General features: G+C 53.1%; 1 protein-coding gene across 2 annotated transcripts; it reads left to right on the top strand.

The window, feature by feature from the left end:
- The first annotated feature begins 54,902 nt into the window (after positions 1–54,902).
- Positions 54,903–119,347, top strand: RUNX3 (RUNX family transcription factor 3). 2 transcript variants are annotated; one of them, NM_001369867.1, is made up of 7 exons: positions 54,903–55,159; positions 55,423–55,488; positions 88,280–88,557; positions 90,498–90,654; positions 99,997–100,101; positions 111,390–111,548; positions 116,585–119,347. In NM_001369867.1, exons 2-7 carry the CDS (start codon positions 55,431–55,433, stop codon positions 117,130–117,132), a joined length of 1,305 nt encoding a protein of 434 aa, NP_001356796.1. In that variant the 5' UTR covers positions 54,903–55,159; positions 55,423–55,430; the 3' UTR covers positions 117,133–119,347. The 2 variants fall into 2 exon arrangements, with proteins under 2 accessions (NP_001356796.1, NP_001180087.2); NM_001193158.2 differs by lacking the exons at positions 54,903–55,159; positions 55,423–55,488 and having other exon boundaries at positions 88,084–88,557.
- The last annotated feature ends 22,404 nt before the right edge of the window (positions 119,348–141,751 follow it).

Below are 141,751 nucleotides of genomic sequence, written 5' to 3' on the forward strand. Positions count from 1 at the left end.
CCCCTGCACCCCCGTGCAGCCTCCCGGCCCCCAGTCAAGCTTCCTTGCAGGTCACCTGACTCCCCTCCTTGCGCTCCAGCTGCCCCCCCGCCGCCCGCCCGGTTCGTGACTGAGCCCCGGGCGGCGTTTCCGGAGGCAGGCCAGGAGCCCAGGCTGCTGACGCACTTGCCGCCCCCCCGGGCCGGGCCGGGTGAGAAGAGCGAGCCCCCCATCCCCCTTTCCCGTAAGTGAGCTCACCCCCCAGGCCTCGCAGGAATTCTAAGAAGTGGAAACCTCTGCACCTGCTCCTCGCCCACCATCTCGGCCTCCCCACGTTGCGGGGAGGAGGGGCGGGGGTCCTTCCTCCTCTCCGGCTCAATGCTCAGGCCCAGGCTGGGGGCTCAGGGGCTGACAAAGGTTTCTCTCCCACTTGGGTTAGGAAGGACCCAGAGATCAGGTTAGCTCAGGGCGCCCCCTTGGCTTGGGCTTGTTTTTCAGAAGATAAAGGGGGGAAAATCCAGAGAGGCCTGGGCAGTCCATCTGAGTCCCTCCCAGGCTGGGAGGAACATCTCCTCCTGGTGTTCAGACGGCCCTTGTGGGCCAGCAGTGGCTCAGGAAGAGTCAGCCCTTAGGGACTAGCAGAACCAAGGCCCAGAGAGGGCAGTGACTCAGCCATGGTCACCAATGGAGCCCTCAGCTACACCCCTCCAGGGGCCCACAGCCCTGGGCAGCCCACTGATAGCACCATCACACATATATTGAGCATCCTTTGGAGGGACCCAGGGTGAAATAAGACGACATCCAGCTAGAATCACAAACATAGCAACTAGCAGTCAGCGGGGGCCCAGGCCAGGGGTTCTCAGTGCTGGCTTCTCAGCCAGAGCGCTAGGCTTTGCAAAAACACCGATTCTAGGCCTCTAGCCCTGAGACTACGATTCGGTGGATTGGGAATGCACCCAGGAATCTGCATTTTATAAGATTCCTCTAATTGATCGGATGGCGGAGAGGCTCTGGGACAGACTGCGAGTGGCTCCAGGGCAGGTGTGCCCTGAAGGGTGCTTTGCAAGGGCTTCTAATGGGAGGCTCTGGTGAGGCTACAGCCTTCCCCTCCTGCACCAACCTCAGCCTGCACACGGGGTCCAGCCCCAAGGGATCTCAGAAATGATACATCACTGAGTCAGGAGCTGAATGAAAGGATGTCCCCCACACCTTCCTCTTGCCGGGGAAAGTGGGGGCCAGTATCTGAGCCCCAAATGTCTGCTCATTCTTGTCCTAATACTCAGGAAGCTTGGTTTTCTCTGGCCTGGTGGCACCTCTCTAGGGAATTTGGAAAGCAGCCAGAAGCTCACAGGCTGGGCTGCCTGGTGGTTAGGTGCTGGCCTGCCAACCCATCCCACCCCTGTGCCTGCGCTATGTCCAGCCAGGGTCAGGGAGGAGCCCTTGGCCAACCAGGGGGTCTGAGGCAGCTGGAGCCCTCAGGTGAGCAGGAATTGTTTTGGTCCGGGACACGGGGCCCACCTTCTAAGGCCACGGGTCCTCTCAGGGACTCTGTGTCCTCTTCTGTACAATGGGCGAAATCAGGAGCAGAGTGGGGAGAGAGTGGCTGGTTGAAAGCCCACAGTTTGGCTAATAGCAGTGGCTGGTGGGGGGGCCCCCCTGCAGGCCCAGATGCCCCCCCTGGTGGGGCGTGTCCCGAGCGCCTCTCTGGTCTGTATGGAGGTCACGGTGAGGAAGCAGAGGGCCTCTTCAACCTCCCCAAGGCCTTCCTCGGGCAGGCCACACCCCCTCCAGACCTCCGTTTCCTTCGGGCAGATACCCCAACTCCAGAAGGTCATTGTAAGGATTAAACGAACACAATCACCTGACCGTGTGAAGAGCGATCCTTACTTCAACTGATTTGTTTCTCACTAGCCTGTGAGTTCCAGGAGTGGGGGCTGGTCTCTGCGTCCAGGGCCTGTCACAGTGCCTGCTGCGTGGTGGGTGACCCGCTCGTGTTGGCGGAGGGAATAACGGGTTAGAGAGAGAGCTGCCTTCTCTCAGCACGCATATGTGTGCACATGCGTGTGTCCGTGTGTGGGGGCCTGCATGCTCACTCCCGTGTGTGGGTTTGAACCATTGTGGAAATGTGGGTCTGTGCATGGGCCTGTCTGGGTCTAGGCTTTGCATAGGGTCTAGCATGTGTATATTTGCATGTATGTCTTAGTCTGTGTGCCTGGATGCATGGGCCCATGTGCACGAGTGTGCTCAGCCCACAGGTGTCCAGGCCTTATGTGGTTAGTTCTTTGTGTGGGGGGTGGGGTGGGTGGGTGCCCCTTACTCTCCTGACCTCGCCCTTCCCCTGAGACTCCAAGTAATGGGCCCACCTGGGAGAGCCAGACTATGCAAAACTGAGGCCAGGCCTGGGGAAGCCCCTGGAGAGCGGCCCCTGGGGACTGGCTAGGCCTCCGCCTCCCCCCAGCCCCCCTCACAGCCCCCCTCCCACGCTCCCCACCCTCACCACCCGCATAGAACAAACAGCCTGCCCCCTCCAGAGTCCTGTGAGCCTCCCCTCCCGGGCCTTCACACTGTCAGGAGCCAGGTCCCTAGATTCCCCTGCCTCCCCAGCCCCACCCTGCCTGCTGTCTGCACCCCCCGCCCTCCCTTGATACCATGCCTGGAGTCTCTCCCTGTCCTCTGTGAGACTCCCTTTCACTTCTGCACCTCCCTGAGCTGCTGTTGCAAGCTGTACCATGCAGCAGGTACTTGGCACTTCACCAACAGAAAGGTCTGGCAAGCGCCCCATCTTACTGATGAGGAAACGGAAGCTCAGAGAAGTTAAGGAACTTGTCCAGGGTCACACAGCAAGCAACTGAGCGTCAGACATGAACCAGACTCCATATCCAGATGTCTTACCCACTAGGCCACACTGCTGTCACGCTTCAAGTCACCTATAAATGGCCAAGCCTTGAGGGGCTGACCTTGTGAACCTCCCCTCTCCAAAAGGGGCCTCAGGGGCTGGGCTCCATCTCATACACTCACAGCTAAAGAGGTGGAGGCCTCGGGCTCAGGAAAGGGCTCATCTTCTTAATGGCAGAACTGTGGTCCGTCCGTGCTTCTGGGTCAGAGCCACACTGGGCCTAGAAACTTCTGCGCTCACCCCAGTCAGGCCAACTCGAAGCCCCCCAAGTCTTCCCATTGCTTGGTGGTCCCCACAGAGAGATCAGAATCCCCTTCAGCAGGGTGATTCTTGTTCCTCCAGGTCACGCTTCCATTTGGCAAGGGGGTGTGCTTTGGGGGAGCCACGTGGCTTTGATTTAAATCTCACCCTGGAAAAACAATGGTTTGGATTAAGGGAAGAAACAGTTGGTGAAAAGTCATGAAAAGAAAGGAGGGCAGAAGCGGGACCTTGTAGCAAAAATGATCCCCAAACTTTTAAACCCTCATTCCAGAGGTTTCTCAAAGCCTGCCATCCAGCCATGACCTCCCACGCCAGCACACTCCTGCCCCTTCAGTAGCTGGGCGGGTGACGCTGTGTGTGGGGTGTCCCCCAGGCCTCTGTCTCTCCTCTTACAGAGGAGTAAACTGAGGCTCGGAGAGGGTGACTATGGATTCTGGTGGCTTCCATGCAGTGAAGAATAAAGGTGGGGGGAACTGGGGGCTCTGGTGCTCCCATTTTGTTGGCAGGGAGCTTGCCCTCTTTAGGCCTTCTTCCCCCCTGAGAAAGGGAAGAAAAGGGGATTACCGTAACTTATCACCACTGGAGCTGAGTAAAGCCCAGGAAGCCCACACAAAGGCAGCCTGTTCAGCTCTGACCTGCTGACCTTTCCACTTGCCAGACTCTGCACCAAAAGCTTCTCATACATCTCCTGCACGAGTCTTCCCAGGACCTCAAAGTCCCCATTTCACAGATGAGCAGACTGAGGCTCTGATAGGCTAGGAAATTGGCTGAGGTTCCCCCCCGCCCCGCCCCCCAGCTAGGATGTGGTGATTGTGTCTTGAGGCCAGGTCTTTGCGGCCCTGAGGGCTGTTTCTAGCCACTGGGCTGTGAGACTGAGGCCAGGAAGTTAAGAGTGGAGGGGAGTCAGACTAGGGAAGTGAGAGCTGGGAAAAGTCTGGAAGCAGGCCCACAAGAGCATTTTGTGTCTCCTGAATCACCAACCTTTAGAGCTGAGAAGGCCTCAAAGATTATCTATGCCTCCCTGGGGAATAGTAGGGCAGAGCAGAAATTGAGGCCAAGGAAGGTGGGACACGTCCAGGGTCACACAGGGGTTGGTGCAGGGCCCAGTTACAACCACGTCTCCCGAGGGTCAGCAGTGGCTTTGTGGCATGTATCCAAGCTGTCCTGGAGACGTGTGGATGGCCTTCACTTTTGGGGATGACATCTCTGGCCCAGCAGGCCAGTTTCAGGGATGCAATGGCCTGTGCTCTTCCAGAACTCACATCTATGTCTCTGACATGGCTGCTTGGGGTCAGGATGCTGTGGCTGTGGTTATGGGTCCATCTGAGACCAGAGTCAGAGCATGGTGTGTGGCCGGCCCTGGTGTGTCAGTAATCCGGGCTTGGTCTGTGGCTGGGGTCAAGGCTGAGGAGTCTTAGGCAATGAATACTGGAGTGGGTAGCCGTTCCCTTCTCCAGGGGATCTTTCCAACCCAGGGGTGGAACCCAGGTCTCCCACATTGCAGGTGGATTCTTTACCAGCTAAGCCACCAAGGAAGCCCATGAACTGACTACGGAAGACCAAATGGACTTCAAGCCCTAAAAAACAGGGTTACTAATGGTTCGGTTGCAGGACCTGTGGCGTGCTGAGATAGAGGTAGGAAGCTGGCCTCTGGAGTCTCTGGGGGCAGAGATGGGGGCTCTCCATCCCATGCAGCTCCCCTTCACACCCACTGCTGCCTGGCTCCAGGTGTGTGAAGATGGTGGGAGCACCTGGCAATCCCCCTCCACCCTTTTCCTCTGAGAAGATGCAGCAGTCAATCAGGCCATTCCCTCTCCTGACTTGCCTCCTCTCGGACCAGAAGAACCACTGCCCCTCAGTTCTGGGGTTCCCTGGGCTCAGAGCCCAATCTTGGCCCCCATGATGGGGACAAGATCCATCTGGGAGAAGGGCGGTTCTGCTGGACTAGGTGTGGGGATGCTGAGAAATGGATAGTCAAGGGCATTGTTCCAGTTCAGGATGCCCCTGAACTATTCCTGTTATTGGGCACTCAAGCCATATGAAAGTGAAGTTGCTCAGTCGTGTCCAACTCGCAGCGACCCCGTGGACTGCAGCCCACCAGGCTCCTCCGTCCATGGGATTTTCCAGGCAAGAGTATGAGTATTTCAAGCCGTATGAGGTTGAGCCAAATACCCCCGTTTTATGGATGGGTAAGTGGAGTGCTCAAGGTCACCAGCTGGCAGGGATGGAGCTGGGTTCATCAGGCCGGCCAGCTCTGAGCCTGGGCCATACCCACTCCACACGTGGCCTCACCAGCTCCTTGGCTCATCCTGGGCTCCAGAGGGCACCCCCAGCTGAACAGGCCAGGATGAGGCATCACCTGACCTGCCTTCTCAAGATCACAGGAGAAATGGTTTTCCCTGGAGGTGGGGAGAAAACCTCGGCTGATACGATCTGCTGATCTATCCCCCTCAGGTTTTGATGTCTGGTGTCCCCCATACCAAGGCAATGATGATAATAATAAATTGGCACTTCTTGAGGACTTCATATATATGGGGCACTATTCAAAGGAATTCCAAGCATTCACTCATTTTATCCTTCCAACAACCCCATGAGGTAAGAACTATTATTAATCCTATTTTTAAAAGTCAGCTTCAGTTTTTAGAACAGTTTCAGATTTACAGAAAAATTGAGAGGCCAGTGCAGAGTTCCCATGTACCCTACACATACGGTCCGTTTCTCTGTTATTAACATCTGACGTTCATCTGGTGCCTTTGTTACAACTAACAAATTGATGTTATTAATTAATGTCCATACTTTATTCCGATTTCCGTCATTTTTGCCTGCTGTCATTTTTCTTTTGCAGGATCCCACCTAGAACACCACATTATATTTAGCTGTAATATTTCCCGAGGCTTCTCTTGGTTCTGACAGATTTTCAGACTTTCCTCTTTTTTTTTTAATGTTCCTGACAGTTTCAAGAAGTTCTGGTCAGGTATTTTGTAGAACGTCCCTCTGTTGGAACTTCTCTAATGTTTTTCTCACGATTAGACTGGCGTTATGGAATCTGGGGATGAAGGCCTTGCAGGTAAAGAGCCATTTTCATCACATCATATAAAAGACACATAGTATCCATATGGCTTACCACTGTTGACGTTGACCTTGACCACTAGCGGAGGTAGAATCTGTCAGGTTTCTCTACTGTAAATTTATTCTCCCCGCTCTTTTAAACCTTTCCCTTTCTGTACTGCTCCCCTTGGAAGGAAGTCATTAACCTATGTTACAGGTGCAAAAAAGCGCCCAGAGAGGGTAAGTGACTTGCCTCACGTAACACAGCAAAGCGCAGAGCCAGGATTTGAACCCTTGTAGTTTGGCTCCTGATCCCAATGCTTCCAATTGTACCGACCAGAGTTCTTGGCCTTCTCTGATCAATAGAAATTGACCAGAGGCCCGACAAGAAATTCAGGCAAGGCTTTATCGGGGCCACTGCCACAGCGGGGGGTCGAGAACAAACCACAAGTTCCCTTGTTTGCTCACTTCCCAAGCTTGTTCCTTATACAGGGTAAGGGTGGAGGTGTGTCCAGGGGTCAAACTGGAGGGGTGGCTTAGGTGGTTTGCCCACCCAGTAGGGGGTGTGTGTGCAGGGGGCATGTTTTTTCTCCCAACACCCTGTTTTTGCTCCAGCCTCCTGAAAAAGTGTGGCCGTGCAGTTTTTGGTCTCTTTGTATCGTTTGGATCCGGAATTGGCCCCCACGGTGCATGCTCGCAGTTATTTTTAGTCCCGTGCAGTTTCTTTGTATTTTGTTGCTCCTGGAGAGATGCATCCAGGTGCGGGTATTGCAGGAAAGGGTCCCAGATCCCAGTCTGTCTCACGACCAGTTGCCATAAACTTCCAAGAGCCTAGTGAGTAGCAATCCCATGATTTTAGCAAAGCAGGACAGAGTGGGGCAAAGTGCAGAGACTTGGGGCCACATGGCCTGAGGGTCAGGCTGTATCCTGCCGTTGACTCTGAGCAAGTCACTTCACATCACAGGGGCTGACATGTAGGGTCAGACAACAAACAGGGGCCTTAGAGTCTCAGCACCAGTCTGCAGATCCAGGCGATGGCACACAGCCAGGGCAGGAGAAGCCACCCTGAGCCTCCAAGCGGCGTCCCATGAGAAGGTGCCCCCTCCAGCCTGTCCTGCATGGGGACAGTTGGCAGCGCTGGCCTTGACTTTGCCAAAAGGATGGGAATCAGATCCAGGTGTCAAAGCCCGACCTTTGTCTGCTCATGATGACCACACCCTCTGAAGACAGTGAGAAAACAATCTCCAAGAACTGAGTAGGAACCACCTTCTCCCCATTTTACGGAGCAGAAAATTGAGGCTTCAGGCTAGGAAGGGACTTGGTCAGTGTCATCCAGTGAGGTGCAAGCACATGCCTGTCCTGAGAGGTGCCTCATGATAACAACAGGGGCTACCTCTGCCTGAGCAGAGCCCCCGCCAAGCCTCCGCGTGTCTGGTCTCCTCTATTCTGTCAGGGCCGTCCATCCGACCACCAGCCTCATCTTGTTGGGAATGCCACTAGTGGGGTCAGTTTAAGGTGACACTCACTCTTCCAGCAAATGAAAGACATCGCAGTCCAGGTTCGATGCATGAGACAGGGTGCTCAGGGCCGGGGCCCTGGGATGACCCTGAGGGATGGGATAGGGAGGGAGGTGGGAGGGGGGCTCAGGATGGGGAACACGTGTACACCCATGGCTGATTCATGTCAATGTATGACAAAAACCACTACAATATTGTAAACTAATGAGCCTCCAATTAAGATAAATAAATTAACTTAAAAAAATGAAAGAGGTGAGACTCGAGCCTAGCAGTCAGGCACCAAGCCACGTGTCCCCATGGTGCTGTGTCCCCATGTGTTCCCAGCCTCACTCCCAGCGGCCAAGGCCAGGGGACCCCAGGGTGTGGCAGCCTCATGCCCAGCCCCCCTCGTCCCCACATCTTTGCAGAAGTCCGGCCCCTCTTGGTTCCACAAGGAACACTGTTCCTTTTACCCTCCAGCCCGTCTCACGAGAGGTAAGAGGAAGACAAAACCACAGACGCAGGCGAAGTGACCCCACACCTGCCACCATTTCCCCTGGTGGATTTTTCCTCTGCCTCTGAATTCAGAGGAACCAGCCAAACGGGAGAAGAAACTAGGCTGGGGGTAAAGCAGCTGTAGCCAGGGGTGGGTGTGGGAGATGGGGTGGGCAGTACACGACCAACCAATTGCAATTAGTTCATTTAGCATCAGACTTGAACAGTGGGCTTCCCTGGTGGCTCAGTGGTAAAGAATCTGCTTGGCAATGCAAGAGACATGGGTTCGATCCCTAGTCCGGGAAGATCCCACATGCCGTGGAGCAACTAAGCCCAAGCACCACAACTACTGAGACTGTGCTCTACAGTCTGGGAGCCGCAACTACTGAGCCCACGTGCCTAGAACCCATGCTCCTCAACAAGAGAAGCCATAGCAATGAGAAGCCGGCACGCCACAACTAGAGAAGAGCCCCCGCTTGCGGCAGCTAGAGAAAAGCCCATGCAGCAACGAAGACCTGGCACGGCCAAAAATAAGTAGATAAATTAAAAAAAAATAACCTTCAGCAGAGTCAGAATCCTGCTGGGTTGAGGGATGCCAAGACCCAGTTCTGGTGTTACTGCTCTGCTGTGTGACCTCAGACAATTGGCTTGGCTTCTCTGTCTTCATTACCCCACCTCTAAAATGAGAAGCTTGAATTCATCAGTGAGGCTCAACTCTGGCTGCACTCAGGATCCTTTAAAACATACACTTCATTAAGGTTCTGGGGAGGGCACCATTTAAACCCACCCCAGGTGATTCAGCTGGGCTTGCAGAGTTGACGTCCCACCGCCAGCTTGTGTGTGGGGCCCTTGGGCTCTGACATTACCCACACACCACCTCACAACCATCCAAAAAGTAGAACTCCCATGGTCCCCTTTCCACAGAGGAGAAGCTGAGACTCAGAGAGGTGGAGTAGGTTTCCCAAGGTCACAGCTAGGAAGGAGCAGAGTCGTTTCAAGTCCAGACTGCACACGTTAACGGCTGTGCCTGAAGACCTCAGGGTAAGGGACCCGCACAAATTCAAGAGGGCTCCGGATTAAGCACCCGGACTTTCCAGCCTGCCGCCTGGAATCCAACCCCAGCTCTGTCACTTACTGGCTGTGTGACCTAGGGCAACTTACTCACCCTCTCTGTGTGCTTCAGTTTCCCCATCAATGAAATGGAAATGGAAACCGAACACATGGGGCTTATGGGGGTTGCTGGTGATACTTCGTTTGTACAGCAGCACGGTGCAGAGTCAGCGCCATGTAAGCTGTGATCGTTATGATTATCTTACCTGTGCTGGTGGGACGCACCCAGCTGTGAGCAGTGGTTACTCTGGGAGTGGGCTGGCAGGATTTCCACCTCGTACTCACCACACTTCAGTAGCATTTTGCTTTTTTTTTTTTTTTCAATGAGCATTTAACCTCTATTGTGATATACACGCTTTTTTAAATAAAGAAAACCTTGGGCAGAGCTGAGGTGTGAGTAGGCGTCAAGAGGTCTCTTGTGGCAAGTTGCTCTCTTTAGAGAGATAGAAGAGGGGAGCATTTGATTGTACTTCATAGAACCTGAGTCATGGCTCGTGGGTGTGCGAGAGGCCAAGGCATTTCCATCAGCTTGAACAAGAATCAGTTTCACCCCCACCACACACTCGGGGCTGCAGGAGGAACACTGGACGGAGAGCCCCGAGATCTAGGATTAGCCTGACATTCTGCCATCGTTGGTGATGAGGCCTTTATTTCTTTGCTCAGTATATTCTCCCCAGTGCCTCCTCAGTGCCAGGTCCAGGGCCCCTTGGGCTCTGAGGGTCCACTGCTTGCCAGTCCTGGCACGAGTCCTGGGGGACAAAATATAGGACAAGGCAGAGGTTGTCCTCAGACTTCTGTGACCAGCAGTCCCTCAGGGGAGGCCAGCGCTATCAGATCACCCCACCAGCAAATGTTTAGTGGCTATCTAATGTGTGCTGGGGGAGAGGCGGGGGACAGGGGCTCTGAGAGCCTCGATGGGGGCTGGCAATGGTCAAGGTGAGGAGGAGACGAAGGATGCATTGCAGGGAGAGAGGACAGCATAAGCAAAGTCCAGGGGGCGCAAAGGAACATAGTGAGCCTCAGGGAGGGAAAATGTGCCTAGAGCGAACAGGGCAAAGGGGAGCTTGGTATGAGATAAGAGGGAATGGAGGCAGAACCAGGCCATACAAGAGGTCATGGTGGGAATCTGGCCTTCATCCCCCAAAGCCACAGGCCATGAAAGGAAACCAGGGAAGAGTCAGGAAGGTCTTACCTAGTGAGATTCCCCCAAAGCCTGGGGAGAAGAGATTAGGTAGAGGGTCAGAGTGGACCGCTTCCTCTAGCTGCATAGTCATGGGCACAGAGCAGCATCAGTAAATGGCTCTTCCTCCATAAACTTCATCAACTCATAGAGGCAAAATTTAGACCAGTCTCTTTTTATTTAATAACTTCTTTTCCTGAATACAAAATATGTACTCTATAGTGCAGAACCATGGGGAATGACCAAATATAAAGGGCTGCCATGGGAATTAGGGGCTTAGCTTACTTCCTGGGTTTCTCATCAGATGGAGAATCAGGTGTATAGGATGTAGCTATAAGTGTGTGTGTGCTCAGTCGCTCAGTCGTGTCTGACTCTTTGCAACGCCATGGACCGTAGCCCACCAGGCTCCTCTGTCCATGGAATTTTCCAGGCAAGAATGCTGGAGTGGGTTGTCATTTCCTCCTCCAGGGGATCTTCCCAACCCAGGTATGGAACCCGCATGCCTTGCATCTCCTGTGTTGGATTCTTTACCACTGAGCCACCTAGGAAGGCCATAAGGATAAAGAAGAGTTCCTCAACCTGTTCTAGGGGCTGTTAAGCTGCTAAGATTTCTGGGTTCCTGGATGAGTAGTGAGTTCCTCATTCCTGGTAGTAGGTAAGCTGTCAGAGTATACGTTTTAGAAAAGAAGTATGACTCTTATTCAAATATAGATTGAACATACATCAAAAGTTTGTTTAACTCATGAATGAGAAAACCAGTAAGACAGTCATGCTGCTTCAAGGGAGAACAAGAGGAAGACAGTTACAGGCTACTGGAGAAAGAACATTGGAATAAAATAGCTCAGTTAAATACAAAACTGGTTAATGTCCTAAAGGACCAAAAATCTGTAATCTTTGGGTGTTTCCTACTAGAGAGAAATCTATCAGTTAACGTACAACTTCTAAAGTCATGCCTTTTAATAGCATGTGCCAATTGGTCAAAGTTAAATCCTCCAGATAATTAAATACCCTTGGTGGGTCAGTTATATAGTGCTCCAATATGTCTTTGAAAAGACACGTTGCCCTCTATTTGCCTTTTTCCAAGTTTCGATACTTTTTCTTACAAAGCTGTGCAAATGGCTCCAGTGAGAGGCTGCAGGGGGATTCTGGTGGCAGAGGGTTGGTTGGCATATTATTTTTTTGTGATATAAAATATTACCCAAAACTTTGTGGCTTAAAACAATCAACTTTTATTATGTTGCAATTTCTACGGGTCAGGAATGGGAGAGCGGCTCAGCTGGCATTTCTGGTTCAGGGTCTCTCATGAGGTTGCAATCATATGTCGGATTGAGCTGCATTGACCTGAAGGCTTGACTGAGGCTGGAGGATCTCCTCCCAGGATGACTCAATCACATGACTGGCAAATTTGGGCAGGGTTTTGGCAGGGCTTCTCATGTGGATCTCTCCATGGTTGCTTGAGTATTCTCACGATATGGCGGCCAGCTTTGCTCAGTGATCCCAGAGAGTTAAAACAGAAGTTCAGTTCAGTTCAGTTCAGGACTCTTTGCAACCCCATGGATTGCAGCACGTCAGGCCTCCCTGTCCATCACCAACTCCCGGAGTTTACTCAAACTCATGTCCGTCGAGTCAGTGATGCCATCCAACCATCTCATCCTCTGTCGTCTCCTTCTCCTCCTGCCTTCAATCTTTCCCAGTATCAAGGTCTTTTCCAGTGAGTCAGTTCTTCGCATCAGGTGGCCAAAGTATTGGAGTTTCAGCTTCAGCATCAGTCCTTCCAAAGAATATTCAGGACTGATTTCCTTTAGGATGGACTGGTTGGATTTCCTTGCAGTCCAAAGGACTCTCAAGAGTCTTCTCCAACACCACAGTTCAAAAGCATCAGTTCTTTGACAGCAATTTCTTTTATGACCAAGGCTCAGAAGTCATACTCCATCATTTCTCCAATAGGCTATTGGCTACACAAGTCATTCCTGCCCAGTGTGGCTGGGGACTTCACAAGGGGGTGAATATCAGAAAGTGAGGATCACTGGGGCCGTCTTGGAAACTGTATCCACAGCTGGACGCCTTTAGTGTTATTGCAGCTGGAGGCTGAGGTTGGTGCAGGTACCAAGCAGAAGTTACCTTCAGCTGTCCCACTGCCCTTGACACTTCCTATTTGGCTCCTTAAAGCTGCTACCCAGCCAAGGTCATGGGGTAGGTGAGTCTGCACCAAAGTCTGTCGTTGCAGCACCTCATTGCATCTTCAGAACAAAAGCTGCTCTTCCCATCCCAGAATCTCAGCCCAGAACCAAGCCTCACTCTGAAGAGCTAGGCTGATCAATCGGTCACACCTTAGTATGAATTAGTAGAAGTAGAAAAAGAGATTTGGGATGACAGTTGGTGGGAAACAGAGTCAAGGGAAAGTAAGCCAAGCAGGGCACTTGGTGGGATTCCCCAGCAGGGAACAGCCTTTCTGGGGAGGACCAGAAAGGACCATCGTGCGGGGAGCATTAGAAAGGGGACACCTTGGGCAGTGCAAGCGTGGGGCACTTAAGTGGGTCAGTGATTGGGGAACTTGGGATGGGAGCTGGGGCCTACTACTCAGGGTCATCTGGGGTCACTCAGTGCCCAGGTGAGGGCATCAGGAGAGGGCAGGAGGCATGCAGGGGGAAAGGGCACAGCAAAGAGAAACTTCCGACCCTGGTGGGCGGACAATGGCTGGCAATTAGAACGTGGTGGGCTGGCTGCCCACTGATGTGGCTGGTTGAGGGGTGGTCCACAGCCCCCTAGTGACCTGCAGTTGGGCCACTCCAGGCCCCGTGGAAAGCTCCCCTGTGGAAGTGGAGCAGGAAGAAGAATCTGTACTTTGCACAGTGCGCTGGCAGGGACCCAGGGGATGGTGACCAACCAAAAGGCTGTATTCCCAGGAGGCCTCCCAGGCGTCAGGCCCATCAACAGAGGCCCACCCAAAGCTTCCAAGTGAGGGAGCTAGGACGAAGAGCCCCAAGTTCAGGGTCCAGTCTTGGTCCTGTCCTCGGCTGCATCGAGCTGAGATCTCCGGCAGACTCCTTCCCCCCGTCTGGTACCCAGTTCCCTTCTGTGGGAAAGGCTGGGGCACCATGATGGTGGAGCCAGCTCAGGGGGCTACCCCAAGTGTTGGCCTCTTCCCTGGCCAGGGCTGGAGGGCTGCCAGGCCTCCTCCTTCCTCTCTCCCTGGGCCGGTCCTCACTGAAAGAGGAGGTGGGCAAACAGGAAGGAGGACAATGATTCCCAGGGGCCCCATGGCCAGCTGATGCCCAGGATCTGATCGGGGGTGGGCAACTTCTGGGGGAGGTGAGAGGCAAATCCAGCTGGGATTTGAGGTCTGTGAAACTGTCCTAGAGGCGTTTATGCAAGGAAGAAAGGGAGGGAGGCTGCCAGTTTAGGGGGTAATTATTTTGCAAAACTTTACGAAGTTTTGGAAAATCTTGTTTCCCCCTTCATTGAAACCATTGTTTTTCAAGGGAAATTGAATTAGAAGGTGGTGGCTGCTGGAGGGGTCTGGAGAGGGAAGAGTAAGCCACATGTTTTTCTAACTAACTAGGCGTCTGTCCTGTGCCAGCAATTCCAGAAGCTCCTCAAGTCTGTGTCTAGGACCACCAGGACTGCGGCCAGGGCTGGGAGAGAGGTCCCAGCAGCTCTGGGGACAGTGGCAAGGCTGGCAGTGCCCCCAAATCAGTCCCCTTCATCTGGGCTGGGAGGGCAGTGGGCTTGAGCTGAGAACCCGGGTCAAGCCCCTGGTTCTGGGATGGAAGCCTGAGAGAGGCTTTTGCAGAAAGCCAAGTGGCCTTGCACAGGTCTTCTTGTCTCTCCACAACCAGTAATCAGAAGGCAAGATAGGACAAAAACTCTCCAGAAGGTATAAAGTGCGGCTGTCTTCATTGCAATTAGCATCCCCATCATGACTGTGTTGCGAGATGGTTAACCAGCGCCTTCCTTTAGGTCAAGTCCATAGAGACTGGCTGGGGTGATTCGGTGAAAGTGTGTTCAGTGAGAGAGAGTGCAGGGATTGACTGTTGATGCCTGTTATGAATGTGGATGGGGAAGTAATATTACATGTGTTGGGGATTTGCCTTCTCTAATATAACCCAACTCCCTCAATTTTCTGATAAAGAAGCTGAACTCTAAAGAAGCAAAAGAGCGTTTCAAAAGGTGACTATTCTGGCTTCCCAAGCTTATTGCCACGTGGTCACTCAAAAATCTTTGGTGACTCCTGCTGCCTAAAGAATAAAGTGACTCACTCTGAGCTGCTTCCAAGCACACTTTTCAAATGTTATTTCCCTCCCTAGGACTGTGTTCCAGCTGAGCAAGACCCTGTAGGACCCCATCTCACCCACCACCCAGACTTTATCCCTGTGGTCCCTATGCTGGTAACGTCCTTCCCATGTCCCACCTGGTCAGTTTTGTCTCCCACCCCAACCCTCACAGCCCTCCCTCTCTATTTTCCCTCCTGGTCCTGGTCAAACTTTATATTTTACACATATTCCCATACGTTCTCTTCGCTGCTGAGTTGTGAGCTCCTGAACCCGAGCAGGTTGGCTACAATTTTTTCCTCTCCCCTTTCCTCACACAAGGCCAGGCACACAGACCCTCATCAAATACTCAGTGAGGAAATGAAATGAATGGCTAACCTCACTGCAGGAGGCGGTGGCCTCCTTACCCTGGACGCTGAACCCTTGACTCCCGGATCAGAGTTTCTATGGAAATCTGGCTCTCCCATGTCAGCTTTCTCTTGGCTTCCCCAGGCCAGATAAGCCTCTTTTTCCTCCCACCCTTGCTCCCTCCCACTCACCCATCCATCCTCCTTAGAGGTATCAGGAGGACCCCATTCAAGGCTGGCCTGATCTAGACTAATGCCTAGAGGTATGATACTGCCCCTCCCCAACACTGCCAGATGAAGAGAGCCTGGAGACCCAACCTGAAACTCCATCATCTCCCCAGCCCCTGGGCTCAGCCCGTCTCTCTCCTCTGATGACCCTTTATCCCTAAGCGTGAGGAACCCAGTGCAGAGAAAGACACCTGATTGGAGGGGCTGAGTCATATGCTCTGACTGCCTGACCTTGGACAAGTCCCTTCCCCTCCCTGGGCCTCTCCTGCACAGGAAATCAAAGGACCCCTCCAACTCTCCTGTGCTTCCCTGGTGGCTCAGCAGTCAAGAATCTGCCTGCCAGTGCCTGCCACTGCAGGAGACGCGAGTTCGGTCACCGAAGTCGGGAAGATCCCCTGGAGGAGGGCATGGCAACCCCCTGCAGTATTCTTGCCTGGAAAATCCCTGGTGGGCTATCATCCATGGGGTCGCAAAGAGCTGGACACAACTGAGCAGCTAAACAACAACAGAACCAGCTCTAACAGATGAGGCTCATTTGTGCCTCTCAGCAGAGCGGGGGGACTGGGACTATGGGGGTGGAGAAGGGACCCCACTCTGTCTTGTCCTGAGGATCTGGCCTTTTGCCCTGGTGCTTGAGCCCCCTTCTCCAGCACTCTGACTCAGACTGCCAGGTAGGCTGTGGCTCACGAGCCCGACTGTGCCAAAGGCCTTCCTGGGCCAAAGTGATGGTGAGCTGGAAACCTGAAGACAGATCCTCTTTCTCTATACAGTTGGCAAACTGAAATATTTCCTGGAGGTGGGGGTGAGGTGCAGAGGGTAGGGAGGTGTGACTTTGATTAGAGACATTAACCTTAGTTTTGGGTTTTTTTTTTAAGTTTTATATATATAAAACTTTTATAAATTATATATATGTAAGTGTGTGTGTGTGTGTGTGTGTGTGTATATATATATACACTAATTTATATTAAAAAAATACATTCTGCAAAGAAAGGGAGGCTCCAGGAGAGAGAGAGAGAAAGCGGAGGGAGGGGGAGGGGGAGGGGAGAGGAGAATCAGGCTCTAATGACTGGGGCATCGCCATGCATTTCAGAGCTACCTGCAGACGTCCTGACTAGGTATTCAAGCCCTGCTTCACCTTCCACTCCTCCCCCTCACTTCTCCCCTAGGCTTCAGAAAGCAGACTCCAGCCTTTGACCCTTTACTCCTGTAGTTTCTCCACCTAGCCTGTCCTCCCTACTGGCTCAGCCTTGCTGTTTCTTGGAGATGCAGGACAGGGTGAGAGATTCAGGCTCTGGGCTCCAAAAAGATTAGGTTCCAGCCCTTCCTCTGCCACTTTCCTGCAAGTGATCTCACCTCTCTGAGCCTAATTCCCTATCTGAAAGAGGAAGTAATAGTAATAGCATCCACCGGGTTTGAGATTTCAACACTCTCAAATACTTAGAAGGGGGTCTGGTATGTGTTAAGTGTTTGAAGTCGTTAGCTATTAAAAAATGATAAGGCCCATAAATGCACTGCTGACAGCCTGCCTTTGCTGACTACTCAGCAGGCAGCAGGTTCTCAGCAAATGTCTATCACTGGTGAGGCTGCACGTGGGGAGGGCAGTGGAAGGGCTGGGCAGCATCTCATCAAAGCCCTAGCCCCTTGGCTGGCCTCATCTACAACTGATCCCAGACAATCTTGTACTGTTTGATTTTGGAACCATGTGAGTGTGTCACTGATTGCCCCAGTTGCTACTGCCGCATAACAAATTACCCTAAAATTCAATGGCTTAAAGCAACGATTTTTTTTTTTTTTTTTTTTTTGCTCATGAGGTTGTGGTCAGGAAGTGCTTGGCTGGGCATCTCTGGCTTGGGGTCTCTGATGCAGCTGCAGTCAGGTGTGGGCTGGGCTGCATTCATCTGAGGGCTTGATGGGGCTGGACATCCAAGCGGGCTCCCTCCCACAGCTGGCTACCCATGCTGGGTCTCGACTTGGGGCTCAGCCATGCTCGCAACTGGAGCACCTCCATGTGGCCTAGCATGGTGACCTCAAGATAGTCAGATGTGTTCCACCGAAGCTGACTTGTTAAGCAGCAGGGTCCCAAGAGAAGCAGGAAGAAACTGCATGGCCTTTTATGACCTAACACTGAAGTCTCATCATGTCACTTTCATCAGATTCTGTCGATGGAAGCAGACACAGGTCCACCTATACTCAAGGGGAGGGGGGCATAAAGCCCACCTCTTGATGATATGAGTGTCAAAGAATGTAGGATACTTTCTAATCTGCCACATTGAATTTTTAAAATTTAATTTAATTGTTAAAAAATTTAGGAAAAACTTATATCCCCACACTAAACAGAAAACCAACATCAAAAATAAATATAAGGAAACTGCAACTGCAAAAGTAATTGCAAACATGAATATAAGGAGAGTAAAAATACTGCATTACTTTCCTATTGCTGTTTAATAAATGTATCAGCTCAACTCAACCAAAATTTATTATCTCACAGTTCCTGCAGGTCACAGCCCAGGCACAGGTTAGCTGGACTCCCCTGCCCAAGGTGTTGGCAGAACCGGGGCCCAGGCTCCTCTTTCAAACACACTGGTGGTGGCAGAATTCGGTTCATCGTAGCTGTGGGGCTGCCTGCTTTCTTGCTAGTGGTCAGCCGGGACGGCCCTCAGTTCCTGGAGGCCGCCCGCAGTTCCTTGCCATGTAGCCTCCCATATGCAGCTCACCATTGGCTGTTTGCTATCACCCTGGTCTGCAGAAGTCACTTCTCCGCACTTTATCTTCCTTGAAAGTCTCCTCTGATTAGGCCAGGCCCACCCAAGATAAATTTCCTTTGATGAGCTCACATGCATAGATCCTGCTCACACTCAATGAGACAGGAATACACATGGCGTGGATAGGAATATTGGGGGCCTCTGAGAAAGCTGTCTACCACAAAAGTTCTGAAACTCCAGCTGGATACTACGGTGTGTGGAAGCCTCTGACTCTAAGACCCTCTGTTTGGATGGGAGATTGGCAAGAACAAGAGTGTTAAAGACCCCCCCGCCAGCACCTGACTGATGGGAATCAGAGGCACCAATGAGAATAGAAAAGGGCATTCCTGGCTCACTCTGGAGTCAGAGCCCATCAACAAGCACCAGAAACAACTCAGAGACCAGATAGCACTTAGGCCTTTCCAGTGACTAAATTCTGTGACTTTGGGGCTACCCTGGTGGCTCAGGGGTAAAGAATCTGCCCACAAGTGCAGGAGACTTGAATTTGATCCCTGATCCAGGAGGATCCCCTGTGCTGCAGGGCAACTCAGCCTGTGTGCCACAACTATTGAATCTCTGCTCTAGAGCCTGGGAACCGCAGCCCTTGAGCCCACGAGCCGCAACTACTGAAGCTCCGTGCCCTGGAGCCTGTGCTCTGCAACAAAAGAAGCCACCGCGGTAAGAAATTTGCGCGATGCAATGAAGAGTAGCCCCCGCTCGCTGCAACTAGAGAAAAGCCCACGCAGCAACAAAGACCCAGCGCAGCCAAAAATGAAGTTTAAAAAATGATTAAATAAAAAATTCGGTGACCTTGACCGTCAATCTCCGCTCTGTCCTTTGTGCCTACATGGCCTTGGGCTGCTCACTGTGAGCCTAGGATTTGAGAGCGGACTCTGCAAACTGTCAAGTGCTGGGCTAGTGCCTGGGATTGTTATTCTTCATCCTGCCTCCTGAGCTAAGCCAAGCTGGACTTTGTAACTCCTCTGGGTACCCGCACAGGTTGGGCAGACTGGATTCGGGCTCCCAATCCATTATCGTGGCATTAAGTAGCTTTCAGTGTTACTGGTGCTGGGGGTGGCTCAGAAGGGGCCGGGCTGTGCCATCTCAGGGGTCTGACAAGAGAGGTGCTCAGGGGTCTTCCCTCGGGATAATCATACTAATTGCTCTCCAAGGCCTGTGTTATAGAGGTGCACTAATCAGTATTTGCTATTTTCACGGCATTTCATGTATTTTAGGGTGGAAAGTGTAAGTGTTAGTTGCTCAGTCATGTCTGACTCTTTGCAACCCCATGGACTGTAGCCCGCCAGGCTCCTCTGTGCATGGAATTCTCCAGGCCAGAATATTGGAGTGGGTAGCCATTCCCTTCTCCAGGAGATCTTCCCAACCCAGGGATCAAACCTGGGTCTCCTGCATTGCAGGCAAAGTCTCTACTTAATCAAACCTGCGATTCCACAGACAAGATTTCTTAGGATGAGGTTAAATCTATTAAAGTAAAAACAATGAATACATTTTTTAAAACACATGAAGTAAAGAATATTATGTGCAATATGAGTTTAGAATAAGAAACGTCTTGAAGTTGTTACTGGAATGACTGAAATTTGGGAGAAAAAAAAAAAAAGCATGTTTGGGAGGACAGCTCACCACAGAGCGGGGTGTGGCTCTGTTTCTTCCTGAGTCATCAAGCCAAAAGTCAGGGAGTTGAAGTCGGGTCCCTGCCACCAGGCCGAGTTCAGGATGCTCTTCTCTCACAATGGCAGAGAGCATCTCTTTGTAGATCGAGCTGCCTGGCTGGACCTGGCAGGAGGGTAGTTCTGCTATGTCCTGTCAGGCTAACCGGTGTGTAGTCTGCGGCCATCCTAACCCAGACCAAAGGGTGACCTGGGCTGAGGCCGCTGCCCGAGGGTGCCAACTTCCTGCTGAGGAAGAACCCGAGGGCTCCTGAGTCTGATTTCCGGTGGCCAGGGAGGGGACAACGAGGGAGAGCTTGTGGCTGGGGTGGAGGGGGTCCAGGGTGGGGCGGATGGATGACGGGCCGGGCAGGGAAAACCCAGGCAGGAAACACGGTCAACCAGCAGGACTTCACCTTGGGGACAGAGAAACCAGCATCAGCGAGGAGTAAATAAACCCACCCTGTCCTGTCCGAGCCTTTGCGGAGAGGCTAGCCTTGTTTCCGCGTAGGCACAGCAGGCAGCGGCCATCGCCGGGTGCAGGGAGGGAGAACCAGGGCAGATGCTCTGGGATCTTGTGTGGCCTCTTCAAGGGGCTGGAAGACAAGCCCACAGCCCCGTCCTGATCCAGGGACCACAAGGGCTCAGAGCTGGGTCTCTGCTGGGATGTACAGGCCTCTGTCTGTTGTTGGGGAGCGCTTGCACGGAAGGGCAGGATGGAAAAGAAAAGCGGGGGGGAGTTTGCACCCCAAGCACATCCTCAGAGCTGTAATAACAGAGTATGACACCCACTGGGCACTGACTGTACAGACCCTTCACAGCGTTAGCTCATGGGTGCCTCCTGACTCCCCAGGGAGGGAGACACTCTTATACCCACTTTACAGATGTGGAAACTGAGGCCCAGAGAAATGGAAAAACTTGCCCAAGTTTACACCTGGGAAAGCAGGGAAGTGGCCAGGCCCTGCCGATGTCACCCTCAAGAGCCAAAGTGCATTGTTCCATCGAGAAAACACGTCCTTCGTATGAACGTAAGTAACCGAGATGAGCTCACACCCACATAACTGTTCTGCAATCGGCCTTTCCCTCCGTGTGCTGAGAACCTCTTGACGCCTTATGATCTCCGTCCTGACATTTCTCAGGGCTGAGAAAACCTAGGTCTGGACTGGTTGGTCCCAGTCCCGTGCTGGGCATGATGGAGGAAGGGGATGACAGGGAAAGAAGACAAGTCTCCAGGACATGCAGACAGTGGAGCCTGGCACCTGGTAGAAAGTTTCCAGTGAACATTTGTCCCCTTTGTGCCAGGCCCTGAGCTGGACAGTGGGTGCAGAAACACACTCGACGAGGCCCTGAATTTGGGGCGCTCTCTCTGGTCGGGACATGAGCAGGGAATCAGTTAAATCCAGGGTAATGAGTTGAGTTGCCTGCAAAGAAGAGAAACCCGGAGCCCTCAGAGCACCCAACAACTAACCTGAGGGGCAGTGCTCTGCTGTGCGGGCCAGACGATGGGGTGGTGAGCCTGAGGAGGGACAGTTCTCTCGGGAGGGACCCGTCAGAGAGGCTTCATGGGGGAGCGGGACCTGGGCACCTTGGGAGGACGCGCCAGGCGCAGAGCCCAGAAATGAGGGAGCAAAGGCCGCAGAAGGACGGAGCCTGGGAAGCAAACAGACAGTTGGTCACCCTGGAGCAGAGCTACCTGGCGTCAGCACTACCAATCTTTGCGACCAGCTCTTTTTCATTGGGAGGGGCTGTCCTGCACCCTGAGGGATGTTTACAAGCATCCCTGGCTCCTGCTCACTCATTGTGACCCCCTAGCTGTGACAACCGAAAGCGTCTCTAGACATTTTCAAACATTTCCTCCCCCACCCCGAGGAGCAGAGTCCCCAGGGCCTGAGAACCATCACCTTTGAGGAAAAGAGAGGCTGAGAGACGAAGGCACTTCTCCAAGGCCATACAGCAGTAAATAGCAAGTCTAGGGCTGCTTGAATCGCAAACACATGGACTTTCCACGGGGCCGTGTGGCTGCTCCTGGCGTGGGGAATCGGGACATCTGGACGGTGGCCCTCGTTTTGCGTCTCGTGTGCTGTGTGTTTCAGGCAAGGCACTCCCCGACTCTGGGCCCGTTTCCTCGTCTCTCGACCTGACAACCACTGAGGCCCCCAGATGCTCTGATGTTTAGATGCCCTGCCCGCCCAAGGGACCAGGGGAGGGTCAGCTCGGCTGGCCTGAGTGGGAAGTGGAGCGAACGGCCAGAGGCGGAGAAGCAGTTGGGGGGCAGGGTGGTTAGCGGGCGCTGAGCGTCAGGCCCCGCTGTCTGGGTGTCTGGGTTTGGTCACCCTCGTGCGTCTGTCTGCCCACAGGCATATCTCGCTGGGATGTGGGAGGGCTCTGAGCTGCTCACGGTGGGTGTGTTTAAAGGAGAACAGAGGGGACGGAGCAGGGGGAGTGGGAAAACAGGGGTCCGCAGGGTCGCTCAGCCCTTCGGGAAGCCAGTTTGTCTTCATAGCTATCACCAACACTCCTTCCCTTGACTCCTGCCTGCCAGGGCTTTGCACTTAGTGCTCAAGAAATGGTTGTTTTTTTTTTTTTTTTTTTCCTTTTAAGAATGAATGAACTCCAGCCCAATTCCCACCACAGCTGTGTAGGAACCAGTTCCAGGCACCCTGAGCCCTCCCAGGCCTGTAGTTTAACCACCACCCCTGCCTGGTGAGTTAACTATCATCAACCAAGGCTCCTGCCTCCCTGCGGTCCTTCTTGGTCTCACCCTCCTCTGCCAGGGCCTGGCACACGCTGTGTGCGCCCCATATAGGGACGAGATGCTCCCCGCCATGGGGTCAATCTCCAGCTCCCTGGTAGAGAGCACCTAGCGTGTAAGCTGGGGGACGCCTGGCAAGGAGGGGCTCGGAGCCCCCCTGCTCCCCACCTCTCCTGCCCCCCACGCTGCGGTTTGCTCACAGAGGAAGCAGCAGCTGGGCCTGAACACGAGGCCTAGAGGCGTGCTTGTCGGGGCCGTGTGGAAAGTTACAGCCGCCACCACTGAGGTCTTTGAAGACCAAGCTGTTTGTGCTCCCCACAGCTATTTGTGGCCACGGCGCCCCCCCCCACACCCCACCCCAGCCGTGCTGGCTCAGAGCTGGAGACTGAGCAGAACTCAGAGCACTGTGGCTAGACCCCAGCCAGCTGGGACCCCAGCCAGACCAGGTCAGCCTACAACCCAGCCCACCTCGCCAGTCTAGCCCAAGCCAGACAAGCCAAGCAACCCAACCTATCTAAGCCAGCCCAGTTCTAGAAACCCAAGTGACCCATCCCATCCCACTAGCTTTACCCAACTAACCTTGCCTGCACCAACCCAAACCAATCACCCAACCGACTAACCCAAGCCAAGTAATGAGTTCAGCCCATGTAACCAAGCCTAATTCTGTCAACCAGACCAACTCAAGTAGCCCTGCCCCACCCACATAATCCAGTTTATTCAATGAGTTATCCCAACTCAACCCACCCATCCCAAGTCAACCAATTCAATTTGTTATGGACTGAATTCATATGTCAATACCTAATCCCCAACATGGTGGTATTTGGAGGTGGGGCCTTTGGAGGTAATAAGGTCATGAATGTGGTGCCCTCATGATGGAGTTAGTGCCCTTATAAAGGGATGAAGAGAGCAGAGCTTTCTCTCTACCTTGTGAGGATATAAAAAGAAAATGTCCAGTTGTAAACTAGGAAGAGGGCCTTTACTAAGAACCTAACCTTGCTGGCACCTTGATCTTAGGCTTCCAGCCTCAGACCTATAAGAAATAAATGTTTGTTGTTTCAACCATCCAGTCTATGGCATTCTGTTTTAGCAACCACAGCTGAGTAAGACTCAACTCAGTAGCCCAATGTAGCTAGCCTAGCTGAATCCAACTAACCAGCCAAATCCATCCAAACCAGCCCAAACCAACCCAACTTACCCAACCCAAATGAACTGACCCAAGTAAAGCCAAGCCAATAGCCCAGCTCAACTAGCTTAAACCAACTCAATTTACCCATGCCAAGCCACCTCAGGTCTCTCAATCCCAAGTAATCCAACACAATTCAACTAAACGGCCATTTCCCCAAACCAGTCCAGTCAATGAAACAAACCAATCCCACTCTATTAACTGGCCCCATCCAATTAACTCAGTTTATTCCAACTTGGCCCAGATAACCCAGCCTCACCCAGCCTGACTAGCACACCTAACTCAACTTATTTCAACTAGTTGAGGATAATTCCTCCCAATCCACCTCATTCCTGTTTAACCAGTCCAGGTCCAAAAAGACTACCCATGCGCTTCCTCCAAAGGGAACCCCAGCCCAGTTCTATCCCACAAGTTGCTATTAAGCAGCTACTCTTCAGGCTCCTCTGGTAGCTCAGTGGTAAATAATCCACCTGCCAATGCAGGAGACATGGGTTCGATCCCTGATCTGGGAGGATCCCACGTGCTGCGGAGCAGCTGAGTCTGTGCACCATAACCATTGAGCCTGTGCTCTAAAGCCCAAAGTCACAACAACTGAGCCTACGTGCTGCAGCTACTGAAGCCTGTGCACCCTAGAGCCCATGCTCCACAAGTGAAGCCTGCTCGCCACAAGCAGGGAGTAGCCCCACTCACCACGGTTAGAGGAAAGCCTGCATAGTAGTGAAGACCCAGCCAGCCAAAAATACATACATAAAGTTGTGTTTTTGTTTTTTTTTAAAAGAAGAAGCAACTTTTCTTCAGAATTAAACAAGTCCCTGACAACAGGATGAGAAGAGACTAAGTCCTGTCCTCAGGGCCCTCATGGTCTCCCAGAATTTGGGAGACAGCCTCTATAACATGGAGGGATCCCCTGTTGTGAGTTCAGTTCAGTTCAGTTCAGTCGCTCAGTCGTGTCTGACTCTTTGTGACCCCACAGATTGCAGCATGCCAGACTTCCCTGTCCTTCACCAACTCCCAGAGCTTGCTCAAACTCATGTCCATAGCATCGGTGATGCCATCCAACCATCTCATCCTCTGCTGTCCCCTTCTCCTCCTGCCTTCAATCTTTCCCAGCATCGGGGTCTTTTCCAATGAGTCAGTTCTTCGCATCAGATGACCGAAGTATTGGAGCTTCAGCATCAGTCTTTCCAATGAATATTCAGGACTAATTTCCTTTAGGATGGAGTGGTCAGATCTCCTTGCAGTCCAAGGGACTCTCAAGAATCTTCTCCAATACTACAGCTCAAAAGCCCCTGTTGTGAAGGCCACCTCAAATTTGACACAGACCTGCAACATGGGAGAGGCTGTAGCCAGAGCCATGGGGCTTCTGAACACTGGGTACCAGGGCTGACATGACCTATGTACGGGTCCTGAAGAATGGCAGGGTGGACAGAAGGAGAAGGGAGGGAAGGGCAAGAGCAAATGCCCAGAGGTGGGAAAGCCCTACCTGACAAGCAGGATCAGTGTATTATGGCTAGAGAGCTGGGGGCATGGTGGGGAGTGTGTGTCTGGGGGGATGGATGAGAACAGAAGGGAGGGCTGGGAAGACAGCATAGAGCCGCTGAGTGGACTTCTATGTCTTGGGCAATAAGGAGCCAGGGAGAAGGATAGGGTCTGATCAGACCCGTTTTTGAAGATTCACCTTAAAGGACAGAGTGAAACAGGGGGACAGAAGGGCTAGTCTGGGTCAGGAGGCCATGAAGATGCTGCAGGTGGGATGTAGGAGGCGTGGAGCAGCAGCAGGGAAGGGAGAAAGGCGGGAAGGGAGGAGAGTCAAGAAAACGCGGAGAGAACAGAGAAAGCCGCATGTGAGATCAGCCTGGAGGGGCCTCAGCGCTGCCCCCAGCTCAGTGTACCCCTTCTGCAGATGTGGGCACTGCAAGCCAGAAACCAGGGTGTGTCCAGGCTTAGACCCTCAGCCCAGTGTTCCTTGCCCAGCAAATACAGGAGCCCAGCTCTGGAAGCTATCATAAGGACCCTGCCTGCAGGCTCAGCTCCTGAGGTCCCCTTCCTGGAGGTCAGCCCCACCCCCATAGACAAGCAAAGACCGCAGGGGAGGCTACACCTTGGGAGACAGGTACAGGCCCTGGGGATGGGGTGGGGTGGGAGGTGGGGGTAAGTATCACGAGGCCTTTTGTAGGGAACTTGCCAGGAGAAGGTAGGAGTGGGGGAAAGCAAACAGTAGTTGACACTGGGATGGCAGGGGTCAGGCTGTGAAGTGGACCAGATATGCACTAACAAGGACCATGCCCACTCCATGAGCCCCTTCCCTGGCTAGTGCGACGTGCCCAGACACCAGGGAACGTTGTCACCACCATCAGGGAGAACAGAGCTGACCGTCCTTACTGATGATTGATCTGAACTTCTCCTTTGGCCCCTGGGAAACTGAGGCCCAGAGAGGGACAGAAACTTGCCCAAGGCTACACAGTAGGTCAATGTCAGAGCAAGGGCTAGAACCAGATTGATGATCCCAGGCCAGAGCTGTCAAACACACACCACCAGGCTATTTTTCAGGTTCAAAGTCCAGGGCTAGAGCGGAACAGCAATGAGCTGAAGCACCAAAAAAGTATCAAGGTTATCCCTGAACCTGGAAGTTGTCTCCTGGGCTGTCTTTTCCTCCTCACAGGCTGGGGCTTCCCAGCATGCTCTGCAGTCTGGCCACGCCAGCTGACCTCCAAGCAAAGTGTTTCCTAAAGTCAAGGGGAATTATTTCCTGGCTCCAAACCCTCTGCCCTCATCTGCTAGGCTGAGTCCGATCAATTTTAGATTTGGAGAATAACAGCTGTTTTCCTTGTGCTGATAGCACAGATCAGTAGAAATAGCCCTGTCCTTGCCAGGCCAGACAGGTTTGCACGGCGGGTGGGCAGTGGGTCTATATCAACCCAAGACCTTGGAATCCCACCTGCCCCAGCTGTCTGGGGAGAGGCCAGGGATATTAAGGGAGAGAGGCCAGGAAATACACACATACACAACCCACTATTTCTCAGAGTGAGTTCCCAGAGGAGGGAGCAGGGTTTGGGGCAGGAGGCAGAGAGGTGCTAAGAGCCCAGAAGGTGGAAAGCATGTGGAGCAACTTCTTTGAGAATGCATCTCGTTGACAGAGGGAAAGTGAGGCTCAGAGAGGAGCCAAGACCTCAGGGTCACAGGTGAGTGAGGTCAGAGCTGGGATTCCCAGACCTGGGACATGGCCTATTCTGCCTCCTTGAAACCAGAACCAACCAGGAAACTAGAGAGAGGGTCCAAGAGCCATTACCCTTGCTCCACAAAGACAGACAACCTCCCCCAGGCTCAGCACAGGTGCTGCAGTGAGTAGTTTAAGCACGTGGACCATGAATCAGACACCTGAGCTCATATCACAGGTCTCCACAAATTGGCTGTGTGGGCTTTTGGTGACTCAGTTTGCCTACTTGTAAAATGGAAATAATAGCATTTTTCTCAGCTGTGAAGCATTCAGAGCAGCACTGGGAGCATAGCCAGGGCTCAGTAAATGTTAGCAGTTTTATTTCCCAGCACTTGACAATGAATGGTTTAGTAAATAAATGAGGACCTTCTCCAAGATCACAGAGTGAGTCAGCTGCAAAACCAGCACCAGACATCTGTAAATTGAGTAGAAAAATGCTGAGAAGAGGCAAGGAGAGGATGCCCAAACTTGCTTGGGACAGTGCCGGTCACGTGACAAGAGCCATTCCTCAGCTTGAACTCAGGGTTGGGCTCTCATTGGCCCATCTTGGGTCACATGCCCAGCCACAAACCAATCAGAAAATCTCTGGGTGGACAGGTCTGGGTCACGTGTTGGCTCCAGAGATGGGGGCGTGGCTACCAGAACAGCAGAAACTGGACCTCAGGTGGTGAAAGGGCACGGAGAGGTTACCCCCTCACGTCCGGAGCTCCTGGAATCTGAGCAACCAGGAAGAGAAAGAGTAATATCGCCATCATTTCCAAGCACTGCCCACGGGGGTACGCACGTCCAGCCTGTCAGGTGGGGGCTGTCATCACCCCATGTAGCAAGTGAGGACACTGGGGCAGATCTGAGTCATTAAGAGCCTCTGAAGGCGGGTGCCTGGGAGGAAAATGTATGGAGCTCGTCTCTATCAGGGGCCTCCTCAAATTTAACTGAGAAGCGTCACAATGTTCTCCTGTCAAATGGCTGTTAGGAATGTAAAATCAACGGTAATAATAGTTTGCATTAATTAAGCACTTACTATATGCCGGGCACAGCTTTAAACATTTTTCATGTATCAACTCGTTTAACCTATGTAATATTCCTATGCGGTAGGTCCTGTCATTAACTCCACTTTACAGATTAGGAAATTGAGGTGTAAATAGGTTAAGTAACCTGCTTAAGGTCGTACAGCCAATTATTAGGCGTTTCAAGAGAATTTCAATTAACCAGGTTTTGCCATATACAGGGTGGAGATTTCAGTTAGTATCTATAGAGAACACCTCCCTTCCGCTTCCTCCCCATTGGACAAAATAACTGTTACCTCAGCACCACCTACTTGCCAGGCATTTTTCTGGGTATATGACCTCCATTTAGTCTCTCACTGGTAAGAGTCATCCCCATTTTACAGATGAGGACACTGAGGCTTGGAGAGGCAGAGTGTTGTGTGCCTCAGGTCACACCCACACCAGAAAGAGCTGAATAGAGTCTGGACTGGCCGGGGCCCCTTCTTGCTCTGTGGTGAGGACCTGGATAAATGGGGCACAACAGCAGTGTGCAGTGAAATGTTCCCTGCCCGTCCCAGCTCTCTCCCAACACATGTCCCATAAATCTGTCTTCCAAAAGGCTGGGAGTGGCCTGGGTGCCCCATGGGCTGCTCTGTCTGAGACCTGATTCCCGGTGACCTTGGCATCGGCTCCTCCAGGACCACAGCCTGACCCTTGTTTTGCTCAGAAAGCCCACACATCATTTCACACAGGAAATTCAACCTGGCCTTCTCACGTCCTGTTCTCAAGAACAGGGGAAAAAAACCTGTAAAGTGAGTCGCTGTGTTGTTTTTTAAGCCGACTTTGAAAAGTTTCCTGAGAGGGAGGGAGAGTCAAGAGAAGGAGAGAGAGAGAGAGAGAGAGAGAGAGAGAGAGAGAGAGAGAGAAACCTGCAGGTAGAAATGGGAGGGGAAATGTGTCAGAAGGACCAAGAATCAGAAAGGAAGAGAGATGGAGCAGAGGGGGCTTCTGGGAGGAGCCCACGATGGGAAGGCATCAGATGGCACCAGCAGGTGATGGAGAGAAACAGAGTAGTGAAGGGAGCCAGGGGGGCTGAGAGAAGCACAGGGGTAATCTGAGCCTGGGGAGGAGCCCCACCCCCACCTCCAGGGCCATCCTCACCCGCATCTCAGTTCCACCGGCCTGGGCTCCCACCACCTACTCATTCAGGGCAGTGGAAAGGGGCCTCATTTGGGGGTAAGACAGACCTTCAGAGGTGCGCTTGAGCCAGCTGGTGCTGGTTGCTATGAGCTTGCAGGAGGCAACTGTGAAACCCTTGGGAATTTTGTAGGTCCGTTGTTGGTAACTTGAAATTGACCATGGACCTTGGTGGGAGTAGTTACACCATAGAAGTTGGCCACAAATCAAGGCTTTCTTTTTTTTTTTTTTGAAAGCCAGAACACCACTGCCTGAAGTTCAATTCCATCCATGTCTCTTAACAGCTGTGTGACTGTGGTCTTGTCCCTCTCTAATCCTCTTTCTCTTCCTGTGCAGTTAGAAGACGGATACCCGGCCTCCCAGGGCTGCTGGGAAAATGAAGTAAGAGTCTGTGTGAGGCACCTGCACACAGCAGACACCTAGCATATGCTCCCTTCTTCCCTTGGAGAACTCGGAACCCTGTTTCTCTTCACCCTCTTCACTTCCCCTTTATGTCTGAGGTTCCTCTGCTAGAGGAAGATGGATTTAAGCCTTCTTGTCATTCAGTAGTTAAGTAGTCCTCTTCCGGGTAGGGGAGGACATTGGTATGTTTCTCAGGCCTTTAGTCATTTTAATTCAGTAGATATTAAGCGTGGGAAGGGAACGGGGAGGCTAGAGGAAAAGATGGAGATGAAGATGTATTTCCTAGAATCACAGAAAGGAGAGATGAGGTGGCATATCCCAAAATGACTGATGCTCAGAAATACGTGACATGTGGCTTTGAAACATGGAAATCAAGGGAGGCTCCCGAGGAAGGTCACATTTGAACTGGGCTGTCCTCCCTTCCTCCCTCCGTTCCTCGTTCCCCCTTTCATCATTCGATTATAATTTATTTGTTCATCATTCATTATTCAGCCAGCATTTCCTGCTCACCTGCCCAACTGAGGGGATGAGGACACAGGAGAACATGTTCCCCCCTCCCGCCTGGAGCTTGTGGGCAAGTCAGGGAGACAGGCCCACAAGTGGCCCATTTCAGTGAGTCGTGGTCCCCTTTGCAGGCTGGCTGGATCGCGACACGTGCAGATGGTCAGGCGGTCATTCCAGGAAGAGGAAATGGCATGAGCAAAGGCCCAGAGGCTGGATTGGGTGGAGCATGCTCAGAAGCAGTGAGGAGCCTGAGTGGCTGGAGAAGCGAGACGGGCAGGAGAGCAAGAAAGAGAAGTCAGGCCCTTGAATGCCTGAGACAGGACTTTTTTGCTTCATAGGGTAGGACCATTTCCAAGGACTGACAGCCTAAAGCGAGGAGGAGTGGGGAGGAGGGTCCCCAGAGACGCTGGTCCCTAACACCAGTGCTGCCTTCCAGACAGTCCTGTTCCATGAGCCAGCCTTCCTCTGCAGAGCTAGGCAGCTGCAGTGGACACCGTGTTTGGGGCACCCCCAGCATCTGTCCTGTCTTCCTTTGAAAACGCTATCTGGATTTTCTTGTAAGGAACCACCCATCCTTCCTGCTCCCTCCTCGTGGTTCTGCATCATCTGATTACAAGTGAGATCAGGCCACTCCTCTGCTCAAGATCCTCCGATGGCTCCCACCACCCTGGAAGGATGAGAGAAAATCCTCCTCGTGGGCTTCAGGCCCTACGAGCCTGGCCTGTGTTACTTTCAGACTCCTCCCCTCCCCTCGCTCACCCGCTCGGTTCACATTGGTTCCTTCACTTTTCCTGGGAACATGCCAAGCCTGCTCTCGCCTCAGGACCGTTGCATGTGCTGTTCCTCTGCCTGGAATGTTCCTCCAGGTCACGGTGTGGCTCACCCACTCATTTCATTTAGGCCTGTCCTCAAATGTCCCCTCGTCAGAGAGGCCTTTCCTGACACCCATGTAACTTTCAGTCCTCTTATCTTGCATACTGTTTGCTTCTTAGTGCTCTTTGCCATCTGACATATTCCATCTTTGTTTGTGCTTTGTGGTTTATTATCTCTCTGACTTCTCTGGGCCTGGCCAGTGAGAGCACTGAATCCAAGTGCATTTAGCCCTTGGTTTAAAGGCAAGCACATGATCCAAACCAGGCCAATGAGAACCTGTCCTGGGATTTGCCTAGATCTGTGGAAAGGAGAGCTCTTTTCCTGGGACTGCTCAACTGAAGAAATGTAAAATTTTGGTTACTGAAGGCCACAGAAACTAAGAGGAAACGGGTGCCCAAAAATTAGGCCAAGACTGAAGAGAGCATTATGGGGAGCTGCAGAAGAAGAAGGAGACCTTATCCTGATGATGCTGTTTGAGCTTCTGGATCCAGCCATGCCTGAAGCCATAGCCCCTTGGAATTTTCAGTTATATGAGCCAATCATTAGACCAGTCTGAGAGAAATTTCCATAACATGGAACCATAGAAGTCCTTACCAACTCATCTCAGTCCTGGCCATCCCACTGTGAGAAGCTTTTATCTACTGAACCACAATCAGAAGAAAGCTTCAAGGATAGCAGGGGTTTCTTGAAACCATATCATTTGAGAAACTGTTGAAGGCAGATTAGCCTGGTGGCAAAGAAACCCTGCAGGATTTAGAGTCAGAGCAGGCTTCCTACTCTGTCCTGTATCGGCTGGGTGACCTTAAGAAACCCCTTCACATCTCAAGGCCCACAGTGGGAGTGCCCACTCAGGGACAAGAGCATGAGATAACATGAGTAGCATGCATGGCTCGGCATCTGGAGAACAGCTGATAGGAGAGCTGGCTTAGAGACTGGAGACTGTGGAGTGGGTGAGGGGTTAGCATAGTGCTGGACTGGGCAGAAAGGGACAGGGGGTGGGAGACAGAGTGGGAGAGGGCAGAACTGTGACTACTGAGTGAGCAGACTCCAGCCCAACGTAAAAGGGAAGTTTCACCTAGTCAGAACTAGCCAAAAATGCCATGGGCTGCCTTAGGTAATGAATTCCCTGTCACCAGAGGCATGTAACCATTTGCAAATGGTATAGAACTGGCTCAAGCGTTGGGCAGAGGCAGACACTAAAGTCTCCTGAGTTCCATGGAGAGTAGGGAAGCATCATGAGCCAGTTCCCTGGAGATTTCAGTTTCAGCCAAACTGCTTCCCAAGGGATGATTCAAACCCTGACTCCAACCCCCAAAGCTGTTCAAATGAAACCCTAGGCTTTGTCACATCCGTGTGTTTTTTCTTCAAATCTTCAGTTTCCAGTTCAGAGTGATTCCATCCCCTGGATGTACCTCAAGGCAGGGAACAAACAAACACGTAGGCGTCATCGTCAGACCACAGAAAGGAGGGTTACCTGCTCCCCTGGCCGGAGTCTCAGCAGTTGGCTCAGGACAAGTCACATGACCTAAGCAGGCCAATCAGTGGCAACCCCAGAACTTTTGCTGGAATTATTTGAAAAGCAGCCCTCCCTATCTATGGTTTGCTAAGCTTAGACAATGACTTAGGACATAAGGCAGCTTTCTTTGTGCCTCATGAGGAAAGCCTGCTCAAGAATGAAGTCAACACAGAGGAAAGTAGAACTGCAAGAGAGATTCTAAGGAAGAGGTCCACTCTGTTGAGCCTGGAAGGTTCACAGTTTGCAGAGGGAGACCTGTGAGAGAGCTGAAGTGGCAGCACCGTCTGGAGGTCCATCTGCTGACCTCCTTCTCCGGGGATGTCAGTCTTTTTTTCTCTTAAGGCCATCCACTGATTGGATGTGGCCCACCCACACTAGGGAGGACAATCTGCTTTACTCAAAGATTTAAATGTTAACCTTATCTAAAAATACCTTCCCAGCAACATTTAGAGTGGTGCTTGATCAAGTATCTGGGTACTAGCACCTTGCCAAGTTGGCACACAATATTAACCACACAGTTGGGTTCCTGTCACTTGGAATAGAGCTTCCCTAGTAGCTCAGCTGGTAAGAATCTGTCTGCAAAGCAAGAGACCCTGATTCAATTCCTGGGTCCGGAAGATCCACCAGAGAAGGGATAGGCTACCCACTCCAGTGTTCTTGGGCTTCTCTTGTGGCTCAGTTGGTAAAGAATCTGCCTGCAATGCGGGAGACCTGGCTTTGATCCCTGGGTTAGGAAGATCCCCTGGAGAAGGGAAAGGCTACCCACTCTAGTATTTTGGCCTGGAGAATTCCATGAACTGTATAGTCCATGGTGTCGCAAAGAATCAGACTTGACTGAGCGACTTTCACTTTCAGTTATAATAACCAAGGGAGTTCTGACTAGAAGCAGGGGAATGGACCAGGTGACCTTTCTGTCTTTTTCCACCTGAAACAGAGGTGATAGAGTGTTTTAGAAAGAGCCCTGGATTAAGTGTCAGAGCTGAGCACAAATGTCTCTTGTTGTAAGAAAAGACGTAAGAAAGAAGAAAGTAGGTGGAAATGAAAGTCAGTGTGAAAACATCTGATCACTCCTGTCTGCTTCCCCCAAAACTCTATTTGATGGAAGATGTTCTGCTGGAAAGATAAAGCGGGGAGTGGAAACACCCAGACTGTGCACTCAGGAAGGCCAGCTCAGTCTGGACGCTGACTCTTCCTGGCCTGTGACTCTGGGGTGTCCCTCAGCCTCTCTGAACCCCAGTTTCCTAACATGAAATGGTGGCATTAGTACTGGCATCACCACACCATCATGTAACTTTCAGAGGTTGGTTTTGTGAATTGTACGGCTGCATGTAATAGGTGCCTAATATACGTGAGCAAAACCTGAAAGGGTAGAAAATCCAGCGAATGCCTTCACTGATGCCCATGCTCTGCACCACATGGTGCCAGACTCTTAGGGGGCGCCAGAAGCAGAAGCTAACGTCTTGGCTACAAGAAGCACGGAAGAATGGAAGCTTCCTGGGGGAGGGGCACTAAAGCCGAGTCATGAAGGGTGAGAAGGATTTAGACAGTGGCAGAAGGAAGGGAGGGACTTCCAGGAGGAAAAATCCCTGTGAACAATGATCTGAATTTTTTAGGTGCAAAGCGTACCCTATCCTGACTAGTGCAAGGTGCATAATTAAAAGCATCAAGAAGGTTACCTGGAAGGCCTCAAACTCCAGGCTGAGGAGTGGGGAGATGTTACGGTGGGCCCTAGGGAGCCATGGGAGATGGTAGAGCAGGAGAGGACCAGGCGTGTTGCCTCCCCTGGGGCTGCAGTGGAACTGAAGAATCCATCCCAGCCCGGGCTCCAGGAGTGAGCGGCCTCTGCCCACGCCCTCCCCAGGTTTCCCGGAGGCCCAGCTGAACAGTTCGAACCACCGAGGGAAGCAGACAGCAGCCGGCTCGTCTGACACCTCGACCACATTCAAGACAAGAGGCTTATCTGATGTGCCTTAATGTACAGAGTTGACAGAGCAGGCAAGGGAAGTGTCTTGATTTCTCTCTTGCTTCTGGTTGCTCTGCTTTGGAAATATTACTGTAGGGGCTGGAGTTGGGGATTGGAGTGGGGGCGGGTATGAGTCCTGGACTGTCGTCATCGGGCCACCAGGAACAGCAGGGCCCAGAGTGACACCGAGGCCAGGCCCCTGGTGCCACTGTAGTCGCTGGCCCTGTGAGGCTGGGACAAGCTTCCTCTCTCTCTCTCCCCCCTCTCTCTCTGCTGCACCTGAAATCCCACTGTCTGAGCTGCCACCCCGCTGGCCGAAAGCCTGCTCTGCCTACTCACCAGAGCGCAGGGGAGGAAGGTGGCTCTGTGGTCTGGGCCTCAGAGGGAAGGCCTTCGGGTTGTTTTCTGGGAGTGGATTCTGACGGGGGAAGGATGGAAAGCATAGAGATGCTAAAGGTTGGGGGACAGGACGGATCAGGCAGGGGAAGGGACAGATGGGGACCCTGGGACTTCTGAAGCCCATCTCCGCCACCTTTGGTGCAGAGCTCCCATGCGGGTCACTCACGCCCCCTATTCCTCTACATCCTGTCCCCACCACACCAGACCTTGCCACGGAGCCCCCAGGTCCCCCAGGCCATGGTTCATCTTAGGGAGTTTCTTTCCACCTCCCACCTGCTCAGAACTTGACTCTTTCCAGAGTACACCAGCTCTCTGCAGCCCTCCAAGAGAGCCTGCCCCTCCCTCGTTTCCCCACTGTCCAGGCTGCCTCCGGACGCTGCCCCGAAGAGTCCTCGCCTTGCCTCCCATGGAATCTTCTGCTCCTCTGGGCCGCTCACCTCTTCACTTGCACCCTTGCGTGGTCCCCTGGCCACACCCCTCCACCCTTCCAGCCCTAGGCCCCCGAAGGCCATTTTCCTCTTTGCTCCAAGTCTGAAACAATGAACGAGTTGATAAATGGATGAGTGAATCAATGACCTGGCATCTGCTGCCCCCACTGAACCCCTCTCACCTGAATTGCACCCCGTTAATCACCAATGCCGCCATCCTCCTAACCGAATCCACGGTCACGTCTCAGGTTCTCTCTGCCCCATTGCCTCCCATCCATGACACCTTCCTTCCAAACCCTGGCCTGGACCCCCTCTACCTTCCCAGTCACCTTCCTGAGCTCACCTGTCCCCCACCCCCCACATCCCTCCGGCTGGTGCGTCCCAGCTTCCTGCCCTCCATTTGGATCTCTTCATACCCATTCTTCCGTGGCCCTGTGTGGGCAGGTGAGGCCCACATTCCTTTTGGGCTCCAGAGTGATACCTCTACCTGCCTGCTGGACACCTTCTCCAGGAGACCTGCTCAGACATGGCAGGACCAACCTGGACCCCTCGCAACTCAGGACCTCCCAGGTCCCGCCCGTGTTCCACCCTATGCCCTCCCACTAGACAGGCTCCAGCCCAGTGTTCCTCACCACCATCCACCCAGCCTCCAGACTACCATGCCAGAGCCACACGTGGCTCATTCTAACCAGCATCCTAAGTGTCTCTTGAATCCATTTCCCCACTTTCTTGTCACTTCCAGCCACTGTCCTGTTTCAGGCCTTGGCATCACCAAAGCCTGGATACCTCCCTGCCTCCAGGCAGATACCTTAGGTATAGGTAAGGTATCTCCAAACCCCTTTTCCCACCCACATAACTCTTTCCAAATGCAAACCAGCCTCTCTGCTCCCACTCAGTTCCCTGCATGGCTCCCCATGGCCTGCCCAGGACTCAGGGCAAAGGCTGTGGCAAGACGTACCGGCTGTCCGTTTTGAATCTCCTTTGCTGCTTTGAGGCCCACCTGTCCACAGTCCAGACCCAGGTAGGACTGATGATCAAATACAGAGTTTCCAGTTAAATCTGAATTTCAGATAAATTGGAATCATTTTTTAGTGTATCTCAGGCGATTTTTTTGCCTCCTGCATTTTTATTTGCCAAGTCTAGCAATCCGAGGTCCAGAGCCACCTCACGCTGTGTCCACTGACCACTGGCCACCAGTGGTCTTGACCACAGACTGGCTCAGTTGACCCTTGGCATGTGGAGCCGACCTTGTGTGGCGGGAAGGTGGGGAGCCAGCTGCCTTCTTACCGTTGCTCTGCACAATTCCGTTTTTGCTGCTGCTGTGGCCTGGAATACGCTGTTATTGTTGTTCAGTCACTCAGTCGTGTCCGACTCTTTGAGACCATGGACTATAGCACGCGAGTCTTCCCTGTCCTTCACCATCTCCCAGAGTTTGTTCAAACTCATGTCCATTGACTCAGTGATGCCGTCCAACCATCTCATCCTCTGGTCCCCACCTTTTCCTCCTGCCCTCAGTCTTTCTTAGCATCAGGGACTTTCCCAATGAATAGGCTTTTCACATCAGGTAGAACACACTTCTCTGGACTAAATGCTCATGACTCATCCCCTTGTTCCCTCGGGGTGGGGGTCATTTGTCACCCGCTGAGAGATCCCCAACGACCTACCTAGACCAGCCCCTCCGTCTCTATTTGTCCCTGTTCCTGCCTCGATTTCGTCATCTCGCGGGCTCCACCCAGCACGATTCCCACTTACCTGTTTGTTGTTCTTGACCATTTCTCTCCTCGCCAAGGACCCAGCTTCAGGAGGACAGAGACTTTATTCTGTTCACTGTGAATCTTAGAATTGAGACTCGTGCCTGGCACACAGTAGGTGCTAAATGAACACCTGTGAGTGGAACAAAGCAATGCAGCCTCTTGCCATTTCAGCTCTCTGCCCCAAGGAGCCACACACGAGGTGGCTGGACACACTGCCCCGGCTCCCCAAAGTGAAGGAAACCAGAGCTGCTGCTGCTAAGTCTCTTCAGTCGTGTCCAACTCTGTACAACCCCATAGACGGCAGCCCACCAGACTCCCCCGTCCCTGGGATTCTCCAGGCAAGAACACTGGAGTGGGTTGCCATGTCCTTCTCCAGTGCATGAAAGTGAAAAATGAAAGGGAAGTCGCTCAGTCGTGCCCGACCCTCAGCGATCCCATGGACTGCAGCCTTCCAGGCTCCTCCATCCATGGGATTTTCCAGGCAAGAGGACTGGAGTGGGGTGCCATTGCCTTCTCTGAGGAAACCAGAGGGGACTCCTCAAACATTGGTGGAGGGCTCTTTGGAGAGCTGTCACATGGGAGTGGGTGGAAGTGGCTGCAGACCTGGGAATCTGTGCTGTGACAACCTCCAGATCCACGTGGGCCACAGACCTTGCCCCGCAAAGACCCACACCATCGAGCTCCTTCCCGCAGGCACCCCTCTGGCACCGCAGAGCCCACCGTGAAGGTGGCCATCCCAGGACACCCAAAGGGCGAGCCTTCCCCAGTCACAGCTCCATCTGTGACCTGGGCCAGCGGGCAGAAGAGGGGGAATCTTAACCTTTATGTGGGCCCTGGGCTCCTTTGGGAATTTTATGAAAACGAGGGACTGGAAACTACATATCTGACATGATTTTGTGTGTGGTTTCGAGGAGTCCCCAGGTCCCCCAAAGCTTGTATACTCAGGGGAAGAATGCCTGCTGTGGAGTCATAAAAATTCAGCTATGGTGATGACATCTGGGGAGAAGAAAGAAAAAAAGGAGAGAGAAATAGACCCTGACTCAAGAGAGAGACACACACCAAAGTATTGACAGTGTCTAATTTTAAGTAAGAGGTGTGGGGTGATTATTACATTTTTTTTTCCTCTTTGGTCTTCCCAAGGGTTCAGCATTGTACATGTGTGGCTTTTGTAATCAGGGAGGGAGATGCTAACTGCAAGGAGAGGAGGAAGGCAGGAGGGGGGTTTGGTCCCAGGGTTGGGGGCAGGGCAGGTAGGCAGGCCTGGAGGGGGGCTCCGGGGCGCAGAGCCCGGCTCCACTCAGGGCTGTGGAGCAGCCCCTCACCTGCAGAGTCAGGAACTTGCCTGGCTTGAGCTTCAGTTTCCCATCCATTAAATGGGGACAAGGGTGACCTTAGCCAGCAGGTGCGGGTGAGGATGGAGCAGTAGGGGCAGGGAACGTGTAAAAGTCCAGCGAACAGAGCTGAACCCCCAGTCAGCTCCCCTCCCGCCCTCCCCCTACCCTGAGGCAGCTTCAGGCCCTTTGATCTATTTCCTCGAAAGAGGGAACTTGAACATCCATGCATGAGGGGCAGGGTGGGTAGGAACTGGGGTTGGGGGTAGGCAACTTCCCCTAAGCCCCTCCAGGTTCCTGGAGGGCCCCTTCCCCCACGCCAGGGACAAGACCATTTTCCAAGGGTCCTTGGTCCTCTGAGGGGCCACAGGCCACGGCAGGGGCCTCCTGGGGTGGGCTGATGGGCAAACCTGAGCCTGTGGGGCTGACCTGTGGAGCCAAGGGGACTTGTTGAAACGACCTGCCAAATCCAGTTCCCCGATGTCCTCCTGACCGTCAGTTGGAGTACAAGTTCAGAGAGGTTGAGGTGTTCGCCCTGGGTGCACAGCAGCAGGTGGCAGAGCTGCAAATTTAACCCAAGTCCTTTCCACCCGCCGCCTTGATGGGTGCTGTGGTCACCCCCATTTATAGACACAAGAGTCATATCTTGTGCTGTGGAGCAAATGGCAGAAGGGGTGTGAACCCACTATGGGTGGCCTGGCTGGCAAGCCCGTGCCTTTCCACGTGCAAAAGTCACTTCAGTTCGGCTGAGAGCCGTGCACTGAGCAACACACGACAGGCGGCAAGCCCCAGGTAGGCATTTTGGAAGCAGGGGCCCAGTCGTGTTTCACGCACAAGGTCCATGCTGTCGGACCCTGGACAGAGCACCAGCTGCCAGCCCAGGATCCCAGCGAGTAGGGGTCTCAGCTGCACATTCAACTCCTAGGTCTGCCAAAACGAACCCTCACAGACTGGGTGGCTTGAAACAGCAGAAATCTGTTCTTTCACAGTTCTGAGGGCCAGGAGTCCCGAATCGGGGTGTGGGCAGGGCAGTGCTCCCTCCCGAGGCTCTCAAGGACAGTCCCTCTCTGGCCGCCTCCCGCTTCCGGTGGGGCCAGCGTTCCTTGACTTGCGGCCGCATCCCTCCGGTCCCCGCCTCCTCTTTTCCGAGTGGCCTCCCTTTGCCTCAGAGACACGTAAGATGGCACCTAGGGCCCACTGGATAAACCCAAATAACCTCAGCTCCAAATCTGTAATTTAACCACAACTGTTACCATATAAGGGTGGGCTTCCCTGGTAGCTCAGCTGATAAAGAATCCGCCTGCAATGTGGGAGACCTGGGTTCAGTCCTGGGTTGCCATATCGAGTTTCCCAGGTGGATCAGTGATAAAGAATTTTCTTGCCAAAGCAGGAGCTTCAGGAGACGATCCCTGGGTTAGGAAGATCCCCTGGAGTAGGAAATGGCAATCTGCTTCACAATATTCTTGCCTGGAGAATCCCATGGGCAGAGGAGCCTGGTGGGCTACAGTCCATGGGTTCACAAAGAGCTGGACGCGACTGAGCACGCATGATTGTTACCATACAAGGCCATGTTCTCTTTTTGCCATATAAAGTAACCTTCACAGTTTCCGGAGACTCTTTCGGGGAGTCACCACTCAACCCATGACAGGCAGGCAGGCCTAGGGTGAGGTGTTGGGACAGGGAGACCCCTCATGGAGGGTATTAGTCGGGGGACAGGTTCAGAGGAGACAGCCTTATCTCAGGGAGGTGGGGACAGGGGCCCCAGGGCTAACCTTAACAGGAAGCCACCACATGGGGTGTGGGGAGGGAGGGTGGTTGAAGGTCACCCCATCCTTCTGTCCTTGGTGACAGGGGTGCAGCCTGCAGCGTGTGTGTATACACAGCTCCAGTCCCCCTTCAACTAATTCTCTAGAGAAAACCTAACGCATGCACATGTGACCGTGTTACACCCCCGCCCCAAGACTTACCAACACTCTCTTCACCTCTGGTTGCCTTGATATCCTTCCAGAGCTGTCCCCGCCTACCTGTTCAGCCTCCCCTCTGCTTGGGCCTACAGCCTTGATCTGCAGCTCCCGGGTCAGGCTGGCTCCTTGCCCTCCTCTGGTCCCCGGCCCATGCTGTGCCCTCTACCTAGCCCGCTCCTCACAGACCTCACCCCTACCCATGGGTCACCACGGCTCCTGACTCTGTAAAATGTCACTTCACCCGTGGCTAAAATGAAGTAATTATTTGTGAAGCTACTTGTCGAATGTCGATTTCCCCCTTCAGCCTCTAAGTCCCATGAGCGGAGAGATCGCACCTGTTGTGTTAACTGCTGGGTACTCAGTACCAAGCACAGAGTGTTACACATGGTAAGCACACAATGCACAACTGTTGAGTAAATGACACACACACCGAGCCCAACGGCTCAAGCCTTCTCGTCTTCAGTGTTTCAGAAAAGGAGGGCCCTTCATTCAATCCCTTGTTTGGTCACGCGATCATGGATTCGTTCGTCAAACATCATGTATGCTTGCTTCGGGGATCTGGAGACACACTTCCTGTTTTTGCAAACTCACAGAGGGTGGAGGGGGCCAGACACAGGAATGACAGCAGCTAGAGATACAGAGCGAGCAAAGAGGTTGGATGACAGAGCAGTTTCGTGCAGGTGTGAGCTTTCTACGGACAAGAAGCAAGGGCTGGGAGCAGGCAGGCCTCTCGAGAGAGATTATAGGACGGGTAGAGTCCTGGAGATGTGAGGACCCCACACCCAGCCTGGAAGGAAGATGGAGGGAAAGAGCAGGGTTTTCCTGCGGAAAATGGGAAGTTGTTGAAAGCATAGGCGGAATACTGGCTGATTCTCCCCCTGCCTGGCTGATAGATGGAGGATGAGCTGCCATCCCAGCAGACAAGAAGAAACACGGGGATTATTTTGAAGGTAAATAGCATATTAAAAAGCAGAGACATTATTTGCCAACAAAGGTCCATCAAGTCAAAGCTATGGTTTTTCCAGTGGTCATGTATGGATGTGAGAGTTGGACTATAAAGAAATCTGAGTGCCAAAGAACTGATGCTCTTGAACTGTGGTATTGGAGAAGACTCTTGAGAGTCCCTTGGACTGCAAGGAGATCCAACCAGTCCATCCTAAAGGAAATCAGTCCTGAATATTCATAGGAAGGACTGATGCTGAAGCTGAAACTCCAATACTTTGGCCACCTGATGTGAAGAGCTGACTCATTGGAAAAGACCCTGATGCTGGGAAAGATTGAGGGCAGGAGGAGAAGGGGACGGCAGAGGGAGGATGAGGTGGTTGGATGGCATCACCCTCTCGATGGACATGAGTTTGAACAAGCTCCAGGAGTTGGTAAGGGACAGGGAGGCCTAGCATGCTGCAGTCCATGGGATTGCAAAGAGTTGGACACAACTGAGTGACTGAACTGAAATTCAACAGTCAGACAGAAGAGTGATCCAGGACCTAGCCTGGGGACAGGGTGGATGACGGTGCCACTCACAGAAGAAGGACAAGTAGGTTCTGAAGAAGTCACTTTGGGAGCTGTGGCATTTGCATCATCTGTGGAAACTTTGAGTGGACTACCGGGGAGATGGTTGGCTAGTTCCACGTGTATTGGTTTTTCTCCATTCCCCCCACTCGGATCTGCTCATTACCTTTCCCTACCCCTGCTCTGTGCACCTGGAGGCGGCCATCTGTGACCTACCTGCTTGGTCTTTGGGCTCCCTGACCCCCCTGCTGGGTTCAGCCAGAGGGAGGCGCTGCTGGAGAGGCTCCTTGCTCACCTGGCCTGCCATGGTTTGGGCAGTGTCTGCATTCCTTCTGTGAGGCACCTCCCTTCCCAGAGCTATTGGCTTCCCGAACCATCTCCACGTCCCGTCCCCTCATCCCAGTGGTTTTCCATTTCATCCCATTGCTGCTAGAATCTGGAAACATCAGCATACCTTACTGGCTCCCTCATCCTGCCCCAGCTCCACAAAGCTTTGCTCTTTTAAACGCTGCTCAGCCAAGCCTTTGGGGGGTACCACCTGTTTCCTGCAGGACCCTGACTGATGGTCTCTTGCAGGGACATCCATTTCTGGGATCTTCCTTCTGTTTCATTGGCCTAATCATCTCGTGCTAGTACCTCTCTGACTTGATGACTTTAACGTGTCCTAGGTCCTGATATCAAGCAGGATGAGTCTTCTTGCTTCCCTCTTACAAAACTGTCTTGTCTTTTCCTGGCCACTTATTCTTCCTCATGAGCTTTAGAAACAGTTTGTCAAGTTTTATGGAAAAATCCTAGAATTGCTAATATAATTTATAAATGAATTTTGGGAAGAACTCACTGTTATTTTTAAAATTTATTTATTTTTAACTGAAGGACAATTGCTTTACAGAATTTTGTTGTTTTCTGTCAAACTTCAACATGAAGCACTCACGTTTTCTAAAGTTGAGTCCTCCCAAACACAAATAAGATCGATCTGGAATCCTTATTTCCATCAAAATCTTCCCCATGATCTAGAAAACAGAGGAGTGGGTTGAAGGCCTGTGTTCACGTCTACTTCCCAGGTGTGGAGTGCTGTTGTTGGCTAGGTGATTGGTGTTGGTGTGTTTTTTTGGTTTGAGGGGTTATTTTAGGTTATCTGACTACAGGGTCAGAGAGAACAAGAGAAAAGATAATAGCAGTAAAGTGTAGGAACTTAGAAAGCATCTGTGGGGCAAGCCCCTGACTTGGCAGACCTGAGTGGCCTAAATCCCCACAGACATGCCGTGGGAAAGCAGAAAGCAGCTCCATATCTTACACAGCAAAACTGCGAAAGACTCAGGGATTGGGCGCAGGAGAAACATCCAGAAATGGGGTGGGGAAGGCACTGAGAACAGGAGGGATGTTTGAAATGCAGGAAGGCTTCCCCTGCAGTCCAGTGGCTAAGAATCCCCCTCGCAATGCAGAGGACGTGGGTTCAATACCTGGCCACATGGGTTTGATCCCTGGCTGGGAAGCTAAGAGCCCACAGGCCACAGAGCAACTAAGCCCACATACTGCCAACTATGAAGTCCGAGCACTCTGGGGCCCGTGTGCCACAGCTGAAGTCCGTGCACTACGATGAAGAGCCCGAGTCCTGCAGCTAACACCCGAAGTGGCCAAATAAATAAATAATAGATAGATAGATAAGGAAAATCTATAGGAAGCAGTTAGACCCCCAGATTCTCTCTCCTATCTCAGTAGGATACTTGAGGTTTACTTTTTGGAGAGAAAAAAAGCAGAGGGTCTCTAGACAGGCAGGGACCAACCACATAAAAGGCAGGGGCTATGGCATAAAAAAATGAAGGATCAAGAGAATGTTACATATATGCATTCACAACCCTCTTGCCCCCAAACACTGGCAGTCAGTCCAGTACCTTCTAAGCACGTTAGGAGAGTCTACCCCTAGGAATCCGAGCAGACCAAGGTGAAAGATCTAAAGATACTGGCCAAGAGAATAATCTCGTCTGACCCCTCTATGAAGTCCAGAGTCAGGCTCACACAATTACACAGAGCTTCTTTCATTATAAATAGGGCAGACAGCCAAAGGTCATCAGCCATACGAAGAAAGCCTCTACCAAGAAAGATAAGACAAAATAAAATGGAAAAATAAAGCAACTCAAAAGAAACACACTAGGCAGGGAGATGAAATATGTTTTTAAGTCTATCATTAATATCTTCAGAGGGATAAGAGAAGGTACTGCATCTATGCAATAAGAATAGATAGGAAATGTAATAATTAGAAAATGGAAAAGTACAAATTCAAATTACTGTAACAAAAGTTAGAATAGAGACATGGAAAGAGAAAGATGAAGATATCTCCCCCTGAAAGACTACAAAAACACAAGAAAACAGAAAATAGGAGAGGATAGAATTTTAGAATTTATGAAAATCTTAAATTATTTAGAACTTTGGAAGCCTCAACAGAAAGAGGGAACAGTGAAAAAGAAAAAATTATCAAAGAAATCATTCATGAAAACTGCCCAGGACTGATCACGATAAAAGTCTAAGTCATAGGATCAATGGAATGTCCAGAACAATGAGGGAAAATAGAACCATACAAAGGCATGTAATTGTGGAATCTTGGGACATTTGGGACAAAGACTATCATCAAAACTTTCAGAGAGAAAAAAAAATAAGCTATTTTCAGAGATTAAGAATCAAAATGTCTTTAGACTCATCAGTAGCAACATAAGAAGCAAAAAGACAATGGAGAGATACCTTTGAAGAGAGAAAATTATTTTAACTATGACTTCTATGCCCAGCCAAACTACCCATGGTGTATGACTAATGACATAATCAAATGCTCATAAATAAATCTACCTCTTATGCACCCTTTCTTAGGAAGCTACTGGTAGATGTGCTCCATCAAAACAAGGAAGTGAACCAAGAGAAAGCGGGTGGATCCTGAAAACAGAGCCTCCGGCGGAAGAAGGGGCAAAGAGAACTCTAGGAAAACAGTGTAGAAAGCTCTCTGATTGGTAATTGAGCAGCACACCTGGAGAGCAACCAGTCCAGACTAGAGCAGGTTAGGGGATTCCAGAAGAGAGGACTCTGTAAATGAATAGATACTATTGAATTTCATAATAGGAGATGTGGACAATTAGTGGAGAGTTTAGGAATACATTTGTGGTAAGCACACAGAAAATTATGCAAATGAAAAGCTAAACAAATTATAACTCCAGGGAAAACAAAAGGCTATGCAATCAAGGAAATGTGATCAGAGCATATTATATGAGCCAGCTGGGAAAGCATGTGCCCAGCTGAAAAAAGGAAATATTAACAGACAGCTCATCTAACCAAAATAACTACTATCTTAGAAGGATAGAAATGGTGCATGGTAAGAAGTTCAGGTAAAAGGAGATAAATCCTCTTCCATGGGGAAAGTCCATAGGTAACGTCTAAAATGGAAGAATCACAATGAGCTCGGTGAACACGTTATTTAGAGACACAGAAAAAAAGTGAAAGTGTTAGTCACTCAGTCGTGTTGGGTTCCCTGCAACCCCATGGACTGTAGCCCGCCAGCCTCCTCTGTCCATGGAATTCTCCAGGCAACAATACTGGAGTGGGTAGCCATTCCACTCCCCAGGGAATCCCCTAAACCAGGGACTGAACCCAGGTCTCCCACATTGCAGGCAGACTCTTAACTGTTTGAGCCACTAGAGAAGCCCCTTAGAGAAATAGAGTAAGTGCTAAAAGTTGAATGTGTTTTTCTGTGAGGATTGGTGAAGAGTGCCTTATAGAAGTACTTGACTGTTTAAGTAACTTCGAGGGGAAAAAGTTTAGATAAAAATTAATAAACAAAGCGGACTTCTTCAGCCAAAGTGATGGAGAACAGGCTCTCCTTCCATTCAGCCTACTCCCTGGCACCAAGCTCCTCAGGGCTTTCAACACTTTTTAAAAATCAGGATCCCAGGGGATTGCTCTGGTGGCCCAGTGGTTAAGACTCCACACTCCCAATGTAGGGCACACAGGTTTGATTCCCTGGTCAGGGAACTAGATCCCACATGCCACAACTAAGACCTGGCACAGCCAAATAAATAACATATTTGTTAAAAATGTCCAAAATGCTGAAGCATGGATAGGGGAAGTTCAAGCTCTGGGATAGGCAGGCAGTGATTTTGTGCCACAGCTACTGTGTCAATTAAATTACGTCTCAATTAAAAGACGCTTGCTCCTTGGAAGAAAAGCTATGACTAACCTAAACAGGGTATTAAAAAGCAGAGACATTACTTTGCCCACAAAGGTCCGTCTAGTCAAAGCTATGGTTTTTCCAGTAGTCATGTATGGATGTGAGAGTTGGACCATAAAGAAAGCTGAATGTCAAAGAACTGATGCTTTTGAACTGTGGTGTTGGAGAAGACTCTCGATAGTCCCTTGGACTGCAAGGAGATCAAATCAGTCCATCCTAATGGAAATCAACCTTAAATATTGATTGGAGGGACTGATGAAGAAGCTGAAGCTGCAATACTTTGGCCAAATGGGGTGAAAAGCCGACTCATTGGAAAAGACCCTGATGTTGGGAAAGATTGAAGGCAGGAGGAGATGGAGATGACAAAGGACGAGATGGTTGGATGGCATCACCTACTTCAAAGGACAGGAGTTTGAGCAAACTCCAGAGCTGGTGATGGACAGGGAGACCAGGCGTGCTGCAGTCCACGGGGTCGCAAAGAGTCGGACACGACTGAGCGACTGAACAACAACTACTGTGCCAATACATCACTTCCCTGATGTCATGACAGCTCAGAAGGGTTGAGAAGATACTGAGGAAGATGCCTTGAAATACGAAATCCTTATTTCCCAGAGCCAAGAGATGCCTTAGAAATCACACACCCTCCCCAAAGAGTTCCCCTAAAGCACAGACTGGACATTTTCTGGTCTTGAGTGACTGTTGTCCAGAGGAGTGACAAGAACTGTTGGAGGGTCATTATTCCTAGGATAACCCTCAATGAAGGAGAGACGGGAGTAGGTAGATACATACTCCAGCTCCCTGGCCTCTGGTGAAGCAGTTGTGCGTGGGTTCCAGTCTCTTCCTCGGAGGGTTCCCGGAGGGGAGGATCTCCAGGGATCAGAGCAGCAAACTGCTGCTCCTTCACCCTGTATGGGCTGCCTTCCCTTCCCTGTGCCTCTTCCCCGATCCCTCACTCCTGTTTCCTGGTGCCAGCCCCCAAATAAACTGCTTACACTTATTCCCTAGGTTCAAGGTCTGTCTTTGGAGGAACCCCAAAACTAAGACAGGGCTTCCCAGGCAGCACAAGTGGTGAAGAACCCGCCTGCCAATACAGGAGACACAAGAGACATGGGTTTGATCTCTGGGTCAGGAAGATCCCCTGGAGGAGGAGGGCAGGGCAACCCACTCCAGCATTCTTGCCTGGAGAATCCCATGGACAGAGGAGCCTGGTGGGCTACACAGTCCACAGGGTCGCAAAGAGTCAGACACGACTGAAGTGACTTAGCACACACGCACTCGAACTAAGACAGTGATCTCACTCCTACCTTTTACATACAAGGAAGTATGACCCTGAGAGGGGAAAAGAACTTGTTTGGTTTCACACAGCAAATTGCTTGCAGGACCTCGCATCGTGGAAAGAAAATCTGGCCGCAAGTCAGGCGGTGTCGCTTTTTGGTCTTAGCTGTGTGACCTAGTGGAGAAGGCGATGGCACCCCACTCCAGTACTCTTGCCTGGAAAATCCCATGGACGGAGGAGCCTGGTAGGCTGCAGTCCACGGGGTTGCAAAGAGTCGGACACAACTAAAGCAACTTAGCAGCAGCAGCAGCAGCAGCAGCAGCAGCAGTGTGATCTAGGGCAAGTTCCTGCCCCTCTCTGAGCCTGTAGCCTCACTGGCCAGGACTTTCTCCTTACCCTAGGCAGCGCTTCTTCTTCTTATAATGCTGCCACTACACGCAGATGCTCAGAGCATCCTATTTAAAGTCAAGAAAATGCACGCGCACAGTGAGGAGGAAGCCACAGCCCTGGATGGTAGCTAATTCTTTAATTTCCTTGAGGGCAGCAGAAATTCCTGGGATACTAGATCGGTGGCATATGAAATGCCTCACCATTTCCCAACCGCATAATGACACCCCCCCTTCCTTTTGCCTGGGTCAGCAAATTTGCTGGCCGGCACACCCCTGCAAACGGGGTCATTATGATTGAAGGAGAGAGAGAGAAAGGGAGGGAGATGGGGGGGTCATTAAGACCAAATCATTTTTCAAAAATTGCAGCCCTATCCAGACTCCTCTGGGGGCCCAAACCCCTCAGAGAAAGCAGCAGGGATTTGTGGGGGGGAGTGGTATCTGGATGGGGGGATGGGAAGCTGGCAGCCAAGCTCAGCAAAGCCTTCAGGAATTCCAGCAGATGAGGCTCACCACCACGGCCTAACTCTGCAAACTCCGGTGGGTCCCTTTTCTTGGTGGAGCCTCAGTTTCCTCAGGAAGATGGGAGATTCCAGTACCTCCAGCCCCCACGGCCCCCAGCACACCCAAACACCACCGCTTGTTGGGAGAGTGAACTGAGGCCATAGGAAGCTCAGGGGCTGGGGTGCGGGTCTGAGCCAGAAGCCCTGAGTCGGCCGCCTTGGGTAGATCCTGGCCTCACTGTCCGCTGTCCAGGTGATTCTGAGCGCATTCATTGTTTCCCTGAGCTTCGGTTTCCTCAGCGGTAACATGAGACCCACGGCTGGTAAAACAGACTACCAAATCCCGGCTCCATCGGTCCTGAGTCAAACTTGGGCAAGTTGCTTAAGCTCTCTGAGATTGTCTCCTTGTCCATGAGGATGAGTTCATTTACCTGAGGCTCTTAGGAGAGTGCTTGGCCTGTGGGAAGTGCTAGTTTATGATTATTGTTATTATTATTATTTTCGGGTTTGTGGGGAGAAAGGACTGGGTGTGGGGAGGTGGCCTGGCCCCAAACAAGCCTTCCCTGAACAGGAGAAGAAGGAGCCCTGAGCCAGAGTCTGCAGCGCGTGGCCCTGGGGGCGGGGGTGGGGGCACACCCTTCCTCGCTGCCCTCCTGCCCCACCACCACCCCTCTGAGGGGTGCCCACCTCCGGCAGGGTTTGTGGTCACACGAAGCCAGTCCCTCCGCAGGTCGAAGCCCCTGGCAGAGCTCTTTGATGCTAAAAATAGATTATTCCACTGAAAAAACCCAGAGAAAAAGATCGTTTTATGAGCCAAAAGGGGCCACAGCCTGGGGTTTCCTTGCTTCCTCCGAGGGGCCTGGGACTCCGAGGGAGGAAACGTGTTATGGCAAGGCTTTCCAGCTCTCAAAGGAACACAGCCTGGGGACCTGGGTTCAGGTGGCCGTTGACTGGAGTCGGCCTTCAGAACCCAGGCAGGGCCTTGGTGGGACTGGGCTGGAGGCAGGGGTCTGCCAGGGGGGCACCAAGGACCCTGGGGAAGTGGTGAGTCAGCCACACGCCCCCTCCTACGGCCCAGTTCTGCCCTGCCCCCGACCCCACACACAGCAGCCTTAAGCATTGCTACAGAGGCTCGTCTAAGAGCCAGAAAACAGCTTACTCCAGCCAACTGCCTACGTGTATTCCTCCCCGGGGTGGTCCCTCCTCACCTGCCCACCCTGGGAGGAGAGAAAGGCTTTTGATTCTCCCCATCTCGAAGATGAGGGAAAGGAGTGAGACTGGGAAAGGACCAGCCGACACCAGCATCACACAGTCAGGAAGTGCCAGAGCTGGGACCTGAGCCCAGCTCTCCTGACTCCCAAGACCCCAGCACCTCGGCCTCCCTCGTGGGGCACTTGAGGGAGACAAGGGAAGTCAAGGGGGGCCCTGGGGGTGGCTGGATGTGGCGGCAGCAGACCAGCTGTTGACTCCCTCTTACCACGCCTGAGACTGGTGAGGCCCTTCGCCTCTGCCAGCCTCAGTTTCCCCAGCTGTAAAAGGGAGAGAACCATCTCGGCTGTGTCTGCCCAGGGTGTTCGCGTGCGGGGGGCAGTGGAACGGGGGACCCGGGGGTCATGATTTTAAGTAGTGAGGAAACTCGGTCCAGAGAGGGAGGCAGCAAGCCCTTCCAGGGGGCAGTTGATCAGCCCAGCCTGGGCTCTTCCCTCTTCAGGCGGCTCTGTGACTCCTCCACCCACTTCTCTCTGCCTCTTTTGACAGAGAGCTTGTGGCTGAAATATATTCAAGCCCAAACGTGCGCTAGTGGTGGAATTCCAGGCGGAAGGAAAAGCCACTGTGTGGAGCTGTGGAGGTCCCTGGTGAAGCAGATGCTGAGAGTAAAGATGGTTACAGGATAGTCCTCAGTACCCCCAAGCCTCTGGCAGCTCCACGGGATGGCAATGAGGGGTCCAGCAAGGGGAGGCCTGCCTGCAGAAGGGGGCTGAGACCGGAAGGTGGGGGAGAGGGAGGGGGCAGTTCTGAAGGGGGCACCCTGAGCAGTTTTCTGAAACAAACAACAGGAAAGAGAGAAACTGGGGGTGGGGTGGGGAGAAGCCCAGAAAGCGGATGGTGGGCAGGTTGGGTTTGATCCTGCTTCTTCCACCTGCAAACTGGGTGCCCTTGGGCGGGTCTCCTGGCCTCTCTGACTGCTCCCAAGAGATGGCCGGAAGACCACTTTGCATGGGGGCCCATCCTGAGAGCCCACCACTGGAGATTCTGTGCAGAAAGCTCTCATCATGTGGATCCCACCTGGTAGGTTCTTAGCTAATGATCATTGATCTGGGTATCCTGGCCCCTTGGGTAGGCAGCATGCTTGCAGAACTCATCTGCTACCCTGATCTCATGATAGATCAAGAGGTGGTGACCTGGCTGGTGGGGAGAGGGAAGATGGAGTTGGGGGCGGGGACATCTCATCTGGACGTCTCTGCACTCAGCTCTGAAGGTGGAGCCCCCTGGGCAGCCTATGTACTTCGTCGCTTCAGTCGTGTCCGACTCTTTGACCCTATAGACTATAGCCTGCCAGTTTCCTCTGTCCGTGGGATTCTCCAGGCAAGAATGTTGGAGAGGGTTGCCATTTCCTTTTCCAGGGGATTTTCCTGACCCGGGGATTAAATGCACTTCTCCTGCATTGCAGGCGGTGTCTTTCCCTGCTGAGCCATTGGGGAAGCCTGCAGTAGATATCAAATATCATTCCAGCACCTTCCTTGGGCCCAGCAATGTGATTGACTGCTGGAAAGCTGGAGTTTGAACTTGAAGACCAGTGCCCACCTCAAATCTGCTCGCTATTCGCTGCAAGCTGGCTCTGCTGACCCCTAGAAACTAAAACGTGGGGTTAATCCCTGGGATTAGTCTTTTCCTCATCAGAAAAGTGAAGAGAGACACACCTATCCCACAGGTGGTTGGGAGGGTCCAGTGGGCTCAGAAATGTGCCATCTTTGTAAAGTTCACAGACAGGCCTAGAAGCCAGTGCTTGTAATTCCTCAGTCACAGTCACCCAAAGCCCTAGTGAAACCATCAGCTCTGCACACAGGTTAAGAAAACTAATTTCGTCACCATTCACAGTAGGTGTTTTCTTAACTGACCCCAGTGTAAATGGTCCATGGAGCTCACGGGTAATTCTGGGGTAATATACCAGTGGATATATGACTGGGTGGCAGGTCCCTCACTGGGACCCACACCTTCTGGCCCCACCAGCCCACTGAGCTGTCAACTTGCCAAACATCTGTTGGCTTTGTTCCCATACCCATTCACCCCCGTTGGGTTTCCATGGTTACAGAACTCCAGGGGCTACCATGCCAGTTTGGGGCCACTTTGCCTTCAGATCTATCTACTCCCTCTCCTGTTTGACTCTATAATGCAGAGAACTGATTCCACTGAGTCAGTTTGCTCCAGCTCCTTCAGCCATCGGGAGGCACCAGGAGGAGACGGAAGGATGGGAGGAGGGGAGAAGTTTCTTTACTCTTTGTCTCAGGGGCCTCTCCATGGCGGCTGAGCCTCCTCTGTGGCTCCAGTAAATGCGAGACTGGCCCTCCACGCTCCTGCTTCCGCTGGGGGCACTGGTGACGTCACTCCTCCTTGTGTCCCTCGGGTGGCGGTGGCTTCTTGCTGTTGGGGCTCCTCCCCACCTCTGTTTGTCTTCTCAGCATTTCTATCACCTGGGTTTCCAATAATCCCTGAACTAAGGTCCTTCCTTCAGTTTCCATCACTCTAAGTGGCTTCTGTTTTCGTCATTGGACCCTCACTAGCGGTGATGTGATGTTATGGGTGGTGTGAGGCAAAGCGGGGGTGTCTGTCTCTATGAACACTTTCCAAGGTTGAGTACCTTGGAAAGATTCATTGAAGGCAAGTTGCTAAAAACTAAGCTGAATTAAGTGTGGGTGAAACATTGTGAAAGATTGGGCAAAAGGCTCAGCACTGCTACGGTGCTAATCGCTTCATAAGCATTTTTACGTCTGTGTTCCATGTTAAAGAGGACAAACCTGGACGTCGCAGGAGACTCCTTCTGGGTTGATTTAAGACAGAAGAACAAGAGGGAGGCCATTTGGTACACATTGATAAACTTAAACATATAAAAAGGAGCATCACTATTTTTTTCAGTGATTTCCTCATTCAACCAAAATTTTAGATTAAATGTTTCAGAGGCGTCTGTGGTACCAGATATATTTTTTCTAGTGGAGAACAAGAGGACACTCGACTGCTCACTACATACCGAGAGGGTGCATGGTCAGAAGTGGCAGCAACGGGAGTCCTGGGAACTGGGCGCCTACTGAGTGCCGGGCATGCTCACAGTATGTTTTTCATTTAATCCTCTTTGCAATTGTAAGTGGGTCCCATCTCACAGGCGAGGAAGCGGGCTCAAAGGAAAAAGCCTTTGCCCATGATCTCACAGCTCATAAGGACCAAAGGCAGGCTTCAGGAAGGTTCTTCCCTGGGCAGCCTTCAGAGGTTCGTGCAAAGACTGGTGCACGCTTTTGAAAGGGCGCGTGGAGATTATAAGCCTCTTGAGGGAGAAACCAAGCTCGTTACCCAGCAGGCCTTTGCTGCATGGTCCCAGGAAGGCAGCAAGCCACCTGCCTCACACATGTACCCCCTTGGGCCCCCCTCCTCCCTGGGTCTGAACTCAGCTTCCCAGGGAGGGGGAGTCCCTCAGAGTGACCAAATTATAGGTGTTATGGGGGAGCCCACTCTTACGTGTGGAAAAAACAGCCAAGTGCGTAGGGTGGTACATTAGAAACTCGAGGCGGCGGCGGCAGAGTGGAAACAGCTCCTGGGCAGGGAAGCAAGGGGCCCGGGTTCCACTGACTCACTGGTGAGTTCAGAGTGCGTCTCTGCCCCTCTGGGGGCCTCAGTTTCCATTCTGTTAAAGGGGGGTCTTTCCAGTTGTTTTCATCTCTGATCAGTTTCACAACATGGCAGACTCCAAAACACTCCAAATTTAGCCAGGAGGCCAAGGCCCCTTGGCCGGCTGTGCCGCTGACCCACCCCGATCCCTACCGCCCAGCCCTGCCCAGGCCAGGCCAGCCAATGAGTTTCCAGCAGGGGCAGTCTATACTCCTGTGTGACCGTGATGGCTCTTTTCCTGCACTTACTCATAATGGAGCCCGAATTACATCACCCAGACTCAGGCAAGGAAGCCAGACTTCACGGCGTCCTCACTTAGCTGTGTGTCCTCCGAGAAATGTGTTATCCCCATTCTACAGGAAAGGAAACTGAGGCCCAGAGGAGGGCAGTGACTTGGCCCCACGGCGTTGCAGCTGGGGTTCAGCAGAGCTGGACTAGAAGTTGAATCTGACCTCAGAGCCCTGCACCTTTCACTTAAACCTGCTTCCTACCTGGAGAAGTTAGAACCCCACCCCCACCCCCAGCAACTTGCCACTAGGGAACAGAAGACTGAGTTTCCAGGAGGACGCAGGTGAGACACCGACAGCGAATTTCCAAGGGCACGCCACTCCCAGGTGACCCAGGGAGGCGGTGAGCAGAAGCAAGTCTCCTTGGGACCTGGGCCAAGCTCCTCTTCCCCCGGATGCCCCTTCTCCGCTGTCTTAGCCTACAGAGATGGCGGAGCCTGGGCCTAAGCTTGGGCTCCCTAGGAGAGGCCGGGTGGTGGTGCCCAGGTTGCAGAGGGCTCTTGGGAGCCTCGGGGTTTGGCTTAGAGGACACTGCAGAGCCCTGGGGTGTTGTGGCTGAGGCCCAGCCTGGTGAGCCAGAAGCTGACATTCCAATCCCACTCAGAATACTGTGTGGCCTTGCACGAGCTGACTTCAATGTCTCGGGCCTCAGTGGTCTGGCCCATGAAATGGGAGAGTAGTAGAGCTTTCCAGGGAAATGGTGAAGCTTCCACCCTCCCCCCAAAGCCTGACCTGGCTTCTGGGAAAACACGGAAATGTGGAGTTGAATCATCCTCCATGTCTTTTCTACTTCTGAGTCCCTCTGGGAGTTGAAGGATTCAGGGGGCTGATGAAGGACACTGGGAGCCGGCAGAGGGGGAGCGGGAGGGTTGGAGGCAGTGGGGACCGGAGAGCAAGAGGAAAGGCCTAGAGGCAGGCAAGTCCAGGCACATGAGGCTGGAACAGAGAACCCCATAGAGATGCACGGGTGGGCAAAGTGAGCAAAGGGCCTTGAATGACTGAGTGCGGCCCTCAGACCCCAGGCTCTGCACAAGGCCCCTTGACAAGCCCCTAGGAAGCCCTTTCTGGAGGCCCAAGGGCTCCAGCGTGAGCGCTGGTGACGCCCCTTCATGTATTTCCCCCTTGGTGCCTGATCCCAACTCCCATAAAAGCTCCCCGAAGTGTCACCCAGCCACACGCGTGGACACCTCTCGGGGACCGAATTGGTTGACGATGGCCGGCTGACAGCCACCCACAGCCCAGGGTTGGGGGTGCCTGGAGGGATCCGGGCTCCTGGGGCTCCCTGCTACCTGGGCCCACACTGGCCTTCATTAAAAAGGAGTTTTCCACAGGATCCAAACCACCAGCCAGCCACTCCTGCCCCAGCCGCTTTCAGTTCTGCTTTTGGGCCGCGTGCTGAGGCCAGCCCCACAAATAAAAGCCATCCCTTTTCTCTCTCTCTCTCTCTCTTTTTTTTTTTTTTCTAAAAAGGGAGTGAGGCAGCCACAAGATCTTCTAAGAGGCTGTGACATCACGGCCCAGGTGACTGCTGCCCAGCCAATGGGCCAAGGCCGCGAGCTGGCTTCTTGCATCCTGTGAGCTGAGGTTGGGTTGACACCGTGAAGGCCTGGTCCCTCAACCACAGAACCACAAGGCCAGGCCCTCGGCCGCCTTCGGGGGGCCCTGCGCCGGAGCTGGTTGGCTCCCGGTCCTCCCACCCCCGGCCGCCCTCGCACCCACTGAGCTGAGCTCTGACAGGGGCGAGCCTCATTCATTCATTCCCGTGGCGCCTGGTGCTGGGCTGCCTCTGCTCTCACCGCCCCGCGACTCCTGCCCTGGCTGCCGAAGGCCCCTTCCCGCCATCTAATGATACACTCTGCATACGCTTCTGTTGAAAATTTGTGGCGAGACATTCCTGTGGGACCGGGAATCCAAATTCTTGGGTACAAACAGAAACTTACTTTCCTTGGGGATTTTTTTCCTCTCTCGCTCACACACACACTCTCGCGTTCTTTCCTTTTTTCTTTTTCATAGCAGTAGGTGGGGGTGGGGGGGGAGCGAAAAGGACGAAACGACAAAAAAAAAACAAACAAAAGGCAACCCCCCCCCACTTTATTTTCAAAAGTAGCTAGGAAAAAATAAAACAACAGCCAACCAAGTTATCCCAACCCAACCCTCAGAAGGGCTGAAACCTCGCCTTCCTCAGAGCAGGGCATGGCATCGAACAGCATCTTCGATTCCTTCTCGACCTACTCGCAGACCTTCATCCGCGGTGAGTAATGAGCGCCCTTTTGGGTGGGGAGCTGGGGCCAGGCCCCGGACCACGACCCTCCACCGCCCGCCCTGGCTGCCTTCAAGGGCCCAGGGTTGGTTACCTAAATCCGCTGGCTTCTGAAAGCCGGAGGTGGGAACTGGGCTTGGTGGCCTCCGTGGTCTCCTGGAGTGGGACATCTTTGTGAACTTTTATCCTCAGCTGGTGGGGACCGTTCGTGGTGAGGGTCATGGATACCACGAGACCTCAAGACCTCAAAGACCAGAGCTCCAAGGGTCGTGAGGTGGAGAGGACACGGGGGTGTCCCTGTGACCTCACGAGGCTTCCTGCCTCCCCCGGGGGGCTCTGGGGCCCTGAAACCCTAGCCCCTGGCCCTTCTGGGGTGCTCAGACCCTCTACCTGTGCTCAGGGAGATACTCAGATTCTCCCATCCCCCAGGGGCCCAGCCGGCTTCTGCCCAGAGCCGCGGAGCAGGCAGTGGGCAAGTCTTACATTGGTGGACTCAGAGACCTTCCCAAGGACCTTCCCCTAACTCTGCATTTTCCGAGGAACCCCTGGGACTAGGGAAGCAGAGGGAGAAAGGGGTCCAGGCTTTTGTTGGAATGCATGCAGCTCTGGGTGGCCCTGAGCCTGGATCAGAGTGCGGGGAGCAGGCCTCAGGAAGGTCTGTGGATTTGGTCATGGGGAGAAATCAGTTGTTTCTATATATGGCCTAGAGGGACCCAGAGGTCTAAGTCATGTCCCTCAAAAAGGATTTAGTTCCCAGATGCCCCACTGGGAACCTCTGATTGAGGCTAGAACTCAGGGGGAGACTGTTCCTGCCTCTGTCTGGACCTTCGAGGTGACGTGCCAGGGCCTCAGACAACACCCTGTTGCCTTCCCCCTCACTAGTGGGAGCCCAGATGGGGCTGTGGCACCTGGGATCAGGGGTCAAGAGACCCTGAGGCCAAGATCAGTGGCTACCCTGCTGGGCAGCCTTAGACAAGTTACTTAACGTCTCTGTGCCTCAAATGAAGGCCCCTCTGGCTGTGACATTCTGATTGCCTGAGGCTGGGAATAGCCTGTGTGTGAGGGCAGGGCCTCGGGGTTGTACACTGGGATGACTTCTCCTCCGGAATAGAGGGATGGAGTGGAAGCCAGAACTCCAGGGTTTGGGGTCCAGGCCTTGCCTTTGCTCTGCTGAGGTGGTCAGCTGAGATGCAGTAGCCGGTCTGACTGTCCATCTGCCCATCTGCCTGTCCCGCTGTGGACTGACTCCAAGCCAGTCCTTGGGCAGCCAGCTCTGTGCAGGGACCGAGGCACATTTGAGTGCTTATTGTTCAAAGGCTTCTGCACGGGCTTGTCTGAGGGCTGGACGCGCTCCCTCCTGCCTGGAGAGGGGCTGAAGCAGGCTGTGCGGCTGCAGTCGGGGGGCTGAGTTGGGGAGAGGCGGTTTGTGGGGGCTGCCGTCCCTGTGGTGGGGGCACTCCTGTCAAACCTGCTTGTGGCCGGTGACCAGCAACAGCCCTGGGTCTGGGAGCCGAGCGCCGTGGGCTCCTTCCTTCCAGCGGCTCCTATTATAACGCTGCTCCCTTTGTAGTCCTGCGAGCTAATTAAAGGCAGTGCTGTGGCAAGAAAATAGGAGTTTATAAAAACCATTTGCTGGGTCTTTGTAATCTGTACTTCTCTCTCCGTGAGCAAGATGGAGAAACGTTGAGCTCAAAACAAAGGAAATTTAGGAGCCGGGACTAAAGGGCCACCCACCTAGGGTGGGCTCCTGAGAGATGGTAGAGGTGACCTGGAGGGAGAGGGAGGGGACAGCTAGTGGCTTTGGGCTGGCTGTGTGCACAGAGCTGGGAGCCTGCCCGGTAGAGCGTGCTGATCCCTGGAGGGTGATCTGGTAAGCTAGGGTGGGGGTGGGGTGGGGTGCTCTGTCTGCCGTCTGAAGCTTTCCCTGAAGTTCCATGTCCTGTCCACACCATCTGGTCCCCTGTCTTGCCCAGTTCTATCCCCCCAAACAGTTCCCACTCACTTAGATGGATCTGCCTCCCAAATTTTGTCTCCAGAGGTTTCCCAATTCTGTCCCCAGAGAGATCCAACCCTGGGGTCCTGCAGCGCTCGTTCCATGCTAATCCACTCTTAACCTGCCGGAAGCCGGGGACCTTTGCGGACTCTCAGGAAGCCTATGGACGCCTCAGAATCGTATTTTTAAATGCATAAAACAAAATACAAAGAACTATGAAAAAAAAAAAAAAAAAAAACACCTCAGATCTATAGAAACGCTGTCTTCAAACTATAAAAAAAGCCAGTGTGTGACACCGTGACCACGGGCCTCTCAGTGGCGACAGTAAGGGCCATGATGCGACAGGGAAGGGCATACACAGTATCTCAGGAGAATCGTGACAGCCCTAAGGAGACTGAAGGATGTCTGCGATTTCCACGGGCGACAAAGTCACTGTGGAAAAAAGATGCTAAACTTTAGCTAGAGGTCAGTGAAAGGAAAGACGTCATGTGTTTCCTGCCGAGTCCATGGAGGCCCTGAATTCAGGCCTACGGGCCTAGTTCCTTAGCTGGAAGTGGTAGAGCAAGCGGGTCTCAGGACATCACCACCTCCTGAGAGGTTTTTCGACTTGGGTTCTGGATTCCAGAACTCCTCTCAGTTCTCTGTGATGACGAGGTCTGGGGAGAGCCTGGCGTGCGTGCACATGTGCCGGCCAGGCTCCCTCTGCCCATGGGATCCTCCAGGCAGGAATACTGGCGTGGGTTGCCATTTCCTCCTCCAGGACATCTTCCCGACCCAGGGATCGAACCTGAGTGTTCTGTGTCCCCTGCAGCGGCAGGCAGATTCTTTACCACTGAGCCACCTGGGAGGATGGGGAGAGCGTGGAGAGGCGTTTGATCCCCACCTGAGTTAGAGGGTGAGGAGGGGACGAGAAGAGGGCGATGCTTACCCCACAGAGCTGGCAGACTGTTGGCAGAATCCCAGGCACTGAGGGGGCGAAGGGGGCTCCTGGGGTGCATTTCTCCGCCTTCTCCCATCTCTTCTCCCGAGGATTCTCCCAGGGAGGAGAAGGGGTATGAATCCTCTCTTTGACAAATGGGGAAGCTGAGGCCTAAGAACACACTGCACGACTATGGACAAGTCCTGCCCGGTCTCTGGGCCTTGGGGTCCCCACTGGACAAACGGGGCTATGGCTTGGGAATGCCCAGGGGCCTGTCCACAGCCCTTGGAGGGCCAGCACCTTCATTCTGGATCTTCCCCCGAGGCCTATCTCTGTACCCGCTGGGGTGTCCTCTTGCAGCAGGCCACCCTCATAGCACCCCCAAAATGCACCCTCCCCAGGACACTCAGGGAGGGCACCCCTCCAGGGAGGGAGCTGGAGGAAATGGGTCTAAACTGCCACATGCAGGAATCGCAGGGAGGTAGAGGTTTTCCCTGACTCAGTAATTCCACATACGCTCATCAAGGAGGAGATAATGAGATTCAGGCTGGGTTCTGGAATCAGACACTCCAGGCTCAAGTCCTGCCTCCGCCCTTCAGAGCATCATAGCCCGAGGCAAGTTGCTTCACCTCTCCGTACCTGTTTCCCCATCTGTAAAATGGGAGCGATGATTACACCAACCTCATGGGCTCTGGAGAGAATTAAACAAGCAGGGTACCTGGCACAGAGTAAGCGCTTGCTAAACGTTTTCATTTTTCAAATTATCCTGAGCTTGGCCTTGTGCCGGGAGCTCAGCTGCAAGGGTGACTAGGTCAGGCTCTCCACCCTTGAAGAAGTCACGGTCTGGTGTAGAAAGAGATGGTGAACTGAAAATTGCACCGGGATGGGATAAATGTTATAAGGAACTAAGAACAAGAGGGCTGGGGGATCAGAGAGGGCGACTGGCCAGACAGTTCTGCTGGAGCTTGGCCTTGCAGGCTGAGGAGGTGACCAACGGGGAAAGTATGTCCCAGGCAAGGGGCAAGGTGGGGAAGCAGCAAAGGATGTGTTGATGCCGGGCGCTTCCTGGGATGGCTGGGGGGCGCCATGAGGGATGAGCTGCTGGAAGGGGACTAGGATGGGCCTGTCTGGCTGGGGTTCTCCGAACAGCGGTGGGCAGCTGACCGGCAGCTCTGCGCCTGAAGACACCTGGAAGGAATGGGAAATGGCCTCTCAGGTGTCAGCCAGGCCTGTGCAGAGGCAGGGGGTGAACAGAATGGCCCTGGGCAGAGTCTGACTCAGAGGTCACCAGCCAGTGGGGCAGCTGCTCAGACCAGAGAGGTCACTCACTGTGTCCTTTGCTCAGCTCTAGGCAGTGGGCAAACAACAGGGGACTCTCCCGAGTCCCGGGCACCCCACGATGGTTGGTCACCCCGAGCAGCGTGCCCTTGGCGGCTTCCCCTCCCCCACAGCCCCGGGAGATGAAGGAACTGACCGCCAGCCACCCACACCCACTCCGGCGCTTGCCTGGCGCCACCTCTGCGGAGCCCCTTTGACGGCGGCTCCTGAGGCCGCCCTGCACACGCCCGTCTCCCCAGACCACCCTGCCTGTCCAAAGTACCCCCCAGGCAGGAAGGGCATTCCTGGGAGTCCCCCCACTGGCCACAGGGTCTGGGCGGGCATGAGGCGGCCCCACACAGTGGGACTGTGTGTCCAGGCCTCACCCGTGCCCACGACGGCGGCCGGCGGCCCCCAGCAGCCCCACTGGTCACATAGAGAGCCCATTGACACCCTGGCCTGGAGGTGGCCGCATCAAAGCTGAGGCCTCCTCGGCTACTCGGGGGGCGGGGGGGGCCTCTCAGGGGAGATGGGGGCCAGGAGTCGGATGCCCCCAAGCAACAGGGCCTGACCTTCCAGAAGGCTCTGAGAGCAGGAAGGCAGTGGCACCCCCCCACTCACCCCACCCCATCCTCACCTGGGAGCCAGTCCGGATGCCTTCATCGACAGGGACACTGGAGTCCGGGCTCAGGGTTCAGTGGGGCAGAAGGATGCTGGTCCTCCAGCCATCTCCTGGGGATACCTGGTCTACAGACCCTTCCTCAAACCCACCAAGCAGGGGGGTGCCCCACTGGCAGCTAAGGAACCTCACCCAGTCTTCAAGACTGAGCTCACCCATCCCCTCTTGCCAGCAGTATTCCTCAGGACCCTGCGGCCCTCAGGGTTCCCTGGCCTCCTGGGTGCTTCAGACCCAGGCTGGCCTGGGCCTCAGTCAGTCACTCGCGCCTTGGTGCCCAGTAGCCTGCCTTACCTGCTGGAAGTTAGGGGGGCAGAGGGAGGTGGGAAGGAAGGGTTTGACCCCCTCAGTGGATTTGGAGCCCGAGTCTTCCATCCCACCCTCCTTGAAACGGCACCTCCTGGAGGAACACAGCCGGGTTGGGAGCGAGACTGTCCTACCTGGAGACATGGCGAGAAGCAAGAACAGTGAGTGAATTCAGGAGAAACGTTGGAGCTGGCAGGCAGAGCACCTCCGCCTTGGTTTATAGACGGGGAAACTGAGGTCCTGAGAGGTGTGTGGTCTTGTGTGAGGCCCGGACACAGCAGGAACACCGACTTTCCCCAGCCACTTGGGGACCAACCTCACACGTAGCTCAGGAGTCAGGCCAGGTTGAAGCTGTTAGGTTAGCTGGGTGACCCAACACGTGACTTAATTTCTTTGAGTTGGTTTCCTCCTCCGTAAGATGGGGCTAGAGTGGTTGCAAGAGAGGAGGCAACCCTGCCCTGAAGGCCTGCATGGCACTTGGTCTATAGTGAGTGCTCGCTCGGCATGGCCACCTCCTCGAAACTCTCGGCCCTGTGCACTGACCCGTTCGCTAACTTGCCACTTGCTGACATTCCCATGTCTCAACCCCCAGCTCTGTCTCTAACACTGACCCCTGGTGTTAATGCTGGAGAGGAAAGTGCAGGGAGCCTGTAAGAAGGACCGTCAGGCCCCTTGTCAATGGCTCCAAGAGACGGGAATGGAGAAGAGCCAATATGAAACGCAGTTAGTCACAAGCCCAGGCGGCAGCCAGGTCCCGCCACTTCCTTGCTATGTGGCCACGGGTAAAGTGTGGCCTCTCTGAACTCAGTTTTCTCATCTGTACAATGGGAAGAACAAACGGTAGCCACTTTAAGGCATGCTGGGTGGGTTAATGAGCTCATGTGTATTGCATGCTTAATACAGGGCTTGGCGCAGAGGCAAGATCTCCCCAATTATGGAAATTATGACTATTTAGTGTTCCTGTTCCTCCTGGGCAAGATTCTGACTCTGAACTGGATGGGGAAGGTGAGAAACCCACCTCTCTCTTCTCAAGGCCCAGTCTAAAGACCTCCCCTTCTGGGGAGCCTTCCTGGGTTCCCCCCCCCTTCTCCTCTCCAGGCCTCAGGAGTGCCCTACCCTCCTCCTGGCAAGGGGAGTGCTCCTGGGAGCAGGTTGGGCTTAGAGGAGGGAGTGGTGGGGGCTGAAAGGACCAGTGAATGGATGGACCAACACAGACTCTCAGGAGGGTTCCAGCTTCTCCCCTTACTTCCTCTTCACCGTCTGGCTCGTTCTTTGAAACAACGCTTGCTGGTGGGAGTCTGAGCTCTCATGTCCAATCGGCACAGCCGTGTGAAGGTTTAGGTTCCTCTTTGGGGTTTTCATTTGCGTCTGGGAAAAGTGTTTTTGGCAAAAGGTTCAGACTTACGTGTGGGCGGATGCCCATAACTTATGATTTGCTGAGGTGACCGAAGTTAGCCCCCTCTAGAACATCTGACTGAAATTCCTCCATGGCGTTTGGCCCCTCTGGGGTGAAGGGCTGCCCACTGGGCTTTTTTAGAATGCAGGGTAATTTCAGGGATCTGCTCACCTTTGTAAAGAGGAGAACAATGGCTGGGTGTAGAGGAAGCAGAAGACATAAGGGAAGGAAAACTTGGGGAGCGCAAATGAAAGGGGTGAAAGGAAAGGGGATGGGGAGGAGAAGGAAGGTCCATTTTGGTCATGCCCCTGCCTCAGACTCAACTCGCCCAGGTGCCCTGTGGCTAAAGACAAACACGCCACTATGGCCCTGAGAAGTGCCCCCCCTGAGGACTTTCCTTCCATCCTCCTTGCCCGCCATGGAGGGAGCCCCCCACCCACAGCTCTGGCCAGCAAGATGCAACAGGGACAAGATGGTTGGAGCAAGGAGCCCCATGTCCTAGGTAGCGAGGGTTCATGGCACTGAGCCTGGTTCTCCCCTATAGAGCAGCCATGTCCCCTCCCAGAGGGCGGAGGACACCACCTGTGGGAACAAGTCAGCCTTAGAAAAAAGACTGGAAGGAAAACACAAAAATGCTGTAGTTTGTGCTACATGATGCAATGATAGTGAGGAGCATTTATTTCTAATTCTTTTGATGGTTGTAGGTTTTCCAAAATGTTTAAAATTTTTATTTATCTATTTTTGGCCATGCTGGATCTTCGTTGCTGTGAGTAGGCTTTCTCTAGTTGAGGCAAGCAGGAGCTATTCTCTAGTTGTGGTGTGCAGGCTTCTCATTGGGGTGGCTTCTCTCGTTGCAGAGCAAGGGTTCTAGGGCGAGTGGGCTTCAGTAGCTGCAGCAGGGGGGCTCAGTAGTTGTGGTTCCCGGGCTCTAGGACACAGGATCAATGGTCGTGGCGTACGGGCTTGGTTGCTCTGGGACATGTGAGATCTTCCTGGATCAGGGATCGAACCCAGGTCTCCTGCATTGGCAGGAGGATTCATTACCACTGAGCCACCAGGGACGCCTGGTTTTCCAAAGTTTTAAACACTGAACACGTATTGCTTATAAATTTAGTGGGGGGGAGCTTTAGTTTTTCAAAACGAAGAAGAGGAAGGGGCAGCCCCACCCTGTTAGGAGCAGGTGAACTGGGTCCCCTGTCAGTCGGGGTTGCAGCCTGGGGTTAGTCTGCTCCCGTCCAGCCAAGACCCCGCCGGCCAGCCCTGGTCTCTGTTCCTCTCCCCACACCCCTTGCCCGTCGCCTTCCTCCCGGGCTCTCTCCCACCTGGCAGTGGAGTGAGGGTCTGCCCTGGGCCAGGCGGAGCCGTACACATAACAGGTGCTCAGGAAATGCTAGTGGCCTGTACCGTGGTCCCAGTCTGAAAACAGGTTCCCTGGGAAGGGCTGGTTTCCCTGGATTCTCCCATGCCCAGTGCCCAGTACCTGGGTGCGATGTGGGCCAGCTGGTGCTGTTCAGTGGACATTTGCTGAGTACCATCTGCACGCCAAACACTGTGCTGGGCACTGAGGATTCAAGAGCGGACCAAACAGACAACACTGCCTGCCCTCCTGGAGCCCGTGATGTATGGAAAGAGTTTTTCTCAGGAAAATGCCCCAGTGAGAAAGGCCAGCACCTCTTTGGCTGATGCCCTTCCTATCGATATAGAATCTCAGCCTCCTGGGATCTCTGTAAATGTTCCCATTACCCCGCTGAATCCTCATCACAGCTCCGTGTGCCGGGCACCACTACCTTCATTGCAGAGATGAACAAACAGAGGCAGACCGACAGTTGATGGGCTGAAACTAACATTTCATAGAAGAAAGACCCTAAGGAAGGGAGATGGGAACCATGTTTGTTAACGACTTGCTGTGTGCCAGGCACTGTGGGAGCTCCCATTTTAATCAGTTAATCTCTAATCCATGTAGTAGGTGCGATCGATGTCACCCCCATTTTACAGATGAAGAAACTGAGGCCCAGCAAAGGGACATAACTAACCCAACTAGTTACGCAGCTAGTAACCACCAAAGCCCAAATTCACATCAGAATCTGTCTGATATCAAAGCCAACCCAACAAAAGTCTCCTTTCTACCTGGCAGACATCTCTTCTTTAAGGTCTCAGCTTGCCACCTCCATGGAGGTCTCCCTGATTCCTCCAGGCAAGGTGATCCATATTCTCTTCTGTGCTACTAGAGTATCTTCAGGCCCTTCTTACTTACTTCCAGGCTTCCCAGAAAGGATAGGATCTGGGATAGACGGATCTTGGAAGGGAGGATCGTTGGTGTTCCAGGGAGAATAAATGGCATCAGCAAAGATATGGCAGAAGGACCTTGTAGAGACGCTTGCTTAGAGATGAGAGGGCCTGGGGGGTCCTGCAGCGATGTGGAGGGAGAAGACGCTAGAAGGAAGGTAAGCCAAGCCTAGAGGCTGGGCATGGCCTTCAAGGCAGTGGGGTCCAGGCAGGATCCGAGCAAAGCGGTGATGTGGGGCACAGCATCCCGTGATGCACCGGGCTGCTGTCTCTGAAATAGGCCAGTGTAGACGTGCGCCTTGAGCTCCTGTGTGTGAGTAGAGACCACAGGGGCCCTCCTGCACCCGGTTGCAAGTCCTATTTTTATCACTCTCTAGACACACATCTTAGTAACTAAAGCAAACTTGTTCTCAGGCACGTAGAGTGCGCCATGGATGGGCTCGTCTGTGGTCTGACGAGGACAAGTCGACGGTTTAGAGCAGCCAAAACGAGACCCATTCCGGGGAGAATCCCGGGACTGGTGCCCATGGAACAACTTTGCAGGACATGGTGCAAAAGGAGAATGCAGGGCCCCTTGTTTGAAAACCATTAAGAATGTACGGATGGCAAAATACCGAGAATGAAACCAAGAGTGGGGCTCTGCTGCTTCTTTTTAAAAAATATTTATTTATTTATTTTTGGCTGCATTGGGTCTCAGATGTGGTGTGCAGGCTCAGAGGTTGCGGCCACAACTAGCTTAGTTGCCCCGAGGCATGTGGGGTCTTAGTTCCCCGACCAGGGATCGAACCCGAGTCCCCTGCACTGGAAGGCAGATTCTTAACCACTGGACCACCCAGTGGGAAGTCCCAGTGGGGGCTCTTCTAAACAAGGGACCCTTTGTGACTGCTTGGCTTGCATTTCTGTGAAGCCGACCTGCCTAGAACAGCCCTGAGCAGGAGGGACCCTGGGCTGAAAATGAACCTCTGTCTGCTTTTCCTCCTTGTGCTTCATACCTTTGACTTGTGCAGGCTTCCATTCTTCATGTGTCCACAATTTAAAAAATAATAATAAATGAAGTCTTATGTAAGCACATCCCTTGAAGCTTTTAGAACCAGCAAGAACTTTAGGGAAAATATGAATTCACCAAATGCCCACCCTTCCTGCATTTTAGGTTGTTGATCACCTGAAGGACCTAGGAAATGTGAAAATAAATTCTGTAATCTCAACACTCACAGAAAACCGCTATCATTCAGTGTATTTCAGTCTAGACTCTCTTCCCTTGTGTCTGTTTTTTTTGCCTCTAGAGGGTTGTTCCCTTTACAGGTGAGGCCATACAGAGACTTATGATATATTCTGGAACTTCACCAAATATATTGATAATCAATATGATATATGTTGGGATATGTCTTGCAAGAGTCTAGAGCGATGCTATTCAATAGAACTTTCTGCAAAGATGAAAATGTTCTGTCTCTACTGCCTGACGCTGTAGCCACTCACTGCGTGTGAATACTGAATGCTTGAAATGGGCTGGCCCAGGTCCACAATGAGTCTGAATAAAGGACTGAATTTTTAATATTATTTTACCTTAACTATTTTTATTTAAATAGCACATGTTGGACCATCTAGACCTAGAACCTATGTGCCCAACTGTCAACCCACATTATCTCTTGAGGTGAGGTTATGAAGTTTTTCATTTTCCAACTCAGAATGTTTGATAAGTCTTATACCCAACCATCATGAACTGCTTTTTGTAAGCAGAATAAAGCTGCTGAAGATTTAAGTTTGTAATGTATTCAGTGCTATGGCAGGGAGGCTTTAGATTTTTAAAAGCATATCACCAGGGAAGATCGATCCTGAAAGAGTGAGATCTATTTTTATTTCTCCTATCAATGTGCACGAGAAAGAATGTGGGGTTTAGAATCAGAAGCTGTGGGTTTGCCTCCTGTATCTGCCACTTGCTGGTTGTGTGGCCATTTAACCTCCGTGAACCTCAATTTCCTCATCTGTAAGATGGGGATAGTGATGCTACTGACCTTGCCAGGATGCTGTGGGGACTGAATCAGACAGTGATGATGAGAATGCAGGGGACCAGCTGAGCAGTAGAAGCAAGTTACTGGAGATGATTTCCGTAGAGGTGGAACCACTCACTCATCTCTGTGGGGGGCACTGCTCACATCTCTGCCATTTCCTAGAAACCAGGAAATGAGGGGGACATCTCTCGACGTGTGTTCGGCAGATGTCATCGGGTGCCGAGCAGAAATGAAGGGGGCTCATAAAAAGGAACAAAATAATGCCACTTGCAGCAACATGAATGGGCACAGAGATTGTCAGACAGAGTAGAGTATTCAGACAGAGTAGAGTAAGTCAGACAGAGAAAGATAAATATCGTATCATACGTGGAATCTAGAAAAATGGTACAGTAAGTTATTTGCAAAGCAGAAATAAAGTCACAGATGTAGAAAACAAACTTAAGGTTACCAAGGAGGGGCAGGGGGGTGAATTGGAAGATTAAGTTTGGCATGTATACACTGCTGCCACTGCTGCTGCTGCTAAGTCACTTCAGTCGTGTCCGACTCTGTGCAACCCCATAGATGGCAGCCCACCAGGCTCCCCCGTCCCTGGGATTCTCCAGGCAAGAACACTGGAGTGGGTTGCCATTGTCTTCTCCAATGCATGAAAGTGAAAAGTGAAAGTGCAAGCCTAGCCAGTCAGAATCGGCTCTGCTGCTTTCTTGCTGGTAAGCCATTACCCTCACTGGGTTGCAGTTTCCTCATCTGAGAAATGGGCCAGCGGTCATTTGAGAACCCAGATGGGGAGGTTAGTAAAACACAGCGCGTGGTCTACGGAGAAGGCACTTGATGGATGGCGGTCGTCTCCTTCATCAGTGCATAGTTGGGGAAACTGAGAGATGGAGCCGTGGGAGCCCGGAGGTGGGGAAAGCTGAGCCAAAGCTGAGCTCAGAGAGCACTCCAAGAGCCAAGCCAAAGTCCGATGGCTGACCCAGGTCCACACACGGTGCGAGCAAAGGGCTCCTTTCCCATTTGGCAGGGAGTGACCCTGCTGCCCCTCTCCTAAGAGCACTCTGAGCCTCTCCCCCGGGGCTCCTCTCCCTGGAGTCCCTCCCACCTGTGCAGGTTCTGTGTGATCCAGCACTGTGCCCCAAGCCTCCTGCCTAGGCATCTTGCAGCAGTCCTCTGGAATTTTCTATCTGGGTCCCCCACATGAGGTGAGCAGCACACACAGACATGCTTCTACCCCAGTTCATGGACCCCCTTGCTTGTCCAGGGGAACATTCCTTTGCCTCAAGTCACCTCTGAAATTGTGGGCTCAGCACTTGATGTCACTGCTAACTCTGAAACCCCAAGCTGTTGGTATTTTTGTCCCCATTTTGCAGAGGAGGAAAGTAAGGCCCAGAGAAGTGAAGTCACTTGCCTAAGTTCACATCGTGTGTAGGGGGTGGAGCTGGGGTTGGATGCCAGGCTCTGCTCCCCACTGCCACAGGGTCCCCCACGGGCACAGCACAGGACACAAAAGGCAGCTCCTGAGTGCACATGCTGGATACACACCACACACGCCCCCCGGCACCCCTGCATGTCAGGGGCTTTGTTGCTGGGGTAGAAGCTGAATGACTGAGCGGGGCCCTCCCTCAGGCGGGGCCAGCTTCATGGGCTGCCACCCATGGATGGCACAGTGCTCCAAGTTCAGAAGGTCCCCACACTTGTGTTTCATACTCTACAGTTGCCTCCTGACATTCCTAATAACTTTATCCTTGGCTAAAAGGGGCTGCTGGGGGTACACGCCAGCTCAGACTCCAGGGTGGCCCCATGCTCTGAGTGGAGGCTTGCCATTCAGCCGAGGCAGGATGGAAGCTGGGTTTCTCTCCCCCCTGCCCCAGGTTGGGGGGGCTTGGCCCAGAGTAGTGGGCCTGGGGCGTTGGGTGGGCTCCTGAGGCTCTCCCTGCCTGAGCAGACAATGGGACGAGTGAGGCAGGCACCTGGCCTCGCCTTTGGACACACTGCGGCCCTCCTCGATAAGCTCACAAGGCCCCAGCTGATGAGGCGAGGAGGGACTACAGCTCAGTCAGGGATGGGGCTCAGTCTGTGACCATGTGGGGCTCCGATTAGGGCCTGTCTTGTTCACAGCCAGGTTCCCAGTGGTAAGCTAGGTTGGATTCCTAGGAGGGCTCAGTAAATACCTCTGGAGGAATGAATAAGGGAACACAGTTTTCCCAGAGGAGCCAAGCCCTGGATCCCAACCCTGGGATGATCTGCACTTTCAAATTAGCCAGCCCTGGGTCTGAATCTTAGCTCTGCTACTTACTCCCCATGGGATATATTTAACCACCCTTTCACACATTTTCCTCATCTGGACAAGAGGGAAAATAACAGTTCAGAGAATTAACCAAGATAATATTTCAAGTGCTTAGCTCTGCCCGTAGCCCCAGCGAAATGCTCAGGGTGTGAGAACTAAGGTGATATCAAAAAGCTCTGCCAACTCCTTCCTCCTCAAAGATGCATGGTATTTACTTTGATGCTAAGATTTCCAGCTTTAACATTTTTTAGGTGGTTTTTCTGTATTTCTCCAAGGTTTTCATTGCACTCATATTACTTGTATCACAGGGACAGGGGTGTGTTATATAAGACACTCAATTAATATTGTTCAGACAGTAAAGAATCTGCCTGCAATGCAGAAGACTTGGGTTCAATCCCTGGGTCTGGAAGATCCTCTGGAGAAGGGAATGGCAACCCACTCCAGCATTCTTGCCTAGAGAATTCCATGGACAGAGGAGCCTGGTGGGCTACACAGTCCATGGGGTTGCAAAGAGTTGGACATGACTGAGCGACTTCCCCAGTTGCTCAGTGGGAAAGACTCTGCCTGCCAATGCAGGAGACACATGTTCGATCCCTGAGTCAGGAAGATCCCCTGGAGGAGGGCCTGGCAACCCACTCCAGTATTCTTACCTGGAGAATCCCATGGACAGAGGAGCCTGGTGGACTACAGTCCACGGGGTCGCAAAGAGTTGGACACAACTGAGCGATTGAGCACGAGCGACTAACACAGTTAACGTTATTTATTAACGGTATTGTTTGAAATAGACAATAAGAAGGAGGTAAGTCAGAGTCAGCTGCCTGCAAGCATTCACTGGGGTCCCAGCTCCTTGGGGCCCTGATGGCATTTGGGGGCTGTGCTTTCACCCACATGCACCCCTCCCCAACAAGTAACCTCACCCACAGATGCCACTGCCTCCCGTGATCCATCCCCCACGGGCACGCCTTCCCCACATGTACCCCCTCCACTTGTGCCCCTCCCCACCTGTACTCCTGCCCTTCAGGCGCCCACCTCACCCACAAGCCTCCCACCTTCAGGTTAGCCCAGTCCCAGCCCAGGGCTCTGGGTAGGAGCTGTAGGTGTGGTCAGGCCACCGTCACAAGCTGCCCCAGTTCAGCAGCCAAAGTCTGACACCCTCTCTCTACGTTAGGCCCCCAGGCTGTGTGCCCACCACCCCCCATGCTCCCCACACCCCCACTCACAGAGGCAAACACACATCAGAGGCTGCACCCACTGTGACAGACACCCGACTTTTCAGGAACCCCTGACTGTGGGGACCCGGGGACATCTGGTGGTGTGGTCTGAGGGAGACCGCAGGGGAAGCAGCTTTGCCCTACCCAGGCTGGTCCCCGCTTCTTGGGCCAGGAAGTTCATCCTCTTCCTGGGCAGGGGGGAGAGTCCCCAGACACCTGCCACTGGGCCGTGTCCATGTGGCTGATGCTTCGAGAGAGATGAGGCCTTAGGGAAACCCAGGACAGATGGGACAGAGTGGCGGCCCCAGCTCAGAAGGAGGTTCTCCAGCTGGGAGATGCTTCAGAGGTGCCCGGAGGGGACCTTACAAGTGGGGAAACTGAGGCCATGCAGGAAGGTCCCACTCTGGGTCACCCCAGAAAGGCAGAGGCAGAGGAGGTGGGAGCACATGGCAGAGAAGCAGTGAGGAAGGCAGGCCCGGCCCAACCCCTCTGGGCTTCGGTTTCCCTCCCATCACATGGGGACCACGCGGGCACCTTCCAGATCCAGCAGCCTGATCTGCTGGGAGCTCTGGAAGGCTTCAGGGAGCTTCAGGTGAAGTCCACTTAGCTCCCTGGCTGCTGCGGGAGAAGAGGATGCAAATAGGAGGGGTCCCCAGGGACCTGGGTTAACCCCCCCGCCACCCCCCAAGCTCATTTCTGGCTTCTTCTTCCTGTGGGGTTGGTTAAAAAATAGCCTCCCATCTGCCGGGGCTGGAGGGGGGAGGTTCCATCTGGGGCTGTTAGGTACCCCCAGCCTGGCCTAGGACAGAGACTTGCCTACTCCAACCCCCCGAGGACCAGGCTTGGTGGCCTATGATGACGTGGCCCGTCTGACAAAGTTCTGTCTCCCTTTGACTCAGCACTGAGGTATCACCACTGCTGGGCTCAGAGAAGCCACACGCCCAGGAGGCTGTCCTCCGAGTCCCTGCTCTCCCATTTCACAGATGGAGAGGGTGAGGGTTCACGCATGTACCGGGACAGAGGACAGGACCTGGCCCACCCAGCTTGCAGACCAAAGCTCCCTCCTGGCTTCCATCAGACAGTAGCTAGAAGGGGCAGCCCCAGATTACAAGGCTCACAGCTCTCTAGGGCAGAACCAGTGGCCTACAGGGGTGCAGCCTCTGGGGGGCGGGGCAGAAGAGTCAGCTTTATACCGAGTCAGGCCAACCAGAGCTGAACCCCAGATGCCCTGTTTCCTTGCTCTGTTACTTCTACAAACCACTTAGTTCTAGGCTTTCAGGGATCTCATCTGTAAGATGGGAGACAGTCATCCCAACCGCTAAGGAGAGTTGTAGGGGTGCACAGAAATGCATAGGGCCTGCTACGTGGTAAATTCAGTCACTGAATTATTAACACGTGTGATGTATATGCAGGCCTGGGGCCGTGAGCACCCTCAGAGATGTCTCAGGCTGCTGCATTTGGAACCCAGTGTCTGAGATGGAAGACACGAGCCTTAGACCATGACATGGACAAGTGGCTGAGTACATGAGTATCTTCAGCCTGGATGGAACCAGAGAGGCCTTGGATGTAGATGGGGCCATTCTTCTGAGGAGGTCAAATGATCCCCAGGGTTTCCTCCCAAGGCCAGTGGTAGGAGTGGGGCTGGGGAGCAGCGGGCAGGTGGTGTTGGGGGCACAACAGTGTCCACGTGGGCCTCCCAGTCCTGGAACGTTCCGCAAGGGAGGACCCAGGAATGCCCCCAAGGCGTCCACACCGGGGTATTCCAGGCAGTGTCTTCACAACTGAAATCTGGAAACACCCCAAAGGGCAGACCACAAGGGAGCACCCTGGTGGTCCAGCCAGAGGTGGGAGTCTGTCCATACTTAATCCCCACCACTGCCACTCAGCACAGTCACATCCCCCGCAGGTGAGGAGAGGATTAATAACATGGGGAAATGCACACTGTAGGTTGGTGAGTTTCAAAACCAGGTTCAAAACACGGAGTATAGGTTCCCACCGTTAGAAAAGAAAAGAAAGAGGGAGGGAGAGAAGAAATTAAATCTATACATACAGTGAGAATACCAGAAGGCTGAAAACCAAAATATTAACAATTGTTCTGGGTGGCAGGATTATGGATGGTTTTAATTTTCTTGTACATAATTTCATTATTTTCCAATTTTTCTTTAATGAGTGTGTATTATCCTTCTAATTAGAAAAAAATGTGTTTTGCTTCCAGAGATGGGGGTGTACAGGTTAGAGACAGTTCTTTCCTTTTCATAGACTCTAAAACTGAGGCCCAGAGTGAGATGTTCACTCATTGCCTTGTTCATTCATTCAGTCATCCACTGGTCCTTACATCCTTCCGGAAAGCCCACTAGAGGAATGCTCAGTTCTAAGTTCCTGGGCCAAAGAGCTGAAAGTACTCAGTTCTGTCCTCAGGGTGGCCACAGTCTGGGAGAGTAAAGGACACAAAAGCAAGTCCTTATAATTCACTCAGAGGAGGGGACAAGTCCTCCTGAGAGCATCAGAGACAGTCTCACAATGAAGGGGAATTAGGACCAGGCTTTGATGTATCAGCAAGGGTTCTGCAGTCAGAGAAAAGCAGGAAGCCACCCCTCACAAAGCACCATGGACTATTAGAGAGAAAGAATCTGCTCTCTGTGGGAAAGTGTATCAGGAGATAAAGCTAGAATGTTCTGTGAGGGAATTCAAGGGCCCTGAATTGCTTGGCTCTGCAGGCTGTGTGACTGAGAAAGTTACTGAACCTCTGGGGCCTCAGTTTCCTCATCTGTAAAATGGGCTAATGACCTCATTGGGTTACTGCAAGAACTAAGTTAGCAATCGTAATGCACTCTGAATGGTATTTGGTATACAGGAATGGTCATGAAACTGTTTGCTTTCATGATTGGTTGTTATATACCCTGCATGCACTCTGGGAGCCAAAAGGATTTTTAAGCTCAAATTTAATGTTAATTTATTTATTTATTTATTTCAGTCATTCAACAGATACTTATTGAGATCCTAGTATGACCCTAAGCCTTTTTTTAATCACTGGCAACAGAGTTATCAGACAAAATACAGGATACCCAAGTCAGTTGAATTTCAGATAAACACTGAATGATTGCACTTGCTGGGACAAGTTTATACTGAAAAAGTGTTTCTTGTTTGTCTGAAATTCAATTTAACTGAGTATTCTGTATTTTTATTTGCTAAATCTGGCAAGTCTAACTGGGGATGTGAAACCAAATGGAAAGAGATTTGCTGTAACAAATCACCGCCAATGCAATAGTTTAAAGCAACAGACATTTATTATCATACAAATCTGGGGGGTCAGAAAGCCTGCCTGGGTTTCACTAAGAGTAAGGTGTTGGCAGGGTTGTGCCTCTTTCTGGGGCTGCAGGAGAATCCACTTCCTCATCTTGCCCAGCTTCTAAAAGCCATCTGCTTTCCTTGACTACTGGCCCTTTCCTGTCTTCACGGCCAGCAATGCTGGGCCAAGTCTTTCTCATGCCACCATCTCTCTGGTTCCACAGCTTTCCAGATCACATCTCCCGCTGACTGCCCTCTTCTGCCTCCCTCTTCCACTTGTAGGGACTGTTGTGCTGTATTGGGCCCATCAGATAATCCAGAATAATCTTAATGTCAAAGTCCTAAACCTTCACCATGTCTACAAAGTTCCTTTTGCCACATGAAGTAATGTATTCAGTTTCAGGGGCTGGCATAAGGGCATCTTTGGGGGCCATTAATCTACCTGCTGCTGGGGCTCCATGAAGGCCTTTCACTGGGGTGTCAGGGACCTGACTGAGGTGGGGAGTTGAGCCACGTGGACTGAATGTAAAGCCTTTCCAGGCAGAGGGAACAGCATGCGCAAGGGCACTGTGGTGGGGATATAACTGTGTGTTTGAGGACCAGCAAAAAGGCCAGTATGGCTGGAGCGGGATGAGGGAAGGCGAGAGTGGAAACAGACGAGGACAGGCAGATGGAAGGTGGGTGTGGTCATGAAGAACCCCACAGGGCTGACTGGAAGGGCAGAATCAGTGATGCCCCTCTCCACTCCCCACCCTCATCTGCCTTCAACCCCTGCCCCCAAGACCATCCTGTTCTGCTAATACCCACTCATATCAAAGGCCAAACTGCCCTCCGAGGTACTGCAAGCTGAGAAGGAAAAAGGGTTCCAATGAATTAGACTTAAGGATCTTCAAGGTCTTCCCAACACTAGGCATGCCTCCGTCACATCTGACTCTCCGCTACCCCATCAACGGTACCCCACCAGGCTCCTCTGCCCATGGGATTTCCCAGGCAACTGGAATGGGTTGCTGTTTGCTCCTGCAGGGGATCTTCTCAACCCAGGGATCAAACCCTCATCTCCTGTGTCTCCTGCATTGGAGGGCAGATTCTTGACCACTTGCGCCACCTGGGATTCCTTCCTGTGTTGACCCGCTGTGATTCCCAGACTCTTAAGACCCTCTGATTTTAAGGATCTTATATTCCAGGACAAAAGCCTCATAACAGTGTGACCTTAGGCAGGTTATTGAACCCTGCTGAACCTCAGTGTGCCTGCCTGAAAGTGGGGTGACCATAGAACCCAGCCTCCTGGGCAGAGGGATGATGCCAGGAGTTAAACTGTACCACGTGCTCAGCACCATGCCTGGCACACAGTGAACACTCAAAAGCTGTGCATCCTGATGACAAAGATTCTGACGTTCTTGGAGTCTCGGAGCCCGGAGTCTGAGACCCTGCCTCCAGGAGCCTGACACTGGCCAGCTGTGGAATTCCAAGTCTCCGGCCCACCCCCTACACACACACTGCCAGCGTGCCCCTAACGCCCTGGCCTCCTCCACGTGCTGGGTGGCAGGCCTACCCCACAACCACATGAGAGACCATTCCCCCAGGGTGTCCCCACACCTGGGAAAACCGGCAGCCTGCCCGGCGCTGGCCCCGCCCAGTGGCTGGAACACCGGGCAAGATCAATGGAGCCCGACTGGGCTCCCAGGCCCGGCACCTTGTTCCAATCAGGGCTGGGCGCCTTCCGCTCGGGACCCCCGCCCGGGGTTGGGGGGCCCAGCGCCACCCCTCCTGGGCCCTGCCCAGCGGCCCACGTTTCCAGCCCCGTGACCCCTGAGGAGCTGTGCCCAGGGCCGGACTCCACTCTGGCTACTGCCTGCCTGGACTTGGAGGTTTTAGAACATGCTGGATGGTGGGGGCTGGCCCGAGGAGCACCAGGCTGGGGATGGGCTTGAAGGAGTCCTATACGAGCCCCTCCAGCTCCAGCTCAGTTTCTTCAGCGGCAGGTTGGGCTACTTAGATTCACCCCGCACGTGCTTCTCAGGGCTACTGTGGGAGAAGCAAGAAGGGAGACACAAGATTCAGAGTCACGGACACTCCCGGTGCAGAAAAGGCAGGAGAAGGCAGATGGGAGCAGCGGGTCCTGCCGCGCCGTGGGCCCTCACGTATGTTCCCCGCTCCCTTCCTCCATCCTGAGTCCTTCAACCTCAGGTCTTGGCTCAAATGTCACCTCTTCCAAGAGACTTTCACTGACAGCCACCCCATCCCGTCTAGGGAATTAGGGACCCACCCACTAGGCTTCTCAGGTGGCGCTGGTGGTAAAGAATCCACCTGCCAAAGCAGGAGACATAAGAGACGTGGGCTCAATCCCTGGGTAGGGAAGACCCTGGAGGAGAGCATGGCAACCCACTCCAGTATTCTTGCCTGGAGAAATCCCATAGACAGAGGAGCCCGGCGGGCTACAGTCCATAAGGTCACACAGAGGCGGACAAGACTGAATCGACTTAGCACATACATACTAATTTTGCTGGCGTGTGTATGTATTCACTCCTTGTTATCTCCCGTCTCCCCTGCTGGAATCAAAGCCATCGTGTCCATTGCTGGATCCTCAGCACCTAAAATAACTCCTGGCACATAGTAGGTGCTCAAAAAATGTTTGTTGACTGAGTGAACCTAGCACCTCCTCCATCCATTTGCTTATTTCTCCTTTTCCTTTCCCACTCTTTCCCTCATCAAATGCAGTGCTCCCCTGTATGACTAGGAACATTCTCCCCTGTGCTCCTGGGACGGGGGAGCCTGGTGGGCTGCCATCTATGGGGTCGCACAGAGTCGGACATGACCAAAGCGACTTAGCAGCAGCAGCAGCAGCATGCTCCTGGGATGGGACCAGGTTCTGTGAGCTAAGGACTCTCAGACCATCAAGCCCCCCTGCCCACTTGGTTTGTCTGAAGTTTGGAGATGGAGCAGGAGGAGGACCCAGCCTCACCCAGGTTCTGAGCACATTCTAGGATCCCCTTTTAGAAGCTCACTCAGGGGCACCCCAAAAGTCACAAGTGATGAACATCATCTTCTTGCCAGTGACAAATTCACGCCAACAGCAAATGACAAAGAGTGCCCAGTGTCTGAGCCTGTGGCCAGACATGCCAGGTGGGAATCCATGAGCTTGCTCTAGTCTCTGTTCGGCGCTGCCCTTATCCTCAGCCCTGCCCCAAGGGCCAGAGGCCTGCTTAGGCGAGGAGGGGCAGAACACTGCTCGCTACACGTTACTGGCGTCACTCTGGGCTTCCCAGGTGGCTTGGCGGTAAACAACCTGCCTGCAGTTCTGGAGACGCAGGAGACACGGGTTCGATCCCTGGGTCAGGAAGATCCCCTGGAGGGGGGAATGGCTACCCATTCCAGTATTCTTGCCTGGAGAATCCCATGGACAGAGGAGCCCGGTGGGCTGTAGTCCATGGGGTTGCAAAGAGCCAGACACGACTGAATGACTGAGCAGGCACACACAGCATCACTCTGGCATCACCCCGTTCATCTACCCCTGCTGGCCTTTGGTTCCTGGGCGTCATCTGTGGAATCTGGGCCACAGCTCTGTCTTGCATCCATGGTGTCTGTGCTCTCTGTAGGCCAGGCAGGGCAGCTCAGGTTGCCAAGGTTCAAAAGCTCAGCTCTGACCTTCACCCAGGGTGTGAACTGGAGCCAGTTATTAACCTCTCTGTGCCTCAGTTTTCCTAGTGGTATAATGGAAGTAATAATAAGGTCACCTAACACACAAGGTGGGCTTCCTAGGTGGCGCTAGTGGTAAAGAATCTGCCTGCCAATGCAGAAGACGTAGAGGCCCAGGTTCAATCCCTGGGTCGGGAAGATCCCCTGGAGGAGAGCACAGCAACCCACTCCAGTGTTCTTGCCTGGAGAATCCCGTGGACAGAGGAGCCAAGTGGGCTACAGTCCATGGGGTCGCAGACTCTGACACAACTGAAGCAACTTAGCCCTCGTGCATGCAACACATAAGGTGGCTGTGAGGATAAATGATATGATATATGTCAAGTGTGAATAGCATTAGTTATTGTAAAAGAGGGGCCTGGCCCCTGGGATTAGGCTGCTGCATACAGCAATGCACAATTTCAGCATCAATAGACCTAAGGCAATGGCACCCCACTCCAGTACTTTTGCCTGGAAAATCCCATGGACGGAGGAGCCTGGTAGGCTGCAGTCCATGGGGTCGCTAGAGTCGGACACGACTGAGCAACTTCACTTTCACTTTTCACTTTCATGCATTGGAGACGGAAATGGCAACCCACTCCAGTGTTCTTGCCTGGAGAATCCCAGGGATGGGGAGCCTTGGTGGGCTGCCATCTATGGAGTCGCACAGAGTCGGACACGACTGAAGCAACTTAGGAGCAGCAGCAGACCTTGGTTCAAATCCCAGCTCCACCCCTTCCTAACTGGCTCCAGGAGACTTATTCAACGCACTTCAGTCCCTCACCTGTAAAGAATGCCCAGTGACAGATACCTGGAGGGCTACTCGTAAGGTCTAATGAGCTCGGTAGGGACCCTGCTTAGCAGGGGCTAGATACACTGAAATTCTCAGCATGGTGGGGTTGTCATGATGAGGGTGGCTTCGAGTCCACCAGACGATTCAGCTGAGTGAGCTGGTGGACAGGACAATCTGGTTGAAACAGCGATCTCGCCAAGAGTAAACAAGTCCCAATTTTGATGCACCACGGGCAATTCTGCAACTCTATGCAAATTTAAGCATTTTTGTCTATTCTTTTTTCAGAAGTTTCAGGGAGGACGAGCTTTTCAAATATTTTTTATCTTTTGCTTTCCTTTACTGCATAATATAGTAACAGGGGGTATATAAAAATATTATTTAAGTTATAATAATAAGATAGAGACCCATAAACCTACCACCCATCTTTTTAAAAACCCCACTAAGTGGACCTTAGGGCTCCCACCAACACCCCCTCCCCAATCACATCCCTCTTTCTCCTTCCCTGCTGCCATGGTCACCCACTCCCCTGGTCTTTGTGTTAACCATCATCTTGTTCATATGCTTTTTGCTTTCAACGTCGTTTTCCATTTATGAGTAGATACTTTGGAATAAACTGAAAGGCAGAAATAAAGGATGTGAGCCATTGAACTACTAAAGTTTACTTGTGGGGAAACCATGGAAGATGGTCATGTGTGTGTGTTCAGTCATGTCTGACTCTTTGCAACCCCCATTGGACTGTAGCCAGCCAGGCTCATCTGTCCATGGAATTTTTCAGGCAATAATACTGGAGCAGGTTGCCATTTCCTCCTCTAGGGATCTTCCCAACCCAGGGATCAAGCCTGTATCTCTTGCATCTCCTGCACTGGCAGGCGATTTCTTTACCACTGTGCCACCTAAGAAGGTGGTCAATTCTCCCCATTTTACAGATGAGGAGACTGAGGCTTGAGAAGGCCCAAAGTCACACATTAGCAGGTAAAAATGCCAGGGCAAGAACTCAGAGTTGGTAGGCACTGTGTCACTAACTGTCAGGTCACAAATGAAACTTTGGTTTCATTCTCTCATTTGTTCAATAAGTGCTTACTATGAGCCAATCTAGGCTGGATACTGGCACCTGGTCCAGCTTCCAGTTCCATCCAACACTTGTATTCCCACTACAGTATCCTGACCTCAACTTGAATACCTCCCACAATGGGGAACTCTCTACCTCCCGAGGAAAATCTCGTTCTGGGAAGGAGGTTAGCAGATACTGGGGATGTGTCTGAAAGCTTTGGGCTCACAAACCACCTAGAGAGTCAATGCCCCTCGACTAAGAACAAATAGAAACTTCCATAGCCAGGCCTCAACTCCTCCCAGTGCCTCAGAGTTGGGTCCAGCTGCCTGTGTAACTTTGAACGAGTCCCTGATCTTGCCTGGACTTCAGTGCCCCCAGTTGCAGATTAACATGGAATTCTAGAACATTGAAGATGGACAGTCCTCCTGGGGATCAAGTGTGTGCCAATGCATTTGTCTCTCTGATGGGGTTTGTTGGAGGCCCAGAGAGGAAGGGAACTTGCCTGGAGATATCAGCAAGGAATAAGGGGCTAGAGCCAGGTCATAAGTCACGACCACAGTCAGGCTCCATTCAGCGCCAACTTTCTGATTCATGGAGGACTGGTTTGAGTTTATCAAGGTGCAAGGCACAACTGCTTCCCCAATCGATGAGGGCAGCAGAGGAAAACTGGAGCATGAAAGAGTGGAGGAGGTCAGTCACGAAGGACTTCCAGATGTTTAGAACAGAGAGCTGGGGCCAGGACTCCCACTACGTCCCAGGCCAGACTTAAGGCAATGACCCACCTAGAAGACCTAATAAATTTAAAAGTGGAACAAACAGCTATAAAACTGGGACTCCCGCCCCCACCGAGTCCTATGGGTCTAGGCGCAGGTGCACTGCTACCCAGCCTGGCAGAGAGTGCCCCACTCCCCACTGACTGGGTATGACCATGAGTCCCTTCACTGGTCTGGCCTAAGTTATCCCTTCGGTTTTGGGAGAATAAAAAACCCTGCCCATGTAAAAGACTGCAGAACGGGGAGCGGTTCAGACACTGGCTTTGGCTTCAGAGGGACCTGATTCCCAGTCTAGGCTTCCTGGCTGCATGGAAACCTCTCTGAGCCTCAGTTTTCCACATGTGCCGAATTCAGAAAGTTGTTCTGAAGTTCATCTCAGCCAATGTAGGTGGCTCAGAAAACACTCTCCCTAGGCCTGGATCCATGCAAGGGGCCGGGGGACCTGTGGCAATTGGCTGATGGGAGGACCTGTTGTGCAGGACCGGTCATATCATTGCAAAATGAAAATACAGGCCCCTTATTCAAAAAGTAGTGAAGAAATGTCAAGACAGGGATAGCAGGGCAGGAAGCCAAGGGCAAGGTCTGGGCGACTACACGGCTCATGGGCCCGGGAAGCTGGCCCCATATGTGGGGACATCTGGCATGGCTCAGACTCGGTTCAGGTTGAGGGGCTGAGGCCCTGACACCCTGGCTTCCACTAGCAAGTGGAGGGCCACCCGCTCTCCCCGGGGCTGCAGCTGGGATCACGACCACTGGGCCCGGCCACGCTCGGTGGCCGTCGGAGGCTGCATGAAAGACCAACTGTTCTCCACCTCGTCCTACCCCGTTTTTATCTCATGCCATGCACACAGCACATAGTTGATTTCTTTCCGCAAAGAGCTGCGCTTTTTTTTTTTTTTTTTCTTTTCCAAGGGCAACGCTGGAAAGCCATGTGGCTTTTATTGCTGGCAGGAATGTCTGAGGCGTTCCTCCACCACCACATGAAATGGAGCCGTAATCTTCATCTGCGTAAGGCCAAAGCCCCCGGTCTCCTCAGAGCCATCGGCCTCTGAGATTAATTAAGGCTTCACAAGGACTGACAGTCATTAGAACCTTTTTGGGGAGGTGGAAAATCCCTAATGGGACTGGCTGGGCCCGGGAGCCACTGGGTGGGCGGGGGGTGGGGGGCGGGAGGAGGGCCTGCAGTGGAGAGGAAACTACCCTGGACCGGAGTCAGTGGGCGGCGGTGAGAGGGGGTCCAAGGCTCTGCCCCTGGCCTAGGCTGTGACCTTGAGCAAGACCCTTCCCCTCCCCAGGCCTTGGTTCCGCCCCTTGATAAACGGGAGATTTGGATATGCTATCTCAGAACCCTGTGGAGACTGACATTATAAAATCCTGAATCCTGCCCACAATTCTCATGCCAGGATTCTAATTCTATTCCATGACTGTAACTTCAAGCATCTGATTCTGGTCCATGAGAACAGAGTGTGGTAGTCAGGAACGTGGGCTCTGCAGCCAGTCTGCCTGGTTGGAATCTGAGCGCCACAGTTTCCCAGCTGTGTGTCCTTGGGCAACTTACCTAGCCTCTCTGTCTTTGGTTTTCTCACCTGTAAAAGGGGGTGATAACTGTACCTCTCCCATAAAAGTACTGGGAGGCATGGATGAACTTAACTGCCATCAGTAATGATGAACAATGCTCAGAAATGTAATCGTGTGGTTGCAATCCTATCCCCCAAATTGGTTTGGCATACCGATTTCGTGGAATCCCATTCTTGCCACCTGCTTAAGGTTTGGAGACATGTTGAACCTGGAAACTCTCCTATCTTTCTTCTACTCTGCAAGAGGAAACAGCCACTCAGAGAGCCCTTTCCCTCCATGACTGCCAGAGCTGAAGCCCTATGGTGGGACTAGGGGAGGGCCATGCTCTTCCCGGAAGCCATCTTGGGCTGCAAGACACTGGGCTCTCCTCTGCCCCCAACAGAAGAGTCCTCTGATTTGATGGGTCCAAAAGCGGGTCATTTGGCACCCACCCATTGCCGTGGATGGAGGAAGGCCCTGTGACCAGCCAGCAGGGGGGAGACAGAGCCCAACTCTGCACCAAGAAGTCATGTTAGAAGGGTCTTTGAAGGACTTCCCTGGCAGTCTAGTGGTTAGGACTTGGCAGTGGCCTCGGGTTCAATCCCTGGTCAGGGAACTAAGATCTCACAAAAACAACAACAAAGAAGGGCCCTCAAGACCTTCTTGTTTGAACCTCTCAGGTTCTGAGACCCAGAGGAAATTAGTTATTTACTGTCTGAACCTCAACTTCCCCATCTGTAAAATGGAGAAGACAAAATCTCAACCCTGCATAAGCATTGTGAGGGTTAGTCATAACTGAGGTAGCACCCCCAGCACACGGCAGGAGTCTAATCAATTAGGGTAACTATTCATCATAGACCGAAGAGCTCTGCCAGAATTATTTCTGCTTTATAGATGACCATGGGCTTCCCTGGTGGGAAGCTCAGCACTAAAGAATCTGCCTGCCAATGCAAGAAACAGGGGTTTGATCCCCAGGTCGGGAAGATCCCCTGGAGGAGGGCATGGCAACCCACTCCAGTGTTCTTGCCTGGAAAATCCCATGGACAGAGGAGCCTGGCGGGCTACAGTCCATGGGGGTTGCAAAAGTTGGACACGACTGAGAGACTAAACAACAACAACAGATGACCAAAGAGAGGAAAAAGAGGGCGGTAGGAAGACCAGATCCGGGGGTGGGAGCCGAAGCCAGAATCCACTTCCCCGGCCACTGATGGGGCCACCTCCTCTCCTCTGGCCAGGCTTGTGCTAAGACCAGCGCCCTGCCCTCCTTCCACCCTCTCCCTTTTGGAATCTGGGCATCCAGATGCCATGGGCATCCTTGCAGGGAAGCATGTCATTTCTCCTGGGGCAAGGGGTGGCAAGCAGCCGGGGGGTGGGGGGTGGGGTGGGGTGCAGTGTGGTTCTGGCCCAGGGTTCCACCTGCGGGGTTCCAGCAGGGTGGGCGGAAGTCAGGCCACCCCACTTTGGGGGCCACGCCGTGCTGCCCCCAGCCTTGCCAAGTCCTCTTCTTCTTCGGTGACACGGGTTAAGTCTCTCCCCATTCTGGACCTCAGTTGTTCCTATCTGTAAATTGGGGACTACAGCTGAGTCAGCCTCCTCTCAGGTGGGTTAGTTCCGAGGTGAAAGGAGAGCGGGCAGTGGGTGGGCCTCAGTGGACAACTCCTGGAGCCCCTTCCCTGAGTCCGAAGGGTCTGCTCATTTCCCAGTCCACAGCTATTTAACAGATGTCATTGCCTCTAGCCCCCCCCACCCTTTTGCAGTGAACCGTCTTTCAGTATCCATCCATATGCCGGGCTCTTCCATTTCTTCATTTAACCAGTGCAAGGTCGGAGGGGGGAGGCAAGGAATGTACACAACCATTTGGGTTGCCTCCTGTCCAAATTTTGAGTCAAACTGAGCTTTTAATCTGGTTCTGGTCCTCTTTAGCCCAGAAAACCTTGGGCAATGTTCCTTTTCATTTAAACTGGCGTTAACACCTACCACAGACACTTGAGGGTTGAAAGACCACTTCAAACCCAAACACAGTGCTGGTACATGGGAACGTCTCTGCTGACGTGGCTGTTACTGCTTTTCCACTTTACCATCCAGGGGACCAAGGTTCAGAGAGATGCAGGCCCTGGGCAAAAGTCCAACCAGCCAACGGCAGAGCCTGTAGCTGTGTCCTACCCACCGTCTTCTCCCCAGCTCCTCTCAGAATCTGGCCCTTTCCAAAAGAAAAAAAAATCTACAATTTGAGAGGACACCTGTCTTCCTGCTCCAGTCCTCTCAGCAGAAGCCTTCCTGAAAGGCTGCCCAGGGCGGGTGGCCTCAAAGCTGGATTCTCTAGGGTGAAGGCTCCCTGCCCTGAAGGTGACAACCCTTCAGCCACATTATTGTCTTTCATGACCCTTTCTCACTAATTATATATGTATATTTTATTATATAAATATTAATATTCCCTGGTGGCTCAGACAGTAAAGAATCCACCTGCGATGCAGACCTGGGTTCGGTCCCTAGGTTGGGAAGATCCCCTGGAGGAGGGCATGGCAACCCACTCCAGTATTCTCGCCGGGGGAATCCCCATGGACACAGGAGCCTGGCGGCTACAGTCCATGGGGTCGCCAAGAGTTGGACATGGCTGAGCTACCCCCACTACCGGATAGCATATATATTAAAACTTACATATGTGTAAATGCATATATCTGAAATAAGGATGCAGACAAGCCCTAGTTTAATTAGCACAGTTGCTTTCTTATTCTTGCACATAGAACAACTGATGGTATATCTGATTTGGTGAAGCACAATACCCGTCCCCTTCAGGTTGTAAAATGGAACCATCAGAACAACCTCCGTTCACAGTAGAGGAGACTGAGGCAAAGCGAGGGACAGGAATGTTCCTCCTGGAGTTCCAGGGCACAAGGCATGAAACAGGTTTCCCTATGGTTCCCTCTGGAGTGGGGGTGTGGAAGCCAGGTTGGGAGACGTCATTAGCTTCTAGCTGACAGTCCTCTGTGTTATTCACTGGACTAGGGCTCCTGGGAGCGACTCCAGGGAATAAAGGGAACAACCACCTCCCGGGGAGGGAGAGGGGGCTAAGGCAAGTTTCAAGTTAGGAAAGTGTTTGCCTGTGGGGAGGTAGGGGGCGGGACCAATGGCTTTCCTGAAGGAGGGTCTGAGAGCCCAGGGGAAGGTGAGTCCTCAAGATCAAGACACGGGTAGTCCTATGGTGGTGGCTGAAAACCCTCCTGCAAGCTGCCTCTGCCTGGAGGCAGTCCTTAGTTCCCCTGGGGACCCCACCACCACCTCCAGGAGAACCATCCGGGACAGGACCACCATGGACCAGGCTCTGACTCGGCAAGCTTTAAATGTGAGGACTGGATATTTCACAAACAGAAAATGTAAGGCCCAGAGAGGGGAAGGGACTTGCCAAAGGCTGTGTACAAGGGGTGATTAGGACTTATTTTTGAGCATAACAGTACCAGCTTGCATGGATGGAGCACCACCTATGTGCCAGGCGTGTGCCAAGCACTTTACGCATGATTCTAAGAGACCACTGTTATTACTCCCACTTCACAGAAGAAACAGATGAGGCTTGGACAGTTTTAAGCAATTTACCCCAGATCACGGTAGGTGGTGGAAGAATTCAGGCAGGGGAACCGCAGACCCAAGCTCCTTCCACAGCCAGTGAACCTCTTAGAAGGTTTTCCAGAGCATCTGCATCCACTACCTGCCACAGACGGGGGATCCTCACTCCTCCCCAGGCACTGGGACTCCCTGGGAATCAGACTCACTCTCAGAAGCTCTCTGGTGGGAGGGGAGACACGTGCAGGCACCTCACTGCCAGGAACGCAGCTGAAGCCCCTCCTAAACACCCTCCAGCAGCAGGAACAGGGCACCCAACACGGGATCATTCTGACTCCCTCCCCCTGGGGAAGGAGTGTCTCCCAGAACCCGGACTCTGCAAGGCCCCAGGTTATGTTTCTATTTACCTAGCTCTGGGCCAAGGTAGGTCCGGACGTCCTGGCTTCCTCTCCCTGTTGCAGACAACCTGGCACGCCCTTAGATGGGGGCTATTCGACAGTGTCTGTCGACGGGTCCCAGAGAAGAAGAAGGGATCCCTGTCCACACAAGATGGTGAAGGGAGAGATATCTGTGGGCCCCAGGGCGGGAAGTAGATTTCCAATTGAAACTGTCTTTTGAAAATGGGGAGAGACAGGGTGGGGAGAGGAGAGAGAGGTGTGATGCTAGGTCTGTCAGTCTAGGGTGGGGACAAAAATGGGTTGGTCTTAGGTTGAAATTGGGACCGAGTTGGTCTGTTCTTGTGTGTGCTCCTCCCCCCTGGATTCCCCCGAGAACAGGACAAGACTGCGCACGTCTACCAGAGAGAACGTTCTGCAGGGGGTCAGAGGGTGCCGGAATGCTCCGAGGTCTGAGATAAGGCACATGCGTCCACGTCCATGGGGGGCGGGGAGGGCAGCCTTCGATCTACCACAAAGCCACTGGTTTGTCCGATATGTGGCCGCACAGACGGTGAGGAATCGGGTGGGAGGGCGGCTTGTAGGAGCCGGCCGGTGGCGCCTGGTGCACATCTGTGCCCAGAACCTCCGCGGGTGGCAGAGTGCAGGCGTCAACTAGCGGTGGGTCCCGGGACTGCTCCTTGCCCCGCGGCCCCGGCGATCTCCGGCTGGGGACCCAAGTGTCTACAAACCCAGGTTTCCTGGTTCAGGCGCCCTCCGGCAGCGAGCGCCTTTCTCTTGGGCTGGAGCCGTGCGGGCACTTGTGGCCAGGTGCTAGGACCCACAGGAGTCCTATCCTCAGGAAACCCATTTGTAAACCGGCCGTAGGACGAGAGGGAGAAATCAGGCGGAGAGACCAGGAAGGGAACGGCTGCAAACCAAAACCACTCAACAAATCGAATTTACAAACCCCAGATGCAGCGGGTCCTGACCTCCAAAGCCGCTCCGGGGCAGCACAGAGTCACCCGCCCTTCCTGGCCCCGGGCCCTACCTGGACAAGACAAGGTGGGCCTTTGCAGAGGGAAGCTCCCAGAGGTCGGACGCCCCAAGGCCCCTGTTCCTCACTTTCCTCCAGTTCTGCAGCCAGTGCCAGCGCTCCAGAGAGTGTGCAGGCCCCTCCTGGCGATCTGCAACTGCTAAGTACAGGCTCTATAAAAAGGTCCAGCGAGGGACCTTCGTTGTCCCCGCTCTCTAAATGGTCTGAGGGGGACTGGTGTGAGGCTCTGACAGGGCTGAGGACCAGCTCTCCAGGTGGTCGAGGTTGGGTCAGGTTGGGTCGGTCTATCCTAGACCCGATACAGGGCTTGATTTCGTTTGGCAAAGACTAAGTGGCCCGCGATGGGTCAGATCCAGGGCGAGATCTTGCTGACGCCATCGGATCCTATGTTTCTCCGCTCGCTCCCGAGGCTTGGAATCCGTCGTTTTGCACCTGTCCAGGGCCGGAAACAACGAATATCCAACCCGATCTCCAAAACGGCGGGCAGACTCTGAACGCGTTCGTTTCCCAGACTCCAGGGGGTCCATCTGGGGCGATAATCCAGAGCGAATGGGGGCTTGATCTTTCCAGTCCTCCTTCTCTGTGTAGCCAGTCCCTAGGCCCGCTATCCCGGCGTAAGAGGCTGGAGAGGGGATCGTTTGCCTGTTTTGACTCCGGGAGCGGTTGGGCCACGCGGTCGGGAAAGGGGAGAAGGGGAGAAGGAGCGAGGACCCCGGGCCGGCGAGCAGAAGGTGCCTCGGCAGAGCTGTCTGCGTTCTTGCCGCAGGGCCAGAGCGCACTGCCCGGGAAGACGTGGGCGTGGACCCGCGTGGGCCAGTTTGCATACACCGGGTGGATGAAAATTCCCTGCTTTGGAAGCCGGGGCCCTTATCCTTTGCAGCCTTTCCCGCGCGTTCTCTGCACGGTTTCCTTCTCATCACGAATTCTGGTCCTCTCCTACGAAGCAGGACGGCGTTTACATGCCCGCGGGGGGTTGGGGCTTGGGGGTTGGGGGAGCGATGGGGGAGTGGAAACGCTCGCGTTTTTCAGGCACCGTCGTGTTTTTCAAAGAGCCATAGGCCGACGACGCAGCGAGGCCTGCGCGATCCTGAAAGTCATTTTTGGAGGGGAGAGCGGAGAGGAATGGTGTTACTCGCCCCCACGCCGATGCGGGCACGGAGGGGACACTCTTCTCCCTGGCCCCGGGCCGCGAGGAAAGTTGCGCACGGCTCAGTGCTGCAGAGGCCTCTGGCTGGTGAGCGTCATCTCGTGTGCGGTGGAGTTTCTGGGGTCAAAATAATTTGCGGGACAGGTAGGGGCAGGGAAAAGGCACTCTGGGGCCGCTACCCGCTTGGTGTTACCGGACTTGAGGTCCGCCCCCCCCTTCCCCGCACAGTCCCCATCTTGGGGGTGGGGGGTGCAAGCTTCACAGACCGAAAGCAGCTGGAGCTGGGGAGGCCTGGCTGCCGGCGGCCGGGAAGGGCACCCGAAGAAGCTGGGGGTGGGGGGCGGGTGGCGGCAGGAAGGACTAGACGTTTTAAACAAATTCTCAGCCTCGGCTCCAGCTCCCAGAACTCTGCAGGAGCCCAGGGCTGTCGCGCAGGGAGTCGGGGGGCCCAGACCGGACCCCGGGCGCCCTCCCCGGGCGGAGCCTTCCGCCCCTCCCCGTTGGGCGGCCTTCGGCGGCCCCCGTTCCTCCCCGGCAAGCGCAGCCGAGGTGCCCGCGATGGGGGCTCCCATTGGCTGCGCTACGCGTCGCTCGGGCCGGCCCCGCCCTCGCGGGCCCCCGGGGGTACTAACCCCGCGCGGGCGGCGGCGGCGGCGCGGCCACTCGGTTCTCGAGGATTTTGTTCTGGGGCTGCGGCCGCCCAGTCGGTGGGGCGGCCGCGAGCGGGCTGCGGACGGCGGGCGGGCGGGCGGCGGGCCCCGCCGCAGCCTGAGCGAGGCCGCCGGGACCGCCGCGAAGAGCGGCCGCACGCGGGCCGCGCTACACCCCCAAGATGCGGGACTAGCGGGCCGGGCCAGAGGCGCGGCCGTCGGGGGGGCGGTGAGGCCTCGCGGCGGGCGTCCCCGGGCGCCGCCCCCCGCCACCCCACCCCATCCCACCCCACGCCCCGGCGCCCTGAGGCCCCAGCCCGGCCGCTTCTGCTTTCCCGCTTCTCGCAGCGGCAGCAGCAGCAGCGGCCGCGGAGGAGAGGCGCCCGCGCCGGCCGCCCCCGGGGGAGCCGAGCCGCCGCCGCCGCCCGCCCGGCGCCCTGACGGCCGCTGTTATGCGTATTCCTGTAGACCCGAGCACCAGCCGCCGCTTCACACCTCCCTCCACGGCCTTCCCCTGCGGCGGCGGCGGCGGCGGCGGCGGCGGCAAGATGGGCGAGAACAGCGGCGCGCTGACCGCGCAGGCGGCCGTGGGCCCCGGCGGGCGCGCCCGACCCGAGGTGCGCTCGATGGTGGATGTGCTGGCGGACCACGCGGGCGAGCTCGTGCGCACAGACAGCCCCAACTTCCTCTGCTCCGTACTGCCCTCGCACTGGCGTTGCAACAAGACGCTGCCCGTCGCCTTCAAGGTGAGTGCGGGGGAGGCCCTTCACCCCCGGGCGGGAGGACACCGGCCAGGCAGCTCCGGGCGTCTCCGCTGCAGGAGTCAAAGCCCCGGAAAAGGGAGGGGAAGGGAGGCGCCCGAGAGACCCCAGGGGTGAGAGCCCGGCCGCCGGGCCCCCCGGAGCTTTTGCGCGCTCCACCCGGGGACTTGGGCATACACTCTAGAATGCACCCGGCACGGATGACTTTTTAAGGGCTTTGCCTTCTTCGGTCTTGGGGTGGTGGAGAAGAGGGGCCCTGCGGAGAGACCGTTGATGCGGAAACGGGCGGATGGGGTTTCGCTCTTCCCCAACCGGATCTCTCGGATACAGCCCTGCGGGCAGCGAGCAGGGCAGAGAGGAGCCCTGGGACCCGGGCGAGGACCCCGGAGGCGGGGTGCGGAGGGTGGGAGAGGGCCTACCCTCCCCTGCCCGCACCCCTCCTCCTGCACGGCTCTCAGAAAACACTTCCTGCTCACACCGTCAACTCCTGGCTTCTGAAATTTTACACCGGGAGGCTCCAGGCCGTGATGGGGGGCCCTGAACCCTAAACGATTGCTGGCCGGGAACCCGAATGTCAGACCGAGATTGGGGGAGGGGGGCGGTGCGCTCCCACCCCTGGCAGCCCCTAGTAGCCATCCCGAGGAGCTTTTTTCTCTTTGCTGGGGAGTAGGCGACTGTTTCATTTTCATTTTTTTTTAAGGGGGCAGCGAGATGAAACGAAAACGCCTTGGTTTTCCCCTAAACCTCTCACAGCTGCCGTGAGAAAGGGCAACGCAGGAAGGGCCAGCGGCTGGGGGTGGCGGGTGCCCGAGGTGGCTGGAAACAGCGGCTCCTGGCAGCCGAGGCCGTCTTCGGTCCCATTAAGACGACTCCAAATTGGAAAAAGGGATGAGTGGCTCTTTGAGGTCTCCCGGGTGACATCTTAAAATACCACTGGGGAAAATCTCCCGGGGAGGAGGGGGAGGGGGAGGCCCGTGTGACTTTAATCCTCAGATCGGAGGTTTTACTGTCACTTGGAGCTTAAAAGGAATCTTTGAAATTAAAAGAAGACAGGATGTTGACAGGAAATCTGGCCTTTTTAATCAGACCCCAAACATTTTCTCCTTGAAATTTTTACCATCTGGATCCCTAGTCCCTGCACGCGGTGGCCACGTTTAAATGGCTGTGACTGCCTTTGCAGTCTGATTTCCTTTGCAAAAGGCATCTGCCTCTCCACGCTCCTTGGGGCCTGGGGTGGGGAAGACTGTATTAGAGGGGCATCTCCACCTTCATTTTGCAATTCCCCAGCAGGTGCATCCTCCTGCTATCAGAAGCCCCTCTCTCACTTTAAAGGGGATTTCTGGGCAGCCCCTCTCAAAACAGCAGTTTGTTTTGCGTTTTGCATTTTCCCTGCATAACGAATTCAGGCTCTGCAGAGGCAGATAAACTGGGCCTGGGCCGCATTTCGGGGCCCCATTTCATACCCCAAAGGGCTCTTGCATTAATTGAATGTGGGGGAGCAGTCCCGTTATTGTTGTTGTTGATATTATTTTCACTCAGAGTCTCGGTTGCTAGGAGCATGTTGATTCCTCTTTTGCTCAAGCTGAAGGGAAGAGAGGAACTGCACCCCAGGACATAGCGGCTGTGCTCATTCCTCGCTTTCACTTAGGTTTCATTGCATTGAAAGGATCAGTTCTTCGGGACGTGACTTAACCAGTTGATGTAGGATTTGGGTGTGGAAAGTAGAGATTTTTGCCTTCTGATTTTTGTGGTATTGGGGGTGGGGGCGCAAGTGTCTATCGTTTTTAAGCCTCTTCTCCACCCCCGCATTTGAAAAATCCGCACTGCGCCTGGGCCGTGTAGGGGAGCTGCTGACCCTGCCCCTCCCCTTCTTTCGCTGGCCTCTCCTACCTGCCTAAGCTGTCCCCCTGCCCCCGTGCCCTCAGGTGGTGGCGCTGGGGGATGTGCCGGATGGAACGGTGGTGACAGTGATGGCGGGCAACGACGAGAACTACTCCGCTGAGCTGCGCAACGCCTCGGCCGTCATGAAGAACCAGGTGGCCAGGTTCAATGACCTCCGCTTCGTGGGCCGCAGTGGGCGAGGTGAGCGGAAGGACGACTTTGGCGATGGCAGAGGCGCAGGGAAGTAAGCTGAGAACGAGGTTTTGGGGTCCTTGCAGAAGCCCTCGAAGCAGGTCTCCAGGCCCAGCTCTGTCCAAAACATTAGTTTGGAACTCCTTAAGGTGTTTCAGACCCTTTTGAAGACGTGGAGAAAGTTAGGGTCCTTGGCCAGAAAAGACACAGTTTTCTTCCCGTTTCTGGGGTTTACTAACTTGTGAAGCCTTCTGCGTCTCCCCTCTTTCCCAATTAAGCACCTCAGCCTCACAAAAGATGCTGGGAGATCGTGGACCAACAAGCTCAAAATGGGGCCTCGTGGGTCTTTATGGCGCGGCGCTTTACTTAGAAGCTGGTTTAGACAAATCCTTGGTCTTTGGGGCCCCGAACACCCCAACCACTCTCTCCACTGGGGTGGAGTCTCCCCGACACTTTGAGGCTGCCTCTCCCCAGCTGTGGTCTCCCGAAGCCACAGTTTCGCCAGCCCCTTTGAACCTTAAGGTGGTTTAGAAAAGAAAAAAAAAAAAAACGAATGCAGTGCAGGATGCTGGGTGCTGGAAAGCAGAGCTTGAAGGCTGCCATCTCCCACTCTAGAAACAAGGCTGGTGTGCCACCCTGCCTATCTGATCTTCCTGGGGCATTATGAGGGAAGGCAGGACCAGACGCCACTGTGGCTGCCGCCAGGGGCTATTGAGTGGGAGGCGGCTGGGACCTGAAACCCCATCATCACTTCTGGATTAAGAAATCCTAGAACCCCGGCCGGGGCGAAATGGAGACTTAAGGGCTTGCTGGCCCTTTAAGACCAGGCTGCCGAAAAGCTAAAAGCGGGGAGTGTCCTTTCCAGGCAACCAGCCGACCCCTCCAGCTTGTTAAGAAAGCTAGCTAGGTTCCCTCTGCTTCCAGTCTCCACAGAGGCTGAGGCAGAATTGTACTTTTCATCACCAATAAACAAGACCTTCTTAAGGTTTTAGTTCCCTCTGAGCTGCCAGCCCAGCTCGGAAACGGGCATCTGGGCACCATTTTTTCCTCTCCAGCCGTTCAATGTATACATACAAATGTCAAACATATTTTGACTTTTCAGCATTAATTAAAACCAGGGCATTATTTGCATGTAATAACTGTTTACTTGTTACTTTTTTATGAAACTGAAATAGTTTACATTCTTTCAAACATTTCCTGTTCCTGTTGGCTCCCTTCCCCACGCACAGATTTCTTTCAAACGTTGCCCTTAACTGGTTGCAGGTTGATGGATGGAAAATGTTTGCTTTTATGAATTAAGCTTTCATTGCTGCTCCTAATTAGTCTCCAAGCCCCCTTTGTCATTCCCAATCTCTCAAGCCTTTTGCAACTTAATCCCAGCCCCAGCCCCAAGTGGAGAGTCGGGCCACTGGTCGGCGGGGGCTCGTTCGGGTGCGGTTGGGTGCGGTTGGGTCTCGGGCGGTGGCCGGGTCCAGCAGTGGCTGTGGAGGCCCCCTAGAGCTGCAGCAGAAGGGGCAGTCAGTGCTGGGAGCCCAGCGAAGCGTCAGGAGTGTCCCCCACTCCCTCTCCTGGAAAGTGACAAATTGGTTATTCTGTGTGTTCCTGAGACCTCATCTGGCCATCCCCTCCAGTGAAAATTATTTCTTGGTAGTATTTATACCCACAGACCTGCACCCACCCCGCAAGGCCCACAGAGAGGGAGCTAGGTTTCCAAAGCATCATTCAGCCGCGGGCTCTTGGAGGAGGCACTGTGGAGGGAGGCTGGGATCCTGACTGTGGGAGGTGCAGGAGGTGGAGTTTACAAACTCCATTCTCTCTCCAATCTCAGTGGTCCTAGGAGGCAGAAGAGGCCTGAGTGGGAGTTCCGATGCCCATGGAACTCGATGAGCCTTGCAGACCTCGGAGGCTCATCAGTCAGCCTGGGCTTTGCGACCAACCAACCCGGTTCCAGTCCCAGCTCTGCTGGTGACTGGCTGGATAACACTGAGCAAATGGCTTACTAATCTCTGTGTGTCTCGGTTGTTGCCTCATCTGTAAAATGGGGCAATACTCGTACCTCCCTTGTGGGATTTCTTAGAGCATTAAGGAAACTGGTACTAGTGTATCGGTTGGCACCTGCTGAGAACGGGATACAGGTTAGAGACTGTGTTACTTCAGGTGCCTGGGACTGGAGGAGACCTTTGAAGTCTCTTTGAGTGGTGACAGTCACTGATTCTCTGATTATGGTGTGGTTTGGGCGGGGGTGGGGGAAAACCAGAAGATGTGAATTGTTGAGTGGGAGAAGTGGAGGCGGCTGGCAGTGAGGAAGGAGGACACAGGGGTCCTGTGGCATGCAGCCACACCTCTGCTGCGCCCAGCCTGCCCATTGGGAAATTCCCTCCCACGAACGCATCGGTCGTTGACACAGACAGTTTGGGCCACGTTAGGAATCAGGACAGCCTGGGGTTTGGGACTCCAAGCCTTTCCCTGGCTCTCTGACTTCTGCCAGAACTTAAGAAGCCGGATGGAAACTTCTGTTCATCTCCTTGCTTTTTATCCCTTGATCCTGCCTTAATTCTAAGAAAGAGATTTCCTTGCAAGACATATACACAGAACTACCACAGAGCTCTCATGATAAGCCTGAAAGTGTAAACCAAGAGAAGAAAGGGAAGGAAACCAAGTCATTCTCCTGCAGTGATTAGGGCTGATGTCCCCGCCCTGCCAGACGCAGCACCCCTTCTCACAGAAGATTTTTGCAACATGCCCTCTACCATCCTACGGTTGAAATGTGCATGATATCGTCGTAATCTATCCACCTACATGCATTCTCAAAATTGATATAATTCCATAACTCTAATGGAGAGAAAGGAAAAGTAACTTATCACAATGTATCTATTTGAATATGTAAATGTTGGAGCAGACAGACACTGTGGGGTGGATGGATGTTTGCACCTCTAGCGGAAGCCCTGTGACCTCCAACCCTACAGGCCAGGTGTACGTGACTCAAAGTCTGAATGTGGCACCGTCGCCAGGGTCACAATTTGCTGAAGCTGTGAGAAATTTTTGGCAAAACTCTGAGCAAAAATTTTTTGAAACAATTAAGGAACTATCTTCTTGCCTGGAAAATTCAATAGATGTTAAAAGAGTGCAAAAACTTCTGTTTTATGTAAAACTGAGTTAGGCTCATGGCTCAGAGACTGTCTGTAAGCTGCTTTTCACACAGAAGGAGTGAATAATCCATTGCCTTGTGCAGTGCTTGATATTTGTATCTCCCCACCCACCACATCCCACCCCTTGAGGACCACGCACCATAAACTCCCAAAATGGCCCCTAGTCAAAGCTGTGGTTTTTAGCTGAGCACCAAAGAACTGATGCTTTTGAACTGTGGTGTTGGAGAAGACTCTTGAGAGTCCCTTGGACTGCAAGGAGATCCAACCAGTCCATCCTAAAGGAAATCAGTAAATATTCATTGGAAGGACTGATGCTGAAGCTGAAACTCCCAATACTTTGGCCACCTGAGGGAAAGAACTGACTCACTGGAAAAGACCCTGATGCTAGAAAAAATTGAAGGTAGAAGGAGAAGGGGACAACAGAAGATGAGGTGGTTGGGTGGCATCACTGACTCAATGGACCTGAGTTTGAGTAAACTTCGGGAGTTGGTGATGGACAGGGAGGCCTGGCTTGCTATAGTCCCTGGGGTCGCAAAGAGTCAGACACGACTGACTGGCTGAACTGAACTGAACTGAACTGAGGAGGGGGCTACTGGCCTAGGTGAAGATGAAAAGAACTGAACTGTCATGAACTGGTTAAAAAGAAACCTCAGTGTGTGGCAAGAAATTTGGAATGCGATTGTGGACACAGGCTTAGGGGGACAGCTGGTGGGAGAGGAGTAGATGGCTTCTTGGTCGACCCTGAACAAATCCAGAGGCCCCCAGAGATGCGTCCTCCCCCTGTCCATGAAGCCCCAGGGGCGGGAACTCGTTCCACAGGAACCCAGGCCTAGAGGGACAGAGACTTGCCCAGCACCACACTGCCAGACCTCACCACGTTCTGCTGCATTCAGCAACCGAAACCCGGGTCCTCTGGTGAAGTCTGGACGCCGTTCTCAGCCCCACAGAGCAGCAATCTCCAGACTAGGACTCCGGCCCCCACTTGCAGGGCCACCTGCCCACAGTCCAGGAGTTGCACCTTGATGTGCAAGTGAGCCTGGGATTCCTGCACAAAGTCCTCTCGGCTTCCTGCCCTTAAGAGACGGCTGGATGGATTTGCTGCCAGGCACAGAGAGAGGCGAGGGGTGCTCTGGGAGATGGCTTCCCCCACCTCTGGTTCGCGGAGGTGGGGGGCGCAGCCTCCTGTGGCACCTGACACCTGACCCCTCCCACTCCTGCTCCCAGGTCCCAGCTCCTCCCTCCCTCCTCTCTGTGGGTACCTGGGAAGGGTGGTGTCAGGCCTAGAAACTGGGAGGAAGCTGTTGAGGTGGGCTGGTGATGTCAGGGCTGGCCTGTGGCTTGCTGCCTAGTGGGGTGGAGTTTTTCACACCCAAGGAGTAGATGCTTAGGGTCATTGTGGCGGGTTAGGCTCCAGTAAGTGCTAACCTTTCCGGGTTCTGCTTGGTTATCGTGTGACCTGGCCAACTCATTGCCCTGCTGTGAGCCTCAGTTTTCTCATCTGTAAAATGGGAGCAGTAACCTCTGCCCTTAATTCATTTCACAAACATTCTTTGGGCACATGCTGTGTGCCAGATGCTGTCCTAGGGGCTGGGGACAGAGCAATGAAGACAAATATTCTGGCCCCCACTGAGCGTATCATCTACTTGTTCAGTTGCTCAGTCGTGTCTGGCTCTTTGCGACCCCATGGACTGCAGCACACCAGGCTTCCCTGTCCTTCACTACCTCCCAGAGTTTGCTCAGACTCCTGTCCATTGAGTTGATGATGCCTTTCGACCATTTCATCTAGTGGAGAGAGACAAGATAAACAAGTAGATGGATTATTAGCAGTAATAAACCTTAGGAGGAAATTCAAGCCTAGCAAGTGGAAGTGGGAAGGTCTGTGATGCTTCAGAGTGAGCTTCTTAACCTTTGATCGCTCCAGGAACCCCTTTAACAGTCTCAGAATAGTGTTTTTCAACCTAGAGGGGTGGGATGGATCGGGAGGTGGGAGGGAAGTTCAAGAGGGAGGGGACATATGTATACCTACGGCTGATTCATGTTGATGTGTGGCAGACATTTATACAATATTGCAAAGCAATTATCCTCTAATTAAAAATAATTTTTTTAGAAAGTGGACCATGAAAAAAAAAAGAATGAGATAAAATGCAAAGGATGGTGATGAAAGCCAATTAGATTAAAACACAGTTAGCAAAACATTTTTTTTTATGTGATAAATATGCTGTCTTGTTAGCCTGTTAAATAGCAAGATCTAGCAATGGGTTTGATGATGACTATGACTTTGAAGTTGTGACGTGCACAAAAGATATTTAAAGAAATCTGCATCGTCTGTAACGTGATATGTTAGTATCTGTGACGTCTGTTGGCGACAAGGTCACGGAGACTGCTGTCATGCCTCTGTGGTTTGTTGCCTACGTTCATCCTTCAGAGAGATGCTACATTCCAGGTGGAGGCTAGGGAAGACACAGTTGCTGTCCTTTTCTTTTTTTCCTATCGCACTTCTCAAACCCGCTCAATTCTAAGAGGCGTGCCAGGATAAAAATGCCTCCTTTAGATGAAGTGACCCGGGAGAGCCTCCCTGGGAAGGTGACTTTTCAGTGACGACCTGAAGCAAGTGAGGTTAAAAGCAGAGGGCTTCAGTGATCTGGCGAGTGCAGGGACCCTGCAGCCCATTGGCTCTGGGCTGGCCACCTAAACCACCCTGGTACCAGGGAGGCAATGGGAAGGGTCAGAAGCCCAGTGACCTCTGGACAGTGCCTGACTGGTTAGGGAGAGGGTCCAGCAGGGAACGGACCTCAGAATGAGAGGAAGCAGTAATGGGGCAGAAGGGTCCCTGGGAGGGGGTGGGCGGAGAGCCTGAGGCCAAGAGACTTTCTGCACGCCCTGTTTTCCAGAAGCCATGGAAGTGCCCCTGTGGTCTGAGAGTGAGGGGCCAGGCTAGTTTCTCTGGCCCAGACGCCAGGTCAGACGCAGGTGCATTTCCATCCCTGCCTCCAGCCGCCAGTTCTGGAAAGTTCCTCCACAGAGGCCCCTCTCTGCCCCAGTTCGAGTCACACCTCAATTTAAACGGCTACCCTTACCCTGCTCCTTCCCACACACACACACTCTCCCAGGCTCAGAAGCCCCCATTGGTGTGGCCCCAGCAGCCTGACTGGTTTTCTTTTTTCTTTTTTTTTTATCCAAGTATCTTTGCTTTTAGGGGCTTCCCTGGTTGTGACTCGTGGAGTCGCAGAGTCGGACAGGACTGAGCGACTGAACTGAACTGGTGACTCAGACAGTAAAGAACCTGCCTGCAATGCAGGACACCCGGGTTCGATCCCTGGGTGGGGGAGATCCCCTGCAGAAGAGAATGGCCACCCACTCCAGTATTCTTGCCTGAAAGATCCCGTGGACGGGGAGCCTGGGGGGCTACAGTCCATGGTGTCACAAAGAGTCAGACATGATCGAGCGACTGACACACACATCCTTGCTTCACAGTGCTGTTAGTTTCTGCTGTAAAGCAAAGTGAATCAGCTATATGTGTACATATATCCCCTCTTTTTTTTTTTTTTTCCGGATTTCCTTTCCATTTAGGTCACTGCAGAGCATTGAGTAGAGTTCCCTGTCTATACAGTAGGTTCTCATTATCCTACTGCTGCTGCTGCTAAGTCGCTTCAGTCGTGGCCGACTCTGTGCGACCCCATGGACGGCAGCCCACACGGCTCCCCCGTCCCTGGGATTCTCCAGGCAAGAACACTGGAGTGGGTTGCCATTTTCTTCTCCAATGCATGAAAGTGAAAAGTGAAAGTGAAGTCGCTCAGTTGTGTCCGACTCCCAGCGACCCCATGGACTGCAGCCCACCAGGCTCCTCCGTCCATGGGATTTTCCAGGCGAGAGTACTGGAGTGGGGTGCCATCGCCTTCTCCTCTCATTATCCTAGTCTCTATTTTATACATAGTAGTGTGTATATGCCAGTCGTAATCTCCCAGTTCATCCCACCCACTCTTGCCCTGTGGGGTCCATACATTTGTTCTCTTTGTCTGTATCTCTGTGTCTGCTTTGCAAATAGGTTCACCTGTATCATTTTTCTAGAATTCACATATATGTGCTAATATACGCTATTTGTTTTTCTTTTTCTGACTTCCTTCGGTCCGTGTGACAGTCTCTAGGTCCATCCATGTCTCTGCAAATGGCAGTTTTGTTCCTTTTTATGGCTGTTTTCTTTTGCGCTGGGTTGTCCTGTTTCTGGGGCTGGAATTTTCACTCCCATCACTGGATCATCAAGTACCAGCCATGCTAAGCTGGCTATTGGTCCCTCCCACCGACACACACTCCTCAAATTTTTGTCTCCCACCTGTGAAGTGGGAATGTGGAATTGGGTCTGCCTGTCCTGGATGGGTGTTGAGAAAATGAGGACAGCCCTGGGGGACGCAGGTGCACAGAGCCATTGGCCCTGCCCTCGGGGGGTCCCCAGGCACGTAACTGGGGACCAGAGGTAGGGGTGCTCAGAGGCAGAGCAGAAGGAGGCCAGTGTGACTTGGGGTTCAGTATCCTCGCGCACCCCCCACCCCCAACCTCATATATTGTGGAGACTTTGATGAAATGGAGAACAGGGCAGGAAAGGAGACTCCAACTTCAGAAAAGGTGCTGGGAAAATTAGGTTGCCCTTTGAGGAAAAACCTTTACCTTCTACCAGGCCAACCGGTAAATCCCTAGAAGAATCAAAGAGCGATGTAAGAGTTCGAGAGGATGATATTGATCAAAGGTACCCTTTATCTGCTTGTTCCACGGGGAAACCTCCCCAAACATGAAAAGACAGGAGCAGTCACCAATCAAGAGGCAGAACTGAAAATGCAAATCAGCTCAGAGTCAGAAAGCGAAATCTAAGGGCCAGTGAAGTGGGAGACCGATTGCCACAAACAGGACAAGGAGAGTGTTAAGAAGCTTGCTGGAGAGTGGGGTGTGTGTGTGTGTGTGTTTAAGGCGTTAAAACCTTACAACTCTGGAAGACCGTGAAGCACTCATTTGTGTTGGATGAGAACAGATGATAAACACATGAAACGTTTCAGTCTCACTGATAATAGAACAAAGGTGTTGAAGTTAAGAGCGTTTCAGAGATCTTCCGCCTTGATAGACTTGGTCCTGAAGATGCTGAGCACATCACAGTAGACTCGGCCCCATTCCGATCACCATGCTTCTCTCTGGAGAGTCATCTCACTGGGGAGATCAGGGCCCCTGAATCCATCTCAGCCCTCTGATGCGATGAAATCACTCACCGCTGCCTGGAGTCTAATCTAAGGAAATAAGCAGAGGTGTAGACAAAGATTTTTATAAACAGAAGGTCACTTTCCTTTTATTTTAAACGGTAACACAAAAATCATGATTTTTAAAGTTTTTTTTTCCCCTCAGGAATTTTGAATGGAGACTTTTGGGGCCAAATGTCTATCTAAAAATAGAACAGAGTTCTGGAAATAACAGTTGTGTCTACAAATGAAATGTCTGTAGCTCCCAAATCAGTCCTTTTTCAAGCCCCAGTTGCACACGCCAATAAGAAATGAGCAGCAGCATAAATACCCAAGATAAGGAGACGGATAAATAAAAGATGAGACTTCCATGAGTGGAAATATTTTGCAGCCATTAAAAATGAAGTTTATGAAGAATTTTTAATGACATAAGTGCTTATGATGTGATGTTAAGTGAACAGAAAAAAAAAAAGAGGGTACGGAAATATTTACTTTAGTGTCATTTTTACAACTGTGTAAAAACACACACTCGCCCGAAAAGGGTTGCAGGAGAGAACAGTCAAATGTTAATAGTGTTTCTCTCTAGTTAGTGGAACTGTGGGTGGTTTCTTCTTTTTTTTTGTATTTTCTGTATTCTCAAATTTTTCTCTAAAGGTTATGAATTATTTTCAGGAAAAAACATGTACCTATCCTGGCTCCCCTCCCCCAAATCCTGAGAGTCTCTGAGGAATAGCACAAAGGCCAAAAAACAGGGAAGAAATAAGCCAGGGAGGCCAGAACGCAGGGCAGGGGGAATGTGATCAAATGGGTGCCAGGCCTCCAGGGGGCCTTGAATGCCAAGCCCAGCAGCTTGATGTTCACTCAGAGCCCTCTCTTTACCTCGGGGTCACAGGAGAGAGACCCGGCCCTTCTGGAAGATGAGGGCTTCAGGCTGTTGTGAATAGCTTCCTGGTGCCAACCTCCTGCCTTTATTTCCGCCCCAGGTAAGAGTTTCACGCTGACCATCACCGTGTTCACCAACCCCACGCAAGTGGCCACCTACCATCGCGCCATCAAAGTGACCGTGGATGGACCCCGGGAGCCTAGACGTAAGTGCCAAAGCCATTGAGCCAACTGGGTTGGGGAGGAGGGCCCAGTGGGGTCACCAGAGTCAGGCAGATGGCACTGGATCCCTGGAGCCGTGGGGGACTGCAGTCCTGCCGCTCAACTCTGCACCCCGGCCTCCCTGCAGTACGTGCTGATGCTAAGCCTGGGGCTGTAGGAAGCCAGGCTGCAAAGGGGAGGTGATGGAATCAGCTTGACCTCCACCCTGCCACCCCGAGGGTTGACTGCCCATTGGGGGGAATATGGAAAGGAAAGAATGGAAAAGACTGCAGAGAGGGCATTGTGTGTTTGGGGTGGAGATGGGGCCAGGTTGGCTTGACTCCACCCCAGCTTCCTCTGCCAGCATGGGAGGGAGGGAGCACGCGAAGCAGGTGCTGCTTGGGGTGCGAGGCCATATCCCCTCCTTGGAAACCCTTCCTTTGAATCTCAGGGTGTGACTTAAGTCTCATAGAGCCCAGACACTCTGACCCCAGGACCCACCTCTTGAGATAGGAATGCAGATCTGATTCCGCAAATGTTTATTGAGCACGTATTCTCTGCAGGGAGCAGGGCATCTGTGCATTTTAGCATCAAAGAAGGTTTCTGTTTCGTTGCTTCTGCCTGCTGGATGACCCAGAGTTTCAGATTCAGATTAGGGAAACCGGAGGAGCAGCTGCCACTGTGGGCCAGAGACCAGTGTTTCCTGAATGAATGAGGGAATGAATGAATGAAACAAAGAAGCAGCCAGTCATCTCTGGACTGGTTGCTTCCTGACCTCAGAGCAGAGCTCTTATGTGGACTGGCCCCGACTTGTGGCATGATCGATGTATTGAGGCCCTTTACAGTTTAGAAAACCCTCTCACATTTCTTGTCTCATGGGATTCTGAACCAGAGGGTCACTGGGTTCCCAGAAGGAGGAATCCAGCCCTGGGGATGTTGGGAACCTGGCCAGGGCCTCACACTGTCTTAGGTGTAGGGAGGTGCCCTGTCTTCCCACAAATAGCTTTCAGTTCCAATTCCAGGCCTAAGTGGGCCTGAGGAAGGAGGCTGGGAAGGCGCTGTGGCTGTGCAAGGGCAGCCTCAGTGAGGACCAGCCAGGCCTGGCCCTGGGCCACTCTCCCCTTGGGGAATCAGGCCTGGCCCCCTGATCTGTCCAGCCCACGCCAGCACCTGGCCACCGGGAAAGGGCTCAGAGCTGGGTCTTACAGCCCTGGAAGTGTTTCCCTGCAGGCTTGTCAAGGCCACCTCCTCTAACCCCCTCCACCCAGGCTCCTGATCACAGTCATCAGGCCCAAGTGATTCACCTCCCAGCTGGCACCTGCCCTGGCCAAATTCCTGCTGGTTCCTTCCCGCAGGGATTAGATGTGGATGGGCCCATGACTATGACCTTGGGCTTTGTGACTCAAGAGAAGTCTTGTCTCCTTTTTGGTCTTGGTTTTGTCATCTGTGAACGAGGTCAGTGACCCCAAGAGTCTCAAGGCGGTGATGTCTGGGAAGCCCTTGTGAGCCACAGGTGCCTGGTACAGAGAGCAGATTCTGACCCGGCTTGCCTGGCCGGGGGACCTTGGGGCAGTCCTTGACCTCTCTGCACCTCGGCTGCCTCCTCCAGGAAGTGGGATGATACCTCCCAGCCTGCTGGCCAGTGATGGCATGTGGATAGTATCTGGCTGTAGCAGTGGGAGGGTCCTTGTGAGTCTCTGGATCCCCGGTGTTCTGTTAATCCTTGTTGTCTGGCTTCCCCCATACTCCCACCACCACCACCACCACCATTGGTCAATGGTTGAACCTTTCTTGGTCAGCAGCAGGGTGGCTGCTGAGAAACCCAGGTCATAGTAATAGAGGTATTGAGTCTCTGATGAAGGAGGTGCTGTTTTACTGTAAGTCTCCAGGGGCTGAATCAGGATGAATGGGAGCCACAGTTGGGCTCAGCATGATGCTGAGCACTGAGGAGCCACTCCATAAAGCGGCGAGCTTCCGTGCATAGAGGCTGGTGGGCAGGGGACTTGGAGCTTGATGGGAAGGGTCCCAGGGTCCCAGGACCCAGCCAATGCCTGGATCCCTCAGATTCCAGAAGGGTCCAATGCCTGGACCCGCTGTGTTCAGCCCTGCCCGGCCCAGAGCTGCCCACCCTCCCCAACTAAGGCCGCTGGATGAGGAAGGAGGCTCAGCTCTCTGCCCTTGAGAGCCCCCCAGTCGAGTCCTTGTCTGCTCGTCTCTCCCTAGGTCTCCCACACCTGAGACAGCCCCTTCCTGGGGTGAGCTGGTTGGGGCAGGGATGGCATAGTTGGAGGCAGCAAGAGGAAAGGAACAAAGCTGGGCTCTGAAAGACCCTGGAGTCAGAAGCAAGTCAGTGTGGGCCAGATCAGTGGTTTTAAAGCAGTTTCTTGAAACAAAATCTTGGTTGTTGTTCAGACACTAAGTCATATCCGACTTTGCAACCCCATGGACTGCAGCACTCGCCAGGCTTCCCTGTCCTTCACTGTCTCCAGGAGCTTGCTCAGATTCATGTCCATTGAGTTGGTGATGCCATCCGTCCATCTTATCCTTTGCCGCCCTCTGATCTTAGCAGAAGCTCATTTATAGAAAAGGGCGAATGTGGGAGGTGGCCCTCCTGGTCTCCTCCCCTCCGCCCGGCCCTCAGGGCGGGTCTCCCCAGCACCCCTGGTTCCAGCTCCAACCTGGCCTGCACTCGGCCACCTTTGGACACCGCCGCCTCCTTTCTCAGCTTCCATTTCCCCACCTGTAAGTAGTCAGAGGCCGGCTCAGCTGCGTTTGGTCAGCGAGCGTTCCCGGGATGCTGGGCCCTTTGCAGAGTCTCTTTTGGGGAGGGCTGCGCTGTGCGCCACGTAGGATCTCAGTTCCCAGACCAGGGGTCAAGCCTGCGCCCCTGCAGTGCAAGTGTCTTAACCACTGGACTGCCAGAGAAGTCCCCCAGAGTCTCTCACCTGATCCTCAACTACCCCAGGAGGAGACATGCCGGCAGACAAAGCCGCTTGCCCCAGGGTGAGCTTCGGTACACCCTTGGGGCTCCACCCCGGGGCTCAGGGAAGCCAGGGCTGCATGGAAGGGGCTTCCAAGCCCAGTGTGCTCATCTGTAAGGCAGGGATGGCGTTAGCTTGTGCTGTGGGGAGCTGTGAGCGTTGCATGAGTCTGTCGCTGACTGGCTCTCAAGACTCTCCTGATGGATGTTCGCCGGGTTTTCCTTCTGGGCTTTTCTCCTGCTTTGGGACCGCACCCCCACCCCAACCCCATGTGAGGGCTGAGCCTTCTGTGGGGAGGAATGGGAGTCGAGGCTGGTCCTGGGAGCCAGGGAGCGGGCGCCTTGCAGCTCCCCGAGGCCTGGCTGTGGGTTCTGTGGCTGGGTCGTTCCCCTCCGCTGCCCTGCAGAGCGTGCCCAGTCTGCAGCCAGGTGGCCAGCTGGGTTTGAAGGCTGGCTTGGTGGCTTCCTGCCTGTGTGGCCTTGGTTTCCGAGGTTCTCAGGGCTGGTGTCCCTCAGAGTCACCAGGGGCTGGTTACGAAGCAGGTGGAGCAGGATCCTGAAACATGGTGGCAGGCGGGGTCGTGCTCGAGCGGGCCTGGGCTGGACCACAGTTGGGGAACTACTCACCCCATCTCCCAGGCTCACGGGTGTTGTACTTGAGAGGGCTTCCTTGGTGGTTCAGGCCATAAAGAATCTGCCTGCAATGCAGGAGACCCAGGTTCGATCCCTGGATCAGGAAGATCACTGGAGAAGGAAACAGCTACCCACTCCAGTAATCTTGCCTGGGAAATCCCAAGGACAGAGGAGCCTGGCGGGCTACAGTTGCAAACTCAGTTGCAAACACTGAGGTTGCAAAGTGTTGGACACGACTGAGCAACTAACACACACTTGGAAGGGTGGGGCACAGGTTCCTCACTGAGGCACCGGCCCATCTTGCCTGGGGCGGGAGTGGGGGTCGGGTCTTTTCTTCCCCAAAATATACATGGGATGATTTCAACAAATACTACTTTCCTGGGGCCCGACCCTGTATCAGGCATTGTTCTAGAAACTGAGGAGGCTGCATTGAACCCAACAGACCAGGTTCTGGCCCTCCCAGGTCTCACACACTTGGGGTGGGGAGAGATGGTAAGTCATGCTGCTATCACCACGGCCGTGAAGCCCAGATCTGACGTGTGACTGGGCCCCCTCCACCCTCCTCTCCTCCGCCTTCCTCTTTGCTTACCCTACTCTGGCCGCGCTGGCCTCTTGGCCTTTGCCCTGCTGTTCCCTCTACCTGGACATGCCTCTCCTGACAGCCCTGGACACACAGACATCCCCGTTCCCCTAAACTTCCTGTCTTTCGTTTTATTGTCACCTTCTAAGATGCTATATAGCTCACGCATTTATTTCACCTATTTTTCATCTTCCCTGATTACTGTTTGTGCCCCACCCCCACCCCAGGGGGGTGGGTGGTCCTTTGCTTTGCCAGACATTGCTGTAGACCCTGGAACACAGACGTGAGCACGTCGTCGGTGTTCAGTAGGTAGTTGTTGAATGGATAAACGAGGTAAAACAAATGATTTAGCTAGATTTCTGGTAGTGAGAAGTCCTGCAGAGACAACCGAAGCTGGGGGAGGGGTGGAGCGAGCAGGGCTGGGACCCACAGGGAAGTGTCACCTCCTGAAGAGGTGATGTTGGAGCAGAGGCCTGAAGGAGGTGAGCACACAGCCACGGGGGCGGCTGGGAGCTAGAGACAGCATGGGCAGGCCAAGTGACCCTGAGCCGGCCACCAACCTCAGGTCGCCACAGTTCCATCCTCCATTCCAGGTGTGGGCACTGGAGGGGTGCCCAGGATGCCCACCCCCAGGGAGTGCACCCAACAGGCAGGAAAGGGTTAACCTCAGACCTCCTGTGCTCCCCAGATGAGGGTCCTGGCTCCCCGTTCCCCCCCACCCACCCACCCCCAGGGAGTGCATCCAGCAGGAGGGAAGGGGTTAACCTCAGACCTCCGGGGCTGCCCCCTAATTAGGCCCAGGCCGCTGGAAGCCCCAGTTGTGGCCCCAGGAGGGACCCGCTGGCCCCTTGCCTGCCCGCCCGCTTCTCTGCCCAGCCGCCGACCGGCTTTCATCTGCTCACAGGGGGCCGATTCACAGCGGACCACCCCGGGCCCAGCACCCGCCTGCGATGCCGCGCGGCTGTTAAGAGCTGGGTGTAAATCTCCTGACAGGCCACAGAGCGGGCCTCGGGCCCGGGTGCCCCACCCGTGCGGCCAGGCGGACAGTGGCCGCTGTGTCTGAGCTGTGGCTGCACCAGGCCCGGGCCGGGTAGCCAAGGAGGTGGCCGAGAGGCTTCAGATGGCAGAAGGGCCCCGTGGCTGGGGCCCACATTGTCGCCCGCAGACCGCGCCTCTCCCGCGGCCCCAGCCAGCGCTGCTGCTCCTGGCTCCTGGCTCCGGTTGGCCTGCTGCCCTTCTCGCCCCTTCCACGGCAGGACACGGACCTGGCCTCCTGCCAGTCCGGCCTCGCTGCCAAGGAGCCCAGCTGTCCTCTCTCTCGGAGGTCTTGGGAAGCCAAGACCTTAGCAGCTGAGCTCCATGCACCCTGCTCACCCTTCCAGGTTTGCCCTTCGCCACGTGCCTCCACTTTCCCATGTGGAAAACGGGTGTGATGGTAGCAGCCTCCCAGAGGATCATCATGGCCCTTGGAGATGACATGTGTGGCCTGCCTAGCACAGTGCGTGGCCCATCGAAAACGTCTGCTCACGTGGTTGCCATGCTCGTCTCGAGGGGCTTGTGTTAGGCCAGGGTGAAGGCAGGGTGATGGCCCTGATGGCCCCCAGGTTTCCCCCCGGGAGCACTAGGTCCCTGGCAGTCCCTGAGGACCCAGTGCTGGCCCAGGGACGAGCGATGCCTGGGAGTAGAGAGAAGGGAGGCCCCTCCACCTCCGCTGGAACCCAGCCCTGGTCCTTAGGCTTCTGCCGCTGTGACCCCCGGGTGAGTCACCCATCTGGCCCGGATCCAGTGTTCGTCCCCCAACTCTGATCCTTCTTGCACACCTATGAGGCCACATGCACACACCTCCCCCCAACACTTCCCCCCACCACTGACTAGATCAGTGAAGAGGAGCTGTGAATCTTGAGGGCCAAGGCCAGGCCGGGTGTTTCATTCTCCTCAGCCTGTCTGCACCCTCAGGAGTTAAGAGTGTGAGCTCCGCTTCACAGATGACGCACCGGAGGCCCAGGAGAGAGAGTGGCCTGCCCTAGTCACCAGTGGGTAAGAGCTGCCCGGGACAGGCCCCGGGTCGCTGGGCCCTGGAGGCTCACACACGAGGTCAGAGCCCGGATCGAGGTGACATCAGAGGGGTCCTCAGTGAGTTAAGCCCAGCTGCTTGCAGGGGGTCAGGCTGCCAGGCCCAGATGGCAAGGGGGGCGTGCTCCCCCAGCGTCCCATCCTCCATCTGTTCGGAAACACTTGGGGGCCCATTCTCTGGCTCAGCCTCAGCCCAGGGCTTAGACAGTATGATAACCACTCGACAGGACTGGAAACCGAGGCCCAGAGGGAGGAGAGGGACTTGGGGGGTTAGAGCAGGATGTGAGTTTAGAAGGTTGGACTGGGCTTCAGAGCGGGGCGGGGCTCCTGCTGGGGTCCACTGAGACCCTCTCATCTGCCTTTCTCCGGGCCCGTCGCGGCACTGGGCCCTGGGCCTAGGCTGGGCCCTAACAGCCAACCGTTTGGATCCCCCCTGACTTTGCAAAGCCAGGCTCGTTCCCTGTAGGGTGGGCTCCAGGAAGGCAAGGTGGCCAGGTGCTTCCGTGTGACCTCGAGCATGTCACTGGCCTTCACCGAGCCTCAGTTTCTTCACCTGTGTACTAGGGACAGTGGTGGGACACCTCCCCACCTACCTGCACCCCCCCCGCTGCCCCCCACCCCCTGCCCTGCGCCATGGGGATGACGCAGGTGAAACAAGGCAGAGTGTGGCAGCTGCTGAGACCCTGCAGTGGAGAAAGCGCTCAGTAAGTGTCAGCCACCGTTTTTCTTTCCATCCCTGCTAGCTACTGCTCTTAGCCTTGCAGAGGAGCTGTGGGGCTCCGTGCTGGGAGAAGGTGGCTTCCTAGATGGGGTGGGGGGCTCTTGGACTGAGCCCCAAAGGATAGGAAGACTCCTGACAGAGGCTGTACCTGAGCCGCTGCCCTGAAGTGTGCGAGGCAGAGAATACTAGAGAAACCCTGCGAACAGAAGGAGCAGACGGAGGGGCCCCGAGCCAGCGACCCCCGCTTCCTCGCCAGTGGCTAGTTCTTGGAGTCTAAAGTCAGGGACTTTCGAAGCTGGAGGGGCCTCAGGGAGCAGTATGTACAGAGGGGAAACTGAGTCCCGGCGTGAAAGGGCTGGGCCCCTGGTGACCCGGTGAACTGGGCCAGAGCTCCCCGCCCCCAGCTCTCACTGTGGGTGGCGGAATGAAAGAGGTCTATTCTGAAGGCCCATCTTCTTTCCTCGGGCACAGGGAGTTCTGTTCTCCCAGTGTGAAGGCCGGGGCCCTGTGGCTCTGAGACTCTCTGGCACCCTGGCCCCATGGAGCCGCCTGGGCTCCCCTTCGCCCCTCCCAGGCCTTGACTCGGGGGTTCCACAGCAACATGGAAGCGGTTCCCCCACGTGCCGTGAAAACTCCCCTCCAGGAATTCTGCCCTTTGCGAAAGTAGGGTAGCATGTGGTTGGAACATGTGCTCCGGGACCACATTACCTGCTTTATATCCCAGACCAGTCACTTAGCGTAGGGTTCATCTTGAAGCCTCAGTGGCCCCATCTGTACAATGGGGACGAAAGGAGGGTGTTCAGAGAAGGAGCACTGGACTTGGGGTCAGGGGTCTGGGTGCTGACACCGACTCTGGGTGCTGGCCTGGCTTTGTGTCCCAGACAGGACTCACCGACCTGGCCTCAGTGTCCCGGTCTCCACGTGGAGACGATAATCCTGCCGCCCTCGGTGTGAGCTGGGGTAGAAGTGACCACACAGGGGACAGTGACCTGGGAGGGTGGAGAGCATCCAGAGACCTTGTTTGGTCGGAACCACGACCCGCAAGGGCACCGTGTGGCCCTCCCACTGTGGCTTGGGGTGGGGGAAAGGGGTGTGACTCAAGCTCAGCTACCGGCTACCAGGCTGCGGGCGGTCCTTGAACCCAGGCAGGCTGTGAACCCCGCCCTCCTTCCGTCGGCCCGCGGGCGTCTCTGTAAACACTCTGTACTCAGTGTGACTCAGAAACGGGACTCTATCCGCCAGCGACAGTAACAGCAAGGCCTGAGGCTTTGCAGCAGCTTTCGTGTAGCCCCATTGGCTCACTTCAAGCTTGTGGTTGACTAAGACACCCGGATCCTTTGCACCCGAGCTGCTGTCAGGTCAGTCTGCGGTCTCCACATCTATCCAGCCGGCTTCCTCCCTGTTGAGATTGTTCTCAGTGCATCCATGATCCAGCTCATCCACGTCACCCTGCCGTCCCCAGTGGCCGCAGCAGCCAGGGCGAGAGCACGCCCTCCAAGGCCTGCCAGGACCGAGGTTGAGCCCCGTGGCACTCCCCTGGAGACCCTTTCCCCAGGGCTATCCATTAGTCAGCCCTAGACGGCTCACGTTAGACAGCCAACCAGAAAATGAAACCTCAAACTTGGAGGCTACAAACTGGCAACCCCTGAGCAGGACATATTGTGCCAAGTGGGTTATTGTGTTGTTGCTGTTGGTTTCAGTATACCAGGCTTCCCTGGTGGCTCAGCTGGTAAAGGATCTACCTGCAATGCAGGAGACCCGGGTTTGATTCCTGGGGCGGTAAGATTTCCTAGAGAAGGGAACAGCTACCCACTCCAGTATTCTGGCCTGGAGAATTCCATGGACTGTATATAGTCCATGGGGTCACAAAGAGTCGGACATGACGGAGTGACTTTCACCTTTCAGTATTTGGGTTAATCGCTGACATATATAATACGGGAGATTTCACAGAAAAGCAGGTTTATGGCTTCTGGTAAATTGGAAACTGGCAACACTGGGCCCACCTCCATCGGGGCACCAGTCAGCTGGGCTGGATGGCAACTGCCCCTTCTACAAGGCCCACCCTCTCCAGTCTGTCCCAGTCTCCACCCATCCCATCTGCCTCATTTATGAAACTTGCCTGGTCCCCTTAGGCATCTGAGTTTGCAGCCTCAGCTCCAGCCACATTTACCCCAGCCCACGTTTGTCCTGTTTCCAGGGGTCCTGGGAGGCAGTAGTGGGGCCTGGCTGGTGTCAAGTGGGCCCATTTTGGCTGCCACGTGTCCCATGGGCCTGGGCCTGGGCCCTCCTTGGAGGAGAATTTGGGTTCCTTGGTTCTTGGTGGCTTGCTGAGCCCACTGTGGCCCCCAGGACAACCGGTTCCATTCCTCAGGGCTCTCAGATGCCTATGTGAGCTGGTGGCAGGGGTGTGGAGCCAGCCTGGGGGCCTGTGGGTACCAAAATCCATTGCATCCTCATTTGAAAATCAGGAATCAGGCCCATTCTGCAGCCTCCAGCTCTGTCCCCTCGTTCCCAACAGCAGTGAAGAGTCCCATCACACTTACCCAGGCCCCCCGGGGGGGCCATATTCTGAGACTGTCGTCTTCTTTCTCTGTCAAGCTAGAAAATTCCTCATGTCACGGCAGACCCCAGGACTCGGGCAAGCCTTCTCCTCTCCCTGAGCCCATTCCCCACTCTTCTTTTCCAAGAATCCCAGGTCTAGAAAATCCTCCCCACTTCCTCGCTGTGTGACCTCAGGCAAGCTTCTTTACCTCTCTGAGCCGCAGCTCTGTTGTCTTACAGAAAGAGGACCAGGCCAGCCTGCCTGCCTCAGCAGGAACTTGGGACACACACGGGCTCAGCAAGGCCACTCTGCCCCCACTCATGGCTCCTCACCACGCCCCAGGGTGGGTTCCCAAGGTTTTGCGGAAACTCTGTGGTTTCTCTGAGGCGGGGGTACTCTCTGCATTTATCAGATGACGAAATTGAGGGCCCCCACCCAGGTGGGCTGTGGAAGAGCAAGTTACAGAATGATACAACCAGGCTGAGACCATTCAAGAAAGTTCCATGAAAAACTTGCTCTGTGTTTTCCATGCACATGCAACCCTAAAAAAGGCCTGGAAAGAAAGACCTCCAAATTGATCACTTGGGGATTTCTGGGTAGGATTTAGGGTGGGTCCGAGGAGTCATTAGCCTTACCTGTAATGCTTTTCTTTTTGGAGGTATTCACGTGTTGCTTGTGAAATGTAAAATGAGTAACTGAAAAAGTTGTGCGTGTGTGTATGGGTGTGTGTAAGGGGGTGATCCCTGTAAGCCTGATGTCATTCAAGAAGGGTTGAGGGTGGCCTTGACTGGCTGCTTAAAGGCAAGGGCATGGCCATCTTGACCCGGCTAGCTCCTCCAGGGTCTTGGAGACGAGGCTGGGGTCCTTCTTGTATGGTAATGGCAGAAGAATCCTGGAAAACGCTGGTAGTTTGTCCAAGCTCAGTGCCCCAAGTAGGTGCACTGATCCCCCTGTCCCCAGCTTCTGGACAAAGATGGGAGTCCGGCCCCTCACACAGTGCCCCGCAGCACTTGCTGGCATCCTGGTCAATTTCCCCTCCTGTCTGAGGCCCAGAGGGGAGAAGGCATGTGCTGGGGGTTCCCAGGTAGCTCTGGACTGGAGGAGCCGGCATTCCCATTCTGGGCCTTGTCTCATTCCTCTTGCAGATGGAAATGCTGGGGGCGGGGGCAGGGAATGCTGGGGGCAGAGAGTGGTACCATCCCTGGGTTCTCTCCCTGCCTTCCACAGAGCCTGCCTGAGCCCCTATGCATGCCTGTTGCCTCAGATTTCTCTTCTGCCAAAAAGTGTAACATAGGGACTTCCCTGGTGGTCCAGTGGCTAAGACTGCCCACTGGCAATGCAGGGGCCAGAGTTCGATCCCTAGTCAGGGAGCTAGGTTCCGCATGCCCCAGCTAAGAGCTGACACAGCCAAATAAGTGAAAGTAAATATTTTTTAAAAAGTTTAACATAGAGGTGTAGATCTCGGGCTTTGAGTTGAACTCCCAAGTTCAGATCTTGACTCCACAACTTACTGGCTGTGTGGCCTGGAAGCTCTCTTGAGTCTCACCTGTGGCGTCGGAAGGTCAGGGTAAAATCATGGCAGCCGCAGGGCGGCCCGTACTGACTGTTCTCTGTTCAGAAAAGAGGCTGGTAACGGCCAATGGGATCTCCCTTGCAGAGGCCTAAGGTTAGACCGCAGGGAGAACTTCCCAACGGAGCAAGGTGTTTCTGCCCACCCCACCCTCCACCCCGTGACGAGCTGCTCATGGGCTCCATGCTCTGCAGGGCATCGGCAGAAGCTGGAGGACCAGACCAAGGGATTCCCCGACCGCTTCGGGGACCTGGAGCGTCTGCGCATGCGGGTGACACCCAGCACGCCCAGCCCCCGGAGCTCGCTCAGCACCACCAGCCACTTCGGCAGCCAGGCCCAGACCCCCATCCAAGGTACGTCACCCAGGGACGGCGGGGGAGCGGGGGGCGGGCGGCGGCCTGGGCGTGGTCCCCGGGCCTCAGACCGGAAGCTCATCAGAAGGTCCTTGACTGTACCGCCCTGGTCTTAACGACTGAGTGCGGGTGCCCACTTGCTCTGACACTCGGCCCACTCTGAGGGCCTGCTTGGCCCGGTCCTGGGCTCAGCCCTTCCTTCACTCAGCAAATAGATACTGCCACCTTCCCTGTGCCATCACAGTGCCTGGCCTCAAGGATCAATGTGAATAGGCAGACAGAGTCCCTTCCCTGCCCCGCCAGGAGCTCCCTGTCCCCTGCGGGAAATAGCCATTGGTTCCCCAGCGTGCCTGTTGGAGTTGGACAGGACCTGCCCCAAGAGCCTGAGGCAGACACCTGTCTCCCGAGGACATGGTGGGCCCCCAAACCTCGCCTTTCTCATCTGAAAGCCAGGTGGTTGGTGGATGCCTCTGCCTGGGCCTGGGTGATGTTCAGATGATCTCACTGCACTCAGAAAAACTTCGTGAAGTCAGGTTGTAGCCCTGGAGGGACACAGAACTTTGACCTAAGAAAGGTCCCCGGTGACCCAGAGACTTCCCAGACAGGGGGGAGGAGGAGGGCGGCCTCTGGGCGGAGGTGGGGGATGGAGTCTCTCCCCCGTGGCCGGATGGACGCGGCAGGCCATGGGAGCCCCGGCCTCAGGCGGACTGTCCAGGTGCACGGGGCCTGGTGCGCAGCTCTCCGGGTTCTCTTGGCCAGTAGGATGGGTGCTGGGGGCTGAGTGCACAGCTGACCCTCAAGCTAGGCGGGGACTGAGCGCATCCATCCCCAGCACTGGCCGAGGACGGGAGGGCCGGCTGCCATCAGGCGCCGCGGGTTTGTGTCCTTTCTCGGCCCTCCGGGCCCTGGTTAGATTCCATTTGGCAGATGCGTGAACTGAGGCTTCAGAGGTTGAAGGGCCACCCTTGGGTCACACAGACCATCACTGGCCAGATTCAAAACGTCCACAGCACCTGCCTTTGGGCACCTCCTGTACTTCTGAGGGCCTAGGGGGTCCCTACTGGGTCTCTCTGTTAAGGGAGGCCCTGCCCTCAGCCCTGGCCATGTGGCCAGGCATGATGCCACACTGAAGCACTTGATGAAGCCCCCTGGCATGAAGAGAAATTTCCTCCCTTCTGGCCTGGGGAGCTGGGCCTTGGCCCTACTGAGCCCTGAAGGTGGGGAGAGGCGCCCCCCGCTCCCCGGCCCATCCTGCAGCTCTGGGCCAGGGGCTGTCCACTTTTGAGACACTCAGCAACTCTTGAGCCCAGGGGATTGCAGGGTGGAGGGGTCTGAGCTCAGGTGGCAGGGAGAGGTCTTCTGGGCTCGTGCCCAGCCCTACCCAGAAGCTGTCCGTGTTTCCGTCGCCCATCGGCCGGCCTTTGTGCAGGTGAAGTGGTCTAAGATGCCAGGCCTTCTGCCATGGGCAGGGCTGGCGCCCAGCCAGGAGCTCCTGGACCCCAGCAGGTGGGCACAGAGTGGTGTCCCGGCCAGCAGCTCCCATGAAAGGGTAGCCCCCCTCCCCTTTCCAGCTGTGTGGACAAGGTTTGGGAAGCAGCACCTGACGGAGTCTGAGACAGATCTTCTCACCCCTGTCTAGCCCCAGAGGGCCATGCCTGGCCCAGCAACAGCCAGAGGCCCTACCTCCCCGGGGCCTGGGAGGAGAGGAGGTCAGGCCTGTGTGGGACACCAGCTGACCCTACCCTACCCCTTTGGAGTGAGAGGAAGGGCTTCTGACATCCAAGACCAGGGAAGGAGCCTGACCTTTGCAGTCGGGTAGGCTCTAACAGGCACTGGCTGTGTGATCTCAGGCAAGTCGTTTCCCCTCTCTGAGCCTCAGTTTTCTCATCTCTAAAGTGGGAAGAAGGAGGTATCTGTCACAGAGGGGCTGTTGGCAGAGCCAGGCCTGGGGAGTCCCTCTTTCTGACCCTCCCCTCCTGGTGGGACAGATCTCTGCCTTCAGACTCCATCCTGGGGGTCCTCTTCAGGGCACCCGCCCCCCACCACTCCTCTTGGTTGCTGTTAACAGCTTTGACCCCCCAGCTTTGGTCACTGGCAAGCAGCGCTGAGGCCCCAACCCTCCCATACCCCAGCCCCCAGCCCCCTGGCTGCGGCCGCCCACAATGGGGGCTTCTCACAGCTCAAAGGCCTCATTCAGCCACCATGCAGCAGCTGGGGCAATTTGGAGAAGAAAATAAACATTTCCTTCCAGTGTTGGGATTGGCTGCTCGACAGCGGCCTGGCCAGCTCGGGTTTCCTGGGGCTACTGGGCTGGAGGGGGTGAGGGTGGTGGGGGGGCAGGAGCTGAAGGGTGCTGAGGGCAGATGCTCTCCCCGCCACCCTGCCCTGGGAGGGAGACAGAAGGGGATGGTGGCAGATCCAGGCAGGCCTGCCTGCAGCCCACGGGACCCTCCGAGTGCCACATACACCCAGGCCCACCCGGCACAGCCCCTGTGTTTCCCAGACTGCAGTCCTGTCTTCGCATCCTGGGGTCCCTGTTTGGCCTCCCTTTGTTTTGAAAAAAGGCTTCCCTGTCATAGGGGCAGCACTCACTTCCCTGAGCTCAGAGCAAGGTGTTAGTCTCATGCTTGGCTCTTCCGAGGGGTGCCAGGCAATGCCCGCAAGGCTTCTCCCCCGGGGTTGGGAGGTGAGGACAGGAGCCAGGCTCCCCTGACCCCCTAGGCTTCGGGGCAGCACTGACCAGTCAAGAGATCTGTTAGGGAGGGTACCAGGTGTGCCAGAAGACCCCAGTCTCCCGGACCTTCGCCCCCCACATCTTCCCAACCTGGAGCCTGGGTGCAACGTCACATTCTGGTCCATGTCCAGGACCAGAGCCTGCTGCTGAGGAAGCAACCCCCAGCTGAGCCGGGAAGACCCCAAAGCCCAGAGAGGTTGCAGGTGTCATCTGAGGCCACACAGCGCCTCAGGCAGATCTGGGAAAGCAAAGCCTGAGAGCACCTGCAGCTCTTATCCCAGCCGTGCCTCAGGCCCTGCAAGAAGTGCCTGCCTGGAGCTGGCCAGGGGAAGGGCTGGGCACCTCCCGAGTCCTCTCTGGCCCCTAGTTTTTGGTGGACAAAGGGCTTGGGGACTGACTGACTTCCCAGTGGAACTGCTGCTGGGAGCTCACCTGCCCGCCCCCAACTGCTGCCCAGAGTCACCCCTGTGGCCAGGGTACAAGGAAGGACCAGGGTCAGGGGCTCATCTTTGCTGGGCCCCAAATGGGCCGGTTTTCCTGGGTGCCAAGAACGGGAGGTGTCACAGCCACAGCGGCAGCACAGGTCCTCATCAGGCCCCTGCTCTGGGCTCAGTGTCAGCACTTTGCATGCATTAAATCCCTAGGGCCTATTATCGTCTCCATTTTTCATGTGGGACAGCCCGATGCACAGAGAGGTTAAGTGACTTGCCCAGGAACACACAGCTAGTCAGTGTCAGAACTAAGATCTGTATCTAAGCTTGGAGACGATACAGTTAACTTCCAATGTGCTGCCTCAGAGATGGGACAGCTCCCCCTCAGGCACGTGTGAGTGCTCAGGACCAAGAACCCCGGGTTCCCTGCCAGGTCCTGCTGTGTGACCCTCCGGCGAGCGCCTCACCCTCTCTGAGTCTCAGGTTTTCCTACTAAGGGATTTGGACTCATTCCTGAAGCCTCTTGGGAAGTTGAGGGTTTGGGAGTCTGTGATTACAAAAGGCAAGGCAGAGGTGAGGATACCCTCGTCTTGGAGCCAAACCCCCGGGAAGAGTCAGGGCAGGGCCTGGGCTGGACCCTGGGTCTCTCTGCGATGAGGGCAGAGTCCAGGCCACCAGACCCCTCTATGTGCATCTCACTTTGTTGTGGAGGCAGGTGAGGGTGGCATCTGACCCTCGTCTGGCCACCAGGCAGCTCCAGCCTGCGGGCAGCCGTGGAGATGACAGGCCCAGGGAGAGGCCAGGTGGCAGGAAAGGACAGAGCCGCTGTGGACGCAGCCCCCTCAAATGTAGGCCAGACGGCTCCCGTAGCCTCGCTGAGCCCCGCTGGGCAGAGAGGTGAGGCGGGCGCACGCACACGGGTACATCCCAGCAGGAGCAGAAAGCAGAGAGTCCCTGACAAGTTCCAGTCCCTTCCGTGCAACATGGGAGAAGCCATCTTTCTCTCTCCGCCTGTTTCCTTTATCTGCAAAAAGCAGGGCTAACTCCTTATCTTGCAGAACCACCAGAGCCCCTCTTCGCACCCATGGTCTTCCCAGCTCTTACTTAACCCAGAGGGAGAGAGGGAGGCAGGAGCTGTTGGGCCAGGCTGCTGGGTGGCCGGTGCTGGCCCTGTCCTCAGTGTCCCTGACACCAGCAGCCCAGCTGGGAGCCCAGCTTCACTCCCTCAACGGGCCTCTGCCCGGCCAGGCTGTGACAAGGACTCCGGGAGGAGAGAGACAAGCCCTCCCCCTCCTCTCCCTGTCCCGGCAGGCGACCCCGGCCACCCACAGCCCAGACACCTGCTCTCACCTGTCCGCAGGTGGGGGCCAGATTTGGAGTCCACAGGCTCCAGCCCCCGAGCAGCCCAGAAGGGTCAGAGCAGAGCCAGATCTAGAACCAGGGGGTCCCCCACACGGGCCTATGAACCAGAGCCTGAGGTCCTTTTTTTTTTCTTTCTTTAAAAATTAATTTATTTTTTAATTTTTGGCTGCACTGGGTCTTCGTTGCTGCCTGTGGGATTTCTCCAGTTGTGGCGAGTGAGGGCCGTTCTTGTGGGTCACAGGCTTCTTACGGCGGTGGCTTCCCTTGTTGGCAGAGCAGAGGCTCGGTAGCCTGGCCAGACGGCTCAGTTGCCTTGCTCATGCGAGATCTTCCCAGACCAGGGATCGAACCCGCGTCCCCTGCCCTGGCAGGCAGATTCTTAACCCCTGGACCAACCAGGGCCGTCGCCCGAGGTCGTCCTTGAAGAAGGGCCCCCGGGCGGGAGGAGGGCGGTGGGCGTCCGGCTGCGAATGACCGGTCCTCCTTGCTGTCCCCCCCGCTTCCACCAGGCACCTCGGAACTGAACCCCTTCTCCGACCCCCGCCAGTTCGACCGCTCCTTCCTGCCGCCCCTCACGGAGAGCCGCTTTTCCGACCCCCGAATGCATTACCCGGGGGCCATGTCAGCCGCCTTCCCGTACAGCGCCACGCCCTCGGGCACCAGCATCAGCAGCCTCAGCGTGGCCAGCATGCCGGCCGGCGGCCGCTTCCACCACACCTACCTGCCGCCGCCCTACCCCGGGGCCCCGCAGAACCAGAGCGGGCCCTTCCCGGCCAGCCCGTCCCCCTATCACCTCTATTACGGCGCGTCCTCGGGCTCCTACCAGTTCTCCATGACGGCCGGCGGCGGAGGCGGCGGCAGCGGGGGCGACCGCTCCCCGACCCGCATGCTGGCCTCCTGCACCAGCAGCGCCGCCGCGGTCGCCACCGGCAGCCTCATGAACCCCAGCCTGGGCGGCCAGAGCGACGGCGTGGAGGCCGACGGCAGCCACAGCAACTCGCCCACCGCGCTGAGCACGCCCGGCCGCATGGACGAGGCCGTGTGGCGGCCCTACTGACCGCCTGCGGCGGAGTGGACGGCTCTCGCCGGCGGCGCGCGGCGGGGGGATACCCCCGAGACCCTTCCAGACAAGTGCGGCTGGCCCAGCTCCAAGGCTCAGGGCGCCAACTGGACTTAACGCTCCAGGGCAGTCGTGGGCCCCAGACGGGTCCACTGTCCTGAGAGGCGGCCCCGGAGCTGGTGGCCGGCTCTAAGAGCGTCTCATCCAAGAGCCACGATTTTGTACAGAGGGGTGGGGACCTCCTCCAGGACCCCGCCCCCAGCCCAGATCCTGTTCATCTCATCCCATGTCCCTGTGGGAGAAGCCCCCTCCTGCCACCCACCCCCTGCCCCCCCAGTCATGCCCACTGCTGTCAGGGGCCCAGGCCCCTGGACAGAGGCCATCTCTTTCCCAAAGAGAGGTGGTATTGGCCCATATGGTTTGCCCTCTTATCCACCGAGCCCTACAAAGACCTCCCGTTGCAGTTTTCCTCAGAGACCCCTCACCCCGTGGGCCCAGCCCTTCCCTCCACACTTACACAAGTCGCAACTGGAAGTTTCCCGCAGCCCTGAAAGGGGGGCTTCCTCATGGTATGGAAGAGGAAGGAACCCCTCCAGAGGCCCCAGGGGGTCACTAGCAGAGATGGAAGAGAACACCCCAGGCCCGCCCCACCCCTCCCCGAGCTCTGCTCCCTGACAACTCTAAGAGGCCCCGACCTGGTCCCAGGGCCCCAGAGCAGACTGGCCTGTGACAGCAGGTCCCTGAAACCAGGGCAGGCACCTGCAGACGGGTCCTCCGTGCACTTTACCAATCCAAGCCATGTGCCCTCTCTCCTCTCGGTGGACTGGGAAGGGTCCCCTTTCCCCTAGGCTGGTCTCCACGTTGCCATTTTTGGAGAGAGCACCAGAACTGGACAGGTCCCAGCAGAAAGCCTTGGGGTGAGGGGTCATCATGGGGTCAGATGTCAGCCTCCCTGTCCTACCTAGGTCCAGCCAAGCTGCACACACCCCTGACCCCCAGCCTCCTGAGAAGGCCCAGCCAAACCTCCCAACCTCTGACATACAACCCTCCATCTTTAACCAGTCTGCTCCCAAAGCAGTTTTGAACAACAGCAAAATAAAAAACCAGTTGTCAAAGCTGATTTTAGAAAAAGAAGTTTCTCAAACATTTTCAGACACCCAGTCCCTTACAGGAAAAGGCCCCGTGATAGTGAATGATACTCCCCCCACCCCCTCAAGGGTGTGGAATTGTTAGCCGCCCCCCCTAAAACCTCCTCAAGATGTCACATTCCTTCAGCAGCATCCCACCAGCTGCCACCAAAGGGTAACCCTGCTGCGGAACAAAGGAGGCGCTGGTGAAAGGCTGGAATCTCAACGTCTGTGGCGCTCAGGCGTTTGTTCTAGAGGGTGTGAGCTGGGGCGCAGTGGCTGAGTGACGGCAGATCACAAGAGCTGTGAAGGGCTTGGCAGCCTCAGCCCCAGCTCTGTTCACGGGAAGTGCTACAGTTTGCAGATGGGAAGACAGTCCTGGCCCCCGGGTTTAGGCACATCTGAGTGCTCTGGTTCTAGAAAGGCATAAGAAACCCACTCCTGAGGTTTTTTTTTTTTTTTTTTAATTCTAGAAAGGCAGAAGTGGAAAAGGACAAGAAAACTCTTAGAAGCGTTGGGCAGCATGTGGATTTAGTCACTGTATTCGGCCCCATCTTCTGTGCAGGTGGGAATCTCCTCCACACAGCGCCCCTTGGCGGTTGTCTCTGTAACAGCCCTTGGCTGGCCCGTCACCCCAGCCTGCAGCAACCGCCAGAGAAGCACACGGGATGCACACTCAGGCAGGTTAGGAAGTCCTTCTGGTGGTCTTACTCAACCCCCCTCTTGCTGCAGTTTGTCTTCTGGAAGAAAAGCACGTCTCCTCCCTTCAAAACAGCTGCTGGGGGATTCCACTGACTCTCAGGCGGGGCACAGGTTCTGAGGGTGGCGAGCTCCCCACTCCTCCTCAGGAAGCAGCTACAAATTCACTGCCCTGGTGTCTTCTCTCCTGTTCCCTGTGGTTGTAGACGGGCCCCAGGCCCCAGGGGGAGGCACCCTTGGGTCCCCAGGGCCCAGCACTTTGTAGCCCCCCCCAACAGATGACTACCCGCTTCCTGATATCCAAGCCCTGGCTGGGGCAGGGACCGGAAAATAAATTGACCCCCTCGCCCCCTGCCCAGTCCCCGATTAAAAGTGATAGTAGCAGTGCTGAGTCTTGTTTTTTAATGCCCATGGTGGGTGCAGACAGCTTGGGGTGGTACAAGGCTGCTTTAAAGTCATACGAGGCAAACACTGACTCAGAGAGCACAAGGAATCAAGGGGTTTGGGTACCATATTACTGTAAGCCTATTGGTGATGGGTACAGATTGGTTGTGACATATTGTCATGCTGAGGTGTTCATACTTGCTATACGCATACCTTCCTTAAAACCGTCCCAGGGCCGGGAAGAGGGTGGGGGAGGGATGGAAACTTGCTTTGCACTATAATTTGCTTGGTGTGTTTGTTTTTAATGCACAACTTGCTTGTACAGTAAACCGTCTTCTATACTATTTAACTGTAACATGGAATTTTGGCTGATTTGTTACAATAATAGGACTCTGAGAGGTGTCAAAGGAGCCTAGTGCCAGACCTCCAGGGCTGTGTGTATTGGCTTGGGGGTGGGGGTGGGGGGCAGTGGGAGAGGATGGACCCCTCCCACCATGACCAAGGAGGAAGAGGGCAGAGCCAGGGGGCAAGACCAGGACTTACCTCGCTGTCTTGGAGACCCACCCGCCTACAGCACCCTGGCCTCCCTGCACCCAGCTCCACCAGGAATGGCCACCCTTGGCAAGGGCAGCTCGCGAGCCTCTTCCTGGTGTGGCTGGAACACCAGGGAAACTGACGTCTGCAGGTGCCAACATCCCTCCTCCCGTCACAGGCGACCCATGACTTCTCACGAGTCCACAGGACAAACAGAGCCCCTCCTCCAGCTCGTCCCCCAGGCCCTGAGTTAGGGAGGGGCCAAGGCGGGTCTGTGAAGTGGCCTCGGTGAGGGTCCCTCAATGGGAACTGTTTGCTGCAACACTTGACAACCTGGTAGCAGTCAGAAGTACAAAGCAAGGGGCGCCAGCAGCTCCTCCAGCATGCGGATGAGGGGACTGAGGTGCAAAGAGGGGGTGTCATCTGGCTCCGCCTCTCCGCAGAGTTGTTTGTGGTCTATGGCGGGGCCCGTGGGTGTGATGGTGTGGGGACCCGGCTGGGCTGCCTCCCTCCCCATCCCACCAGCGAGGAGGCCTGGCCCGCCGTGCCTGTCCAGCTGGGGCTTGTGGAGGGGAAATTTCATAAAACAGACCTTATTTTTGAGCAAAAAGACTTCAAAAGCTAATCCCAAGACTTTGCCTTGTTCAGTTAGATTGGTCTGCCCGAAACCCAACACCCAGCAGGAAGTTCCCCTTTCCCCAGCCAAACCCTGATCCCCGCCCCTCTGCCCTGCAGCACCCCTTCTGCCCCAGGGCCAGCGGAGTCTTCTCTGAGCAGGAGTCCAGCCAGAGTGGCAGGCTGGGTCTGTGGGTGTGCTCTGAGTGCCCTCTGCCCGGATGAGCAGGACTGGTCCCGAAGCAGCATCTGTAATAAGCCAACACTCTGCTTCCGTGTATGTGTTTATGTGGGGGCACTTTGGAGGGCTTCCCAGGTGGCGCTAGTGGTAAAGCACCCTGCCTGCCAAGGCAGAAGATGTAAGAGACGTGGGTTCCATCCCTGGGTTGGGAAGATGCCCTGGAGAAGGAAATGGCAACCCACTCCAGTACTCTTGCCTAGAGAATCCCCATGGACAGAGGAGCCCGGCCGGGCTACAGGGTCACAAAGAGCTGGATGCAACTCGGAAGTGACTTAGCAGGCTTGGAGGGGATGTGGGAGGTTCTGAGTGAGCCCCAGTTCAAGCTCCTTCCCGACAGCCACATGTGGGTGCCGCAGCTGAGAGAAAAGGAGGTGTGGCCTCCACAGCCCCTGACTCAGAGCTCCAGCGCCTTCACCCCAGAAGGCACAGACCAGTACACTCAGCTTCCCAGAAGGAAACGGGAGGTCCAGAGAAGTCGAGGACTTGCCTGAGGTCACACAATTCTGGGGCTGTTGAGGCAAGCGCTGCAGTGACTACATCAGCCTGCAGGTGGCAGCAGACAGCATGGACCTTCCCCTTCAGAGAAGGAAGAAAAGGGACGTGGCCTCACTTACGGTCAGAATTCAGGTTAGGTATTAAGAAGAACTTCCTAACCTCAGGAGGGTCATCCCAGAAGGGCCTGGGAAATGTCTCTATATGGAAAAAGGGTTTTCTTTCCTTCTTGAGCTCTGTGGCCGTGGGAGGTCCCTGTCCCTCTCTGAGCCTCCCTTTTCACTCAGACATTACATACGCACCTACTATGCGCCAGGTGTGTAGCAGAACCCAGGTCCCATGACCGCTGGAGGCCCCGCTTTGGGACAGCGGTTTACTTGGCTTGAAGGGAAGGTTGATGTCCCTGGCCCGGCAGTTGCAGCCCACTACTGGAGCCCTAGCCCAGGCCCAGGCCCCCCACCTCCTGCACCTCCCAGCCAGGGTAAGGCCTTTCTGTTCCAGAGTCTGTGAGCCCCGGAACCCTAGAATTCCATTTTGAGACTCGAGGACTTGGACCAGTTTGGAAAGCGCCTACAGGCTCATCGGCCCCTGCCCAGCCCCACAGGCCTGTATCCGGCCTGGCCAGAGACTGAGAGAGGTGGTCCAGGCCTTGGGACGCCCAGGGGTGGCCTGCTGGGCACCGGGCTGTGCTTGACACCCCCTGTTGAGGGATGGAGTGGCCCCAGATATACTCCTAGCCTTCTGGGCTTCTGGCCTTGGAGAAGACTTGGACTTTCATTGTGAGAGATGAACGCCTTGGCAGGGGTCTCCAGGCCCAGGGTCAGGGGGCAGCTGTGAGGGTCAGAGGAGACTTGCAGTGAGGGGCGGCCTGGTGTGGGGCCAGCCCCAGTGTTATGGGGAAGGGCCTCAGACCTGCCTCTCTCCCCCGCTGCCCCAGACTGCCCCCCATAAACATAGCCAGCCAGCCCCCGCCCCCGTGGCGTGGCCCAGGGGGCAGTGCTGAGCTGCCCCAGACACCCAGATTGGCCATGTGAACCGGGAAAGCACCTCAGTGGGTCGGTTCATTTTGGGGTCGTAAATGAAATGAGCTGTCAAACGGACGGGTTGGGGGTGGGGGTGGGGCGCCAGAGTGAAAGAATGAACTGTTCCTTGCGGAAACTCAGGGTGCCCCCATTCTTCCCCATGAGGGCCAGGGGAGCCGGGGTGAGGGGCCGTGTCCTCCAGCATCTGCATCCATACCTGTGTGGCCCAACAGCTAGAGGAGCCGGGGAGCCGGATTCCAGGCTTCCTATTTTTAGTTTTGCAGCTCAAGGCCTGCTGTTTGTTTTATATATTCGCCCGCAGAGGGAGCCGGCCCTGAGCCCGGCCCGGAGGCAGCCCTTGAGCGGAGGGGAGGGGAGCAAGCCCTAGAGCCCGCTTTCTGGAGCCATCCTCCCTTGGTGCCCAGGCCAGCTGCTGAAACCGGGGTGGCCTCATGGGTGTCCTAACGGGTGGCACCCATTTGGGCCACACACCCCACTCTGCTCTTCTGAGCTGGTATCTTCGAGGCCTTGGCCAGAGTTCATTCACTCATTCACCAGAGACGCAAGCCCCATGCCACCCCCACGGGCTGGACCGTCAAGGAAAAAAGGCCCATGGATGTGCCCCAGGGGAGTTCATGGGGCAGGAAGACAGGAGGGCTCAGCCAGGGGATACAGGGTGTGAGTGAGACAGGATGGGAAGATGAACAGAAGTTCTCTAAGCAGTAGGAGAGCCTCTGGGTGGAGGGAACCACACGTGCAGCACCTGGAGGACAGAGGTGCGTCTAAGCTGGAGTGGACGGTGGGGAGCACGGAGGAATGGTGAGGGGACCATATGGGAGGCGAGCAGCCCAGGAGCTCGCAGGGGCTGAAGGTCGAGCTGAGGGGCCTGGATTTTGGTTCTGCAGGCACTGGGGAGTGGGGGCATGTTCAGATGGGTGTGTGTTGGGGGGATCACCACGGCAGCCGGGACTGTGGACTGCACGAGGGTGCAGAGACTGGCTCACAGGCTACTGCAATAGTCCAGACAAAGAAGGGTGATGCCTGTGCGAAATGGCTGGAGGAGGAGGCATCTTCAGCACAAAAGTCACAGGAAGGATTGTAGTTGTTGTTCAGTCACTAAGTCATGTCCGATCGACACTTTGCTACCCCACTGATTGCAGCATGCAGGCCTCTGTCCTCCACTATCTCAAAGCTTGCTCAGATTCATGTCCATTGAGTCGGTGATACTATTTAACCATCTCATCCTCTGCTGCCCCCTTCTCCCTTTGCCTTCTGTCTTTCCCAGCATCAGGGTTTTTTCCAGTGAATCAGCTTTTCCCATCAGGTGGCCAAAGTATTAGAGCTTCAGCTTCAGTATCAGTCCTTCCAGTGAATATTCAGGGTTTATTCAGGAAGAATCCAGTGCCCCAAACCTCAGACTCAAGTGTCTCTTGGTTTCCTGGGTTCATGGGATTTGATGGAGCCACTGGGGACAGAGTTTTGATAATAGTTTTTGTTGTTGCCACGTGTGTAATAACAGCAGCCCTGCCCTCTCCGTGATCCTTGGGCTCCTACCCTGAACAGGTCTTAGTGAAGCCTTCTGTCCTGACTCATGACAACCCCTCACCATCCCTGAGGTCACATACAGCCTCTCAGACTTAAGAGTCCAGGGCTCAAAATCTGGTCCTGGCACCTCAAAAATGTAATGATTGTAAGATCTAATGTCTGAGGTTCCCAGATTCTGTGTATTGAATTTTAAAATCAAAATTTTAAAATTGAAGTATAGTTGATTTAGAATATTATGTTTGTTTCAGGTATGTAGCCTGGTGTACTCTATTTTGCAGTATTTTTGCAGATGATACTCCATTAAAAGTTATTACAAGATAATAGCTGTAATGGAAGGACTGATGCTGAAGCTGAAACTCCAATACTTTGGCCACCTGATGCGAAGAACTGACTCACTTGAAAAGACCCTGATGCTGGAAAAGGCTGAAGGTGGGAGGAGAAGGGGACGAGAGAGGATGAGATGGTTGGATGGCATCACTGACATGAGTTTGAATAAACTCCGGGAGTTGGTGATGGACAGGGAGGCCTGGTGTGCTGCAGTCCCTGGGACTGCAAAGAGTTGGACACGACCGAGCGCCTGAACTGAACTGGACTGAGCTGGATAGCTGTGATTCCCTGTGCTATATAGTATATCCTTGCTGCTTGCCTATTTTCTACATAGTAATTTATATCTGTCAATTCCATACCCCTAGCTTGTCCCTCCCCTTGCCCTCTCCCCTTTGCTAACCTCTAGTTTGTTAGAGAATATTGTGCCTGTGCGTGTTTAGTCATGTCCGACTCTTGGCAGGCTCATGGACTTTAGCCCACCAGACTCCTCTGTCCCTGGGATTTCCCAGGCAAGGATACTGGAGTGGGTTGCCATTTCCTTCTCCAGGGGATCTTCCTGATCCAGGAATCGAACCTGCGTCTCTTGCATCCTGCATTGGCAGATGGATTCTTTACCACTGCACCACCTGGAAAACCCTTTTAGTTAAACAAGTCAGACAGAGAAAGACAAATACATTATGATATCACTTATACATGGAATCTTAAAAAAGAATACAAATGAATGTGTATACAAAGCAGACTCACAGATATAAGATCACATTTTAAAATTACACCAAATAATACATAGTCATGGGAGAAAACGTAGATTATACAGGTTATCAAAAAGAGCACAAGAAAAAAAAAAAAGCACAAGAAAGGTTACTTATAATCCCACCTCTCCAAAGATAACCATTGTTCATATTTTCAGGAATTTTTCCTCCGTGCAGATCTTTATTTTCTATAAATATATAAATATTTTTCCAGGAATAAAGTTTTTTCTAGCCAAGTACACAGTGTATATACAGAATATCAGTTAATATTATTAAAAAACAAGTGAATCTAGAGTGAAATCACTGGAAGATTGTGGTTATAGCTGTTTCCTGTTTTCTTCTTTATATTTTTCAGTGTTTTTTCAAGTTTTCTAAAGTGAGCACATTTGTTAGGGGCATAGTGTATTAAACTTTTAGACCTTGATAAATATCCAAGCAGAGGACTTCAAAATCATGCTTGGACCAACTCTTTTGACATTAGTTAAGGTGTCACCTCTTCTACATAGCCTTCCTTGGTAACCTCATGCTGAATTTGGGGCCTTCTCTGCATTTATCTTGGAAATAATAATCAGTATCAGTTCAGTCGCTCAGTCATGTCCAACTCTTTGTGACCCCATGGACTGCAGCATGCCAGGCCTCCCTGTCCATCACCAACTCCTGGAGCTTACTCAAACTCATGTCCATCAATTTGGTGATGCCATCCAACCATCTCATCCTCTCTTGTCCCCTTCTCCTCCCGCCTTCAATCTTTCCCAGCATCGGGGTCTTTTCAAATGAGTCAGTTCTTCGCATCAGGTGGCCAAAGTATTGGAGTTTCAGCTTTAGCATCATTCCTTCCAAAGAAATCCCAGGACTGATCTCCTTCAGAATGGACTGGTTGGATCTCCTTGCAGTCCAAGGGACTCTCAAGAGTCTTCTCCAACACCACAGTTCAAAAGCATCAATTCTTTAGCGCTCAGCTTTCTTTTTAGTCCAACTCTCACATCCATACATGACTACTGGAAAAACGATAACTTTGATAGCTAACATTGCATGTCAGGCGCTATTATAAATATTTTGCCATGTTAACTCAGCTTCTTAAGGTCTATACTATCAATATCCTCATTTTAAAGCTGAAAAAACTGAGAAACAAGAAAGGAATCCCCTCCTATTTCTAATAAGGGTAGAAAATACCTAATAAGCGCTTCCCTGGTGATTCAGATGGTAAAGCATCTGCCCGCAATGTGGGAGACCTGGGTTTGATCCCTGGGTTGGGAAGATCCCCTGGAGAAGGAAATGGCAACGCACTCCAGTACTCTTGCCTGGAAAACCCCATGGACGGAGAAGACTGGTAGGTTACAGTCCATGGGGTTGCAAAGAGTCGGACACAACTGAGCGACTTTTTCTTTCTTTCTTTCTTCTTTCGATACCTGATAAAGTTGGGCTTAAATGTCCCATCAACTAAAGGTATAGGTGGCTCAAAGTAAGAGTTGACTTTAGGAAAAAGTTGTTATTTCTTGCACACCTGAGTTTGTGCCCCATGAATCATCTTTGACATAAAGGCTGCCCATTAAAGGGGGAAAGAAAGGAAAAAGTTATGAGAATATGCCTTTAAAAAAAAAAAAAAGGAAAGCAGAAACGGAAAGCACACAGACTTACAGCCCTTTCTCCGCATCTGAGAATAATGCATCTGTCTTTCTGAATTGTGAACCTGAAATTTGACAGAGGCATGAAATCAAGACAGAAATGACATCTCCAGACCCTCCGGTGACCCCACCGCCCATCCTGCACCCTCAAGGGTGAGGGTGCCCTGTGAATGAGGCCTCCCTGGGGGGCTGGAGCCCCTGGCGGCAAGCTCCCTCACTCTGCAGGGGGACACACAGTGGGACGACCAGCTGAGGGGGCGGTCTTCCCCTCCTCAAACAAGTGCTATTTCTCTTTCCATGAAAACAACTCAGTTCTAAATCACCGACGCCTGAAGCTAGAAAAATACGCGGCCCATATTATCATAAAACTATTTTAACATGGCGGGGCCCTCTGGGCGGCAGGAGGGGTGGCCGGGAGCCCACAGCAGCCCCTTCCAGTTGCAGCCCCTGGAAACGCTCAGGGGGACGAGAAATTTGGTTTTCATTAGCAGCGAATGTGAGTGGTTCTATCGCTCTGAATGGACCTTTGATTCTGGCTGGCGATGGAATCTTTCCAGGACCAGTGAGATTTGTTTTGTTTTGTGTGTGCGTGTGTGTTTTTTTTTCATAGAAAATGGGCCAGGCCCTTCTAGCTTACGTCTTCCCGAACTACGCGGGAATTAGGCGACTCCCCAACCTCTTGACTTCTAAGATCAACAGCTAGGGCCGGCAGGAGGGGCACCCGGGACCATTTGGCTTTATTGACTCTGAGGTTTTATTAAAAATGTTATGTTTCCTTGAGGTCTGCGCCAGACCCAACAAGAAGCCCGGGCCAGGGAGGGGCTCGCCGGGCCAAGGGGATTTTCACCACCTGGAAGACAGCCCACCTTGACCTCCCTTCTCTCACCCCAGTGACCCCCAGAAGTGGCCTCTACTTTAAAATCTCCGCAGAAAACCCTCTGGCTTGCCTCCTATTGATTTCAAGTGAAGGAACACAGGCCACTCTTTGATTCATTTGACACATATTGGTTCACCACCTACTACCAGGATGGGGGCTCGGGATGCAGCTGTGAATAAGCTAGAATCCTCAGCCCCTTGGAGCTTAGGCCCTAGTAGGAGAGAAAGACCATAATCAAGCAGATAAACATGTGCCATGATTTCAGAAAGGAATAAAGGCTACAAAGAATAAGATGGGAGAATATGATGGCAGGAGACGCAGTGCTGCAGGAGGACATTTGAAAAGGTGGTCAGCAAAGGGCCTTCTGAGGAGGGGATTCAGGCTGCCAGGAGCTTCAGCCAGGTGCAGCCGAATCTCTGTGCCAGGTGGCATCTTCCCTGAAAGACGTCTGGAAGGTGTCCAGCGTGTCTGGAATCTGGCAGACAGCCATTGATATGGCCGACTCTGTTCACGAGGTCCCACAGCAGAGAGGGGGCAAAGCAGTTTGCCTATACCCGACAGGGGCCACAGAACCCTCTTCCCGGCCCCGTCTGATCATCAGAACAACGCTCCTCTGCGCTATCTTTTTTTTCTCCCTTTCCTTTAATTAATTAATTAATTTCTGGCTGGGCTGGGTCTTCGTTGCTGCGTACGGGCTCTCTCTGGTTGCCGTGAGCAGGGGTTGCTCTTCGCTGCGGCGTGCTGGCTTGTCATCGTGGTGGCGTTTCTTGTGGGTCACAGCCTCTCGGGACACGGCCTTCAGTAGTGGTGGTGCCCGGGTGCACTTGATCCACGGCAGGTGGGATCTTTCCAGACCATGGATCGAAATCCGTGTCCCCGGCCCTGGCAGGTGGATTCCTACCCACTGTGCCACCAGGGAAATCCCAGGGCTGTCTTTACTCAGGCACCCTAGACACAGATCCAGAGGCAGGGATTTTTGTGGGGGGAGGGGGGTTTCAGAAGCGGAATGACAAATAGGACAGAGCACGAGAAGAAAGCTAATTACCGTGACGCATTTGGGCTGGAGATTTTCCTCCTTCTGGTCTCGCGGGGGACTCTGGAGGGTGCATTGCACCACTGACTTGCCCCCCGGGCCGCCAGTGTGACTGACCGGCCCCTCACAGGGGAGTGACCTCCCTGGTAGGCTCCCTGCGATGAGACAGAGTGCAGTGCTCCAAAGGAGGGGGAAGATACGAGCTGCTAGAGCCGACCTGGCGGGCCAGAGTAGCGTCAGGAACATCAAGAGGATCAAGAACGCTGGCATGAATGCTATCTGAGCATAACCCACCCCTCCTCCCCGGGCCCGCACCCCATGCCCCTGCTGCTGGGGAAGCAGGAAGTGGCAAGAACATGGCCAGAGGGTGGGAGATAAACCTCCCTGAAGATTCAGGGGTCCAAAATGCTGCTGTAGAGAGGAACATGGAGCTGAGGCAGGTCACACCCTCACCTCTAAGAGAAGTTGCTACATTTTTGCACCTTTAACCACATAGTAGGCAAAAAGTTCCCCACCAGGGACTTCCCTGGTGGTCTAGTGGTTAAGATTCACCTTCCAATGCAGGGGTTGCAGGAACTAAGATCCCACATGCCTCTCAGCCAAAAAACCAGAACATAGAACACAAGCAATATTGTAACAAATTCAATAAAGATTAAAAATGGTCCTCATAAAAAAAATCTTTAAAAAAAAAGTCCTCCCACCAAAAGATACATCCATATCCTTATCCCTGAAACCTGTGAATAGTTTATTTGGAAAATGGGTCATTACAGATGTAATTAAGGATCTCAAGATGAGAGTATAATCTTGGGTTATCCGAGCAGGTCCTAAATCCAATGACAAACATCCTTATAAGTGATGCACAAAGGAGGAAGCAGCGTGATGACAGAGGAAGAGATTGGAGTAAAGAAGTCACAGGCCAAGGAGTGTCTGGAGCTCCCAGAGGCCAGAGGAAGCAAAGAAAGGATGGTTCCTGGAGACTTTAGAGACAGCACAACCCTGCCAGCACCTTGATTTCAGGCTTCTGACCCGCAGAACTTTGAGAGAGTAAACTCTTACTGTTTTAAGCCACCTTCTTTGGCCTCTTTGAATTTCGAAACAGTGTATTCCACACTTGGGAGTATTACTCGAATCTGTTTATTAGGTGATGAGGAAGTTATCAACTTTGTGTGTGTGTGTTAAAATACATATAACAAAAGTTTACTATCTTTACTATTTTAAGTATGTGGTTCCGTGGTATTAAATGCATTCACATTATCCTATAACCATCACCACCATCCATCCCCATAACTCTTTTCATCTTGCAAATGGAAAACTCTATATCTGTTAAATGATAACCCCCAAGACCCTGGCAACTATCACTCTACTTTCTGTCCCTATGGTTTTGACTACTCTAAATATCTCATATACATGGAATCATACTGTATTTGACTTTTTGTGATGGCTGATTTCACTTAGCGTTAACATCCTCAAGGTTCATGCATGTTGCAGTATATGACAGGATTTCCTTCGTTTTTAGGTTGACTACTGTACCACTGTACGGATACACTACATTTTGCCCATCCATCCATCCATTGATGCATACTAAGACTGCTTCCATGTTTTAACTATTTGTGAATAATACTGAGTGTAGAATATATCTTCAAAACCCCTCTTTTTATTCATTTGAGTACATACTCAGAAATGGAATTTCTGGCTCATACAGTAAATCTATTTTTAATTATTTGAGAAGCCACCATACTTAGGAGAGGGAGATATTTTTTAAGTTGATTTACAATATTATATAGTTTTAGGTGTACAAAATAGTGTTTCAAAAATGTTATAGATTATACTTCATTTCAAGTTATAAAAATATTGGCTATATTCCCTATGTTGTATAATATATCCTTGAGCTAATTTATTTCACTAAACATAATACCTTCAAAGTCCATCCATTTGGTTGCAAATGGCAAACTTTCATTCTTTTTTCTGCCTGAGTAATATTCCATTGTATATATACACCACGACTTCTTTATCCATTTATCTGTTGAAGGACACTTGGGTTGCTACCGTATCTTGGATATTGTTAATAATGCTGCTATGAACAGTGACATTAGTGGTACAGAAACCGACTGCCAGCAGAGGAGACATAAGAGACAGGGGTTTGATCCCTGTGTCGGGAAGATCCCCTGAAGGAGAGCACTGCAGCCTACTCCAGGATTCTTGCCTGGAGAATCCCATGGACGGAGTAGCCTGGCGGGCTACAGTCCGTAGGGTAGCAGAGTCAGACGCGGCTGAAGTGACTTAGCACATGTGAACATTGGGATAGATCTTTTGAAATCAGTGCTTTCATTTTCTGCAGAAATATATCCAGGAGTGATTGCTGGATCATATGGAAGTTCTGTTTTCAGTCTTTTGAGAACCACCATAGTTTCCCATAGCAGCCACACCTGTTTACATTCCCACCAGCAATAACCAGATGGTCCCTTTTCTCCACATCCTGGCCAATATTTGTCATTTCTGGTCCTTTTTACTGTAGACATTCTGACAGTTGTGATTTTTCAAGGTAGTTTTGATTTGCATTTCCCTGATGATTAGATATAGAACATTTTTCATGCTCTTCTTGGCCATCTGTGTGTCTTCCTTGGAAAAATGTCTGCCCATTTTTCAACTGAGTTGTTTGGATTTTTTCTGTTGAGTTGTACGAGCTGTTTATATATTTTAGGTATTAACCCTTTATCAGTCTATCATTTGCAAATATCTTCTTCCATTCTATAGATTGTCTTTTTGTTTTGTTGACAGTTGTCTTTGCTGTGCAAAAGCTTTTAGGTTTAATTAGCCCCAAGTGTGACGGCTTCCCTGGTGGCTCAGACGGTAAAGCGTCTGCCTGCAATGTGGGAGACCCGGGTTCAGTTCCTGGGTCGGGAAGATCCCCTGGAGAAGGAAATGGCAATCCACTCCAGCACTCTTGCCTGGAAAATCCCATGGACGGAGGAGCCTGATAGGCTACAGTCCATGGAGTCGCAAAGAGTCAGACACGACTGAGGGACTTCACTTTCACTTAGGCCCCATTTATTTATTTTTTGCTTTTGTTTCTTTGCCTTAGGAGACAGATCCCAAAAAAATTGCTGCAATTTATGTTGAAGAGTGTTATGTCTATGTTTTCTTCCAGGAGTTTTATGGTTTCCAGTCTTACATTTAGGCCTTTAATCCATTTTTAGTTTATTTTTGTATATGATGTGAGAAAATGTTCTACGTTCATTCTTTTACATGTAGCCACCCAGTTTTTCCAGCACCATTTATTGGAGAGACTGTCTTTTCTCCACTGTATATTCTTGTCTCCTTTGTCATAGATTAGTTGACCACAACTGTATTGGTTTAATTTGGGGCTGTCTAGTCTGTTTAGTACCATCTTGTTTTGATTATTGTCACTTTGTAGTATAGTCTGAAATCAGAGCCTGTGATGCCTCTAACTCTGTTCTCCTTTCTCAAGATGATCTGGACACACGACACTGTTGTCCACAGTGGCTGTACCACTTTACATGCCCACAAACAGTGCACAAGGGTTCCAGTGTCTTCACATCCTCACTAACATTTGTTATTTTTTTTTTTTTAATTGTCATTTCTGAGACAAAGAAAGAGATAACTCTGTAGAGGCTGAGGCTGCAATGCAAGCTGCCTTGTTATTTAAGCCATGTGACCAAGAAGATTCCACAGTGCTAGATAGGGATATTGGACAGAGTCTTTGGCAAACCCTAGTGAACTGAAGTGACTTAGCAGCAGCAGCAGCAGTGAAAGAGTGCTAGGGCACACTCCTCAGGTTTCCTGCAGCAGAGAACTACTCTTAAAAAAAAAATAGTTTCTGACATCCTCCTGATTCCTAATTGGGACTGCATGCCTGACCATGAGACACTCAGCAGCTATAGGGTAGCTCTCTCCAGAGTGACCCTTGTGAGATGGGTATTATCAAATCCATCAGGTCATAATATTAGGGAGGCACAGCAGTGATCCATTACAGAATTAAAATTATATATTTGGAATGGGGACTGAGTGGTCCAGAGCATCCAGGCAAGCTCTGTGAAGAGGTGCGCCAGGCCCCAGGTCACCCACTTGTGCCTCGTCTATACCTGTCCCTCCACACTCTCCTGTGTCCTCTACAGTCGACTGTCAGAGAAGTCAAGGAGTCAGGGCCAAGTTGTGTGTTGGTGCACAGTGATGAGCTATCCACGTGGTCTTCCCTTCACGTGGAGGAAGAAGGACCACCTATAGGCACTAACTGGATGGCCAGAAGCCTGAAAGGACAAGATTAGATCTCAGATGGCGTGGCTGGGAAGACCAGTCTCAGCAGGATGTGTGGGAGATGCCTCAGTGCCCCCAAAGGTCAAATCCATTTTCAAAGCACCACCAGTCACAAGTCACTGAGTCTCAGGACCTGTGAGATGGGTCCCTCTGTGGCTCCTCTGGGCTAGGTTCCTACATCAGTCCTGGCCATAGCAGGCTCCAAGTACGTGTATCCGTCTCAGATTGGGATGCCCAGAACAGACTTTGAGAAGAGGACCCTTATGAAAGCCAATTTCTTAAGACAAGTCACAAACAGATTTGGGGGAACTGGACATGGAGAGTGAATTAGTCAGCTCTACCCTGACCTGTGGGGGAGCTCTGGAGTGTCAGCTCCACCTCAGAGTTTGTCCCCAGCTGAAGGCAAATGAGCTGGGCTTTCAAACTCCTGCATGAGGACCAGTCAGTCATTATCATCCTAAGGCGGCCCAGAGGACATAAATGCCCAGGCACTTCTGGATCTGTGTGTGTGTGTGTATGTGTGAACAAAACAGCTCTAGTAGCTCAAGGGGATGCTGAGAGAGCTGCAGTTGCAGGATGTTAGAAGCAAAGGCAGCCAGGAGGGGCTCACAGACACAGAATGTCAGCTCCAGTGAGTTTCCCAGGAGCCACAGCTCCTCGCCTCGGGCATGGGGTTTCATAGCGTCCCTTCCAAAATCATGTTCTTCCTGGAACCTCAGAATGTGACTTAATTCGGAAATAGGATCACAGCAGATGTAATTAGTTAAGATGAGGTCAAAAGATTAGCATTAGATGAATAGAGTGGGCTTTTTTTTTTTTTTTAAAGATGCAATGTCCTCTTTTTTAAAATATTTGTTTCTTTGGCTGTACCAGGTCTTAGTTGTAGCACACAGGATCTTTGATCTTCATTGCTGCATGCCGGATCTTTAGTTGCAGCATGTGGGATCTAGTTCCCTGACCAGGGATCAAACCCAGGGCCCCTGCATTGGGAGCATGGGGTCTTAGCCAGTGGACCACCAGGGAAGTCCCCTGAGTAGGATGGGCTTTGCATCTACTATGATTGATGTCCTTAAAAGAGGAGAAAAGACACAGAGACAGAGACACAGGGAGAAGGTCAGGTGAAGAAGGCGGAAACAAGGGACGCGAGGGACACCAAGGCTTGCCAACAGCCCCCAGCAGCTCGAGGAGAAGATGGAACAGACTTCCCCCCTCAGAGCCCCCAGAAGCAATCAACTCTGCCAGCATCTTGATTCTGAATTTCTAGCTTTCAGACCTGAGGGAAAGTACATTCCTGCTGTTATAAGTTACCCAGTTCATGGTCCTTTGTTATGGCGGCCCTAGGACATGAGCACACCTGGAAGGGCCTGGGTGATGGGCAGGAGACGCAGCTCACAGAGGCACTTGGCTTTGACAAAGAAGCCAACTGACCCACACTGTCCCCATCTGGCCAGAGAGCCTTGGAAAGATATTTATGTTCCAAAAACAAATGAGAAAAAGCAAAACCACATGCTTCCATCACCTTCCAGGAGATGAGGAGCTGCTGCCCCACCCAACAGAGACCTGGATCTGGGCCATGAATGGAAGCACCATTAGTCTGGGCTGGAAACACATTCAGGTGCTCCAGAGGTTGTTTTTGGAACTGCACTTGGCCAGATGGGAGAGGCGCTGGGCCTGGCAGTGGGACCACAGCCCAATTAGGGGAAGAGGAAGGAGCAGAAGGTACCAGGTGAGCAAGGGACGGGGGGTCATTCTTCTTTGCTCCTGGAGACCCTAGTCATGAGTTTTGGCCTAAGAAGAGTAGCAGAAAAGAAGCTTGGCTGGGATCTTGCCAAGTTGTCCCTCTGGGTGGGAGGCAGCAGCCATGTCACCTCAATCCTGGCATCTATTACTAAACAGAGCATCCCCCTGGGCCAGAAGAAATCTTCAAAGAGCAAAAAATCCACTAGTAAGAGCTTCACCCAAACTTCACTTACTCAAGTACCACATCCCCACTTTTTGCATATCTGGCACATATCAGCTTCATAAGTATTTTACTTCACATTTATCTTTAAATTATTGCCTCTTTCTCATCTCTTCAACAAGTGGTGATGGGATAATTGGCTACCCATATGCATAAGAATGAAGTTGGACCCCTACCTCACATCGTATACAAAAACCAACTCAAAATGGGCCAAAGAGCTAAATGTGAGCACTTAAATCTTCATGACTTTGAAATTAGCAATGGCTTCTCAGATATATGACCCCAAAGCACAGCAACAAAAGGAAAAAAGCAGATAAACTTGACTTCATCAAAATGAAAAAATGTTGTGCATCAAAAGACACTACCAACAGAGTAAAAAGGCAAACCGCGGATTGAGAGAAAATATTTGCAAGTCACATATCTAATAAAGGATTAGTATGAGAATATATAGAGAACTCCTCAAACTCAACAATGAAAAGACAAACCAATTCAAAAATGGACAAAGGACTTAAAAGACAATCTGGAAAGAAGATATTCAGGTGGCCAAGCAGCACATGAAAAGTTGTTTACTATCACTAATCATTCAGTTCAGTTCAGTTCAGTTCAGTCGCTCAGTCGTGTCCAACTCTTTGTGATCCTATGAATTGCAGCACGGCAGGCCTCCCTGTCCATCACCAACTCCCGGAGTTCACCCAAACTCATGTCCATCAAGTCGGTGATGCCATCCAACCATCTCATCCTCTGACATCCCCTTCTCTTCCTGCCTCCAATCCTTCCCAGCATCAGGCTTTTCCAATGAGTCAACTCTTCGCATGAGGTGGCCAAAGTACTGGAGTTTCAGCTTTAGCATCATTCCTTCCTAAGAACACCCAGGACTGATCTCCTTTAGAATGGACTGGTTGGATCTCCTTGCAGTCCAAGGGACTCTCAAGAGTCTTCTCCAACACCACAGTTCAAAAGCATCAATTCTTCAGCGCTCAGCTTTCTTCACAGTCCAACTCTCACATCCATACATGACCACTGGAAAAACCATACCCTTGACTAGACGGACCTTTGTTGGCAAAGTAATGTCTCTGCTTTTCAATATGCTATCTAGGTTGGTCATAACTTTCCTTCCAAGGAGTAAGCGTCTTTTAATTGCATGGGTGCAATCATTAGGGAAATGCAAATCGAAACCATGATGAGATACCACTTCACATCCACTAGAATGGATATAATGTTTAAAACAGAGAGAAAATGGAAAGTGTTGACAAGAATGTGTAGAAATTGGAACCCTCATACATTGTTGGTGAGAATGTAAAATGGTGCAGCTACTTTGAAAACACAGATTGGCATTTCTTCAAAAAGTTGTGCACAAGGTTACCATATGACCCATATAGATATATACTCCAAAGAACTGAAAATAAGTAGTCAAACCAGTGCTTGCACATGAATGTTTGTGGAAGCACTATCCACCTTGGCTAAAAGTGGAAACAACGGAAATATCAGTGGGTGAATGGGTAAACAAAATGGGTCTATCTGTACAATAAACTATTATTCTGCCATTAAAAAAACTGAAGGACTGAGGCATGCTAGCTACATAGACGAACTTTGAAAACATTGTGCTCAATCAAGTAGGTCAGACACAGAAGATCTCATATTGAATAATTCCTTGTATATGAAATATCCAGAATAGTTAAACCCATGGAGACAGAAAGCAGATGAGTTGTTGCCAGAGCTTAGGGGAAGGAGGAATGAGAAGTAGATGCAAGGGTCTCTTTTAGGGGTGATGAAATGTTTGCAACTAGGTAGAGGTGATGGTTGTGTAATATTGTACATTCAGTGCACAATGAGATTAACAAAAAATGGAAAAAAATCCAACCACCCATCAGTAGTAGAAAGTATAAACAAAATGTAGTATATCCATACAATGGAGTATTATTCTGCCATAAAAAGAAATCCAGTACAACGTGGAAGAAGCTCGAAACCATTATGCTAAGTGAAACAAAAGAGCAGTATTACTATGATCCCATTTGGAAATATCCAGAAGAGACATTGACATTAACACTATTGTCCATAATGTCCAGAAATGTCTATCCTTAAAACAGCATAGATTAATGGTTCCTAAGGCCTAAGAGGAAAGAGGAATGGAGTGTGACTGCTAAATGGTACACCATTTCTTTGGGGGTCAGTGGAAATAGTCTGAAATTAGTGGTAATGGCTATATGATGATGTGAATACACTAAAAATCACTGAATTGCACACTCTGTGAAAGGTTTAACTCTACAATATATGAATCATATCGTTTGTCAAAGAATTGATTTTGAGTCTGGAAAAATTGGGCACCATCCAGCAGGACTGAGGCTTTTACTCTTCACAATACCAACACTCACCTCACAGCAGAATGAGCAGACCAAGAAGCTAACGCCACGGTTCTCAAATTTTAGGTTTCGGCAGAATCTCCGAGAGGGTTTGTTCAAATACAAACTGCTGGCCGTGTTCCCAGGGCTTCAGATTCAGCAGGAGCCCAAGAATGTGCATTTCTAACAAATTCCCAAGTGATGCTGATAATGCTGCTGGTCTGGGGACCACACTTTGAGAAGCAATGAATTAATTCATGAAAAGTGCTGTGGGTCTGGCCCCTGAACAAGGACTCACTATCACATAAACACATTTTAATTCTTCCCCACAACCACAACTGGGAGGTTTGCAGAACCAGGGTTATTATCTGAGTGGTGAAACTGAGGTCTAGAAAAGGCAGTAGCCACCTGGAGGCATGAGGATGGGAGGGAGCCAGGCTGGGACTTGAGCCTGGACATTCTGGTCTATGCACTTCCCTCTGATTCCCACCCCCGCCCCCCCAGCTCCTGAAGAACATGCTAGGTCCTTTCCAAACTCCCAGTGCTCCAACCCACTCAGTCCATCTCCAGCAACCTCCTTGCTCTTCTGCAGTTTGATCTAAACCCACTGCTCTGGATCGGCTTCACTCTGGATGCTGCATCCTACCACACCCTCCCCCAGCTCCAGAGCAGGTCTCAGCCTGATCCTCCCTGTCACTCTCAGCCCCATCTGCCAGAGACCCAGGACTTGGCCCTGGCAGGCATGGTTGGGGTAGGCCAGCCTGAGCCAAGACACAGAAGGAAGGAGTGGTCCTGAGGTCTCCAAAGGGGTCACACGATGCTTTCAATGAACCCCTCCGAGCTCAGGTGAAGCCAGGATGCACACCATCCTAGTTGTTCCTGCTAGTTTCAGAGAAGTGGTTTTTCTCCAGGGCAAGGAATCAGACAGGCTGCAGAATGACATCTCTCCACCCAGGTCTGTCATGGGCTCCTTCGTTTAAATATTTCCTGGCACTTGCTCCACGTCAATGGCATGCTGGACTTTGAAGGAACATAATATATGGGGCTTCCCCGGTGGCTCTAGTGGTAAAGAAGACAATGCAGGAGAAATAAGAGATGCAGGTTCTATTGCTAGGTCAGGAAGATCCCCTGGAGCAAGGCATGGCAACCCACTCCAGTATTCTGGCCTGGAGAATCCCATGGACAGAGGAGCCTGGTGGGCTACAGTCTATAGGGTCACAAAGAGTCAGACACGACTGAAGCAACTTGGCACGCACACACGCAAATTTGCAGAAGGTCACTGCTAGGCTGGGAAGAGGACGCTGACCCTTTGAAATAGTCATCACAGGGGTGTGTCTGTGGTGGAAGCCCACAAGAACACCTTGAACCATTCCCAGAGGGCACAAGCCCTACCTTCGTCTGTACCCAGAAAAGATGATCCAGAAGCAGTCTGGTGTCAGAGCCGTGGTTTCCCTGTCTTTCCAGGTCAGAGCCAGAGGTAGTAACACCCAGCTGACCCTGAAGAAATGGGCAGATGCCAGCAGCTTAGGGACTGGATCACCGCTGAGACTGCTGGCCACGAGGAAATCGAGATGCTTCCGCTCCACGGGGCTTAACCATCAAGACAAGCGACTTCTCAAAGGAAACTGCTTCCACAAAGGAAGATGTTCAAAACAGTAATAATACCCTGTATCTCAGCCATCCTAAGAAGCATGGCCTTCACATTTTAATAGCTCTGAAATCAGGGTGCGTCTCCCAGTCTCTGCTGGCCAGGAGCCCTCTGGATGGAGTCACCATCGCCTGCCCAGCACTCTGGGATGGGTTTCTGTGGCTTGGAAGAAAACCCTGGAGACAATAGAGAAGCATTCTTTTAACCTTTAGGAAACAACCCCATCGTGGGTAAAGCAGACAGACGTGTTCAGCTGCATTCCTCACTGGGAATCAAATGTGGGAAGAGCCGCAAAAGGCAGGGCCAGTGTAAGGACCCTCACCTCTCAGTCTATCTGTGGAATTATTGTAAAAAAAAAATGCTGCTTCAGAGATTCCTTGGTGGAGATGGGCTAGGAGAGCACAGAGGGGCCTTCTAGGCAGCTGGAAAACTCGCTCCTGACCCTGATGGTTCAGTTCGGTTCAGTTCAGTTCAGTCGCTCAGTCGTGTCCGACTCTTTGTGACCCCATGGACTGCAGCACGCCAGGCCTCCCCGTCCATCACCAACTCCTGGAGGCTACCCAAACTCATGTCCATCGATTTGGTGATGCCATCCTACCATCTCATCCTCTACCCCCACCTCCTGATGGTGGTTACAGTCAATGAGGGGGTGCTGGTATACCAACCTCTGAGGGTAGTGGGGAGGGGGAGCCCTGAACTATAGCACTTGCCAGTTTCCATGGTGTAAATATTCCCACCATGGCGACTAAGAGTTTAATTTAAAAACTGGTTTGCAAAAGTCCTAGCTATTAATACTTAACAATCAGCCCATCACTGATCATACATGTACACATACATGGGTAAAAGCCCATCAGAAATACTTACGATTTGTGCATATTATTATATGAGAACTTTGGTTCCATAAAATGTTTCTAAAAAACAGAAAGGGAGAGTGAGGTCTGTATCACCAGTGCTGGCCGGCTCAGCGGATGATGTTGTGTGAAAAAGCATGAGCCTTGGCTACTCCCTGAGTCGGAGTCAGATTTTGTATGTGAAGAAGTTTATTTTTATATAAATTTAGTTTCATTTCACATAAATTTGTTTTCATACAAATTTCCTCTTATGTATATACAAGACTGTTGTATATAAATATACATATATACGATATGCATCTAAGTCTAAAAGGGTTCTTTCACTAAATAGGAAACAAACTCTAAGTGATAAAGTACCGTGTCTTAGTGTAACTGACAGCATTCCTATTTCCTAGGATATATAAAATACTACTATGTCTATGTTCAATGATGTGGATTTATTGAAATATACTAATGTGTTTTTTTCCAGTTTTACGGCTGTTCTCAAGAGCTGGTTAGAACTCTGGGCCAGCAATCACAAGATGGGTTCTAGGTCTAGATTTGCTGCTGTGTGACCTTGAGCAAGTCAGTTATCCTCTCTGACCTTCAGTTTTCCTACCTCTGAAATAAGGAGGAGGACTTCCCTGGTAGTCCCGTGGTTAAGACTCCAAGCTTCCACTGCAGGAGGGCACGGGTTCGATTCCTGGTTGGGAAAGTTCTACATGCCTCCCCAAGGGGGTGGCCAAAATAAAATAAAATAGGGATGATAATATCCTTTGGGGACTTCCCTGGTGGCTCAGTCAGTAAAGAATCCAACTGCAATGCAGGTGACCCAGGTTTGATACCTGGGCCAGAAAGATCCCCTGGAGGAGGAAATGGCAACCCACCGCAATATCCTTGCCTGGAAAATCCTATGAACAGAGGAGCCTGGTGGGCTACAGTCAATGGGGTCGCGAATATCATTTACCTTATATAGCTGCTGGGAAGATTAAAGGAGAACTGTTTGCAGCGTGATTGAGAGTCTTAATTTTAGAAAGGCATAAAAAAGCTCAACAAAGGGCAACAAATTGTTGTCACTGTCATTTCTTAGTCTCTCTGAGCCTCCATCTATCAAACAGACACAGGTCCCAGGTTTGCCAGGAAGATCCACTGAGCTGTTGCGTATAAAAGTGCTATGCAAACTAGAAAGTGCTCTGCTAACGAGAAAAAGTGGTAAGAACAGTCTAAGGAGTGTGTGCAATAGACATGAAACACCTCAGAGCATCAAGACCACGACTAGACACATTACCCAAGGGAGAGAGTGAAAAGGGAACCGTGAAAACACACGTCAAGGCTCAAACTCCACTTCCACACGTGGAAACATCTGCCAATCTGTGGTTAGACCTGCCGCCCAAGCCCTAGCCTCTTGGTCATTTCAGAATGGAGAAGTGGCCATGGGAACGGCCTCCTCATCTGCAGGGGACTGACGTAGGGGCTTGGATGGAGGGTGAGGGATGAGGCACCAGAGCTGAACTGAAAACATCCCCAGGGAGGTATCCTGTGCATTTCCACCCCACTGCCCAGCCGTACCGGGGCAAGACCATGTGGGCTGGCCTGGCACTTACGGAACCAGGCCTTCACAGATGAGAAGTGGGTTCAGATCCCAGCTCTGTTTCCCAGAGCCAAGTGGGCATGGACGCTCTCCTCTGTGAACCTCAGATTCCCCAGCTGAGAAATGAGGATAATAGTAGCTAATTTCATGTAGTTGGGAGAATTAAATAATATATGCAAAGTAGCACTGGGGAGGCAAAGTCAAGTCTGTCAAGTTCTATTCCCTGATGAATCAGACAGACCAACAGGGAGATTCGAGCCTGACGTCATGTACTTAGTGCTAAATAGGAAAGGAAGCATGAGGTGCTTTGAATGGGCAACAGGGTGCCATCACTCAGTATGGGGTGCTGGGAGGTTTTCTGGAGGAGCCGAATCTCATCAGATGGGTGAGAGTCAACTGGGTGGACGGGGCATTCCTGGCAGTTATGGCGGCACTAGCGAAGCTGGGAAGCATGAGGCAACTGTCTTACACAAAGGGTTCCTGCTACAAAGACAAACCCTCATCTTCAGGAGGGGAGTCACAGACACTTCTCCTTTATCCCGAGCCAGTGTTTGTACTCGGCAGGCAGCGAAACGGACTACTGCTGCTGCCCCTAAGGTTAGAGAGTGAGCTCCCTGGCACCTGGAGCATTTAAGCACAAATAGTCATAGGCCAGGTGTGGGCTTCCAGCCTCAAACACTTTCCTGTCTATGTTGCAGAGCGG

This window comes from Bos taurus, chromosome 2, assembly GCF_002263795.3.
Source record: "Bos taurus isolate L1 Dominette 01449 registration number 42190680 breed Hereford chromosome 2, ARS-UCD2.0, whole genome shotgun sequence".
Classification (NCBI taxonomy): Eukaryota; Metazoa; Chordata; class Mammalia; order Artiodactyla; family Bovidae; genus Bos; species Bos taurus.

Bases quoted from the DNA above. Each gene is read 5' to 3' on its own strand.
- RUNX3 (NM_001369867.1), top strand. From the start codon at position 55,431: ATGGCATCGAACAGCATCTTCGATTCCTTCTCGACCTACTCGCAGACC. The intron at 88,558-90,497 runs GTGAGTGCGGGG...CCGTGCCCTCAG, and splicing joins CGCTGCCCGTCGCCTTCAAG to GTGGTGGCGCTGGGGGATGT. The intron at 100,102-111,389 runs GTAAGTGCCAAA...CATGCTCTGCAG, and splicing joins TGGACCCCGGGAGCCTAGAC to GGCATCGGCAGAAGCTGGAG.